Source organism: Nipponia nippon, unplaced genomic scaffold (genome assembly GCF_047370975.1).
Source record: "Nipponia nippon isolate SJK-2023a ecotype South Korea unplaced genomic scaffold, ASM4737097v1 scaffold_2, whole genome shotgun sequence".
Lineage (NCBI taxonomy): Eukaryota > Metazoa > Chordata > Aves > Pelecaniformes > Threskiornithidae > Nipponia > Nipponia nippon.
In genome coordinates, this window is record NW_028262336.1 from 11,953,620 (window position 1) to 12,097,798 (window position 144,179).

Sequence of the window (144,179 nt, forward strand, 5' to 3'; positions counted from 1 at the left end):
CATTAAGATTAATTAATAAAAATTAGATTAGAAGTGTCATGAGATGAGAAATTCCCATACATACTTCCAATGGCTAACATTCATAGCCCCTTTAATACACATCTGGAAAAGCAAAATGGTAACAAGTATAAAGCTTTTAGAGTTTCACTATGCTTGTGTTTATTTCCTCAAAGGGGTACCTTTTTGTTCCCGGTACATATAACTAAAGGATCCTGGGCTATTGCTGAGGTTTCTGGATGCTAATGAAATACAAACAACTAGGGAAGCAGCAAGAGGAGATTTGCATCCGTAAGCCAATAGAGGCACATAGCGCACAAGATCTTACAATGCTTGCCATAAATAAATATTTGAAAAACACAATAGTTGCTCTACACTATCAATATATTTCCTTCTTAGAAATGAACATCCGTGAATCATGAAGGCTAGTGCTGTTGAAGACATGACCTGATAAACTGGTGGAGACAATTTTGGCTTTTAAAAGAAAAAGCCCTCAGACAAACTACTTATTTGCATGCTGAGTGCAGCACCATAGTAGAAATGAGAAGTGTAAGAAAGGGAGCATGACGTGGCTAGGGGAAAGGAGTTATAATTTTAGGGCTTAACTGTATGCCAAGCTTTAGAAAAGGAGCTGGGAGGCAGCAGGAGGGGGAAGTGGAAAGAAGGAAGAGTTTTAATAACTTTTGTTTTACGTTCATACAACGAAGCTCTTCTGAAATGACTAGCCAGTTGGAGAAAGTAACTGTCTGCCCTGAAAGTGGGTTATGGTAATTTCAGCATGGGCGGATGGGGAAAGGGAGGGCAGGAGACAGAAGTAGGGAAGGCATGTGCAAACATATCTGTATTCTGCTTTCAAGTCTGCTGCTGGCAGTTCTCCTGCTGCTTCTCACTCTGCCTTGCCTCTCTCTGGGACTGAGCTGCCTGCTTGCTCGTGTCCTCTGCTGCTCCCACTTGTGTTGCCAGTGAATAGGCTGGAACACTTTGTCTGCTCTTACCGTGCTCTTGGAGTCATAAGTCCTCCTCAGAGTGATAGGTGGGCCAGAATTTACAGCAGGATGTCAATTCTAGGTAGTAGTCTGACATTTGCGGGTGGGTATACTTTAAATGTGCTTTAAACATGCTTTAAACGGCAACTGGTAGCATGCGTAGGTATAAGCATTTATGAACATACAGCAAATATGGAGATTATTTTCCTGTGCCACAACTAAGGGAAGAAAACTCAGATAGAAAATAATTTTTAAAAGCACGGATGAAAAGAAAAAGGGGACTTCTGTCAATTCTAAATAACTTTCTTACTTTGAAAAAGTAAATTTCTGCCTTGCGTCTTGCTCCTTAGAAGCTCAAGTCAAACCCAAATAAACTATTGGCACTGCCAATAACACTAATCAAGATCTGATTCAAGTGAAAGGAGCTTATTAATTGATTTTAGATTCTAACATTGGTATTTTACTTTATCATATCAGGCAGTATCTTTATGAAATGTCTATTAGCACATTTACCCTAGTTTAAGTGAAGTTATACACTGTCCAGTTGAGCTGGGGATTTTATCTGAAAGAGAGCTAAGAAGTAAGCAAGAGAAACACATTAAAAGAAGAGCAAGAACTAGCAAGACTGTAATCACAAGGAAACATACCATTCAGAAATGCAGTCGCTGTTTCAACATAATACTGTCAGGAGGAGGCCCTAGCACATCCTGGAGACATGAAGCTTCTTGCTCTGCCATGGGACACCCAAGGATCAGCACAGAGAACAGACTTTGGTCTCTGATCAGATTAGGCCTCATGCTCATCAGAAGCATCTCTTACTTAATAGTTTGTCTGTAATACAGCCTAAGAGGATTAGACTGCCTCCATCCTCTTGCTTAATTATTTTTTTCGGTGTAGAAGGGAAACTCTGTGGTCCCCAGTCTATTGCTGATGTAACATAATACAGTATCTGATCACAGTCAGACTAGTCAGCCTCTGTGGACATCTGTGTACGAACAAATCATTCTATAGCCTGTTCAAGATCAGTCAAATAATGGACACATTAAAAACTGTGCATCAGGCTAACCTGGGGGAAAAAAAAGCCACACACGGGATTCTAGTCCTTCAAGATGAAAATAAAAACAGCTTGCCTGGGAGAAAGGTCTTGTGCTACGACATTCTTTTTACAGAAGGTGAACAATAATTTAAATTAACTTTTCACTGGAATCTTTTAAAGGAAACTTTAGTCTAAAAAAAGGTTGATGATGTTTCTGGATGGAATTTTGCATTAAACCAAGGCAAGAGCGTAGGTAGGAATGAATGAGGCACTGCATGCCATCCTCAGATAGCCAATGGCCCTGTAGTAAGGGCGTTCATTTATGAATTGAATGACACTATCCAAGTCCTGACGCTAAGCAATGCAGAGCTAGGATTTAACTCTTCATCTTCCAGGTCTTAGGTGATACTTTGTCTACTAGACAGTTGCCTCTGATTTCTCACAGAAAACTGAAAGGTCTTGGCTTCTTCCAGATTTAGCATGAGGACATTTTTGAAAGCTTGAATCTTTTCATCAGGTTGGCAGCCCTTTCACCATGGCTTCCTAGCCAACACATTTCGTTGTGAAACAGGAGGGAAGGAGAAAATGAGAATCTTTAACTGCTCAGTGTCAACCCAAAGTGAACATAAAGCTACATGCTGTGTCAAACAGAGGAAAAAGACAGTCCTGTCCCTGTGAGCACTGGCCTCATTTTTTTATTCTAATTACTCAAATGGATTTGCTGGGGTACTTGCAGGTAAAACATAGGATCTGATTTTTGACAGCTAACCGGACAGACATTCTAAGCCACATACATATGACTCAAAGATGAAAATGCTTTTAATACTGTGCTGAGAAAAAGGAGAACTTGAACTTTAAAAGAAGATATTTTGAGGGATGGGGTGCGGTGCAAAGGAAAGGATTAAACAGTACTTTATCATCAAGACTAACAGAATGGTGCCAGTTTGGGGAATCTTTTGAAAAAAAAAAAAAATCCTATTCTTTATAAGACTTTTACGACACATCAGCGACACACCAAAAGAACACCTATCATATATACTTTGTCATTTTTTTCTTCTCTTCCCAGAAGAGCACCTGTAGGGATTTGTAATAAAAAGGTCCTTGCTGCTGCATTTTTATGAGAAAAGGAGTTGGTGAAGGAAAGCCACTAAATCAGAAGTGAAAGTTTAAGATGAGCTTAGTCCTAAGGGAGTTCATGCCACAGACCAGATTTCACCTCTGAGAATACTCATTGCCTACCATCTCTATATGGACATTACTTTGAAAATTTCAAGTGAAGGATATCACATTTTCCTGATATGTCACTTGCTCATAGCCACCAAGTAAATCAGTAAGGAAGCTGCCAGGCAAAACCATTAACTTAGTCTATATACCAACAAGGAGATAATTGCATTTTTGCCATTGATGTGACACCAAGTCCCAGGCCACAAACTATTTTGATGCATTAACACATCGCTATATCAATGCCAGTAAGTCAAAACTTACAAAATGGCTAGTAAAGCTGAATTATTTCCCAGTGACAACTATCTCACCTGAAACTATACATAGCTAATATGCATGGCTGTCCACAGCTCCTTACAATCCCATACTAGTACTTCACCTACACAGACAGACCCTTGTGAAAAGCTTCATTCAAGGAGATCTGTCAAGCACAGAGTTTTACTCAATCTAATAAATATTTGTATCTGGACTACCAATCCCTCATAGGTAAGAGCAGAGTTAATCTTGATGAGGCCCTTAAATCAAGCACTTAAATCTTTCCATTTGCCAGTTGTCCTCCTTCAGTCAAAATACTATTTTCCTACCTCAGAAGAGTATTATGAAGATATATACATTAACGTTTGAATATTCTCAGATATTAGAGCAAGGGGCGAAAAGAGAAATTTCTACAGAAATGTAAATCTAACATTTCTAGATTCAAGTCAAACGTCACTGACAACTCTTGTGCTCACAGTTCTGCTCCTCTCTGCAAAGGTAACGAAATTCATCTTACAACACTAACATAAAAATATTATCACAAAACAAATGTTACTACAGTATACTAAAATTTTACTTTTCTGTCTAGAAAAACCTGTGTTGTCTTAGCAATATTTTTATTATTTTTGTCCTACCATGTGTTTGTCATTTGTGCCAGCTTTGCTTTTTAAATTTCAAAATATGAAAAAGCCAGACTCCTCTGAAAAGCCACTGTTCCATGTGTAGAAAAAGGCAAAGCCCACATACGTTTAAAATTTTCACAGCTTTAGTACAAAATAGTGGGTTATAGGATGAAAAGTTTTTTCAAGAAGTTAACCTCCTTTCCCTTAAAAACCCTCAAAATTATTTATGCACCATCTGAATTTCAGGCATACAGGGAGAACCCCTTCCTACAAGACCCACAGGTCCCTGTGGATGAGAGAGTTTTCTACTGGAATGCCAAGACACCAGGAGCATCAAGAATTACATCTTTCCAATATTGAAAATTTATTATATATATCCATTATTTTCATGGGTGGGGGAAAAAAAAAACAACACTCAACAAAAAACTTCAGCAGCAGAAGGAGCACACTTACATGAAGTCCAGCAAGTAAGTTTTACCAGCAATTTAATTTTGTTTTGTTTCTTGATAAGAAAGTTTAATTTGACAAAAGACACTTTGACAACGCAGACTTTCCAAATACATGCCTCAAAATCTCCAAATTACAAAACTGCCTTAAATTAGATTTTACCTTGCTCTGAATTTTAACTTTAATGGTGTTCTTGAGCCATATTTTAAAGTTTTCCTTTGCAACTCTGATGACTAGAAGTATTTTTTTTTTTCATTATAAGTTCTTATAAAAATTTAATAAAGCTAGTTTCTGAAGAGGGCAAATTTAAAAAGAGACCTTGATGGGATACTTGTGATAAAACTTCAGAAATACACACTTCCAATCTTCCTTTTGAGCACTGAAACTTCTTGGAACTTTAACCAAAACAAAAAAGCCTAGGGAGAGAATGTAAACAAGCAAACAAGGGCAAACAAATATTCACATCAAATACTTCCTACTTCCAGTGATGACTAATTCTGCTCTGCATCCATGGACTTAGTTATAGTCTTCTGTTAAAGTGCTTTCTGACAAAGCCTTTCCATAAGCTATCTATTTACATAAGCCATATTCTTTCTGGAACAAAAACATCCCTTTTGTAAGTTAAGCAGTTGTGCAAGTTAGGTTCAAGCTAAATGGAAAAATCAGGCCTAAAATTCCTGCGTGCAGCCAAACTGGACATTCACATAGCAAAAGTATTAGCATTTTTGAACTCTTCTAGCTAATGACAGACAATACGATGCCAATATAGCCTATCTACAGGAAGTGACTCATCAAAACATGACATATGTATACTTTCTCCCTCCAGAAAAGGTCAAAGAAATTTGGAGAGAGAGTTGATCCTCTACTGCGATAGAGCAGGACATCACAGAGCATGCTGTGGGGTTTTTTTTATTTTTATTTTTTTTATTAGGTTTAGTGTATGTAAGTCATCATAGACATTTCCCTCCTTTTATCTTTCTTGGAAAAAAGACAGCTTTTAACTGCTTGGGTCTCTACATTGGCAGAATTACTTAGAACTTTTAAAAGACATTATAGACAAGTGTTTTCAAGGCAACATGTTTCCTTAGTGTCCCAGATGAATACGGTAAACAATTATTTGTTTTGTCAATGAATCTTATCAGTGACAAGCCGATAAAAAAATCCCTGAAATTTTTGATGAAGTGCTGCCTTTAGAGATGTGTTTAAGAGAAAAGAAATAACCATGAATGCCTCTCCAGCAGTGCTATCATTCTTTGCTTGGATAGTTGTGCTTTTTTGTAATTCTGACTTATTCACATGCTCCCACTATGGTAAATCATTTTAAACGTAACAAGTTTCAATGGATTATTTTTATTGCTAATGGAAAAAGGTCTCGTTAGAAGATTTTACAGTGCTTATTCAATGGCACTTCCCAATGAAAAGCAGATAAACCATACTTACATTCTGTATAGAGGAGCTAAAATAATTTACTGCTGTAGATGAGAATTTAATTACCACCAAATCTAAATTCACTTTTGTTTCCCAAAGTAATTAACTTAACCCTCTTGAGGTGTATTTACCTGTATCAAGAGAAGGGGTTTTGTCATACTACATAAAGCATTAAATCTAAGCATTATTATGTGTCAAGTGATCAATTAAGGCATGTATAAATGGATAGCTGTATCATCATTACTCTACATGCGTAATTAAAAAAATTCTGACTTCCCATCCTGCAGAATAATCTGAAGCTAGGCTAATCCTAAAACTAGATGCCAAAGTAACAAATTCACAAATATTATGTCCTGAAAAAAAAAAACCATTTATTTTCAACCCTACTGTTTTATCAACTCTTGCTAACTGTCGAAACAAGTGAAAGACTGCCCAAAAACATCGATAAAATTGATGCCCTTACACAGCACAGCAGGATTAAATAGACACACTCCTGGTGATGGGCTGCTCTATGCAGCAGATATTTGACCCCCTACTGAACCGTTCTACTATAAGCATAGTGGTATAATCCCTGTTTAGTTACTCACTAGGAAGAAAAGTAACTTTTCTCAGCACAGCTCAGAAGTTACTTTTAGCTTCTGCAGACTTACAAAGAATCTCTAACTCCCACTGATTTCAAGCCTGTCTTCTGTTAATGTCAGCTCAACCCAAAACAACTGCCTCATTTCAGGAGTTAACCTGTAAGCTAAATGAGAGCGCTTGTCTCTCAAGCAGCAGAAACAGTCTTGAGACCTGTTAAAAAAAGGTAGTGCTGTGAGGTAGCATTAGCCCTTTTTATTCCTGCAATGCAGCGTTGGGAAAGGCAACCCAATCTCAGAGATTAAGATGTTGAGCAGAATTAGCCCCTGCCTGAGGCAGAGTCTGTGCTGGGAGGCTTTTCCATGCATCATCCCCTGGTGCTATCTACCCACTCCAGCCCCGAGCGGCTTGCCCCCAACCAGCCAGGACACCTATCTTGGCTCACCAGAGTGCAGGGTAGCCCTGTGTGCCTTCGAAACCCAGACAGGTTTTGCAGCCTGGAACTCATGCTTTTAATCCTGTTTTTATTAATATCCTAAATTTCAGATCCAAGCCATTTTCATCTTTTGTCTCTCTCTTGTGAGTTCAGATGTACAGCTTACAAATGAGGCACAGTCCTTTGGAAAGACAGCTTTGCAATTAACCATTCGAGTGCATGAAGAATTATGTCACAGCACCACATTTGCTTAAAAAGAACGCAGCCTGCAATAGATAGCTTGTTAAAACAACAAGATTAGTCTTTTTTTGTTAGATAAAAAGGATACTTTCATGTTGGTCAGGAACACCTCTGTCTTCATATTGATACAGATCTCTTTTTTTCCCCTTCTGACTTTAATGAAAGGAGAACAAGGCATTTCAGATTTTATTACCACGGTCACTGCTGAAATGTGTATTAAATTAGAGATGTGCCAGTGCTGGGGTTTTAACAATAATTCAGACATCTATGGAACCACTACAGACATGTCAGTCTCTTCTCGCTGTGTAACACCTGCTTCAATAAATCCAAATCAGATGCTGGCTCGCCAAGTCCACAGTAAAGCCTATAAACTTAAAAACAAATACCTTTCTAAACCACCTCGTATTAAGGACAGACATAGATAAATGTGGATACGTTCATAAGAAACTAAGCTTCCCAGACCAAGCAGAACTCACCATCACATAATTGTTATCTACAATAGTTGAGTGCCTCAATTTCTGAGCCACTTGGTTTTTTTTAGTTTACAGAAGAGAATGACAATTAGACACAGATGAGAGAATTGTATCTTCCTGTTAAGGTAGCAGCAGAGTTGGAATGTCTACGGGTGTATGTGTGCATGTATGCACTCCACCCCCACCTTTCCTAAGCCGAATTTCAGTTTTTGTGAGTAGGATATCACACAGTCTGACTAACCTCTCCCTGCCAAAAGAAGGATAAACCAAAGTTTTAAGCGTCAAATCACAATACATCACTGGTAAGGAAACTTTGGGAAGAAGGGAGGAAAGTATTCACCTCACAGCATCAGGAAGATGGTATTTAAGTTTATTTGATTGCTGTCATTAGCTATGTATTTTAACTATACTCCTTGCCTATTCTTTATGATTTATTTTGTACATGGCATTTTCTTTGATTCCTTTTCATGAGAACTAAACTCCTGCAAAAGGTGCAAATAACCATGGCATTGTGCACCAGAAATTCACCTACAACTATTCAAAGAGATATGTGCAACACTAAAACATCCTCGTGGCCTACATTAAAGGAAAAAAAAGTCAGAGCACTATTGACAGGCTCAGGCAAGCAGAAGAGGCCACTGAGATTGATGATACTATAGTGATTCCCCCAAGCCACTGGGCAAATAGTCACAGCCACAGTAAGTGACATGCGGCAGCAAATCTGTCTGCGGCGGCAACAGGAGCTCAGAGCGTCCCCGAAAGGCCAGCCACTGGTTCAGAGGCAGCAAATGCACGTTCAGAGCAGCACCGAGCTAAACACGCGCATCCATGTATGAACAAGCTGGCATGCTTCTTCCCCACCAGCTACTGAGGGAAACAGAAAGAGGCTGGGCTAAATTTAGGAAGGTAGTACGGGCAGCCATGAGAAATGACCCCGCTATAGCTCCACAAGGGAAAATGCAAAGCACTGCTTTGCCCCAACAAGCTGGGTAAGAGTTTGCCTTAGCATTTCTCTCCTGGCAAACATGAGGGGTAATTATGGTTACCATGTGCTAGTAAATAGCAACTACCCTTAGAAATAAAAAGCCTTTTTGGGACCAAGTCCCTGAAGGGAGGAAGCTCCCCTGATCTGCACTGCCATTTGAATTCAGACATTTCTCCTCCCTGAATAATTTGCTACACATTTCTAATTTGTCACATATGAATGTACACTTTTATACAGTGACCATAATACTTTGTAATCATCAGAGATTGATTTATCCCCCCTTTTTAATATGTGCTTTATATTTGACATCCTTGTAAAGGTTGGTGGCAAATTGCTGCAGTTAGAAAAATACGTTACCATAAATTTTGAGACAGGGCAAAGAAGTGTTAGCAGCAGTCCCATGGTGCTATAAATACTCAGTTTTACCTGCTTTGAATATTACAAAAGAGTGGAATGAGTCATTTTGATCCAGGGAAAGATTTATGAGAACTGGAAGGTCTGTAAGCACTTCAGCATGTTCTTCCGAGTTCAGCCCTGATGCCCGAGTAATGTCCAGGCTCATGTTTTTTCACTAACACAACTAATAGTTATGGGCCTCTCTCTACCAAGCAACATGGCAAGATGTTAGAGATGCCCCATGAGGGAGCAGATAGTGCAGGAGGCCCCCAGAGCAGCGCCGTTACCCCAGTGGGTACTCAGCTGTACCAAGCTGCCCAAGTACAGCAACACGGTGAACTGGCTACTTTGCTTCTCTCCTTCCTGCCCTCTGTAGGGCAAAGATGCATCCAGTGCTACCCACTGGCCTAAGCTACCCCAAGGGTTTTATTTTAGTTCTCTTGAGGGTTGAGTTCAGCGTCCTCTAACCTGTGCGATACTCCAAGCGTTTTGTATGCCGAGACGGGTGGAAATACTCAAGCCTTATTTTCTTTTTTTTAAGTGAAAAATGGCAAGAGAGAAAGATTTTATTTTTAATAACATTCTGTCAAACCTAAATGCATATAGGAACACAACAGCTTTCCAGAATAATGTTTGCTTGAGAAAATTGTTCAGGTCTGGAAGGCCTGGATATGGGGAGGAAGACTCTCCTGACTCAGCATCAGGCCCCAGCGCCTAACTGCAATCTATTCCCCACATCCTAGGTGAGTAACTCAGCGACCAAACTTAAATCTTCTGGTATAGCTTCCATCTCCCAACAGAAACCTTTTAAATACCCTGGTTTCCTCCTGCTTTGGATAGGGAAGCTTTCTGACACCGTCAGTGTTGCCACCCACCTCTGTTGATGAGATACCCAGTGATCATTAAGAAGTCATATGACTGAACTGGCCATTAAGTTACATATTTTTTAAAAATCCTTACAGGACTGTATCGAAAGAACATTACTGCCCTTTACAGTCTAGAGACATTTAAAGGACTGAGGGAGGGCAGGAGAAGACAGAGGAGGACATCAAGGAGAAAAGAAACTCCTCCTCTCTCCCCTGCTAAAATCCTGTATCTAAACAGGAAGCAGGAAAAAAGTAGGAATAGCTTGGTGGGAAAGAACTGCCAAGGCAGTTAAAACATTTCGCACTTTCTCAGATCGGTTAGCCCTACTTGGCTAACACTTTCACAAGGTGTTAACCAGTTATAAGGATAAGCATTCTTACCCTCTGAAATGAGAAATGTTGCAGAACATATTTCTTTCACCTTCTTCCGTAAGGCTCCATAGCTTGCTGATCAGACCTTATACAACCTTGCAGGGTGGCAGCAATGCATATAGCCCATTATTGGCTCTTATTTGGGTTATACACTGATTGATATTAGGAGATAATAGGGGCAGAGCTTTCCAGCTCTGTCTTTTGAGAGACACCTGCTAAGGGAACTATTGAAGTCTGCATGCTAAAAATCATACAAGGAAGCTTTTCAACAATGATTAGAATAATGAGAAAGAGGTAAAGTAAAATGCCAGTGCTATGAACACAAAGCCAGAGTGCCCCCTCTCATTTTCTTAAGCCCTCATCTCCTCAAATAGGGACCCCTGAAAAGTCATATAAGACAGAAAGCAAGTGTAACTAAAAACACAGCAAAGTGATGGAACACTTGAAAAAATGTTGCAATGGGCAAATACTAGTTTATGGGCATATTTAAATGTTTACATTCTTCTTCTGCTGTTGCTTCCGGAATCCTCCTCTGCAAAAGCAGGAGCTCCCCCCAGAAGTAAAAAAAAAAAAAAAAAAATTCAAAAAACCTTTTTCCTGGAAGTGTAACCTGTAGAGGTAGCAATGCTTATGTGTTTGAGCTAATGGAATATGCTTTAATTATCCAATCTCTCCCACAAACTAAGTGCTCAAAATTATAGACAGATTAGCAAACTAGTGAGAAGCCAGCCAGCTGAATTTCAGCTTTTTTGCTTTCTGTAGGATAGGATATAATACGGTAGAACCATCTGTAAATGCACTTGGGTTTCAGTACAGAAAGAATCAGAATTCATTAGAGGACATTTTAAACATGCTAACATCACCTTGCAATATTCTACAGGAAGGCATTTTACAGAGGTTTTTAGACTAGCACTATGATGCAGCAAACTGCCATCATATCAGGATCCTTCATTTGAACAAGGACTCTTCACCTGTTTCAGAGTTTAATTCTATTTCCTTCCTCCATAACAGCATGGATGAAAACTTGAATTAGTCTGTTCTGATCATGATATAAGATATCCATATATTCTGGTGATGCATATATATATGTGTGTGCGTATATGTGTTTTTACATATATATAAATGAATGATAAATATGTATATGTGTAAAGACAAATGTACAATCACATCCATGTATATATAAATTTGCTCTTTTTTCTTGAATTCAGGTGGAGTGCAAACTGAAGGAGTTGATAAGTCAAGGCATTGCACAATTGCGTACATTTTACTTTCTGTTGCTAGGACACCACAGCCATGGCTGGAACCTGTTCCCGTTCATACTAACGGACCCACCACTAACAGGTCTGCGTGATGCATGGCCAAGCCCTGGGAGCTCACCTTCGTGGCGTCAGCCTGGGCTCCAGACCCGTCTGATCAACTGGCCTGCTGGACTGTGGCAGATGCTGTGCAGTGGCTGTTGCTTTGCCCATCTCCAAAGGAATCTACAAAAAAAGTCATGTTAAGAGGAAACATTTTATGAGTCTGGATGCTTCAGTGACCATAATGCTTTTCTCATAGCTTGAAAAAGTAGTAATTGTGCTGTCTAGGCAGTATACAGCTAGTAACATAGTAATGGGATCATTCAAGAAAGTATTCGGTATTTCTAAAGTTTTTGGACATCATTAAAAAAACAAACAAACAAACAAACAAAAAAACGCCCAAAAATCTGTCACTGAAAGATAACTTTCTACTTGAATTCAATTTAGCAAGTTTCTGTAAACAGCTTATGACCAATACAAAAGCCACCAATAACACATCATCTTCAGAGCGAGCATCAGAGTTCAGTGAATATAACATGGCATAACTTGGGTGGATTGTGGCCCAATTCAGTTTACGCTTTGACCTAATCCATGAAGCATATGTCAAATTTTGCAGTACTATGCTTACTGTAAAATGAGCTATGTACTAGCACTGTACAGCACTGGTGCTTCTTACTGGGAGCAAAGCCAGACTTTTTAGTCTTAATTGAATCTGTAGTGTCCATTCAGACCCTCTGTGTCAACACTAAACTGTTTTGAGCAATATGACTAGTTGGCTGAGGCTTCCTTTTATTGCCTAGACCACATCTGGATCTGTGAAGCAAGGCTTTACATTATGAGGTAGAGGTTTAGAGTATAAAATCAGGCTACACAGATACAACTGCCCTGAAACTGTTGTCTGGATCTTTTTTTCTTTTTTATTTTTTTCTATTCTTTTTTTTTTTTTTGGACTGCTCAGAACTTTACACTTACTGATAAAACGGTTTAGGAAAATCATGGCTGCCAGACTGAACTATTTGTTATTGTGCCATGATGATAAGCAGTCAGTCATTTCACCACCACAGTCAGCCCTAGGGACCACATTTGTCAAGCTCCAAAAATTAACACCTTAAAATGGAGTAGCTGCAAGATTAATTTTTATAAACACATATATAAATTACTTCCTTCAGTCTGCAAAGATACAAAGGTGAGCCACTCATTCCAACACAGCAGCTGAGATGAGACAACACAGCACACACTTTGTTTCATGTATTTGTTTCTTGTCTCAGCGTGGCGGGTCCCCTTGCACTGATACTTGCAGTGCCTAAACAGACACGATCACTATTCTATAGGAATTGTCTATAAACTCTACACCTTGTACATCCATTTAAAGGAAAGTTGCTAAGGCTCAAGACACAGCACCAGTTGTGATTGTTTCTGTTTACATAAATGCCAAGATCCTAATTTCCAGAGTTTTCTGCCTCAGTAACTGTTCCCGCTCCAGATGAAAGACTGACATCAATTATCCAAGCGTCCATCTTCTTTCTGCTCAACAAAATCTTGTGCTGCAGATGGTGCAAATGGCCTGACATATGCAAAATCCAGTATATTTGTCTGTGAAAGACTGCCAAAGGCAGCAGAGAGTTCATGCGTAAGGTAGACTGGCAGAGCTCTCTGGAGGAGTTTGCCCATTTATAGCATGTCTGACCTCAGACAGGGCTATCAGCTCCCCACTTCTACAGGAGCTGCGCGCGCAAATCTTTGTACCTCATCGCCTGGAAAACCTTGAGAGTCGAGGCCAGGAAGACTGCCTGAAAATAAGTTTCCAGATGGAGATTCAGGAACATAGCTTGATACAAGTGTTATGCCGCCTTCATTTTCTCAAAGTGTTTTGGTACAATTTTCCTGAACAAAAAATGTTCAGAAATTGCTATCAAGTTAACATCACAATTACCATTTCATTTTCATTTTTCAGTAACTTACTCCTTCAAACATTTAGATCTTTTGAGTACAAGTAACTAACAATTTTCTGTGAGACACTGTGGTTACAAATCACAGTGTTCGGCCACGCTGAAGCCTGATGGAAGTTCCCTACTGCTGGTCACCTTTAGGAAAACATAGGAGCTAAATTAAAAGGGTGAGATATTTCTGAGAACCTCCACCTTACCCATGTCCCTTTGCAAAGCGCAGTACTGCAAATTCCTTTTCTTCAGGTATTCACGTTTTCCTGAATGCAGATAGAACTGAAGCACACTGCACAGCTCATGAGACCTATCAAAAACCAGGATCTTTCAAGAAGAAGGGGGGATTCACATAATCGTGCCCTTCTCCCTTTTGATATATCTTCCCCAGCACTAACTTCACAGATAGAAATTAGGAGAGCAGACTGTGGGTCAGAATTTTGTTCTTGGCTTCAGTGGCAGAGTCTCAGGCACACTTGGCTGAATATCTCATGATATTTAGGAATAGTCAGCACAGAGCAAGTGCTGATACCACAATAGAAAAGAAAAAATTATAGCAAAATCTTAACAATAATTTTCTTCCTTTTCACATATATGTGCCCCTAGAGGTCATGTTAATTTCTCAGCAATGTGAAAAAGCAATTTAAAATAAAATTTTGCAACAGGTACAACCATACGATTCAACCATGTGTGTAAAAGACCCAAAGAGAAAAAAAAAAAACAACAAAAACATGGGGGCAAAATTAAGTTTTTAGGGGGATGAGATAAGAAAATAATATGAAAAAGAACAGAACAATAAGTATGCACTTGGGAAAAATTATACGGAGGAAACAAATGGATGCAAAGAAGAAAGTAGACATAGTGAGAATATCATCTGCAGCTCCCTTCTCCATTGTGGTTTTGTAGAGAGAAGCCAATGCTCTGAACTAAGACTTCTTTAAATTGAAACAGGCATTTAAGACATATGTTCATTACAAAATTTATATGTTGGCTCACCCATGGAGCCTTCATAGCTGCTGTCATCCATAGTCATTGTTAAGGCTCAGGAAAATCTCAGAAGAATGAGGAAAAAGGATGCGTTACTGTTCCCAACACTACTTTTTCCTCATTTTGCAATACTGGGAAGTTCAGTTCAAGTCCATACTTCAGCATTTCTGTAGGACTGACACCAAAATAAACCTTCACTTTCACAATACGTTTGTGGAAAGCTTCCAACTACCAAAATGTAAATATAGCTTAAAACCAATATTCCCCCTACCAGAAAAGATGCTAAAGAATAGCCCACATAAATCTCTTGCAAATTATTATTTTGAGGAGCATAGTGACACAAAGCAGGTGCTTGCTCTCTGGAAAGCAGTGGATTTGCCGTGATATGTAAGCATGTACTGGGCACAATATTTTTATTATTTTAGAACAGCAGGAACAACTCCTCCTTTTTCGTTAAATTTAAAAAGAAAAAGTTTTTAGCAATTCTGGTAGGATAGCATCATCCCCATTTTGTTTTCTGTTCTGCTAAATTAAACCTCCACATTCATCAGAGTTCTGTGGGCTGAGTTCCTGGTTATGTTTCAGAGTTATATTCCTGATTAGCATGCTCTGAGCAGAAGCAATAGGTTCTCCAATAAAAAGGTATATTTGAAGAGAGAGACAATGACAGAATGCCCACCGTATGGGCAACATGATGCATTTAACAGTTACAGTACTTAGCATAAACAGTATTGTTGACTGATAACAAATAGGCTCTGCTTTAATTGATATAGTAGATAAAACCACTCTTCTGTCAAATTAAACTTTGGAAAATGAGTCCATCAGCCCTTTTAAAATACAGCCTGTGAAGATTAAAGTTCATGTTCCAGATGGCCCAAAAATAACCACTAAAAGCTTCCAGCTATGCTTGAATTAACAAGCCACTATATATGATCCACAAATTTGACATATTACGAATTAAGCATATAATGATGGGGAAGGGGAAAGAGGAGGAAATGAAGACAAAATGGGGAATATTCCCTTAGCTTTAGATATCTGGTTTAGGCATCCAAAATATAAGGTTAATTCCCCTGGGCTTCTTTTATTATCAGGAAAACAGGAATCAGTCCTACCACTTTCTGGCAGAACTGTTTTCTGGAGGAATCCATACCATGCTCTCTCCAGAATCTCACCTGGTCTGGTAGCTTAATCTAACACTTTCAAGCCAAACAGCACAAATAATCCCCTAAGACTTACAAGGACCACCACTAACAATGATCATTTCAGATCATTAATATGTTACTGGTGGATATTAAGGGCATTTAGGCAAATGGGTTTGTTATGGCATCCCATTATTCTGCTTTGCATTACTTCAGAAAGGGACATTGAATCCCCAACAAAAATTTATTTTTTTCTTTTCCCCCAAATAACTCAAAACATCAGATGAAGGTATCATTATTATTACAGGAGTGTTTAGAGGTCTGACTAGGGGAAAGAGACTGGTAGAGTTTATTGCAAGTGGTTTGCACAAGTTTTCCATTCCAATTAATGAACCAAAGCTGTTAATTTTTGCCCTGGTTAGCTCAGTTACCACGGAACTACCATCCAGATTTATAAGGAGAGAGAGAAGTCAGGTGTTTCTATTTTATAAGACTACAAGGAAAGAAAGGACAAGCATAACAGATTTAACAATTTAGTACGCCTTACTGTTTAGACTATGAAATACACACAACAGAATAGAAAGGTAAATACACAGATGAAATAGGACATGTGGGGTTTCTACAGTTGTGGTATGAAGTGATTACTAGCAATAAAGAATCATTGATTATTAATGCCTAGATACTGAATACAAACTTTATCCCAAGCTCCACCCCTGATACATTTCTTCTGTAAGCCTGCACCTCATGGTAGCCAGCATGTAATGGTTCAAAAGCCAGATCTCGGAGATCTGACTTCAACTGGACCAAGGCTTCTTTATTTGCACAGATAACAACCAAGTCTTCCCAAGGTCTAAGAACAGAAATGGCAGCTGGTCAGGAAAAGACACTCTTTCAAACTTAAACAACTAACACAACTTCTTCCTCGAAGAGAATAAAACAAGGAAAAACAATCAGAAAATGATCAAATGGGAGACATATTAGATTTTGCAGGTTTTGAATAGCAATTTGGAGAGTATTTAAAAGTAATGTGTTTGTATTTTGAGAAAAGCTTAGATAAAGAACTGTCATGAAAGGAATATTTAAAACAGTCATGTTGAGGAGAGGGTGAAAAAGAAAGAGAAATAATCCCCTGAGAAACTGCGGAGGAAAGGAAAGTGGTCTTAAAAATAGAGTCCACTTCCAACACACATCAAAAGGAAAAGAGGACTAGGGAAGACATTAGTTGTAAACAACTCGTAGCAGGGAGCCAGGGGTTCACAAAGATTCATCTTTCTACAGGCAGAAGATAAGAAACAAGCTGAGAAACTCAAGCACAGTAAACTGCTAGATTAGAAAAGTATTTATTCATGTGTCTGCTCTGAAGGAAAAAAGGGATGAAATAGCAAATGAAGACAAAGCACCAAACCACAGATATTTCTGAACATACAAAGCCTGCAACATAACATCCATTTCTCATCATGAAGTCCAGATTAATTTAGTAAAAATATGAAAGCTAAATACAAACTGATAGTCATTTTATAGTGCAGCGCAAAGAGAAACAGAATTTGATCTGGTCACAGTGTCATGTTTTCTGTTCGGACTTGCTGGGGGGTCAAACCAGCATGTTTTAACAACATTGGATGCTTAAACACTTCCATGTGGGAGATCATAGTGCAGACTAAGATGACACAAACATAAGAGTGGACTGGGGGGCAAAGTTAAGTGAACAGAGAACTCAGCACTGAAAAAGGTGAACAACAGTGTGCCCGTAGGATTAGCTCTTCATAACAACTATTTTGTATATGGATGACAAGCAAAGGAAAAACCAATTTGGGAAAATTTGCTGATGAGTCACATTCTTTTTTTTGTTTAATGAAAAAATAAAAGAACCTCTCCCTGTTCATGAACACCCTGCAAAATGCCACCATGCTGCCAAGCTCCTCTCCTCAGCACTAAGATTTATGAGACTTTCAGACTGAGGAAGAATATGAGCATAATGGACAAAGTTAAAAACATCCCTTTTTTAAGCTAAGAAATTTTTCGGGATGCTCTTAAATAGTATTCAGGAGAAGGTGGAGACTGAAGAGTAAAATGGTTCCAAAAAGTTGCTGGAATTAACACAGAAATTTCCCTCTGTTTCCTTGTGCACAGCATTCAGGAAAAATAAATTCCCTCCCACCACACTACTAAGCAAGGTTGTACATACCGGGGTCCAATTTCTCATGCTGTGAACATTAAATTAGACAGCAAACAGATAATCAGTAGTCAAATGGATTGGGCTGTGTTTTGAAAAACTTCTATGCTATCATCAGAAAAATCACATTTTAAGGAAGGCAGCCACAAAGGTATTCATAAAAGTGTAAATAGAAGAGAACAGCATGCCAAAAACTGGTTTAAAGCTCCCAAATTATTTATCCTAAGAACGAGAGAAGTAGGCAGGTTTCCTTTGTGAGGCATTACAGAGTTTTTCTGTGACAGCCAGTCTTTCTTTTTTCCTTTCAGAAGCACGAGAATGACACCATGAGAACAGCAGCAGTGGAATTTAAAACCAAGAAAAGAGAACATTGCTTCCAGCTATTCACTCTCATAATCTGTGAAATTTATGGTCTGAGAAGACAGCATTGAAATTAGCCATCCCTTCTTTAAATTGAGCTCAGGGTTCTAGGATCTGTGTAACAACTTTTTGCTTTTTAATATTAAAATACAAGCAATCAAAAATCATACATGAAAAAGTCACATTAGCAAAAGTTTTGGGATTTTTTTCTTCCTTGAGTTATAAGGATCGGTCTTTGGCAAAACCAACACTAATCGTGAAGGGAAGTTTCTTCCTTTCTCCTGGCAAACCTTCTCAAATTTTTTTTTTTTTTTTTGACTGTGGCATCATATTCCCACATTTTACAACAACAACAAAAAAAACACACAAGAGAGAAAATTTGAAGTTATTGAACCAACGCTTTTCACAAATGAAAACTACCATGCACATGCTTCCATGACCTAGCAACACCATACCTGGAGAGCAGAATGACCACTTTTATACAGGGCACTGACAAACCGTATTTGCTAAATCAGCCAAGGCTGTTGACTCCAGAGCGCTTTGAAATAAGAAATGAATTCAGTCTGATGACAAAAAGATGAAGCAATCTATCAGCTCTAAACAGCCCATTAGAGCTAAATTTTAACTAAATTTTCAGTTGTGATGTAAAAGTTATAACCAAAAGCCCACTGACATCACAGCTGCCAAACATAATTTAGGAAATCAGAAGTTTTCATTTAATTTCAAGCACTGTTTTTATATCTATGATGAGTATAAGTAGTACTTCTAATGCCTTTTTTCTTAAATGTGCAGTGGAAGGCAGGGGAAACACGTGACTGGGGCCAGTTTTAATGAAATAACTTAATGATTAAACCATAGCTATGGCTTAGTCCAAAGGCAAGAGAGATTGTAGACTACCAAAGCACAGAAGAGAAGAAAATATAAGTAAAGAAAGAACACAGAAATAAAGGGGGTAAGCTGAAACTTTAGGAACGTTTTTCAAGTAAGCAGCAAGATCAAAGATTCAGAAAAGGCAGCAGTGTGACAAAATAAAAAAACTGAAAGGAAAAACAGAGAGGAGGTGTCGTGGTTTAACCCCACCTGGCAACTAAGCACCACACAGCCGTTCGCTTACCCTTCCACCCCGGGTGGGTTGGGGGAGAGAATCAGAAGAGCAAAAGTAAGAAAACTCATGGGTTGAGATAAGAACAGTTTAATAATTGAAATAAAATAAAATAATAATTTAAAAAATTGTAATGAAAAGGAAAACAATGAGAGAGAGAGAGAGAGAGAGAGAGAGAAACAAAACCCAGGAAAAACAACTGATGCAACCGCTCACCACCCACTGACTGATGCTCAGCACTTCCCCAAGCAGCAATCACTGCCCCCGGCCAACTCCCCCAGTTTATACAGTACAGCATAGCCCTTTGGCCAGTCTGGGCCAGCTGTCCTGGCTGTGCCCCCTCCCAGCTTCTTGTGCACCTGGCAGAGCAGGGGGAGCTGAAAAGTCCTTGACAAGTGGAAGCACTGCTTAGCAACAACTACAACATCAGTGTGTTATCAACATTATTCTCATCCTAAATCCAGAACACAGCACTAGACCAGCTACTAGGAAGAAAATTAACTCTATCCCAGCTGAAACCAGGACAGGAAGAAATGGCAGCTCAGCAAAACTGTGGATCATTCCATCCCAAGATGCCGTGGAGTTTTACTCTTCCACGTCTGACTGGAAGCTGTTTGGCCAGCACAGACTCATTATGGGAAAAAACCAGAGATAGTGAATATGAAATCTCCACCCAACAGTGTGTTAGTCCCAGCCCATTACTGTGTGTATTGATAACAGATAATTGTTGTATACTTCACATGGTGTATGTGTGATTTTGTCTTGGCACAACAGAAGATGCTTTCATAGGAGTGACCCAAGGAGCTGAGTGCTACAGCAAATGGAGCAGGAAGCTATGATTTTAATTAAGAAATTAAATCAGTTTATTATTATCTTCAACAGCTGTCTTAGAAGTCTCTTTTGTATTCTACTCTCAACTTTAAGTGCTTTCTACAAACAGAACCATGGTGGTGCAACTTGTGAAAGACGATGTTGAGCCCCGTGCTAAGGATACCTGCATACAAGGGGAAACATTTAGTCACTAGTTTTAGTCCAGCTAATGCTTACACAACAGAAATTGGTTTACTATTATCAAAAATTGTACTGAGCCTCACATTAGTTTTCACTAATAGGGGAAGTTACTTGTCAAATTATTTTTACCTAATTTCTTAGTCTTGTGTAATATAAACAGCACAAATCATTTTGACATTCATTTGTGTCCAGTCTCTTCATGCAGAGACTTGGTTGCATTGCTCTGCTCTTTTGGTAGGCCAAACAACAGCACAGTTCTTAAGATGGTCAAGTGCACCACACATCTTTCAAAAAATTGATCCTGGCAGTAATGTGAACTGAACAACCAAGCTGACCTCAGATCGGTGCTATTTCTCATCCTTTTCTAAAGTGTATGAGAGAGGGAACCTCTAGAAGTTTAAGAAAAGGTCTAAGCAACTCTCTGTTGTCAACTTCACAGAGCCAAAACAGCTATTCAGCTACTTCTGCATTTCCAAATACCTGATTAGTGCATCTCTGACTGTTTCCTAGTGTTTTCTAACAGTAGCCTTCATACATTCACATACCTGTACCACTACCTTCCAACAAAGACTCCCGTGCTCTGACACCATGCACACTGAGAAAAAATTTGCTGCTCATGAGAAATCTGTAGCTTTAGTAAGACAGCTAGCAGGTATCGTCTGCCCATACTATGCTTCGTATTCCTTGCTTTGACAGCTTCCTAGGGAAACCTCTAACTGGCTTGCTAGACTTCTTTGCTGACCTCTGTTTCATAAAGTTTTTACTGTACCTTTTGTTCTATGTTGTGAAAAATAAATAGCAAGAAAGCAGAAGCATTATAGCTCCCTGCTTGTTTTATTTGCAAAGCTGAAGAACATTTCTATAGAATACATTTGAGGCTGATTCAGTGCCTTTCAGGTGCTGAATTTCATCTAAGAAACACAGATTCCCATCATTGCCCATTTCACAGAAGAAAAAAAAACCACCCCACAACTTAATCTGTCTGCTTATTTATACAAGAAAATAAAGACTTCCAGAAATTAGGTTAATAGCAAAATATAGTGCATTGTGAAAGTCTTCTGGAGGAAAAGAGAAAAGTACATTGGAAATATACTACTTGAATAAAAAAGGGACAATAGGACTACAGAGATTTATTGCAGTCTGAATACTGAGTGGCATACATGACCCTAATAGGAGTTTTCCATTATCAATTCCCATGATTCATGTGTTTCAAACTTCTTCACAATAGAATTGTCCAAGATCTACAGCCGATGTGACAAGTAGCTTTGCATGTTTTGATGTACCAAATTGTATATTCTATAACATACATACATATATATATATTTTGCTCCTTTAAACACATCCTTTTAAGTATGTGCTGCCTTCAGAAAAAGAGCAAAGCAATGCTCCTTTCAGACAGAGACAAAGCAGCTACCCTTGCGATACTCCTCAAATGTAACTGGGGTCCTTGGAGTCCACAGGGGTGCTCTTAGGGTAATCAGTTCTACTGGGAAATATGGTCATTTTTAATGGCCCCAGAAATACTTTGCAAGCTCCTGATAGCTTTTATACAGTCAGATTATGTTTTTAATTTATAGTGGTTATATTCTGATTCTTCAACAGAGAATGCTCTTCCCCACCATCCAGCATGTTTGTGTATCCATGCTTAAACTACTTCATTTCCAAATCGCCGTGCTATTTGTTGTTATAGGACTGCTGAACTGAAAGCACAAGAAATTAAGTGACTGGAAAACTAAACGACCTGTGCACTAGTTTTTATATTGTAGCTTATTTGAACTGCTTCGCATATCAAGAAATCATATAGTTCCACACCAGAGAATACAAAGCATTCCAAATACTAAAGGATTTAGGATTAAAAAGGGAAAAAAGAGCATTAGGATTATCATCTATGCCTAAGGTTTCCAGTCACTGGCCCTTAAATTTTAAGACTCTTCAACTGAATGCATGCACCTCAAATGTCGGTGATTATTAGAATTTACAAGCTTGCACCCTTATTGTTTTCTCTGCAGAGATCTTGAATTTGATTGATTTAACTGGGCAGACCTCCCAGCTGTGACAACTGCCTGTTCCACTGTCACCTGTCTAATAACAGTCATATATTTTAGCTGCATCCCCTAACTGCCTACTGGTGGTAGATTTCTAATAAGTGATTTGGCTTGGATTTAGGCAAGACATCAGACATTAGGACACAAAGATTCTGTGTCCTAATAACACTCCCTTAAGCCATCCACCTCCTTTGCCTTTTAAGTTGTTTACTAACCAAGATAAATGAGTTTCCCCAGACAGGACAATGACAATAGTTGGCAGATACATTGCTCACACAGCTAACCCCACTCAATTTTAAAACAAAATAAATCTATGCTGTTTTGTTTTATGTATGACTTATTAAATTACTGATATATAACTTGTCTGCCCCAGATTGCAGGGCACCGCTAATCCACAGAGCTGCAGACACTACATAACTTTAAAAAAAAGTTTTACATTAAAATTAACATGAAAAAGAGACAGGTTCACATGGAATGAGAGATGAGGGGAAAGAAAAAAAGGCTTGTCTAATTGTCTTCCGGGAACCCAATATGCTATCAACTGCCATGATTTACAAAGCAACTGATGACTAGGAAAGACAGGTATGACACATTAAAGGTATTCATTCAGAAGGTGGAGTCACAAAGCTTCAGAAATTGCTGTATCCAAGGAGTCTCTGTTGAACCTCCATAACTAGAAGCACTCAGAAACGTCCTGTGAAAGCATTATAGTTATAGCTGATTTGAGAAAGACCCATAAGAACTATTAGTTCGAGACTAAACCTCTTCAGTTAGAACTACGAATTTAGGAAATCTCAGGTCTTGATTTCTCTTTGCTGCTTCTTATGAAACATGCAACATGCTGATATTAGGGTCAACAAAACAAGACCTTGCTTAATTATATACAACCATTATTCTAATCCAATTCATGGAGAGCTCACCAAAAAAAATTATTATGAGCTTGCAAAACAATCCTAAAACTATTTAGCATATCAGTTCCATGTGACATCTTATCACCATACACCTTGTGCCTTTCTTTACAGGAGCACTAAATAGAACAAGTCAGAATGGACCCAGTCAGAGAAAGTCTATATGACTCGGAGATTTATTCAGGAAAAACTTTGCAAAATAACAAACCAAAAAAGAAGCCTCCCCAGAAAGCCCTTGGGGGGGGGGGGGGCAGGATCAATATCAACATCCAGGACACCCAACGGCACAAAATTGGGGTTTTGCTGCATTCTTCAAGCTTTTTTTTCTACATTTCTAATAGAAATCAATGACTGACATTGTTCATTGCAGTATAAGAGAACGTTGTGTAATAACGAAATTAGAGAGACTAAGAAATAAAACACCTGTTGCTCAGTTTGTCAAGTAATTATCATACCTCCCTTTTAGACCAGCTAAGAAACATCAGCCATCCCATTTGCATGGCTGCAATAACTCAGTTTTTGTCTAGTATCTCCTTAACAGCAGACAAAATGGCATCCAAGCAGAAAAAGAATAAGTGAAAAAATAAAACACGTTACTTGTAACAATTAAAAAAATTATGTTCTACAAATATTTGGCCAGGTGAGCAAGCAGCCAGTCTCAGTGAAAAGGAGGAACACAATTCCCTCTCTCCATATAACCAAAGGGATATTTCACTCTTTGGTCTTCAGATATTTGTTGTTTGCTTAATTGCGTTTTTTTCATAAAGTAAGCCCTAGTTACACACCAGACTCTGCTCCAGACTTCCCATACTCCCCAAATTTATTCCCTCTCCTGGGAGTTTATTGCGTGCATGGATACTCTGATGCATGAAATCATCTCCATTGTTCTTCACATTCTGTTAGCAAGAATACAGATCATTTATAAATAACTAACATATTGGATGGATAAAATGTAAATCACCATACCAGTCAGAAAATACTCTAACATGGCCTACAGTGCTAATCCTATCCAGAGACTCCCCCCACTCTGCTCCCTACCAGTTTGAGGGTAACTTCTTCAAACAGCACTTGAAGAACAGTGTAGGTATAACATAACAACAGAATTTTAAGTGTTGGATGAGGCTGGATGGAGTCAGGGAAAGTGCCAAGCCACTCTGCAGTTTCTCCATTTTCTACTAGCAAAAACCTGAGTAATTTCCAGTTTCCCCTCATCTGTTTTTGCACTGATCTCACAAGTACATTGCAAAAACTATGTAGAGAGGTCTCAGATGTTTGTGCTGAAGGCAAATATAAAAGTTCAAGTTCTCAGTTTTCATAGGACAAGAAGAGATAGTTGGATAACTTCAGACTGGAGAAAGACAACGAATTCTGCTGCACAAGTGATCAGAGAGTTGGGGCTCAAGCATAATCTGGAGCTATAAGCTAAAATCACAGTTTAAATCAGCCTCATGACCTCAATCACAAAGTCACGCAAAACACAAAAGTCAGAAAGGCACCTAACTTACAACCAGAACCTAACTAAAATCACAGGAACAAGAGGTCAGAATGAATGCAAAGATCAAGATCCAGAATATAATGGCAAGATGTGTTTTCCAAGCACTTCCATCAGATATAATGATTTAGCTAAACCATTTTGTGCTAAATCAGTTAAAATAAGGTAAAAATAAATTTTTCAAAATCATGGATTTTTAAAATGCAGTTGCATGTTTTTAAGCAACAACTAGAATGAATCCCAGAGTCTTTGTTTTGCTCACCTCTTATCTCCATTGTTTTAGGAGTTGATCACCAACAAGAAGTCACTTCCTTTACCTCCTTTTCTGAGGCAACAGTTAATTCGAAGAGACACTATAGTAAATCTAATTAAATACCAGTCCAAGAAATATTCCCAGTGCATCTTCTTGCCTTGCAAGATCCTTTTTTCTCTCTGGGTTTTCAGAGTTAGAGGCTTTCCACTTCTTTTATTTGACATCCTGACACAAGACCTAGTCAAGCAGAAGATAAAATGTATAAAACCACAGAAATGCATATAGAAAGAAAACACTTTTGATTCGGCTTTTAGTACTTGTAGCATGCTGCATGTTAACACCAGGCACCTTACTATTTCTCTAAGATCTCACTAGTTTATATTATATACTAACAAATGAAATGCCACCTGCTATAACACTTGATTAAAAAACCATTGCTATTTTCAAATGGGGGCATAGATCCATGGGCAGCTCTAATATTTTATTGTCATATTTGACTCAAGTTTCTTTACACACTCTCATTATTTCCGAGATAAGGCTGAGTTGTCCATCTCATCCACCTGCATCGTGCCCAGTGAGAATCAATAACATTATTTCAAGAACTGCTGTCTTCGCAACAAAAAATAATGCATGCAGTTTCATTTCAGGTAGTACAGAGGACAGTCTGAGCAGAAACAACTAGCGTACACCAGCCATTTGGGTACGGCAATCTGCCCTCGACTTACTTGGTGTACCTGCAGATAAAGGTGTCAAGCAGGGTTTAAAAAAAACAAATAAGAAAACCTCTAATGTGATGCTACCAGGATTTCCAGACAGCTCTAGTTCCACCGCCCACCTTTTCCCCGTTTTCACCCTCCCTGTGTTTGTTGTTCTGGCAATAGTACCAACCTCGAAACTGCCCTGCCTATAAAGAAAAATATTAAGATAGTCATGGCAGTATGAACACACACTGAATCATGAGCCCTTACTCCCTGAGTGGTCCAATTGGCTTAGCAGGAATAGAAAACAACTGTGTGGAATACAGAGGAGACAGACTATGACTGGAAAGCAAGAAAGGGAAATCAAGCCTCCAGCTCAAGAGCTGCTCGATAACAACTCACTTATTAATTAATTAGTAACTTCCTTTCTGTGGCTAATACAAAGTTTAAACCAACTTCAGTCAAAGCTAACTATATTTTCTTAATTGGCGTCTAAATTATGCTCTTCTTTGGCTTCTGTATCCTCATTTAAACTAAAAGCTCTGTGTTGATTTGTGGCAGCTTTATTGGGAATTTCAATGTTCTGTTTTTCCAGTCCCAGAGGAACCTTGCAATGTTCCATGAATGCAAACTAGTACACTTCTGAGACCTACTTAATACTTTACGGTTTTAGTCCATTCCCCCATAACTTAACCTCAAGTCCTAAAGCAAGTAATCATCTCTCATGAAAGTTGTTCTGCCTTAAAAAAAGTGGCCATAAAAGTTACTCTGATGAGTTGAGTTTTGTTGAAAAATGAAATAGGATAAAGACTGGCCTACTAAAAAGGAGTAATATAAGACAAGGAAAAGGAAATAGTTTCTGACACTGCTAAACTGCATTTTATCTTTCTGAAAGACACAGCCTAATAGAATAGCTTACTTAATTTATAGGATACATTTGGTATGTTCATTTCTTACATATATTATACCAGTGGTGTCTTCTGCACATTAAACAATTCCAGAGGCAGTAAGACACTCTGCATTTGCCAGGTGTAGCACAAGCAATATAAACGATACCTTATGTATTCATTCCATTTATTCCCAAGCAAGTGAGACTATTAGTTCAAATGCACATTTTTAAACCGACGTTAATTTTCAAATGAATACAAGAGGTATGGTGGGCAGCATCTAAAAGGATGACTGTTTGTCAAAACGGAGCTTAGGGAGTGACAGAGTTCTCTACGTGATATCCCTTTAGTCTGAAAATCCCTTCAGGTTGGAAATATGGCATCGGCAAAAGTCAGGGTCAGTGCTCAGAACAGGATCTCTCCATTCAGCTCTGAGACTATATTAACAAGCAGACAACTCCTGATCAAACAGTTGTATTTTTAAATACTATCCACTCCTGTCTATCCTTGCACCTTCTCTCTCAATAACAAATGCAAAAAAATTAGTTTTTGAAAGATCCTGACATCGTATCCAGCGGGTAAGACAATTCACGATCTTACGACTCCTTTCCCTTCACTCTCTATTCTCTCTGAACAGGCCAATATCTCTTGCCTGGGAACACCATCCATTATCATGGTGACAGTTATTGATTTTAATTAAAGTAGCAGAAAGAAGCTGAAAATATTAAGCCCTATTCTTCCATGTTCCAGGTATCAAAATAAATGCTACTAAGAATTTATGTGGACACAACCATGTATTTATGCCTGTGTCCAAAGCTACAGCCAATCTGCACAAGAGATGCCAACAGAGCACTCCAACAGCTTTAATTAGTATAGAAAGCTGATTTGATGGTAGGGACAACATGTAATAGTCTTGGCACCAGCAACTCACCAGGAGAAGGGAGTCCCTATTGCAGTGAAAAACTTGATGGACAGCAGTAGTCACTTAATTTGTTTATATAACCAAGCAAGCTGGGTTTGCCCTTTTATTTTTTTCCCCTATTGTTTATTTCATCCATGCAATGAGAGCAAGTGTTTGGGTTAACATCCAGCTACTCACAATTACAACTTGAAATGCCTGCCAACTGCATAAATGTAGCCATGAAAAGGAAAAAGGCTTTTTCATAGAATAAGAGACCTAGACACACATACACGCACACAGAAAACAGGAGTACAGTCTGCTCCTAAGCTATGTATTCTGTCAAAGATTCCCAATATTGTTTGCAAGCAATAACTAAATCTTGACATCCCCAGGTTGCAGAAAAGCATTTCAGTCAGAGACTCCAGAGAAGTAAACTGATTCAGAAAGGTTGTGTTTCGTCTAAACTTGCACAACGTGCTTTTGTTGAGGGTTTGGTTTTTTCTGTCCTGTCAGAAACAGCACCTTGTAATACAGCTTTTCTGCCCTGCGATAACTGATGAAATGGTGTTCACAAGGCCCAGGGCACATCATTTAGTAAGCGTCAGATACAAAGGACTGCTCCTCTAATGATAAAAAAAAAAAAAAAAAATCCATTGATCTCTCAACCTCCATCTAATCAATGGGATCAAATTTGTTTTAAATGTGATCCTGCTGTATTTTAGAGTAAGCTGACTGACGAACAGACTTATGTAGTCTATCTTCCTTCTTTTGGAGATTTCAGGTCTCCACTGCTATGTGGATGGATTGGCAGAAATTTTTCTGTGTATTGCATTTTCTCTGTGAAATCCCTGCAGAAAAATAAAGTGGATGCCTTTTCCCAGTGATTGCCATCTATAAGTGCTCAGAGATTAATTGGCAATTTTACTTATCAGGGCAATTTTTCCTACTTTCTCTTAAACAACAAAAAGATGATATAAAATCCATAACAGCCTTGTTCCATCTGTAAATCCATCTAGTTTTTAGTATGTGCCCTTGAAGTACTGATGCATTTGGGGAAAAACACATTGCAAATAAACAAGTTTAATATACAGCATTACAGTTTTGGAATGCAAAAATTCATCATGCCTTGCAAGGCAAAATTCCACTGCATTCCTGTAACAGATATCCCTGTCTTGCAGGTTATAATACATTGTTGTCATCTGAACATTTATTCCTTTCTCTACAATACCATTTGAACAGCTACCGCACTTCAATAAATGAAAGATGTAATAGAAGAACCATTTGGAAGCCTGACATTTATCCATCTCTTTTCCCAAGCATCTGTGGATTTGGCAGTTTCCTTGATAGTTCCTCCTCTGAATATCTGTCTGCATCTTACGGGCACAGAGATTTCAGGGGACCTGATGTGACTGCAGCTACTTTTGAAACAATATGCTGAACAACCTTTACTGTCCCTGCTGGCTGAGTGACAGGTATTGAGCACAGGTATGTCTCTCTGATCAGGGTCATAGAGGAGACCCAGCTGCTTCTGAGGCAGTTCTGAAGTCAAATAAAAGCAATTCCATGCTAGTCAGGACCATCATCAGAACCAGTGACTTTTGTCCCTAGACAACAGTGTTAAGTAAGAGATTTACCACGTGCAACAATTTTCTGTGCCACCTAGAGAGAGACTTGGCAGAAAAGTGATATGAAATTAACAACTGTCACTTACTTACTCAATTTGCACAGAGAAAAATTAAATTGTTTCCACTCATTTTGAGCTTTGACAAGGGAAACAGGATGCTAATGTTTCCAGCATGCACTGTCTGGGGTAGACTGCAGCATAAACATCCATCAATCCTGAAACCAATTGCTGTTCTTCTAATGTCTGTCACAGCAGACACCATTTTCTATGTATGAATATTCATTAATCAGACCACTACAAATTGCAGATAAGTTCAAGGAGGCTTTCCTTTTGGTGAAAGGCAGGCTAAAACCGACTACAGTATAAATACCTTGTAATGTACGTGGCTGAATTTTGCCAGCATGTCGCAATTCACTCACAGTGCCGCTGCAAATACTCTAGACGTGTCACTTCTTGGCTTGGTCTGAGTTAATAACTGAAGTGGCACGCACAAAGGATTCGGGAAGGGTGTGCAAGCGTTAACCTGCCAGCAGATGCCCTGTCTTTGTCTTCTTTCAGGGAAGGACCCTTGAATCATGCATGGCATGAACAGGAGAAAGAGTATTTCAGAAACTTTATGCAGCTAAGAGATGAGTATACCAAAAATGGAGAGAATGAGGAGTGCTGAATTTCATGCTACTTTAGGGTGTAATGAAAAAAATCAAATTTTTTCCTGAAGCCATGAATCTCTCCAGGTTTTCAAGAGTTCCATGTCTCAGTCTCAGCTGACAGAATACAGTCACCTTGGAGTTATATTGAACAGAAGTAGCTATCGATTAGAGAAGTGTTTGCAGATTAGGAGCCTTGCAAAAGAGTTACTCAGCAATCTCTCTTACTTGGATATGTTCAGCACTTGAAACTTAATTTCTATCTCCATTTAAGTGAGTCAATATTGTGGAAGCAGCTAGAAAACAGGTCTGGCACAATAAAACTGCAGTTCTGTTCCTATTTGCTTGGATCAGTCTAGTCAAAAGCAGAATGTGTCCACCTTTATTTCAGGTCAAATAACTACTGGCCTCATGCTCTCTGAAAAGGCTGTAATGGTTTCCATTTAGCACTGTACCAGGGAGTCATGGACTATACCAAGTTTACAGAATCGCAGCTTATCTAGGAAGGGATCTCTCGTGATTACCTAGTCCAAACCCCTCAGCTCAAGCAGGGTCAACTGCAGCAGGTTGTGCAGAATTATGTTCAGTTGGGTTTTGAATATCTCAAAGGATGGAGACTCCACAACCTCTCCAGGCAGCATGTTCCAGTGTTTTGACTCTGCCTGTACCAAATTTTTTTCTTATGCTGAGCCTTCTCTTCAAGGCTGAAAAATCCCGGGTCTCTCAGCCTCTCCCTGTATGTCCCCATGTGTACTCCCTTAATGATCTTTGTGACTTTTGTGCCAGTATGTCCATGTCTCCTCTCGTAGTGGAGAGGCCAGACCCGGATGCAGCACTCTAGATGTGGTCTCACCATGAATGAGTAGAGCGCAAGGATCGCCTCCCTCCAGCTGCTGGCAATGTTCTTCCTAATACAGCCGCCTTTGCCACAATGGTGCATTACTGGCTCATGTTCATTTTTTTTTGGTCCACCAGGACCCCCAAGGCCTTTTCTGCAAAGTTGCTTCTCAGACAGTCAGCTCCCAGCCCATACTGGTGCACGGGGTTATTCTTCACCAGGTGCAGGACTTTGCACATGCCTTTGTTGAACTTAGTGAGATTCTTGTTGGCCTATTTCTCCAGCCTGTGAAGGTCCCTTTGAATGGCAGCACAGCCATCTGGTGTATCAACCACTCCTCCCAGGTTTTACATTCTCTGCAAACTTGCTGAGGGTGCACTCTGCCCTGTTGTCTAGGTTAAGGATAACAGTAGTGGCCCCAGAATTGACCCTGGGCTACCACCACTGGTGACTGGCCTCCAGCTAGACTTCATGCAGCTATCACAACCTTTTGAGCCCAGCAGTTCAGCTGCTTTTCAGTCCATCTCCCTGGTCCACATAGCTAATGCATACTTCATCAGTTTGTCTACTATTGGCAGCTTTTGGAGATCACAAACTCCAGAAAAATCAGGTTCTATTAAATTCTGTTTCTAGCAGTATCGAGCTACTAATCCTTACAGCTTGTTACATGAAGAGTTAGGCATTGGCTGTGCCTAAACAAGATGATTGGTTATAGTAATCTTGTCAATCCTGCTCCTCAGTTCTGTAGATGACATAACATATTGAAAAAGGATCAAGGGCCATAACACAGTTGAAGGAAGCTCACTGTGTTTCTCTCCTCAAAGGCTAATATGCCAATGTGACTAAAGGAGAAATACTGAGAACATTTTCTGAAAAACATGACCTTTAACAGGAAAAGAAAAAAGCCTCCTTTTCCTTCTGCAATACAGAACAGAGGGATCCTGCTTGAAAATACAGCAAATCTGAGCCTTAAGCTAACATCTGGAGTCTTGCACATCTGTATCAACTTAGAAGCTGCACATTTTCATTAACTTTCAATACATATGCTTATGCAACACTAAATAGAAAGAGGTAAAATTCTACAGTAGTAGCAAAGATAGCATGGAGACACTGAACTCAAACTTATGTTCTAGTTTGGGTTCATCCATTTACTCATTTTCAAGGTTTGCCAACTTTTTTATTTTTTAGAAAGACAGCACCTAATTAATGCTTAGAAAGACCTGAACACCTCATGACAATTCTGCTAAGAAAAAGCAATTATAGCTCTCCTGCACCTACTTAAGTGCAGGAATAACAGATTTCCCCATAAGCAAAAAATGTGGACACAATCTCCCAGAATTCAGGTCTTTCTGATTGTTGGGCTTACAGAGGGAGAGGTACCTCTTCACATGTTTGAAAGCACCAACTGTTCATAGCTGCTGAGGCATGTAGTTCTGCAGGAACACAGAAATTAGCTGACTGCGTTATTCTCTCATTTTGTATAACTGCTGTAAATTTCAGTGCTTTGCTCATTCAAGTCCCATTGCACAGCTAAAGTTACCAAAAGAAAGTATCAGTACCAAGCAAAGATAAAACTCTCTTAAAGCTCGTTTATGCTGGGTTCATGTGTCCTTTCTTTCCTTTGACACGTGACCATTTCATCCATACTCCCCATCTGCAGTGAGAAAGCCTAACATTGTGAATGCATCTCCCCTAACTTCCTAAATCCTTCTCTCTCTGAACAAAGACTTGGTCACGCTGTTTTTACTGTGATAATATGATGTGTGCTAATAACTTTCTGATTTGGTGTCGCTAGCATCTTAGCAATTGTTTTTTCATCATGGAGTTGTCTTCCGAAGAGTATTAGTCACTGCCAAGGGTGACCTGTTAGCTTTATTGTTAATAAGCCATTTTTCTTTACTTAATTTATACCAAAAATTAAACTCTAAAAGGTTATGCTAGATGTTCCTGATCTTAAAGTCCAAGTCTAAAGATGTGGGTATTAAAAAGGTGAGAAGCATGAAAGCAGCACAGCTATTCTTGGGCAAGCATTAATAATTAGATATTACTTTGGAGAAAGGGCAACGCTTCATCTGAAGATGAAGTATTATCTTCGATATCTTTTTGTGCAGTTGGCGGAACATTCCCACTGATTGTGCTTCTAATCTCAAAATAAGTTGGCAGGTTTGCCCTTTTCTAGCTGAAATACATTCTCTTCTGGGAAACCTTTACCAACACATCCTAAGAATTGTTATGTCCTATTAAAGGTTGCTCACTGATATTTGTAGTATCTTAAATACACACTGCATTATTACAAGTGAATTCTACATTTGCTTAGAGTAAAGATTACACTGAAAAGAAAAGCCAAACATATCCACAGGGCTACCTTGTTTAGGAAGCAGACTCATTACCGTACTAGACTATTGCTGTATACTATGGAGTTGCTTCAGGAACAGCAAAGTTAGCTGGGGATGAAAAACAGGCAGTTGTTGGAGCCTGGGAGAAACGTGGTCATTTATGATCTCCTACTCTCTAAGAACAAGAGGGTTCCACAGAAATTTTAGATAGAAAAGGCAAAAAACCAGAATGACAACACCACCAGAGTGATATTAAAAATTACTCTCAAAGATTATTTTCTTTCCCCCGGATGGCAGTAGGAAATCCCTCTTCATGGGGCAGAAGGGTTTTTGTTTGGTTGGTTGGTTTTGCCTTTTTTTTTTTTTTTTTTTTTTTTTAAGTTGATCACATGAGAAAATACAGGATTTCATTGTTTTCATGAAGAAGGAAAAATGCACATTAGCCTCATTTAATGGTTGGGAAAATTTACCTTGGCTTCAATCAAGTAATTAAAAAAAAAATCTGCTTGCTTGCAGTAATGAAGAAACTATACCAGAAACTAATGCATTCATTACATTATCCCTTTAGGGCTGGCAAAACAGTCTACACTCCATTTTAGTCAGAAATCTACCCTGAAACGTCTGATGTCAAGAAAATTTAGCTTTTGTGTTTGTAACATTTTTAAGGTACCCATTTGTGTTTACCACAGTAGCAAAAGGACAACAATAGTTAGCCTAAGGGGAGAAAACAAAAAAAGAAAGGAAAAAGGAAAAGAGGAGGAGGAAAAGAGAAAAGAAAAGCAGCAGCTTCAAATCCTTCTTAGAACCAGAAGTCAGAGTTCAGTAAAATAACTTGTGACTCCACTAGGTGAATCATTTCAGTGTTACAATATTGGTTACCAGATAACATACAGTTAACATCAGACTGTTAGAATTCAGAAAAATAACCTATAAAATAAATTAACACAAAGGCTGATTATGATACTACCCATTCTCCCTCACAAAATACATATTACATTTTCTTTTGCTTCTTCTAAACCTGTGCACAGGTACCAGGAAGGTAATGACATGATTTTTTTCAAATTAGTAAAAAAGTCCATAAGAGCAACTCTGCTGATATCGGTCACGCATTCCTGAGCTAAAAGACAAGTGTCACTGGAAGGTAATCGCATATAAAGTGCTATAGCATGTAATTATTGAATCCCTTCTACGTTAATAGCCACATTTAATCAGTAAGGCAGTCAAAATGGTTTTATCAAAGGTGTTTTGGCTAACTGGAATCTCAACAGACATATTTTGAAGACAATGTTTGCATGAAAGGAAAGAAAGTCTTTTGACCTTGTATGCAATTGCATGTATGGATTCAGAAACAGCACCCACCTGTCTGAAGTCAGTCATACTCGGAACACCTCATCCTACGTATTTCTCACTGTGAGCCAGCGCGTCCTGCTGAAGGGCGTATCCTGTGCTCCTGCAGCTCTCCAGCAGCTAAACCCATGTGGCTCAGGGATTCAGCAACCAAAACAGAACAGTGGGGCATTTTCAGTTTGTGATAGTCTTAAAGCAAGTGCTATGCACTCACCTGCAAAATATGAAATCTATTTAGCCTACTTGTTTTGTGGCAGGGGGGAAGACACAATAAGTTCATAGCTTGTCTGCAAGTTTCTATTAGCTTGCCCATCACCAAAAACTATTTTCCAGTGTTTATTGCAAAAGATACAGCCTTTACTACTATTAATGATCCAGCCATAACCTATGAAAATCAGCCAAAATCTTTATTCCTAAGACTTTAGAATTAAACACATACATAGAGTATGGCCAGATTTTAAACAAGGATTAGAATTTGTGACCTTCAAGTATAAACTTATAATAGTGACATTTATAAATGAATCTTTAAGGTTAATTTCATGACATGGGGTTGAGTACACTGTTAACCTCAGCTGAGTAAGTTTTCTCTTCATATGCTGCAAGTCCTTATTTAACCTCCCCATTTCTTTGTATGCCCCTTGCATTAGAAATCTGTACATACTAAATGAACAATCACAGGCAGAAAAAATAATCACGGATTTATATTAACATAAGTGGTTTATCTTCATGTGACACCTCAAAGTCATATGTTTTACTGTGTGGGATCCGAGTCTGTGTCTCCTGAATATTCCCTCAAAGACGTGCAAGAAGTCACTTGTATCATGTCTCTGAGAATACAAAAGTTTCACATCCAAAACATTCTACTGAACAAATTAAGTTAGACGCTCCCTACTTTCTGAAGTAAATTGAACAAAACACACCTACATGAATGAATTCTAGTTGTTTCACTGTTTTAAAAAATAAGAATGGCTTGATTTTGAAGGGGAGAGTTTTCTGACAAAGTGAAGGAGAAGTCTTCAGCCTTTGATCTCCTTTCATTCTGATTACAGGGGAGGGGCAGGTGGGGAAAAATATGAATAACCAACAGAATTCACATTTGTTTTTCTTGCAAGAAATGAGGAAAATAAATTTCAGAACTTAAAAAACCTACAAAACTTTCAAAAAGTAGATCTGTAATTTTATGTATGTCAGACAGCTGAAACCGATGAAAAATCGAGCAATGCTACTTAAAGCCAAAAATCACATGCACAGTCCACATTGAGCTTTAGTTCACAGAAAAAACAAGGAATACAAAGCTTTCCAGGACAGTAATTACAGAATAAAATAGAGGCATTTATATTCTAAAATGTGAGTCAGACTACAATCCAGTTAAAAGTTTCTCACTTTTCCAAAATACATTTTGCAATAACAATATGTACATGGTAATTGAGCCTATGAGAGATAGGCCTACAGAGTAAGTATGATTATGTATCTCTAAAAGCTTATGAACTGAAAAGGTATTTTAAAAGATTTTTTAGGCAGCTGGAATTCAGGAATCTGTTTTTGACAGTGTAATAGAGAAACGGAGAGAAAGAGAGTGTACACACAAGGTAGCATACCAGAGGGCATGAGAAAGAGTGAGGGTGAGCGAGAAAGGACAAGAGGGAGAGAGCAGTAAGAGCGAGCAACCAAGAGCAAGTGAGAAAGAACATGAGCGAGCGCAAAAGCACGCGTGAGTACGTGCAAGAGTGATAGGAAGAGCAACAGTGAGGGCAAGTGTGAGCAAGAAAGCAAGCACATGAGAGCATGTAGAAGAAGGAGAGATTGTCTAAAATGTTCAGTAACGTCAGCTATTAATAACAGATGTAGGAAACTAACTTGTCTCCAGTGAACTGTGTTTTGACCCGCTCATTACAGAAGTCAAACACAAGCTAAAAAAGTCGGGCTGGGAGCACTGAAGTTCAGCTACTAACACCATGTTTAAAAGCAGTATGAATTAGTTGGATGAGAAAGCAATTAAAAAAAAAAAAAAATCAGCATAACCCAGGAAGGACAAGGAGGGAAAGTCCTATAATTGATATAGGCTATGGGTTTCAGTTACTGGTGATACAGTTGCACAGTTCGTATCATTTCTCTGCCTCCTTTGCAAAGCAAAGCTTGCAAGCACGTGTTGATTAAATGACGCCATGGATTTATATAGAGACTAAAGCTGTTGCCCTGAAGTGTTCCCGCTAATAATTCATTTTGTATTTGAGGCCAAACTCATGCTAGACTCTATAAAAGAGGAGGAATACATGAGAGCCGTAGCCCATCAGCATGGATCAACTGACGTGAAAGGGTGTAGTGCCCTTGTCCATCTCCCGCTGCCACCCCACAGCCTCAAGGTGGAAAAGGAGTTCTGGGACTGCTTCTGAGAGCAAACAAGTAGCTTGGATCAGTGTTTCCTACATGGGAAGGAAAGCACCTGTATTACATCCAAAGTGAAAGCAAAAATAAGGTGGGAAAGGAGTAGGAGTGGCTCTAGAAACACAGCTGGAAATTAGCTGAAACTAGGTCCAGTCCTTGCAAGAAGCAGTTTGGTTTTTGGCTTCACTATGGCTGAGTTTCTGTATTTTTATACACTTTTCTGTCTATGACTTGTAGGTTTGCAAGTCTGATGCCTTTTGAAGCATACCTGTGACCTGCAACAACACCCTTCTGCTATCTATTCTATGTGATGAGACCCACTATTCATTACCAGAAGATAAGACTACTAAACAGGTGCATTTACCATTTTGTATTGGACAAGCTAAGATGAATTCAGGTCATGCTGCCCTTGCATTCGAGTGATCAAGTAGGAAAAAGCTGGACTTCCTCAAGGATTTACTTTCCAGGATCACACTTGAATGTTGTGAACTACTACTGTGTATCACCCTGCTGTTTTTAATTTTAATTGAAAATCATTTTAGCTTCCTTTCTAAAACTAAGAACTGAAAAGACATGTAATTATTCACCCAAATCACTGACCAAAGGTAATATTTCCACACTTGTAGCTATGTTTCATCATATAACATTAAAAAAACCACCCACACCGAACAGGAGTCTGCTTATCAAACATCCTTCAGCCTTCTGGAAGCAGTAAAATACTTCTACTGAAGGCATGGAATAATTCTAAGAGAACTAAAAAAAGGTTTTTCATAGCTCTGGGATTAATGAGATAGGTAGCTTGTCACTACTTGCTCATTATAAAACAAGCTCAGATCAGTAGTGACTAAAAGTCATTAACTTCTGGAAGCAGCTCAGTGACATATGCGAAGAACTGGTGGCCTCAGCTCACTTTTTAGAGCATCTAACATTTCTCAATTGTCAGTCCCAGCAGAAAGACTAGAGTTTGAATGCAGGCTGGAGAGCTGCTTTCTCCATCCCAACTATTACAGCTCATGGAATATGGGAACTAACAGATGAGCTACACCTATGGCTGCTGGAGCTGTCTTCCTTGAGTAGCACACATCAGTTTCAAATTAGGTAATTTGGCATCTGCTGTGGGTACTGACTTCAAGACCAAGGGATTTAAAAACAAAAACAAAACCAAACCCAAACAAACAAACAAACAAACAAACCAACCAACCAACCAACCAAAACCACAAAACACCACCACCAAGCAAACAAATCCCAAACCACTATACCCCTTCTAACAGCCACAGGAACATATCCAATGCACTTACCGCTCAGTCACTCACTCTCTCTTCAATCATGGCTCTTCAGTTTATTTCTCTCTCTTCTATTTTGAAGAGCTGCATAAAATGTCACAGCATTTTCTTCTAATCATAGCTATACCTGCAAGAAAGTTGGGATTTACAGCACCTGGGATTTACTAAATAGCACTAACACACAACACCCTTGAAATACTTTTACAAAAACATGCAGGCAACTGGATAAGTTTATACTAAGGTTTTTTTCAGTCATAGGAAATGTCCATTAAAAAATACAGTAGTTTGAACAGAAAACGTAGTTTCATCAATGGCTTGATCCACCCAGTGGCAAAGTACAATTCTCTCTTCAGAGTGAGCAGTAGCATTGTCAGACCTGTGGCAGTCTGAGTTGAAAGAGGCAAAATATACAGAGAGACAGTATCTTTTGTTAAACTAAGCCAATATACTGGGAGAGGAAAACCCATGCCAGAAATGCTGTCAAGCTTTTAAGCATGTAAACTCTTCTTCCAGTAAGCACTGAGACAACTAAGCTCTTGAGAATGTTCTTTGCAAAAGCTGCTACCATGTTTTATGGTATTTAAGTAGTAGAGGTTGAATCCAGATTCAAATTACAAAGTAGTCCCTGTGAAATTCTCATTTACACAAAAAAAACCCTATGTGTCATCTTTCTCATCGGAACAGACAAAGCGAAAGCTTTACGGTGACATATTGTTGTAAGAAACTATTTTGGTCACCAGCTTCAACCAGTTTTGCACTGTGTTTGAACCCAATATTAAGTTGTCCTGCCCTACACTATACCCTGATGCCATTTACATGTCTGCATTTATCCCAAGTAGAAATAAAAACTAAACCCAAACAACTTAGCTCAGCCCCTTTGCCTTAGGGTGTGCAGTTGCTTTTCCTCAACATTTCTTCTCTAAATAGCTATGCCATTTTGAGAATCAAAACAGCCAGTGACAGAGAAGTTGCCGCAACACTCGTGTTGTTTCTCTTGAACTCAAGTCAAGATGCTTATGAAAAAAATACATGGTTTCTTTGCTTTTTTTGTTATGAAATACTTATTATGAAAAGCATGTTTCACTTCCATTACTGTTCCTTACCAGCAATCTTTTAACCACTGAGTAATTCACTGCTGCCTACACCATGACAGCTAGAAAGCCTGACATGCACAGCTTTGTTTCTGTGTGTTTTAATACATTGCAACTGAAAATCCTGTACTCAATCCAAGTAGTACAGTGTGAAATCAGGACAACTATTTTTCTATAAATTCAGGACCCATTGCTGGCAGTTTAGGACAATGTTATTGTTCAGGTATCAGAGAAGATATTTAGACATAATGCACTTCTATCCGTAAACACATATGTTCCTATAACTTAATGTTATAAGAAAAGGTCAGCTGTATTTCAAATACAGTTAGGTGGAGGTGCAAAAAAATAGAAGAAAAAATAGTGGACAAACTTTAGCCAAGGGCTTTCAGCTTCTATTTCATTCTGTTAACTGTAATAAATATTGAGCAAAGGAAGTCAGTGGATCCAGAACATCTAGACAGGGTAAAGTGGTAGCTTAATGGCACTCTGAAAACATTGGTCGCTAGAGAAGAGTCTGAGATAGGATGAGCAGTCTCAGAGGACAACAGACGGATTTTCAAGAACAGAAACAGACCTCAGTGCTGCCTCCGACACTGGAAAGTGAAAAGCAACGCCAGGTTTAACTAAAAGCTAATTGGAGAACCATGCTGATGACCATAAACATTTTGTTGATTTGATAGGACAGAAGGTCATAGACCTTTCAGCCTAAGACCATGACATCAGTTGCAACTGTTCACAGGCACAGACAATTAGAGAAACAAAAGTTTGCTGTTAAAAAAAAAAACAAACCACTTAAAGCTGTACTATAAAGTAACTACTCTTAAAAGGGGGAAGTATAGCAACTCACTTAAACCACAAAGTATTCATAAATGCCTCCCTTGTACAATGATGAGAATATAATTATACCCTTTGCTATGCTTTTGTAGAGAGTTTATTTGTCTTTTTAATTTATGACAAAGATCATCTCAGTTTCAGATAAAGTATAAAGCCTCAAAATAAAAATCTAAAACTACCATGTAACTTTAAGACCTCACTCCTGGGGGGGGAAATGAGGAATAATTTCTGACTAGTGAAGATCATCCTCGATATATTCTAGCCTCCTGGGCTATTTTCAAATACAGATTTCAGAAAATGTTATCAAACTGCAAGAAGAAGGTAGTTCTCCAGGAAGGTCCTAATTATGCAAGAGCTTTGAAACCCAAGACCACCTTTCTGCAATTCTCTCTTCCTCATTTTGTATCTTTTAATAGACAGGTCACCATCATTTCTTCGTTCCTTGGTTGCCCTGCAACAGTATCTCCTTTTTATCTCCTCTTCCTTACATCTTCATTCTTCATTCAAAATGCGCTGGGGGGAGGCCTGCTTTCTCCACTAGATTGGGTACTAAATTAGAAGTGGCTTTTGCTAGTTGCACACCTGAAAGAATACGCATAGTTCCACCTCTGAGCGCACCCAAAATCATCGTGCCGGTTAGGAGAGAAAACAGAAGTTCACATTAGAAAGAGAAAGCAAGCAGCTGTGAAGAACAAACTCTTGGTTATAATAAAGAGCTTTGCACTTCTTCTTTTGCACAAGCATTGCAAAAACTTGGGGAAAGTTACTAAAAATTACAAGGAAGGACACATGTACCACACTTTAGTCTTGAGGGTAAAGAGGAGCATTTCAACCTCCAGCAGCAGCAGTAAATAAGTAAATAAATAAAAATCCTGGTATTCTAGAGCAATGCCTCTCATCCCTGCTGCAAATCACCATGCCATTATGGGCAGTTGGGTAAGGACAGCAACCTTCAAAAGAATAACAATGTCAAGAACTTCCACTGAGTTTGAAATGCCAGGACAAGCACACACTTTAAAGCTACATTATGCTTGGTGGGATCTCTCTCCAGTGGAGAAAGTCCAAAATACCTGCAAGATCTGCTAGAGTATCACACACTAAGACTGACACTGTCCTCACCAACTGCTACAGCAGATAATGAAATGGGGTAAAGGAGGGGCTGTTTCTTCCGAGGACAGGAGAATAATGAAAAATAAAAACACAACCATTCGGCCAAATTATTTGGAATTGTAGAATCACAATTGTTTCAGCAACTGTGTCATTTAATCCCACACAGCTCCATCTGATGCTTTATTCTAACATTTTTTGAAGAGTGTTGCCAACGGTGATTGATCCAAGATGTTAAAGCACTCCAATTTTATGTGATTGTGATCTGTAATCAGAAAGAAATGAGCAGTTAAAACTGAGAATTACTCTGGAGTTACTAAAAACCTTCATAATAGCAGCAAGTGGTCTCCAAAAATTGCCCTCAAGGAAAAGAAATTATTTATTTCCTGTTTAGCTGCTTGATTTCTTTTACTCATAGCTTCAGGTTTGGTGTGTCTAAGCTGTGTCTGCGCCCATCAGATCTAGAACCTTATATTTGAAATGAGACCTGAGACTCTGATGCAGTTAGTCTCAGCAAATATACCCAATACTTAGATTCATGACAAAAACTGGCAGTGAGTTACTGGCAGTGCTTATGTCAAAAGTCAACTCAGGCAACTGTTGAAACCCAATAGGATTTCATAAAAGCCAATAGAAGCCAGAGTCCTTTGAATGACAGTTACTGATCTAATCAGTAACTAATCAGGCCCCGATTATAGCATTGTCCTTTGCTTCACATTTATTGCTCCAAAAACCAGTAAAACTTATCTTTCTCAATATATTGCTGCATGCAAGTACTGTAACTGTTTCCTTTAGAGTACAAAGCCAAGATACATTATAGTACCTTTTAGGCATAAATCTCTAAAGGAGAAACCCATTAAGATTAAACAAGAGCCTGGAAGGGCAGCATGAAGTAGACTTTATTACATTTTTAGACAGAAAGGAGTTAGTGTTAAGACAGCAGGGCTGTTCTTCCCAATTTAGTGAGAACAACATTATTAGCTCACATGATCTCAATTCTAAAGTATCCTGTGAGACATTCTACCTCTACAGCTGAAGAATTATCAAAAGGAATTCATTTGCAACTCAAAAATGGTCTCATTTTCTTTGCATTGTTCAGAATGCTTTATAGAATGCTATTAAAGGAAATAAGAGTATTTGAGTGCTTAATTTTAGTAACCTATATTAAAATAATCTACATTTGTTATAAAAAAAAATCCTAGAACAATAAAATTGTTTGAACTCCTTTGGAAATACTCCCTTTCTATAGTGAGTCTTAAAAAAATTAAACTAATTTTATTACGCTGTCTTTCTGCAGATGTTTATTTTTACCCATGAATCAACGGGTTACTAGGCTTAATTGTGATCCCTCTATTAAAGCAAGTGGTAGCATTGATCTACAGAGCATCAAGGGACAGCACCTTTCCTTCTCACCTGCCCTCAGATTTTCTACCAGTGAAGTCCTGTTTATGACTATATAGCAGAATGTGATATGCAGTCAAATTACATCCCAGTCAATACACATCCTATAACCTTCCAATAAGCACCACACATAGGACAGGGCAACATTTGTTATTGAGCAGTTTAGCTGAAACACATAGTTTCAGTCAGCACACATTTATTCACAAGACCAGGAAATATTTTTTGTTCAATTTAAAATAAAAACAAAAAAACCCAAACCAAAAACAACAACAACAAAAAACCCAGCTCAGGACTTAAATGAAATTCACGAAACAGGGATGCTGTTCATCATCATGTTCTCTATAGTCCAGATTTAATTTCCAACAGATCTGTCAGCCAAAGATTCCCATTTGCTCAAGCTACTGATAAAGCATTCTAAAAAAACCACAAGCAGTAAGTCCCCTCATCCTGGGAGCAGCCAGCTACTTTTTCCTGCAATGTGCCATTTGCTTCTCAACTAGTTAAGTTTCAAGAGAGATTCACCACCCACATTTACAAAGGGAAGGAATATGAAAAACAAACAAACAAACAAACAAAATCAGCCAACCTCTCTAACTCTCCTTCTCTGGGGCCACCTTTTACCTTAGACAATGCCACCTACTCACTGACACAAAACTAAAGCCCATACTCAAGCACCCTGGATTTTTTTCCCCCATAGCTGCAGAGGAAAGTCTACATTGACAGCTTCAGTTGAAAGGCCCTGTCCTCTTGTCAACAGACACAAAAATGTTTGCTAAATAGGTATGGGATGCTACTGATAAAAACGTGATGATCCTACAGAAAGCTGAAAGGGTTGCGAATGCCTCGATACTGGCACCTGGCATTTTGTGAGGGTTTGTTCTATTGTTCAAGATAGAGATGAGCACTGAGGAAAATGACAGGAGTCAATCAAAGCCGATATAATTTTATTTTCCTCCTGATTTTAATTTGAAACACCGCATAAAAATGTATTATAAAGACAAAACCTAAATCAATGTTCCCTGGCAAACACACAAGAAACATCTCAGTGCCAAGCATTTCCAGCTCTACAATAGTTTTGCCAGAATTTATCCATCCTGAGTGCTTGCCACACCACAAACAGCTTTAATCTGAGCTCTTAGTCCACAGAAAGTCTCTAAAACAAGTTGCCTTGATGCTTTCTTGTTTCCTCTTTCCTTCCACGATTTCTCCTCTTCTTACTGAATCCCACAGTCACTGCTGCCTTTGTGGTATGTCAGAGATTTGGTACTAAGCTGCTGTTATCACATTACTACTTTGGTTTTCAGCCACAGTAAACATACAAGTGGCAGCACATTAAAACTAAAAATTTATAGCTCTAAGAAATTACAGTTTAGGTTGCTATTCATCAAGATAATTGGATGTTAATAATAGGGTGTACAGTGCTGGCATTCATATCAGGTACACATGCTATACGTTTATTAAGTATAATTCATTCTCCTGAAGTTCTAATGAGGGCTGCTTAATTCCAGCTTTAATCAAATGTCAGATGAGCCAGAAACCCAAGCAGACTGTTTTTCACAGGTGGCATTTTGTGAATAAGTCAAACAGAGCTTTTTTAGTGTTAAGTGTGATTATACTTGGCTTTATCTCTGCCTACATACATTCTCTTGCCTATTTGCATTTATTTCTCTTGCAGCTCGTAACTGAAGATGAATGGAACTGAATGTTATGTTCTGATTGTCTGCTTGTTCCAGTAACTATCCTTCATTGTATGACTACCTTTAATGGATATATAATATATATTTTAAGACAGGTGGGGGGAAAAAAAGTAATTTGGAGATTTTCAAGCATGTTTTTGAGATATTTTTGAGGTACATACTATGTAAGCTTTTTCAGCTGCATACAAACAAGCTGATATACGTTTTTGAGCTATTATGCCAACTCTATGATCACGTTAAGTACTCTTTTGTCAGAAAGTTCTGCCATCGGCACAAGATTAGAAGAGCAAGAGAAACTAGTAACAGGTCATAATACTTGCTAATTTCTAACTGTCGTCCACCATCACTGTCAGTTGCAATCTGAATGCAAACTGGTACATAGACATGGTCTTAAAAAGAAAGCAAATTCATTGATCACAGAATTACTGCATCCTATCCCCTAGAGAGAACCATTCCAATCCCTGTTTTCTCTGACACATGCTATGAAGAAAACGGACCTGGATATGGTAAGACACAGCAATGAGCACCAAGACAGACCCAAAATATAGCAACTTTTTGATCGCCTGCTTTGGAGAACAAGCCTTGCATCTTTATGGTAGTAAATCTAAGACACTCAGATGATATTCTGATTATCTTCACAAGAAACCGGGCTTCTAACACAGATTTCTCCTACAAACTTGGAAAATCATCTTCTGATTGAACAAATTTAGAATACTCCCTTATCACCATCAATTTCTCATTTCTCATGTAGCATGATCAGCCACCAAAATGTTTGCTTAGAAGCAATAATATACACTCAAATAATAAAATCCCCAAAGGTAAGCATATCTATTCCTGTAAAAAACAGCAACCATCTGAAACATCCCCCCAAAAGCTCTTTTACATAACTAAGCCCTCAGACTTCATTTTGCTCTGAGAAGAATATAGCCCCTCTGCAACCAAGAGGATGTTTATACAGCAGGGCACTCATTTAAGGAATTAAGTCAGATTTTGAAAGAAGCACCCAAACACTGTGCGAGAACTCCAGTAAAAGTCTCTGGTCCCACCCCGATTTTGCTCCATGTCATTCACAGCTAGTGCCTATACAGAAAAATCACCAACTAATTGCAACCTATGCTTTCTTGAAATAGGTCCTCCGAGAACCAACTATTCTAGTCTTCAGATGCCTCCCTATCCCTACCACATAAGGAGATGGAGTCTACCCTGAAAGGAGAACTTCAAATACATTAAATGAATCTAGAACAAGCCTGAGCAAGTGTAAAACTTTTCATATCTCTGCTACTGACACAGTAAAGTCTCCCTACAGCAGAACCATCAACACCTTACCTCTGCGTTTCTGGGAACATAACATTTCATCCAGTGTCCCAGGTGCCCTTCCAGTATCTACACAGATTAATCTGAGCAACCATTTCAAACCAGAATAAAAAGTTATACAGACAGAAACGTCCACATGCCAGTGAGCGAACGCAAAACAATCACTCCATTTTCTGATCTTTCATTTCTGAGTGACAAATCATAACTCTACTGGGCATTTAAAATCATAGCTCTGTCCTTCCCATATAGATAACCACTTTATCTCCTTTCCCAACAACTTTGTACTCTACAGGTATAAGATACTACTCTCTTTCAATCTCACTGCCTACCTAGTTGAAGTAATAAAGATTGTTCCCAACATGTATTTGGTTTTGAAGTTTGCTACTACCTTTTCTGATTTTACGAGTGGCTTGTACACCTGATAGCTTGTATGTTGCTTCCAAAATAGTTTTGCTTGCCGTCACATATTTAAAAGAGATCAGTTCTACCTTCACAGCTCACCTATGTCATTGCACTAAGATCATCATGAGTACAACAGATCTTCCACTGGAAACTAGACACAGCATGTCCAGCATGGAAGATCACCTTTTTGCTATGGTAATAAACATGTAGATAGAATGAATTCTCTTACCTATCAGTTGGAGAAAATACTGAAATTTACTATTAAGGTTTTTGAAATAAGCAGAAGGATTTATCAAAGATGTAGTACATTGGTATGAGAACACTACTCACATCAAGCATCCCTGATTTTTTTTGGTCTCTGTTACTCATTTATTTTTAAAATGTTAGAATTCTATCCTACTTCATTAAAATCAGACCATTACATAAATACATACTGTTGCATAAATAATTTCTGCATGTTAGCATTTGTAAGTCATGTCGTGTTCACAGGGATGCAGGACTAAGATCTGCATTTGAGCATTTAATTTGCCTTGGGAACAACTGATACAAAAACTGATGAAAAATTATGCCCCTTTTGCAATCGTATTAGTTTCACATACACACTGTGAAATCTTAGCATGAGTTTAACAGAGCCAAGGAGCAAGTATGAAAAGTGGCATCTTGGTAACTATATGTGGCATCTTTATAACTGCCACAGTTATTAAAAGCTTAAACCATCATTTAAAAATAAATGCACTTCCTGTACAAAAAGCAAGAGGGGATCTGGCAATCTTGGAGGATGTGTGCTTTTTCACCAAGATGTATTTGACAGCTGTTGTACAGTAGTTAACCATCATGCTATTCAAGGAGTGAAGTGCTTCTTCAAATGGCAGTGGAACAACTAATAGCAATGTGGCACCAATCATCTGGTGCATATCTTCTCCTTGAAGAGTCCACCCATTTTACGTACTCCTGATTCCTATAAATTAACTCTGAAAACTATTTGTACAGTCTGCAACACCTCTGCAATTGCTTTCATACAGACATTAGAATTTTTTTTTTTTTCCTTCTGGTAATCCTATAGTTTGCAAAACTGGAAAATCCTGCTGACTCTCAGCAGTCCATGTTACATTTGAGATTTGGTTCCAAAACCAGCACTTAAACTTTTTCCAGCTATTTCTGTGTGTCACAGTCTCCTGTAATCAATCATATGTTTTATGAGGCAGAGAAAAAAAATAATCAGAAAGTCTTTAAGACTCTAATCAACACGGGGAGTTAGTTCCAGGACTTGAGGCTAACAGAGAAACAAAGATTCAGTGTAGCAGGTGCAAGGGAAACTTGTTTGGTTTTGTGTTTGTTTTTTGTTTGGGTTTTTGTTTTGTTTGGGGTTTCTTTTGTTGGTTTGTTTTTGTTTTTTTTTTAAATAAAGTTGCTAAAGGACTTGAAACAAACAAACAAAAAATATGCATAATGCATAAGAGAACTTACAAGTAGCAGTCAGAAGCAGGCTGTACAAGAGGCAATCTGATGGCACAGTGACACTGCAGCTTAGGTAGAAGAGAATTTAGTGTTGAAAACACACCAGGAAACCAGCCATATGCTTTACAAAGTGGAAAAAGATATGCTGGACTGCAGACATCCCAGGCCTATCATCCCATGACTATTCTTCCCCCACCACAGAAACAAACAAAAAAAACCCAAACAAAAAAAAACCCAAAACAAAACAAAAAAAACCCCACACACCACCAAAACCAAACAACCATAGACAGATGTGAAAAGTTGTTTCAGAGTCTCTTGTTTATCAACAGCTCAGATAACAATATGTAGATACTCCTTGAGAGCAAACCCAAGACTCAGTACGCCTGCAGGATGCTCCTGGGCTCTTAGTACATGCAGTATCACAGCAGGGTGGGAATAACACAGCCCTCTCAAAACACTCGGCTACCCACGGCCACCTGTTGCACAGCCTGGGGAGGGTGAACCCAGAGTAGCTGCAAAGCCATAAAAAGAAGTCAAGTGAATTGCCTGCCCATTTAAGCCAATTTTACCCAACCAAATTCAGCCTCCTGGCTCTTAAGCAGTGATCTTGTCAGTCAAGGAGAGACACAGAACTAGGTAAACACAAACCTGATGCCTCCCATTCCCTATGTCCCAATTAAAAGAACATTTTAAGGACAACAATTTAAGGTTGCTTCCAGTAGCATTTTGTCTGGCTGTGCTTAGCAAATCAACTGGTAAATACTGCTACTACTTAAATATCTTATTGCCTGAACAGAATTAACTGCTTTAAGTTTTGATAAACACTTGGTAAAAAGACAGAAGAAAGGAAGCCCTGTTGCAGAAAACAACCTGAGCTCAACAAAACTACATTAAACTCGAGAAACTTAAGCAGAAGATGTAAAGTTTCAACCAGACCAGAGTTTAGCAGAACTGTGAGGAAAAGACATACAATTCCATTGCTATAAATGTGAGATCAGCTTAGCTATATCCACTTTATTAGCACCATTTTTGTGGAACAATTCTTTGGTCCAGACCTGAGCGATTCTGAAATTGGCTCACATACTCCACAGAAACCACTGAAATCTTGGAACTATTTGGAAGTCTAAGAGCTTTGTCACATGCCTAAATATTACCCAGTTTCCTATGTAAGACTTAACATACAGCCAATTTACAGTTGGAGTCGTCCTCTCTCAAATTTCCATTGTGTGCCAGCAAAATGTTCAGGGAGCTATATTCCCTGACAGAATCCCTTTTCCCAGTGTACAGAAACCTATCTAGCACAAAAAGTGGCCATTTCACCTCTGCTCTCTGACCTGCAGGTCAGCTGAAGTGGAAACAGCACTCCCACTCTGGGAAACACGAATCTGGTGTTGTGTAAACTTAAGTCTTTTAGAGGTGCACCCGTGACTACTGTCACACAAATAATCCTACAGGAAGAGTTTTACATTCGGAACTGCTGTCAAGAGGTAGCTTAAACTGCTATTGACACACAGTGTATTTTATTTGAAGAATTTTGGGTTTCAGTGTTTTAGGAAACTTGTAGCCCAGAGGGCCGTTAACTGCAGTCAACTACAAGTATACTAGATGCTACTAAATATCCATCTCTACAGGCTTAAATACAGGAATGCCATCAACCCTCTTCTGTGGGGGTTCATCTTCTATGGAGAACACATAATTTCTAGTTTGAATCCTTGTTTCACTTTAAGAATCCCCCCCCCCCCTTTTTTTTTCCTCCTCTTGAGTACTTGGTTTAAGAGAAGATAAATAACTTTCTCAGCTCATAGCAACATCCCTGTTATAGCTCTTTTAAAGGCAGGCTACTCCAGTGAACAAATAATCAAATTACATCTTCAATTTACATTGTTTCCCTTAACAGTTTTTTTCTCAGAAGCAGGATCTTTGGGACACTATGCCACAAGCCCAGAAAACAATTAGGTTTTCTAAATTAATCAGAGGAGTGCTAATTTGATTAAACCAGTACTGTCTGAATCTCATAGCATCCAGGTACCTGATCAAGACCTTGGATACTATCCAAACATCCCTTTTAAACAAAAAAAAATTATGTTGGAAACAAAGTGGGTAAGTATGCTTTCCTCTTGTAATGCTAAAATCTTTCACATAGAACTAAAATGTATACTGTATAGGTTGGTTTTTTGGGTTTTGTTTGTTTGTTTGTTTTGTTGTTGGTTTTGGTTTTTTTTTTTTTAAGGACTAAAACCTATACATAAAAGGGCTGTTTAACAACAGATATTTTCTACAAAAAATAAACAGATCTCTGGTGAAAGCTGTAATTTCAAATAGTCAGCAGACAAGTTAGCAAAATAGAACAAGGAAAGCATATCACATAGTGGCTGGTCCCATTCTTCATCCTAGTGTTCCTCCCTGTTGTTGTGGTTCTGGAAACGTGACAGCTAAGGACATTGATATGGCATTTTGGGTACCTTATTCCATAACTCCGGTTGGAAATCAGACACAATATACATAACTACAAAATCATTTGAGTTGTTAAATGACCCAAGTGTACCTATATGTCTACATGCTCAATGCTCTTTGCTCCACAACAACTATGAAAGAGTAACATATGCAGACACACTGTCACACAGATGACTTAAAATAAGTGAAAAAATATCTACCTTAGTGGTAAAATAATCACGGTTCAGAAGAGTCTCAGTTCAAACTGAATTACTTGGAGTCTTCTCCATTTACGCTGGAATTACTCCCATTTTAAGATTACATCATCTCATTAAGACACTCATTCTCCCACCTAATACCTCAGTATCTAACCCTGGAGATCAAGTCTGTCAATGCCTGGGGTAATTCACAATAAAAATACAGTGACTTTTCAAAAATCTGAAAGCCCTATTGCATGTACACTATCTGATAAGCTGATAAAATAGAGACCTTCATTCTGAAGTGCAGACATTTTGACATCTTTCAGCAGTGCTAAAGAGTGCTGCTAACAAAAATAATCTCCCTTATGATGCTGAAGGTAGGAATTTATCCTCCACTGAAAACTTCCCTGTCAAGTTCTTAAGAGATCAGATGTTACTGTGGATAAAGGATCTTGAGTGAGAAATAAAATCAGTAAAATAACCAAGGAATCTAAACTTTTTTTTTTAATCAAAACACAGCCTTACTAGCATTTATAGAATTTCTCCAGCTACAACAGGTTTATATCAGATCAAACAAAAGCATTAAGAGAAATCTCAAGTTATTTTATCAAAACCAAATCTAACTTCCAAACTGGAAGTCTGGAATGTGTTTAAGACCAATGCAAAAGAACTGGTTCATACCTGTTGAAGTGGAATCTTTTTAATTCAATATTTCAGATTTCATTTTAGAACACCTCAGTGGCCCATATGAAACACATGAGTAAGTTTACTCATCCTCTGTGGAACAGGAGACAGTCCATCATACACAGCATTGTTACCCTTGTGGCAAGTCTTAGCAGAAAACAGAGCCTGAAACAACATCCTTATTCTCAGAGGTAGTCTCTCCAGATTTAAAAAAAAAAAACGCAGAAGAAAGAAAAAGGGTAGAAGTTTAGGCTTACTGCATGCACAATAACCCTATCACACTGGAACATGTTGTTTTCTGTAGCAACTGGCCAGGGACCTTTCACCATTCCTCTCCCAGAAAGACAACAACAGTGCGGAATCATTTGGGGAAGCAGCAAGCTGCAGAGCAGATTTATTTTAGCCTGGTCTTTATCAGACTTAAAATATGGAAGTCTGCTCAAAAATACTGCAGCTACTAGGATAAAGTCTCTGATCAACCCACATTAATGACAAGTCAGTGACTCAGAGCTGTATAAAACACCCACTAAGAATCAGTGCCCACTGAATGCAGCAAAACCAGAAGTACGCGGTACCACGTGAAGCACTCCCACAAAAGCTGAGGGAAGAAGCGGCACGGGTGCCTGGACTGGCCCAGCTTTAAGCACCTGAGGCTCTCAGATGCAGCTATTTCAGGCTTGTTATACAGCCAAGAGAGGTATTCCCAAGAGATTGTTCAAAACTTCAGAAAGGTTGACTTACCCTCCAAAGATGACTCTCTTTCTCTCTCTGCATTACCAGAGGATAAAGACTAGGGAGACTATGATCCTAAAATTGCAGCAGTGTTAAGTGAGGCTAGCATGATCAGGATTTAACTAAGAACAGAGAATTTATACAGTTCAAATCTGTAAGAAAATTAAATTATAGTGGCAGCCATTGAATGTATTACAGCTTGAATGATTCATGGAGTCATGTTAAAGTATCAATGAGGGAAGCAATTAATGTTATCACTGACCATAGCATACAGCATTAAAGAACAATGAATGTGCAATTATTAGTAATCAAAAGCAGCAGAGACACATAAATTTAAGGGTGAGAAACAAAAAAATGTATTCTTTCTCCATTGGGGAAAGAATAATTTCCATGTTTTCCCAGTTCTCAAAGACCAATTAAGTGTTTTGTAGTGTACCAAAAGTACTAGACTATAAAGAACAGAAACCAGAAAAAGGCTAGAATGGGTACTTTTAAGGAATATGCTTAAGCTTGTTCATTTTAAATGTTAAAAGTTGTTAGTGATAGGCCTTTTCTCATATTTATCTATAAATATAAGAAACCATGGAATCCAATACTTACAGAAAAAGTAAGGGAAGCTAAGGTGTTAGGAGAAGAAAAAAGTCTTGGCTTTACTTTAATTCATTAAGATATTATCAGGAGTAATATTGCACTATAGCATCTACTGATGTAATGTTGTTTAAGTCTTTCCAGAACAATGCACTTAAAAACCCCATTCATTAAAATTAAAACTACAATTTGACTAAAATTACAAATTTTAGTCATTAATCGATACAACAGTAATATATGGTATTTGCACACCAATTTAAACTTTTCAATTTTGAAAGGTCTGCACAAACATTAGTCAGGTACTTCTTCACCAAGGAAGTGTATTACTCTAGCATAATGGGGAAAAAAGATAAAAACAGATGGAAAAAAAGATGTAATGCAGTATTACTCCTGAGCTCTCTCCAGCCTAGAACCTCATGCTGCTTCATAAAAATTTGTGATGAGATGTACTAGAAACTGAACACTTTTTCTTAAGTCAAAAGATTCACAGATCAGAAGCACAGCGTGCTAGCTCATGACTTTTGACAGCTTGTCAGTGGTGGTACCAGAAATCGCTGTGCCCAGCTGCTTGCCCCATCCCCACCCCAACGTAGCACTACTAGCTAATGCAACAGTACCTGCAGTGCATCCACTGCTGTGCCAACGTATTTCATAGCTGGGTGCTGTTAACTTCAGATACCATTTATTTCAACCAGGATATGAGCTCAGCAGATGAAGGGACACTAATCATCTGTTCTACTAGGCAGTAACTCCACCAGCAATGGGCAGATGGCAGGCACAAGAGCCTCTTAACTCCTCCTCGTAACCACATCAGAGACCAGATTCATTTTAGCTCATAGTGAAATCCTGCGGACTGGAAACAGGAATGCCTTGACATCAGGCACCTGGGTTGCAGGAGGAGAAATGAAAAAAGCCAAAAATATTGCTGTATCCATGGTCTAACTTTCACTTATCTCCAGAACCTTAAAATATGGAGTGGTGTGAAGAAGGAAGAACAGAAATGAATGTGTTTGGGTCCTATAGATTCTTGGAAATATCCAGTGTTTGGTAACACCCAGCCTGTAATGTACCTGTGAAATAAACATATTTCTTCAAATATTCCAAGCTTATTGGCAGCTTCAACTCATTTCTCTGACTTCTGTAGCTCACTGTACAAAACACGTTTCTAAAAGAAGCCTTCAAATTATAATGAAAAAAGCATAGACATTTTGCAGTTTGATCCCATGTGTTAGCATTTCCTGAAAACAATGGTTGGATTGAAGGACAGGAGATGCATTTTCTCCCTACTCAGTCCTACTTGGGTTTAGCTGGAGACTCACAGCACTTGCACAACATGGTGCAGAATAAAGTCACAGCAGGCACAGCTTTCAGTGTCCCTGTGTGACAAGACTACTTAGCTTTTATTGATGAAGGATACATATTGGTCTACCAGAATCAGCTTAGGTTGTATTCAATGAGCTATATGCTTGAGGTAAACAAGAAAGCTGATTTTGAGGGGCAAGTCAGTGGTTGCAAATCCTTTTCCTACACAAAACCAAGATGATTTAATTGAACTCTGCCTGCTGCTATGCTATTTCCAGACATATTGAACAGCAGTCTGGGTTTTCCAGACGATTATTTGCCCTCTGTTCCATTATGTACATGTCTCTGCATTTTCTTGCACCCATATGGGCTAGTGTAAAAACACCAAAGTCACCAACAACAGCTTTACTTATAAATAGCCCTAGGAGAAAGTAATCTAAGTTTCAGGATGAGCAGGTGTTAAAATTACATGCATCCGGGAAAAAAAAACAGCATTCTGTAACACCCTCTGATAAGACTGGCATGCATATTAGCAAACACTCGCCACAGCTTCTTTAGCACATTTAATTTAATTAGCATTAACAAAACTATGGAAGCTGAAGGAAAGGACAAAGACCTCCATAAACCTATGAACAACTTCCCCTTGCCTCTTGAGATGCAAATACTACCATTTTCCCCTAAAACTGTGATCTTTGATAAAACTATCCTTTTATGTTAATATAAAAAGTTATTAGTATTCAGCAGTGGAAGCTCTAGAGAGCTATTTCTAACAGTTTAAAAATAGAATTAAAAAATGTTCCTTTAAACATCACCAAGGGAAATTGCACAGTCAGGACAGAAATTGCTTACAGTTACGCACAAACCCGTGGTACATAAGAGGAAATAAAGGTCTTCAATGACAGAGCATTCATTTGTGTCCTTGGGAATACATGGAAAGGGGAAAGAGAACGTGAAGCTAAGCACATGCAGTGTCTTTTTGAGAGCAGGTTCGAAGGACTTTGTGCAAAACTACTGTTCAGATACAGTAAAAAGAGTATAGAACTCTGTGCAAGGGATGAACAACTGACAGTCAAAGGCCATCTCCTTTGGAGGCACAGGTAGGTCAGGAAACTCACCAGTTCTGGTCATTCAAAGAAGGAAATTATTTCCTAAAAGCATCTTTATCTTCCAGACCATAGGAAGCTACCAGGTATCTGAAGTGACCATAGACCTCTCCTGGGTATCTTTTCCTCTTCTAGGCACTCCATCAAGAAGCAGTGTAGGATGAAGTTACAGGGACTTATGGATCAAAACTCATATCCAGCGATGAACATGATCTGATAGACCACAGTTCTACCATCCCACAAAATTCCTTAAGATCCCATGAAGGTGAGAAGTGGAGCATATGGATCAAATCATGATGTGGTGGGTACTGAAATCTGTGGGAGCCCTCCTCTTAACTCCCCATTCACAAAATCATGAGTACTTATGGACCAGAATGAGCTGTGTATAGTGGCATTTTGAAAAAGAATAGGATACTTCTCTATAAAATACAGTTCAGAAAATAAGATTTTCCCTGTGTTTGTTAAGGGTACAGGATAAGTGACACTTCATATGTCCAAAGTGAAGAGAAATGAAAAATGATGTCACAGCTACACTCCAACAAGGCTCAATGGAGGCAAACACTGAATCTGGATAATATGGGATTTCTTTCCTCCCCAGCCCCCTTTTTTTGTCCCTCCTAAGGCCTTATATCACAGTTTAATGGCATGTTACAATAATAAAATTTTTTCACATAGCCACTTAAAAGGATTTATTGTAGTTCCATACAATACCACGTGTTTATTTCTCTTCTGAAATTATGTTTTCCTCTCTACTAAGCTGAGGGTAATAGCTGTTGAATACTGATTAGGGTTTTCCTTATTCGATTACTGTTAATTAGAGTCAAGCATGTAGTGCATCAGACAGGAGGACTGCAGATCATCATGACACTTCAAACAGCCTGTTTAACTTCAGCAGAGCCTGTTCGAAGTTTGAGGTCAGGATAAATCTTCAGCAGAGTTGTTTATGCATAGTTGTGTAACATTACACAGCATGGGGTACTGGACCGTTTGGTTAATTAGTTTAAGAGCCTCTCAGTGGCAGCTCACCTCCAGGTTTACAATTGGAAATTGCAATTAGCATGAAACAGTTTTCTTTTTTGGTCCAATTTCTCCCACACAAATCATTCTCACAGACATCTCGCCTAAGCAACCCAGGACTGTAGCCCGTCAGCATTCACTCACTCTCTTCAACTGGTGTCTCCATGGGACGTCTAAAGTAACATCAAAGGGTTAGGCTAATCCCAACTGATCTTGGAAAAAGTCCAGGGTTTCCTGAGGCTTTAAGGGTGTGATTAAAGAATACACCTGTCTACCCCAGTAATGAGGTCAGACTATCTTTGCCAACAACAGGCTGCTTTTTATCCTGTGTGACGCAGCTCCTGGAGAAACTGTCAGAAAAAGGTGCAAATATGAAGCAGTCAGCCATTCAGCGTCAAGTCATAGTCTCTATGAAGCCACAACTATTACAGAACTCCCCCCCACCAAGTCCTGAATCAACTCCCTCTTCTTCATATGGCAAATAAACTGCAAATGACATATCGTGGTGAATTACTTCACACACAATTCTGGAATTTGTTGGTTTTGTCTAGGTTGACTGAAGGTAATGCAACCTATACAGAAGGCATCTTTGAAACAGGGACAACTTAAAATTTACTTGAACTTCAAAATTAAAAGTAAATACTATCCTCTCCCCCAAGTACTCAGAGATATAAACATTTAATAGTTAATCCATAACTGTGCAGAAAATCAATCATAAAGTATATATTTCAGTTTACAATCAAGTGACATCTTTTTCTATGTTTTCAGTACTAGACAGTAATTTATCGTAGAGAGCCTTATCAGCTGAGCATACCAGGTTACAGGTGTTAAACAACTAACCTGCTACCCTTCACATCAGCCAACAACAAGATACTAAAAGGGAGTGAAATGGGCTGGAAAGAGAAATAAATGATTCCAGTCAAGAAAATAGTTTCTCACATACTACATTCTACTGACTGCATTAGTGGCCTCTTCTTCTACCTCATGTCAGACCCACTATCTGCTCAGGCCCATCTGCTTGTGCTAATTTCAGGGTCAAGCAATTAAGACATGAAAGTCTTCCACATATCTGGGTCACAGTTATTCAGGGGAATGACTGGTATTCATTAGTCACGTATAAAATTAACTGCATTATATGCCAGACAGAGACAGGCCCATCAGATGGCATTGAAAATAAAACTTTTTTTTCCAAGGTATTCACCATTTATTATAAAAATATATTTAATAAGAGATGGAATTAAAGGTAAAGACATACTCTTTGGAGAAAACCCTTTCAAATCTTTAAAGCTGATATTTCTTTTATATATATTTAAAGCAGAGTTTCAGCCATCAGGAACTGCAGGAAATTATCTCTCCTGCTAATTTTATTGAACCCCCAAAGGGCAACAGGGTTATACTGATAGTGCAGATTTACCTGGGACCACTGTCTCCAGCTCCTAGTCAATGCTCTGGCACTAACGATATTCCTTCCCCAGTGCCCTGGCAAAGCTTGTCACCACCCCTCACCCCCTCTCCCAGATGGGAGCCAAAGGACTTGTGCTGAACGTCAGAACAAGAGGCTGAATTCCTTAGAGCATTCAGGAGGCTGCCAATGCCTAACTGGAAGCATGTTCACAACAGGGCTTCACCTACCTCTGTCCAGAAAAGGTTATGGCATGCTGCCACACAGCCAAAGGGAAGGGGGCTAGGAGACTAAGGGATAAAGAAATGCCTTGCTTTTCTGTGGTAACTGCAGTTTGTTAGTTATTGTATCAGTCACAAGGTTTCATGTGCTGCTCTTAAGCCTATGCCTGCAACATATGAGAAAGTGAGGCAATGACTTGTACTTTTTTAAAAGGGTTTCATGTTTTGCTAAGCCCGCAGTATGTTATATTAAACAGCTTTCACTACTGTTTATAATAATTATAGATCTTGATCAATTCATATACTTACATTTCTTTATAAGTAAATACACCTATGAAGCTCCTCCAAATTTACTTTCTTCATACTTTTCTTGAGACTCTTCTCAGAGTTGTCTTAAGAGCATACTGAAAAATTCTTTCCATCTTAAACAAACACAGTAATCCTAAAATCCTAAAGTAATCTACCCATTGCCAAAACAAAATGTCACCATTATTTTCTCCCTTTCTACAACTATTAAACCACTCAACTATGGGACTAAAGATACTGTGCTAATTATTCTCACCTTTAATGAGCATCATATGATTCCGCTATACTCCACCTTCCTCTTGTCAAGTGCACCGCTTGCTTTTCTTTCTGCTTTTAGTAGTTACCACTTCATGAAAACACCCTTGATTCTGCCGTGCCTGCAGCCATAGAGAGTTATTTGTGTTCTAGGAGAGAGTTAAAAACCAATCCACTCCCAGCCACCAACTCAAGGGTGAAGACAACCAAACCATCCCAAGAAGGGGATGTTTCTTTTGTCTTATCACTTGAGGTAGAGTGGTGGGGGGTGTACTGTCACTCACCATCACCATGACACTAGCTTACATAGCTCTACAACCAAAGGCAACTTGAAAGTAAACAGTTGAAATCAGAGAGCATAAACTTTTAATTTTATGTGTGTGTGCTTTTGTTTGGGTTGTTAGGATAATTGCAATTACATTTTTATGGAAAATACACGTGGTTTGCCTTGTTCTAAAAGTACAATAAAAAAGTTAGTGTAAAACGAGTGGACTTTCAATAAGCAAAGAAATCTCTAAGGGTAATGTATTGGCCATGTATATCATTTAAAGATATTAGATGTTCCAGTAATATTAATATTTAATTTATAATTAGGGAGAGAAGATCCCTGTTCCATCAGATACCTACCTACTACAGAACTTGTTCCTAATTTGTCATGAATTCATTTTTTTTAATGCTTGAATCTCCAATTATGTTTTCATTGCATTAAAAACAAGCATTTCAAACATTGCTGAATTCATTTTAGGGAATTTCCTCAGTCATTTTTTGTGACTGTCCTACAGTCACCATGAAATGTATGAACTGTCTGCATGTGGTATTTCCTACATAACTTTGGACAATCTTTTTTACTCCAGTTTCAGGAAGCACCATAATCAGCAGGCTGTGGTAAAACATACAGTTGGGGCAACTGGGGCATAAGTTTTTTCCAGCTTGTGACTAATGGACTGCGTGATAAGCCTTGCTCTTGATTCAACTCATTGATTTTTGCAGGCTTTCCTTAGGGATACAAGAAATGGGCAGGAGAGGAGAACAGAAAACAGCTCTAAGCAAGTAATTTCTGACAGGATCCACATTAAGTCCATCCTCCCACCCGGTTGGCAGCACCGCCAACACTGAGCCCCCTTTTGCTTCCTACTTACCAAACCTCTTACTGACTGCCATAACTTGTGCAGGCAATCTGTTTTAGTGCACAACATCTACACAGCAAAAGCATTTTTCCTAATGTCTAACTGAAATCTTGTTGTATTTCAGGAGCCTACTAGTGCTGAACAGAGAACATGCAACTCTCAGTATACACCAGTGGAGATGTTCACCTTTTCCACATCAACATAATACTGTTCATTGCCTTTCAGCTTTTCCCCCCACCCCAGATCATGCTGTGCAGTTGATCATTCCTTTTTCTACAAAGAAATTCCTCCCTCTTGAATAGAATCCTATTTGTCATAGCCAGTTTCTCCATTTTGTAGAGATAATTTTCAGTTCTAACCTTGTCTTCAGACATTCTTGCAGTCCATCCCAGCTTCAAATCTAATAACCACACATGTTATTCCAACATGTTATGTTCTGGTTTCAGCTGGGAGAGAGTTGATTTTCTTCCTAGTAGCTGGGTCTAGTGCTGTGTTCTGGATTTAGGATGAGAATAATGTTGATAACACACTGATGTTTTCGTTGTTGCTGAGCAGTGCTTGCACAAGTTAAGGACTTTTCAGCTTCCCCTGCTTTGCCAGGTGCACAAGAAGCTGGGAGGGGGCACAGCCAGGACAGCTGACTCAGACTGGCCAAAGGCATATTCCATACCATATCATAACCATGCTCAGTATATAAACTGTGGCAATTGGCCGGAGGGCAGCGATCGCTGCTTGGGGACAAGCTGGGCATCGGTCGGTGGGTGGTGAGCAATTGTATAGTGTAGCACTTGCTTTGTATATTATTATTTTTTATTATCACTACTACTACTACTATTACTACTGTTCTATTTTATTTTACTTCAATTATTAAACTGTCTTTACCTCAACCCATGAGTTTTCTCACTTTTATCCTTCCAATTCTCTCCCCCATCCCACTGGGGGGGGTGGAACAACACATGGGACTGAGTGAGAAGCTGTGTGGTGCTTAGTTGCTGGCTGGGGTTAAACCACAACAGTTATTAAAAAATAAAATTAATATCATATTAATAAATATGTTGAGCTGTATTAGAGCCTAGACAGGTCCTTGCAGAATCCCAGTCAGTTCTTTCATTTTGACAATTGATCACTGCTAGTGCTCTAAATATAATTTTCAAAACAGCCTTGCACCCTCCTTACTAATTTCTTCCACATTATTTTTCCCAAGCCTGCTTATGAGACTGTCATATAGGACAGAGTAAAAAGCCTTAACAAAGTCAGGGTATGTGACACCTACCATCTCTTCTCTAACTTTGTAGTTACATGCCTGTTACCCTGGGGAGGACTTGAGAAGGAAATTAGATTGGTTTGACATCATTTGTTCTCAACAACTCCATGCTAACTGTTAGTCATTTCCCTGTGTTCTTTTCAGGGCTGTTGACTTTGACTTTAATGCTCTTAGCAAAAGTAACATAATATTGATAGCAATAGCAGGATCCACCCCACACTTAACAACAAACTTTGTCCTGAATTCCTTTATTAAAATTTCACAGAATGTGAGAACTGACATCACTCAGCTATTAGAGACCATAAACACAGAAATATTCAGTTATCTGTAACTTTTAAATTAGATGAGTATGAGGGTGAACAAATAATAAATCTCCAGTGTCTTAAAAGAGACCAAATTAAATTGGATGAATAATTTCAGTTGTCATAATTACAAAATTAGAGTATTTAAAAAAAACTTGCCAGAAAGACAGTATTAAAGCATATTGGTAGTAGTGCTAAGCCTCTCACTGAAATGTGATTAAGTGAGAAAAGCTCATGGTAAATGGACTAAACACGGAGATGTCCTAACCATCTTTCCTCAGCGCTCACTATTTAAACACTTATTTATTGCAGTCTGAACCCAGGTTTCACATTATCAGCAGTGCCAACTAAAAGCATCACTGTCTGTTTTGCTTTATCAGAAGCACTCCACAGAATGTAGCCCACAGATCCCAGATGGAGGCCCATTTGGCCACTGCAATTTCCTACATGGTTCTTTGAAAAATCTTCCCATTTGTTCTACAGAATGCATGCTCACGGATCCATGTTCTGGATCCAGCCTGCAAAGCAGCTTGAGCAGATCACAACTCTCTTCTGCAGTCCTTCAGATGTGAACAGTAATTAGGCTGTGGCTGTATGAATGATTCTGGCAAATTGCTTCCTGATGACCTGTTCCCCAAGAACCCTGGTCATCAGACCAAGACACAGGCATATCATCTGGTACCATGAGGACACATCAATTCATAACAGAGGAATATACCTATATGGCAAATGAAGTTATAGGATTGCATAAACACTGTCAACTGATGACTTTGCTCTTCACATTCCTGACATTCATTTCAGTCATGGAAAAAATGACATTTCAATAAGACGGGGAGGTTAACACTGAAGTACTTCCAAATTGTTCATTGCATTTCTGGCATGAAAAGCTCAGTACATAAGTGACAACTCAATCTGTCAATTACAACCAAGGATGCAATCTCAATGGAACCATCACACTACCAAGACAACTCGCATCATGCAACGAAAGACTGGATTAAAGCCCAGCATCCAAATCAATTTGAGGCCCTTCACAGCTAAACTCCTATCCGCTGATATTTTTATACTTCCGCTTTCTCATCTGGAAAGATGCTGGAGGAGAGTAAACTGTCTCTGTGAATACTAAGAACCATGAAGTCCTAAAATAAAACCCTACTACTAGAGAGGTAAGCTCCACTCTTGACAAGAACAGTTTTGATTGATTTGTATATAAATAGAGAGACTGAGAATAGTTGAAAGATGCAATCTCAGAAAAAAAGCCTTGATGTAGACATTATAAAAGAAGGCTGCAGGGCTTTGTTTGCATTTACATTCATAGGCACTCTCATCCTACTTTTAAGTATCTTATCAGAACAATTTGTTCTCTTACCTCTGCTTCTATTGTTTCCTCCAGCTGCTATTCTAAAAAATCTCATGTTTGAAATCTAATCAAGCCTGAAAGTATCCAGCACACAGCTTGTGTTTTTATTACTAGTTAGTCTAAGAAATCAAAGAAAAATTATTACAGTTTTCCCTTAAGACAGTTCTGATCTTGGAGAGTAATGAAGGGTGTTGTAGGAAGAAAGGGGAGACATCACATAAGGAGACAATGACAATGAAGGAAGATGATGTTAAAGATTAAGTTGAAGATAAGGACTGAGCTTTGAATTGTTCTCAGTGTGGAAGATTTGGCTCTCAATAAGCCTATGTCTAAGAGACATGAAATTGAGCCTGAAAATAGGCTCTCAGCCTTTCAAAAGGAAGGTTGCAGTCAATGATGGTAGTGTGTGAATAGGTTTGGTTCAACTGTGAGGCCAGAAATACAACAGAAGCCACTCAAAAAGCAGGGGAAGAAAACAATGGTATTCCTGGAAGACGTAGTGTTGGGCAGAGTACTTCTGTGCTAGCAGAGGTAACTGGGACTAAAGTTTAGAGAAGGGCAGATGGACAGAGCTCTTTACAATGGCCCCTGTCCCCTTTCCCACCTGTGACAGAGCCCAGCACAATGGATGCCCTGAGTCATCAAACAGACATTGAATTGAGTCATCATCTACTACTGCTGGCCTGCAAGTTTGTATGCCCAGCTGGGCTTCACAGTGAATGTTTATTCCAAAACATGTGATGTCTGCTAAAATTAGTCAGAAATTATGAGTGGAAAGGCAGTCTCTCACAATGACAAATGGGGGTTGCTTGTTTATAAAACACACAAACTTGCATACAACTCCACAGGATCCCACAGTGGATACTATCAAATATTTAAGAGCTCAGACATTTCACTCGGATCCATTCTGCAAAGCACATCTCCTTGTAGATCAACAGCAGCTGTACACAATGAACACAGGCTTAAGCATAACAAATAGAACCTGAACCTCCTTGAAATATAATTAAAAAATGAAAAACCCCTTAGTTCCTGGCTCCATCCCTACACAAACAAAATGCCAGTATTTATCTGGCATATTTATCTATAATTTTCAGGGCTACATCGCTTGAAAGGGAAACAGCCATTCTTACCAATGCTCAACAGTCTGGAGATTGATACCTCATTTCAGTAGCTGATTTTCATCTATGTTTACAGCACCCAAATGCTACTGAACATATTCTGAAGGTTTGCACTAATCTGTGAGAACTACACAGATAAGACAGTATAATGCTACACATCAGTTTCCAATGATCAAAGTGATTTTGTTAAATAACTCCATCATGGAAATTGGCAGAATCTCCCCCAGAGACAAGAAGAAAGCAGAGCAGGATAGGCAGTATTCTCGGCCTGCGACAGGAGAGGCCTTTGGCTGTGTCTTATTAAGCTTCCCAGAAAACAGATTATTTCACAGCACAGACTTTTAAGCTTTTTAATTCTTTCCTTTTTTTTTTTTTTTTTTTTTTTTTTAGGCCGAGGATTATTGAACAGCCAAGGGCACAGGGTGAACTTTTGCTCCAAAACAATGCAGGCCCTTTTAGCAGAGGTTCTCTCCAAGTTTGGTCAGCCCTGGGCCTGCCCCCCTGGCTCTAACCTGCCCTTCTGAAGCTATAAGCAGACAGATATTTTCACAAGACACATTTTGCAGCTCTTGGGCCAGGCCCCACGGCCCTGCCAGCCGGAGGGTGCAGCACAGGAGAAGCAGGACTGCCCCACTGGGGGGCTTCAGCCAGGCAGGACCTCACCCGGCTAGGCCCGGCGCTCAAGGGCCCTGAGGTGATGCCCAGGGAGCCCAGCCAAGGCAGCAGGGCCGGGGCCCCTGGCTCCGCTCAGGGCAGGCCTAGGGCCCCAGCTGAGCCAAAATGGCCTCCCTGGTCCCCCCAGGGGAGGTTGGTCTCTGAAGTTAAGGCCTGTGGGTGCCTCCAGGGCCCAAAGGTTCCTGGCAACCAGGTTTCCAGCGACTGCATGTCTGGTCACTGTTACTAACGGGAGCTGCAGACCGTTTCAGTCAGAAACTGCCAGGTCTTGAATAGCTTATTTTAACCAAAACTCTCTGCGTTCCTCTCCTTAGCAAATTTACATTTGGGAAGCAGTTTAAAATTAAACAAAAATTAAATTAAAACAAAATTCAAGCTTGTTCTCCTCCAAACTGAAGTGAAATTTTGAAGTGGCCTGTGAGCCAAAATTCTGAATTAATTCTGCCTTCAATCGAGCAAGAACAGGATCTTTAGGCGTGGTGCCTCAGGCGATCCCAACAGGCAATGACACAGCAGCTCCTCCCTTCTACAATTTAGGAAGCTTACCCCTGATCAACATACAAAGCCTAAGGCAGAAGTCTGGGAAAAACACAATCCTTTTCACAAGGGATACAAGTGACTAAGTCAGCAGAGATCTGTCTTCACCGACTGCTGCCCCCAGGTTTCAAAATAGGCTCTTTAGCCAAACCTTTAACTGCAAAGTAGCTTTCCAAGTGACAAACAAATAGTGTTCACCTAGCTGCAAAATTAAACAATTAAAGTTATTTACTCTACTTTACAAACCAAGTAACCATATCAATCTAGAAGGAGAGTATATCAAATGCAGGTCTCAATAAAGAACCATAAGTAAAAGATACTTCACTTTCTGTCTGAAGATAAAAAAAAAAAATAAACAAACCCACACACATTTATCTTAAGTGCACTTACAAATATGACTACTTTTACCATCCTATAGCAGGTTATATACAAGTTTGTTTCTAAATTGACACCTCCACACAAACACAAGCAATTACGTTGTCATTGCTCTACTAGACCTTAATTAGCTGCTCACATTAGAAACACCCTGAGATTTCTCTCAGTGTAAGGGTCTGTAATTAGTGTAATTAAGATAATATTTTGATTACATGACTTCACTCTCTTAGGCCACATAATGGGAAACTGAGCACATTTTAAAGTGACTGTCCTTTGGAGAAAAAAAAAAAACAACCTAAAACAAACAGTCTGATGGACTAATTTGTTCTACATCATCACACTGGCCCCACATTCACACCATATCACCATTGCGTGGTAAGCTGCATCCATCTGCTAAAGGAGAACACATTTGGGCCTTGCAGAAAGACTGCTTTTATGTGGAACAGTTGGCTTACAGCCAAAGTCTATTAGATCAGAAACATGAGGGTTTAGCTGATTTACAGCCTCACCCTGACAGTTAAAAGCATTTTCATCATTAACTTGCTGAAGGTACTCTGCAGTGAGCTCCAGTGACCCATGTTTTCATTCTCAACTATATTCTCATTTCAAAGTTTGATCCTTACCATAAAATACTCATGATCTCTCTTCCACTTTTATTTTTGTCTTTATCCCCAGTTTTACTAAGAAATGCAGCCCACTTACAGAAACAGAAAGCCAGAGCAACCTCAGAGGAGAAACATGCAACAAAAGGAGAAAGATATGGCATCCTGCATTTGAATCAATGTTCTTTGCCCTGACATATAGCTTGAACAATTTTTGGGGGAGTCATCGAGGCAAAATTTTGTTACTTCTTGAATTGCCATCTTTCTCTTTTAGACTGCTGCCCATGTCTCCAGGAGAACTGCAGAAGTCTGAAGCATGAATTGGGGGTGACACATACCTTTCTTCTCCTCCTAATCTGAGAAATGTTTTTCTCTTTTCCCTAGCTTGTCTTTTTAAGAATGACACTTCAGTCTATTATATAAAATAGAGAGCTTGACTAAAACACAAAGGCAACCAGTAGTTAATTCATCCTCAATATTCAAAAACCAATAGCAATGTGCATATGGAATTCAGCTGAGGTCTTCTTTACCCTGAGTGATAATTCAGTACTGCATCTGAAAACACAGATCTCTGAATGTTTTCTTAGAGATTTAATAGCACCAATAACAAAATAATAATAGAAAAAAAAATCCTTAAAATCCTCAACCTTTTAAAGCTCAAATATTGCTCAGAAATGAAAAAACACTAGTGAGGAAGAAATGGAGTCTCTAATACAAATTCTTGGAGGTTTGAACTTTGGAGAATTCAAATTCATCCAAAACTCTGCAGGAGAAGCAGACAGCAGTCCCTGGTATCTTGCCTGGTTCAAACCTTAAGATCACAAAAGCACTTCTGATGACAGGTTTCAGCAATCCAGAGGATCAACAGTGCCCTCAATGTCCTTCCACTGAATAGACTGGTTTGTGGGGTTAATCTCTTATCTTCAGGTTTAAAAGTCACCATTAAAACCATAACAGCCACAAAATTAATTCCCACTGTAAAGCGTAAGATGCACTCTATCTCCACGTAGATTTCTGTAATTGTGCTTTCTTCTCCAGCCCATCAAGCTGGAGAGGTGCAGACCAGAGTGGCTCTAGTTGAAAGGAAAGTTTCTCTCATCTTCCCATGCTAAGGTCTAGACTAACAGGCATTTCCAGGCCTGAAGCCTGCCTAGGGAGTTTTAACTTCAGATCCCATTCTCTTAATTTTCTCTAGCCTGACTCTCAGCACAGTCTTCCAGCTCTCATCTTCAGCTTTACAAAGCTACAGCTGCAAAATACCATTATGAGAAAATCAGCATAGAACTGTCAAGCACTTAAAGTTATGGATATATTAAGCTATTTCTTCCTCAGAATTTATTTCTTTTAATACAGGAGAAATTGAAAGAGTTTTTATAACTCTGAGAGAGGCATTTTTGGTGCTGTGCTCTAAACTTATATGCTATAAATCACTTGCAAAAGCAATTAATCGCAACAGGAACTCCTGTACTTGCTGGTTATCCCACAATTCTTACTATATTCTCTTGTCAAAATGAGTGCACCTCACACCATTTTTATGCTCCTGGGGTGATTAATTAAATGCTATTGCCACATACACCAAAAAACCCTAAGATTTGAATTACAATTCTGGATATCCATCCCAATATGAGAAAGGTGGGCAGGAGGAGGCTAGTTTGGTCCTTTGCAGACACAAAGGCAAGCTTAATACTACACTTCAACTCATCTACCATTCTAAAAAAGGGATGATTTATATTCCATTACCTCTACACATGATTAGTACCTGAATGAATTAAAGGTTTCCCAAAAGATATTGTCTCTAAGATATCTCTCATAAGCTTAATAGGAAAGGGTGGTAGAGAATTCCTGAAGGGAGAGCTGATTCTGTCCCCAGCTCCTTTAATTAAAGGCAGGTTACCTGTAGGCAATTGAGTCTGCTTCTCCCACAGGTCTGACATTTTTCTTAGCCAGGGATAATGTGTTCACTGTATCACTGAACAGGAAGAATGGCTATTGTAGGTACCTGCCTTAAGTAATTTAGCAGTGGCAGTCTGTCAGATACCTCTGACATACCACAGACAAGTATTTAGTCCAGCTGTCCTTCTGGAAACTGGTGTAGCAATACTAAAAGGTGCCATATACTGGTAGCAGGTTCCAAGGCCTAAGCAAATCCCTCAAAATAGATACTAGCCTAGTATCCAGAAACTCATCAGCATGTTTTCCCTGTAAAGCCTTTAAAAGAGGCATATTTAGCAAAGAAGATTTCTTCCTCATGAACAAAAAATATATACATATTATTCTGCCATTGCTTTCCCTCAAGCCTCTGAAAGCTTGAGAGGTGAGTACAAAAGTTAGAAAAGCACACAAACACCCTGCCACGATGTCAGGGGAGAAAGGTGCAATCACAAAGCAAACAAAAGACATCCTCAGCATACCTGGATTATTAAACTCAGATTATTCATCCATCTGCTTTTTGGGCTCAACTCTCAGATCCAAGAACTAACCCAGTTATTTGTACCTCCCAGATGAACTGAAGTTGGCTAGTGTCCAGCATAGCTGCCTTTCAGGTAGGGTTTGACTATGTGGTGTTTAGTCCCAGCAAGGCTTGCCTTTCCTACAAAAAAGATGCACCACATGCCTTTTTCTCCATGCGTCAGACACCCATCTTTTCATGCCTGCCTAGCGCATCGGCTGCAGTTCATTGATCTTTTCCAGACCATGCAGTGCTGTCCACTCCCTGACAGTCTGCAAAACATTTGGCTACATGAGCAACTCATACACTCAATGTTAAGAAGGATTCTCATTTATCCACCAAATACCCATATGCATATATCCTTATGTATCAGTATAGCAAGTCACTCTATTCAACCCGCTTGCTTGTCCTGTTAGCATTTCTCTCCAATACTGTAATCGTGGACACTAGGAGGCAACGCTTAACAGATGCTTAACACCCATTCTGAATACAAAAGCATTTCATTCTTCTCTAGCACTTCTCTAAGAGTTCTAGGTTGTACCGTGCCTAAACAGATGCTAAAGCATTGCTAAATATCTACTAAAGAGGTAAATATTTGCCAGATGCATGAGAAGACCATTAAGAGAGAATTTGAGCTTACAGGAACTGATATGCCTAAAATGCACCTTTGATAAGATGACACCGTTTTAAGTACCACTTAGATACAAAATATTACGCACAAGCAATATTACTGCTCCTCTTTTATTGCCTTCAGTGTGACAGTAAAATAGAGAGGCAGCACATAGTACAAGTGCCCCCTCCCCTATATATGTTATTTCACACAGATTCTGTTTTATTATAAGTCAAAGGTAAGAACTCCAAGTTAGTAGTTTGCTGCTATTTTACTAACAGACCAGGCTAGATGCACCTGCCCTTGTAAGGGCACAAGCCTGCTGAGACACTGCAAAGTCCACATGTTGCATTTGCCCAGCAAAACTAGACTTCACAATAAACACAGCAGTGGAAGAAAGGTGAAATTGTCCTCCTTTTATAAGTGACTAATTGTATACGCATAAATAGTTAAGTTGCCAATTTGGATCCATTTGTAGCAGCATATTTTCAGTAAGTAGAGGTCAAAAATGCCCTGTTTTGTTCAATTATGATTAGTGTAGATAGTGGACTCTGATTTAGTAGCAGGATAGCTCATGTGAATTGCAAAGAATATTTCCGTGGGGGAATTTGCTTTTTAAGATCTCTCTCAAAGCCCAATACTTCAGACAAACCAATAACATTTTCTTATACCTATTCAGAAATAAAGCAGCAGTGCTTTCTCCTCTTTTATATCGCTTAAAATAGGAATATAAAAAAAAAAAAAGGTTTAAAATCAAATGACACAATGATATTGTTCTTTATGTTATGACCTACACAGTCTATATCCTAGAAGACTTAATCCTTTGGCATTAATGACACTTTAGAGAGCCAACTAAAATTAAATGTTCTTTCTGCTGTCATGCACAAGTGCCAATTGCTTTAACAAGAGTAGATAAACAGAAGCACAAAGACTGCCCAAAGTCTACACAACCTCCAAAGGTCTTACAGAATTTATTTTTTTTTTTAATTGAGCAACAAGTTGGTAAAGCATTGCCGCCTCATACAGAAATCAAAATAGCCATGCCATTTTTTTTCCTTCTCTGAAGCATTTTAGAATATTCAGGACAAACACTTGTTTCTGATCCACTCCTGTCCCTATCACTTGTGGCAGAAATAAAAAGAAGGGAAGCTGTCAGGGCAAGTCTGTTCACCCAAATATCCAGCCAGACACTGAGCCTTTTTGTTCTGTTCCAGTAAAGAAACTCAATCAGTTGATACTGTGCTATAGAAGAACACCACCTTCACTTTTACTACATAAATCACGATGCACACTGGAATGATTCCTATCCTTCCACCTTTCCTTGGTGGAATTGCACTAACAGAAATAACGCCACCACCTAACTCAGGCTTTGCAAATGTGCTGTGAACAGATGGACATGAAGTCTTTCATTACTGAATTCAAGTATAGAGCTGACTAAGTTGATATAAAATGACTGACTTCGTTTTACTTTCAATACCACTTGAAAACTGAAATGAATCCTTTCCCAGTGAGCATTTATCATCTTATTATATTCACCTGGGAGATGTTAATGATTTTGGACTACTGCCTCAAGCCCTTACCTCACCTCCAAGTGGGTATTATGTGATGGCAGTGCACATTTCATAAAGATGTATTGCTGATTATATTTCCATTAAAGAATATAGCTATGTCTGACTTCTAATTTTCCCAGACTCATTTGCCACTGAGAGCTTTCCTGAACTGATCAGTTCATTGCAGAGAAAGGTTTTCTTTCTCCTCCTCTTCCAATTTGCATAAATACATGTCCAGAGCATGAGAATAAGTTAATTAGGCTTGTCCACAATAATTAGAATACTGACACAAACTCTTTACTTTAGCAAAGTGCTCTTCATTCAATTACTCTTTTTGCTTCATAGAAGCTAAATTCCTCTTTTTGCAAAGCATCTCAAAAGAAATAAAATTTTAGACTAGGGACTTGTTGTATCTCCCAAAAGACAGCTAAGCATGTGTTTGAAAGTACTACATAGACATTGCTGAAAAATTATAGGCTTACACCTAGTCAAATTAACAATTCTGTACTGTACGTAGATTCTTTTCCTTTATACCAGTACCAAATTAACATGTAGGAAATACACTAGGGATGAAACCATTTTGAAAGCATCATGCTTGTCAGTCAGATATTGAAGGAAAGCATGCAGGCGTTGGCATTTGCACAAGGAGCAAATTTCCTTATCCAAATGGTGGTCTTGAAAGAGAGAAAGTCACCTGCCTTTCAGTTCTGCTTCTCAAATATTCTAGTACAAAATAACAGCCTATTGAGCATCCTGCCACCTCCGATCTGGCTTTAAAGATAAGCTTGTTTACTCTGGGCCTTGTTTATTCTCTTTCTAGATCTGGAATTATATTCTTTGATTATTGACTTGCATGAAGGGAGATTCATACTTGTGCTGTGTTTATTCCAAGAAATGAGGGGTACTCCTGTTTCTGGACTTGAGTAGAAGTAGCTAACACATACTGGGACATAAAAAAATGAGGATATGCTCAAAACAGTAGAGAATTCTGAACCACACTTAGAGCAAGCAAAATAAGGGGTGCTTATTGCATGAGTCACACTAGCTTCATACGGTGACACCTCCTGAGTTATGTTCTAGTATTTGTTTTTAATTATTAATGTGTTTTGCTCTGTTAAGATTTATTTATTTATTTATTTTCACAGATCCATAAAGCTCATCTCACATTAGCAGCACAGATTTCTTGTCAAGGCTGCTCTGCATACCCTACTGTTTGGAATGTTAACGCTCAGGTGAAATATTTGTGTTTGACCCACTTCTTTTGTTCCCTTAAAAATGTAAATATGTTACTGTAATTGCCTTCACCAAGTATCATTAAGTTGAGTCACAGAGAAAAAAATTGTATATCATGAAATACAAAGCCAACAAGTATACAGTCCAAGAACAGCAGCATGGGCAACATGCTAATTTCCACATGGACAGATACGTTGAACATCAGTTTGCTTTTTTTTTTTTTTTTATGTTTTCTCTATAGATATTTGCATGAATTCATGTTTGTCCAGAACTGGCAGAACACACCGTATCAAGTCCTAGGGTACGTTTTCTTGTAAGAGAAGATGCCATGCAACATCCACGTGTAAATACTACTTTAAGAAACTAGATAACTCCTAGTACAAACATATGGATAAATTTGCTTAGGAAAAACATTCCAGGTTAGCTGAGTTCCCAGACTGGTTCACTATTGAGATCACTTACACGGGACTCTGGAAACTGTGGTTCTCCTTGTAGCTGTGTACGTAGCCTGCTAAATGTTACTGGTCTCTGCTATGCTCTGTGCCTCAGTTTCCTCATTTGTAAGATGCTCATACTGCTCTTCTGCTTACAGTGCTTTGAGCTTCCTGAAAGAAAACCGAATCTATATGAGGGATATGTACAAAGTTGAGAAACAGAATATTTCTTTTTGGTTATAAAGCCCTGAAAAGCAGAGCAGTACCCTTTGCAAATTAGGGCTGACACTTCAGCTGAAACAGTATATTTGACTGAAGCCAAAGCAAAATTTACAACAGATGTGCTCCTCATTTTCCAAGTTATGCATCATTACTAGGTGATTAAGTATGACTCTACTTTTCAATCCTGTTCACATTGCAGAGCCACGTAAAAGAATCACAGATCTCCAATCAGTCAACAAAACTGTCCATCATAAAAAAGAGAAGAAATTAGAAGGTGTTAAGTCTAAACATCCATCACATCTTCCAATAAACATCATCAGGGTTTAAGAGCTGGAAGAAGGAGTATTAGTGCTGAACAAGGATATATTCCCATTATTTGTGAAGTTTTGAAGAGAAGAGACAGGGGAAATGATCTGGAACAGAGGTACATCAGTCCCATTAAAAAACACTCAGCTTTGTAAATAATTAAAAACTATCACATTAGGGACCTGCCTTCCATTTCATTCTTCCTGGAATCGTAGCACATACAATGAAGTCTGTGGCCACACGAACAGTCAAAGTTCTCTATATGGACTTAGAAAATAAAGTTTTTAAACAGCTAAGAGAAAAATATCCCATACTGCAGTGTTGAGTTTAGTCTCGAGAAGGGGATTCTTTGCCCTTTAGAGACCAAAGAACTTCTCAGCTACAGGAAAGGCTAGACAGTGCAGTGAACCAAAAAAACAGCATACACTCAAAGCATCCAGTGTAAGGGAATCAAGTTTTAAAGTGATCTTCCAAGGATTCACTTCTTTACCTTCCTGACCAGGAGAACATCACATAACAGAAAACCAGATGAGAACAACCTGCCTTTTATTCTGATACTAAGCAGTGATTGTAATCCAATATTAAAAAAGAGAGGGACTATAAGATAGACTTTCTATAGATTGGATAACACATTAAATTGAGGTTTAAGAATTGATTCTATTTTTGACATAATGGAAGTGAAGATAATAAACTAAAGGAATAATAATTTAAGGGGATTTTAAGGTTTCTGTAATAAAGCAAACCATGTAGTGGGATTTATCCAAACATTTTTAAAGGAACTCACTGTAATACCTCAGCTCCAGTATCTTTTATTCTCAAGTTTTTCCTAGGGTTCTCAAGTACACAGTCTTTTTTGCATTAAAGTCTGGATTTGGCAAAGCACTAACAACATGCTTAACTGCATATGATCTAGATTTGCCCACATATGCAAACACGAGGCTGATAAAAATGCAACTCATCTCTAAATAAGCATCTGCTTAACTTTAATATTCATATTTCACTCATCCATCTAAATCTTGGGAGTTGCTTTAACTTCAGCAGGTTAGTAGTGTGGAATGATTACAGCATTTTCCTAGGACTAGAATGCTAACAAAATATGACTTGGCTGGTTAAACAGCGCATTAAAAGAGTGAATCACTTTTTCCAGGCCCATTTTTATGGACTGGAATACACAGCAGATCTCAGATGGACTTCTTGTGTATATCATTATGAAACTCATTTTTAAACTGATTTCTTAAGGTATGTACTAGTACATATTATAGTATATATACTATATATACACATATATACATATACACATATACACATACTAGTACATACATACTAGTACATCCACTAGTACACAGATGATACTTGAAAAGTGTTATTCATTTATAGTTTGCAGTTCCTTGAATAAGGTTGAGTCCATCTAAGAGGATCTTTAACTTAAAGAAAAAAGGAAAAACTAACAAACTATTTCAGAGCATTTTCATAAAAGCTTAATGAAGGATTAATCAATAAATGAGAAATTGTGAGCATTTCACTCTTGAGGGAGAGAAGGAATGAGAAACAAGACACCATACTGACAATTCACAGGAGCACCCTCTTTCAGCTAGGGGAAAAGCAGCTAGAGTAATTTCCTGGAATTGTAAAGGAAATAACCAGTAGTTCAGATCTCAGACAGCTCTTTAAAATTCTCCTCTAATTTATTATTACCAAAAGCTAATGAATCCTAACCCAAAAGTTAGCAAGGGAGACCTACTGGCCAGCCTTTCCTTTTCCTACAATCATTAATGGCTACATCTTTGAAGTTAGAGAGTTAGAGAACTAACACAAGGTCACACCACAAGTACAGAAGTCATATCTAGCTCTGTATCCCCATCGTTTTGGCTGCCCTAAAAGATGACACCAATGAAACTGAGCCATTGTGAATTGTTCTTTCTCCAAACACAGATAATGTCATTCCCATCCTGCAGCTAGGGGAAGAATGTGCTGTTCTTGATCAATAACACTCTGCTGCTGCCTATTAAACAAGATGTGCACCATGTACTGAGAAAATAACAGTCAGAAGCTCGATGTCTGTTTACCAGTCCTTTTCAATCCCAGTCAGCACTGTGACAAGAGGGTCACTAGACTCAGACCATATGACCAGCATGGGGAAGACATTACCATCTTGTGCACCCTAGACAGCAAAATAATATCTGCAGAAGGTGTTTCACGTGAGACTTACAACAGGGATGCTACAAATATTCACAATAGAAAAGTGCTTCATAGTGAGGCTCTGCATCACATCTTTAGCAACCCATTGTTGCCAGCAATGTTTGTCTTTACCACACCTTCTCCACAGACTGCAACCTGTAGCCCGCCTCCCCAGGAAGCACTGCCAGTACCAAGCAGCCTGTCCCTGAGGCTGCCCAGGTGCACCCTCACAACACAGACAACTTCCATCTCTGGCACCTGAGCACGGCCATAACGCATCAATATTTTCTTAATGTTTTGGACCCTTGTTTGTGGCATCTGGAAGTATCACCAGGGTTCCACGTGGCCCATCAGGTGAATTATTGCCTGAGTGCAAAGATCAGACATCATCGCCAACATTAAAAAAAAAAAAAAAGAAAACAACAAAAAACCCCCACAAACCAACAAAACGCCAGAAAACAAACATCCAAAGGGATTTTATTTTTCCTCAATGTCAGGATACAGTCCTGAGCTAACAGTCAAGTAACATCTCAGCTTATGGCTGCAAAACTCCTCTGTAGGTTTCAGCCACGGCCTCTTATAATTTCATCTTTCCTACCCTCACAGAAAGCTGTCTTTACAAGGGTGAGGCATCATACTTTCACAGGCTCCATAGCAAGCTAGGAGAGGAACAGGGAGTGCAACTGGCAGGGCTGCTGGTATCCCGCAGCCCCACATGCTGGGCCTCCTGCTGTATCAAGGTCCTGGGGGCTGCCGAGAGCCTGAGACAGACCACACAGAGCTCTTTCAGCAGAGCTCCCGGTGGCTGACAGATCCTTGTCAGTTAAAAGGAGAGCCTTGCTTTTATTTGCCTTTTTGTAACCTCAGTAGCAGTTAATTGGGGCTAAAATGTTACTGACACTCATTGGCTAGTGCACATCAGGGCTTTTCAGAGCCTTCAGAAAAATCAACAAGATCAGGAGCATATCCAGCCCTCCAGCTCCTGTTTTTGATTCTCAAGCAGGTGCAACTCTTCTGTTTCCCAGCTCAGGGGAATGATCCATTTGGCTAGCTGAAAGCTGTATAAAAAATGCTAGTAGCCTAGAAAACAAGAAAACCTGCTCTGATCTACAGGAAAATTGCTTCCAAAACTACCCAGTGTTTGACAAATTGAATGCTTTGATCAATTTACACAAAGTCATAGAAGCTAACAATTTTTTGCTGTGGCTAGTCTAGGGAACTCAGCACGTATTGCAGCTTGGTTTCTGTAGGAGAGTAAAGTGATACAGCTCTAGACTGCCAGAAAACTTTGCTAACTGTGTCACAGCAAATATGGTTAATTAAGGAATGTGGAGCTCTCTCTACTTTCTGACAACTAGATTTTTAAGTCTGAGTGAATAAGGTCTGTTCTGCCGCAGACAATTATTTCTAACCAGTTTTATTTGCTTCCACCATGGACTTAATAGGTAACATAGACATAGATTGTTTTTCTTCCAGTGGGCTTTTCACAATATGAACACCTACCATCTTTTAGTCTGTACTTCGTAAAATATTTAGAGAGAAATTTGGTTCCAACAGAAACAAAATTTAATCTAGAAAATGCTGTGCTGACTTACAGCTTTATTAACTTAATGAGATGATTGTGGTTTTTGTCACAAAACAGTGCTGTGATGCTGTTTTGAAATAAGTTTCCAAATCTTTATTAGAAAGTGTTTTGCTTTCCCAAAGCAGAACTCTGATACCTCATGCAAGTCAGCAGGAACAGTCCAAAAACAACGTGAATGTCCTATGCAAATTGTTAATGCATTCTTTCCAGCTAAACGATTAAAGCCATGTCCTTTCTGTGATTGGTAATAAAAGTCAAGTAAAGTCCAAACAGGTGAATTGTTTAAGTATCACAATAGAAAATACAATTTTCCAATTCATTTAAAAAAAATAGTTTTGACTAACGCTTTGCGCTAACCAAATGCTCAACAGCAAATTTTGGGCATAAAGTATTAAGCACTTATGGTAGTAACTTTGGTGCTAACTGTTACAGAACTGTTAAGATTTAGATGACCATTGCATTAATTCAGGCTGAGAAATGTAAAAAACAACACACAACACTAGAGGAACCAAAAAGGTCATATACACAGTATCTGAACACTAGACTGAAATATCAACTAAGCTATTAGCGAATGTTAATATGTTAATTGTCCATGGCAAAGGGCATTGGGTTTAGAAAAGGGCACATTTCTTTAAAAGCAAGTATATGTGGCCAGACCACCAACTGCTTCAAAAGATGCTTTTGCTGTGACCACGAATACTACGTACTTTAAGTCTAAGACTTGTATTTAGTCAAAACAAGTAAAAACCAAATAATAAGGTAGACAAAAGACAAGTAAGAAACGTTTCCTCATTTGCCTTGGGTAGTGCATTTGGCAAGCAACACTAAGATTAGTTTTCACTGGCATAAGTCAGAGTGTGATGAACTTTTGAAATATTTTCTTTTGCCATTCATGCAAAGTACAATCCAGATTAATATGCAAATTTCCATTTGCTTAGGATCAGTTTTTATAGACAGAATAGCTATTATTACTGTGAAACTTTTGCCAATACAGATAAAGTGAGCTTTTATAGGTTTCTTTGGGCATACAGATCAGGTTAATCTTGATGCTATTTACATATCAAAATGCTATTTCCTCCTAAGGTAAGCTTAGATTTGGAACTTGATCTTTATAAATTAAAGTTTGTCCATGACTTTTCATTCAGTAACAGTGCCACAGACACCAGGTTTAGGCAGTATCCCACAAATAAGTTGTTCTTAAATTGGGGTTCCTACTCTAACTAATAAAGAAGTTGGAAACCTGACTTATTTAGCAGGCGGTGAGAATGCTGCATGGCTCCAAGGAACAACTTGGTCAATTTATGGTCATGGAAGAGTGAGCCCAGGTAATCTGCATCTGTGTTTATGTAACCAAAGACAACAAAAATACAAAGTATATTTCCAGACTGAAAATCTGAGGGGAGTTACAAGTTGTGCTTCCTTCCTTTGTCTATGTCCAGCCCTTTTTCCAAAGCTGTGTGATTAGGTGAGGGTGGAGATGGTAATTGAGAAACTTAGAGGTGGTACAAAAATCTATCATCCTCAAAACACAGTGGGAGCCAAGAGGAAATTTTCTCTCAGTTCCTGCAACGAATATTTGCCTCTGACAATTGTATGCTTTTCTCTGAAGAGCGGGGCAGAGACTATCTGAAGGGCAGTTACCACATAAGACAGACCACACACAGAACCAAAACAATGTTTCTACCTTTTACATGACAGCAAGGAGAGCTATTTCTGTGCAGTCTTCATGTATTGAGTACCATGCCAGTGTCATAGAAACACACAACCTGCAACATAGTAATTAGCAGGGAGCATTGCAGTAATCAAACCTTTCAAATAAAGAATGTAAAATATTAGCAGTTTCAACTCCTTTAATAGATGGATAGGAATAGTTTTTAATCCATCTCTCTCATTCATGTATTCATTTTTTGCCTTCTCTTAACTCCCTAGACTGCAAAACTAGAGCAGACAGATAGGCTAGCTGTTTTATGCAAGGTCAACAGAAATGTCAAAATAAATTAGAGAGGAAAAGAGAAATAAAGTATCAGAATATGATCTCAGTCATATGATGATTATTAATATGGAATAAGAGAGTTAATTCTATACAAAGTCAAGGTCTCAAAAAACCTCCAAATTCCAGCTTAGCAAAGTAATAATGTTAATAGATGAAAAGCGTGTTATGCTCACGGGCTAAAAAAGTGCACAAATGGCATCGTCTCTGACTATATATCCTCTGCTTCCAAGCTTAATGCTTGTTGCTGCCATAAAGGAATTCACTTGGTATGTGTTCACAATCATGGCTGAAACGTGAAAGATCTGAGCTCCCTTCAAACAAAACAGTAATTTCTAAGTGTAAGAAACCTTCTTTGTGTGTCACAACGTGTTAGCTCGTGTCAACAAAAAGCAAGCTCGGTTGATATGGTATTTTTCAAGTCAGACGTAAAAGGTTCACAAAAATAGCAAAAGGGAGAAAAAAAACCAACTCAATCAAAACACAGTCTGTATCATACCCCTTTGAGGGGGTTCATCGCAACTTGTGTTTTGTTTCCTTAACATTTTTTTCTTCTTACTAGCTTTTCCTTGTTAATGACTGAAACGGTCAAGTGATATTTACCTACGACAGATAACATTAAACTAAATACCAAGTCACTTGTCATTTTGATCATTGGAAAATAAGAAAAAAAAAACCCAAAGGAACAACTAGACAGAAATACCCAATACCAGCAGGAAAGTGATCTCCAGTGTGACTGGCACTGTACAGCAAGCAATAAAGTGAATGGGACTTTATAACATCAGAGTCAGATGTCAAAGTTCAGAGCTTTTTTTTTTATTGTTGCTACACATTGCTGTCTCTTTTATATGATAGTAGGTCTACAGCGCAGACTCCTTTACTGAGACATCTCTCTTTTTTAGTTTTGTGTGTAATGAGTCACATGAAATCAGCCATTTTGTTTCAAATTATGGTCCCAAGCAAGGTCTTTTGTCTGTGGAATCTAATGGAAGGCAATTAATCCCTGGCAATATAAAGCTTTAATCATATGAAAAATGTCTAATCACTGTGTTTATAATCTCTTGGAGCAGAATCTAATGCAGAAACTCAGTGCTCAAGTCCTAACTTTCCTTTTTAATGAATGTCAAACCCTGACTTTCTTTAAAGTTTAAGGCACACGTTAGTCCTAACACACATGCTTCTGTGAAATACCTAGTTACGACTTTCACTGAGACAAACACTGTAAAGTGAATGGGATTATGCTTTCAAGTGCAGGTTGTTGGCTAGGTCAGTGTACTGCCATGCTGAGAGTCTTGCAAGAATTTGTACATTGTCCCTAATGAGAATGTCAGCATTATGAGTTCAGGGAAAGGCTCAACATTTTTTTTTTTCTATTCTGATTTGTCAGCTTTTTGACACAGTAGCAAGATTTTTAACAACAATAGTGCTCTAAACCCCGCTAGACTTATACATGCAAGAGAGAATTTGCAAAGTGCCTATAATTTTGAAAATTTGCTTTTGAGTTTAACCATGAATCTCTGAGAACTTCAGATAAGATATGGACTCCCATGCTCATCAGCTGAAGTATTTCTTCACAGAAGCAGCTTTGCTTCTGAAGTGACAAAATAAGCTTCCTTGATAATGTGGCAGCCAGTCCTATATTTTCTTGCCATTCTAAGTAGCAAGAACAATTCCGCACAGGAGAATGTACAGCTTTGTGTGCATCTATTAAGTTTTGCAGACAAAGACCTCTGAACATCAGTGTTTTTTTGTCATGTGGACTGTTCATCAGCAACTGGACTGAAATAACCAGTCTTGGTCTCATGTGCTACACATTGCACAACTGAATAGACAATGGCTGAACCATTTTCAACTCTTATTGGGGTAATTATTTGAAACAGATGGTTCATTAAATAAAGTCTTTCTCATCCATGCTCTTTTGGTTTTCCTTCACAAAGAAATCTGTTTCAGCACTCGGCTGACAAATGCAGCTGTTGATCATCAGTCCTGTCCAGTCATATTGCTGAAGGTGGAGTTCATTTGCACAACTGTATTCATTTTCACCAATACATTCCTTTCCCTAACACTCACTACTTCTTTTTATATTTAATGAGTCTTAAACATCTCTGGATTCAGTTGAAATAATGAGATAAGATGAACTGGAAAGAAAATAATCTCTTAGACACGTATACTCTTCTATCACAAATAAATGGGTTGTGCACTTGAGAACTCACTAGAAAAAGGCATTCAAAGTCGTCAGCAACAGAGACCCATAAGGAGCGATTCTGTACTAGTCAGGAATTTTAGTGTGCCAACTGCAAACAGCCCAATCCCAGGTACCAACTTCAGATGTTATATATAACACAACTCCACCAACATTGCCAGAGACTATGGGTCATATTTAGTCTGCTGGATCTTAAGAAGCAATAACTGAAAAGGAAGGGAAAAGGCAATTTTGTTCCTCCTATGGTTGACAGTTTTATGTGGTCTCTAGTTTTTGATGAACAGCAGAATTTCATTTTTTCCTTCCTTTCATCTCTATTCACATGTCAACTTTTTGAGCTCAATGCTGAAAAATGTCACTTGTCATATCCAGACTCTAGTAATACTTTCATATTGACTTTCAGGCAGTTACAGCAATGCCGTTTAAATGTATATTGACTTACCTGTAACAAAGACACAGCTTTCAGTTTCTCCACAGTTTTGCACTCTCTGATGACACTATCCACTGCTTACAGTCTTAAGTCATCACTCAAAAGTTACATTACACATACATGGCAGAGCTGAAGATGGATGTTTAGTGCAAAAATCCCTTTGAATAATGTTTTTCATCTTAAAATCTCAAGCTGCTGTATCATGTATTAGATGGATTAGGCAATAAAAATATCACCCCGCTTTTTTTTTTTTTTTTTTTTTTTTTTTTAAGAAAATTGTCAACACATATTCTGATGCTGAAAAGAAAGCTGCTTCGCTCGTTGCCTCAGGGTACTCATATCCCTCATAATATGGCCATCCCCTTTTTCTGGCTGACAAATGGATACAGAAAAGGGCTGACACTCCATTCAACTCCCAGTGCTCCTAAGGTACTGAGATTCCTGGAGGAAGTCCCCTATCTCACTGAAATACCTGTGCTAACCTCCTTTCAGCTGCACTTATGCTTACAGTCCTTTTTTTTTTCCTTACAATAAGTCACCTGGGAAAGTTGCTTTTGACACTATCATTCAGGCTTTCTATTCTCTTTAAAAAAAAAAAAAAAACAGAACACATCTTTTCCTTTTTGGTACTTTAGTATACTATGAAGCACTCAGCTAGTGAATTTCATAGTTGAGCTGGCAGCTGTATTATTGTTATTCCTCCTCACCATGCCATTTTGTCCTAACCATGGTCTCCAAAAGGTAAGACTGTTTTTAAGTCATCAGTTATGACTTCAGCATAAACTTCATCTTTGGAGGCAAGAAAATTCAGGAGCAGTAGCCAAAGGCAAAGACATCTTTCACAAATAAGTTTGTAGAGTTAGCACATGCCATGCCTTCTCACAGAGGTACACACACATCAAGAAAGACTACACTGCTTACCACTTTTCCCTTCCACTCCACCCCTCCACACCATTTCATATCATATAATCTACAGTACTAACTATGGAAGCTTTCTAGTAAGTATTGCTGAAAAACTTTGTGACAGCAGTCTGTAAAAAGCTATTTGAGCCATATTTTTTTTGCTCACAACAGCCACATCCATAAAGCGCCACCCTTTTGGTATCCAATACACACTGGTGTGCAGAATAAAATATGAAATATTTCCACATTGCAATATCGCCAAATCCTGCCAGATGCCAAAGTTCCGATCAGTCACAATGATCTTTAATTAATCTATAGTCTTTTCATGACTCAAATTGTTACTAAATGTCATTTCAAGAGCACCAGTGATTCTTTTATGTGCAGAGCATTTACATTGTCTGAAAGCAATAAATATTATCACCAACACTCAGAATTTACCTTCTAAAACAGAATAGCATCTGCATCAAAGAATTTTTACTATCCCATGTTTCATAAGTAAAAAGCAAGTTCAACTATATTCTCATATCATCGTGTGAACATGGATTTCAAAAGTATCATGTAGATTACTCTTGCCAAAGAAAGTTTTCTTCGCAAAAATGCCTCCCATGTGATTGAGAATTACACTTGGTGTCCCAAGAAGATGGCTCTTTACCCTAGGTCACTGTAACTACATACAGACAAATTGGCTTTGGATATATGTTAAATCTTTGCCCTGCTCAGTCTTTAATTTTATAATTAAACAAAGTGTTTTGTCATACAAATCAGTTTCTAAGATATCCTGGACATCTTCCTACAACCTGCTCCAAAAGTTATTTCTGCATTTTTAAAATGTAGCAGCCAATTCTGATTATAAAGACAACCTTTACAAAACTACAAGGTCATCTTGTGTAGACAGACTGAAACCATAAATTACTCCTAAGTCAAATCCTTCAGGTCGTACTGCTGTAAGATCCTTTGATTAACTTCAGTGGCAATTTTTCACAGTTTGAGATTTCATTACAACAATTGTTATAAAAAAAAAAAAAAAGGTAGTCCATATGCCTTTACAGCTAATTCAGCAGTGTTCTTTGCACAAGAAAAATGTGCTAAGAGGGCTGCCTGTGCTGCCATTACATCTGTGAATGCTCCTGAGCTCTTCAGGCAGCAACAGTTCCCATACTGACAATTATTAACAACATCTTGAAGAATTCTACAACTATTCCATTAGGGAAAACCAAGTATCATCAAAGGATTGCCAATTATTTCTCTTTTTCTGTGATACAAAGGTTCCTGTCGATGGGTATCAAGGGGGATATATTTAGGTCTTTTACAGTCAGATGATATGAGTTAATATAGGGACATCTTTATCACGAGGGGAGAAAGGGAAGCAGAAAGAGGGTGGGCACATTTTTTATTTTATTCTGTGTTAAACATGACAAAAAAACACTTCTTTTTCCCCCTCTTTCTCCTAAAGGGGAGAGAAAACATAAAACCCATAAAAGCCCATAAAGGAAGTCATATTTTCTCTGTCAGTTCTAGAATATACCTTTGTCAGCCTGAAGATTATCTTTTTCTAAAATTTCCTCAAGAATTCCTGAAGGTGTAAAGTGGGGAAAAAAGTAGCAAATAAAATATCAAGACTGTGATTATAGCCAGGGAAGATGTCAGAAGGAGCTCGCTTACCTTCCTTTTTCTGTTATTTACCTACGCATACCTCAATAACCCTTCCCCTATCAATGAGCCTGTCACCTTCATATCCAAGTTGAAGCACCAGACTGAATATTGTAACTCCCAGAATACAGGTGTTGCAAACCTGGCTTTGATATGAAAGAAACCCAGGCTGAAATTGTATAACTTAAAATGTTATTTCCTTCAATATAAGCAGCTAAGTTTTGAGGACATATGTTCCGTATTTCTAAGCATAAATATCAAATCCTTACACAGTATTACTATTTAAAATAAAGCTTCCTGGTTGAAGTTATTGGAAAATAAGAGCATAATAATACAATTGACTGAAACAAGACCTCTGAGAGATTTTTATAAAAATTAGTCAGTCTTCAGAAGTCTATCTTCTGAGACTGTTTATTCTATTTTTTTATAGTTACCACCTGTTTCTAAAAGGAAAAAAAAATACTTTTCTTCCTGCTTAACAATGCAAAATGTAAATGATCACTTTGTTCCTTAAATCCAGCCTATCAAAACCACTATGCAAACAAAGGACATTGTCTGGCTTTCTCCATAAGCGGAGTTCATTTTTTGCATCCCGTCATATTTTCATCTACTCTCAAATTAACTCAGCTGAATTTTTGTAGGGGTAGGGGGCAGAACAAAATTGGTCTAACTACAGGGAAAGGAGGAGTACAAATGTGTAATTTTTTCCTCCTTTTATTTAAGAAAACGAGGCAGGAAAGCATGAGGTCTTACATAGCCTGGCTTTTTCCACAGAATTTTTAGGCACAGGGTGAATAATCAGGTTGCAGAGTAGAGTTCTGCCCAGAAACTCCAGTGCATCAGCAGTCTCCCAATTGTAGGTATACCAGGAGGACTCAAGATTAGATCTTCTGTGATGATTTTCAAGATCATCAATTTTGTCCAGGAGGGAATGTTTTTTTCTGTTGCTGTCAGCACTGTTTGCTGAAAAGCAGTTTAGATTGTCCTTGGCTTTATTAATTCTTTCCTCTCTTGCTGCTATATCAGCCAAGGTCACATAAACTGTTTATACATCTGCTTTAATTGAAGGCACAACACACATTAAATGGGAGACGTTACCTGCTTTCATTTCAGCTAAGATCACTTGAAGGTCCATGTTTTTGATGTATTCTTTTCTTAGATTCATTTCTGACTAAGCTGCCGAGTGTATTAAGATCACTACTGATGCAGACACACTGTGCCTGAAAGAAAATACCCGATTCACAGCATCTGAGGCCTGCAATCGATTCTCAGCAAAAGAACCACAGTGCTGAGCATTCAGCAAATGCTTGATTACTAGAGTCCTATAGAAAAAGAAAAAGTAAATACAGCTTTTTCCTCCCAATTTCTATACACTAAAGGTACCCAAGAGCACACCGATGCAAGATACATGGACGTAGCATGGTAAAGCACCAAGAATTTTTACAGCCATGAACATAGGATGGCAGCATGCCATAATACCACCTTCTCCTTAACATGGCATAGTATGCTCTAGGCTTTTCCATTACACTATCCCATGTGTAGAAAACCCAGAGTCAGTAATTAACTTGAGAAAGAAATTGCACATGCTTCTATTTTGTTCTTTCGACAAAAGACTCAATAAGTTGAATTAACTAAAGCATTTAAAATAATTAAGAAGTAAAGATACAATTAGAGATCTTTGATTTTTCCAAAATAAGTTTTTCTTCCCCCTTTGTCAAAGATAAGATGATTTTCTAAAAAATGGAAAGTTTCATATGAAAAAATACTTATGACTTTTCCCAGAAAGCTCTTCTAATAAAGAATCTCTTTCTACTTGGTTAAACTAGAATCAAAGAATTTCAAGTAGGTTATAAAAGGTTTTGGCTTTAATGTCTTAATCACTACATAACATTTTGGTATAACGAAACAAAAATTGCAGGAAGGATTCTTTCCAGTTCCTTTTTAGAGCTGGCTTCTTTGGCCAGGCTGCAGCTCCAGAGAAAGGGACAGTACAGTGAATCTTGGGAGTCACATATATGGATTTACCATAGGATTTCTGTGTTCATAAAGGAACTATCACCCAGCCAGAAAGTTTCATCTTTAGTGAATAGATGTATAAAAATCCAATTACATCTTCAAAGAAATTAATGAGGCTTAAAACAGAGAACATGTTTACTGCTGGACTGACTGAAGCTTGAAAAGAAGGCAGGATTTTGTGTTGTTTTCCCATTTTCATGTATATTTTGGGCTGCCTTGTTGCACCAAAAAAATCTTAGTATTTCAACCAAGGAGGCAATATTTAAGGCCTCAAAGAAGAGTATTGAGAAGGTAGTAAACTGAAATAATCAAAGGCATGAACTCTGGCTAAAGTTTCTTATCGCAGTGCTCACAGGACCCATTGTTTGCCTCTCCTTTTCTCTCAGAGACTTTAAATGTCAGTACAGAAAGAAACTCCATTTAAGAGCTCCTCTAGTGGAAAGCATAGAGCTAATACCTGTGTTAAGAAAGGGCCAAGGGCTCAACTGCCTGCATTCATGTTACAGACAGACCAAAATGTATAGGTTTGATTTTCATGCTACTTTTAACTTGAATGATGTGTGACAAAGTCCTTGCCTTTCCTGCACAGCAGTGGACATCCTAATGGTGACATCTGCATAGACATTAGCGACACAAGTAAGAAAATTATGACTCTCTTCCATTGCCAACAGGCGCCATTGCACAGCCAGTTCATTTCATTAGCTTAAAGTTTCAAGCTGGATACCTTAAGAACCAATTAGCTTAAGGTTAACTGTCTAAGGTGATAGCCTGAAAAACTATTTCATTAAAAGGATTCTGGGACTAAGTATCTTTAAGCCATGACCACCCATCAGTCAAATTTAAGCTTTTTTTGTTTTTATTATTTTGACTGCTTTACGTACAATGCAGAAAGAATTAAAAAAAAGACTCAAACTTACAAAGCAGTTAAACAATGCATTTCAGATGATTTAATAAAATTAAATTGAAAACAGTGTCAAGACTTGTATTATCTGATCCGAATAAAAAAACAACCCACCTACCAAGAGGCCATATTCCCTACTCTCCTTACACATGTACCCAGGAACAGAAATGAAAGTCTACAAAAAATAAAATACCAAGAATAAAAAGTGTCTTGTCACATGTCCAGTGAGGACAAAAAGCAATCTATTTCCACAAAATTTTTTTCCCTTGCCACAGTGCATTACCAAAATAGGAATACATAGGTAGAAATATTAATTATCAAGTGTGCTTGATATTGATATATGCATGACCATAAAACAATGCTGCATTCTACTGCTTTACTGGTTCAGCTTTAATCCACTCTACCCCCCAAAAAAAATTCCCAATACCTTATTGAATAACATTGGCTCAGACTCAAAGGTAAAGTTAAAAATCAAAGAAAAACCTCATTTTCTAACATATGAATATTTGGGATTGCTGAGAGATTCAGCTCCCTCTTTTACCAGCTTGCATATTTTACCTGTGCATTTAAGTCGCTATATAAAGTGAAAAGCTGAAAAAATTTGCTTAAATTTCACACTGCTCTTTGCTTTAGAATTAATCTCTGGAATAGAAAAACAGTGGAAAAAAACCCTTTCAGTAAAAAGGACAAGCTTCAAAAAGGTGATACCTTCCACTTGTAAACAAACTGTGAATACAAGCACTTTCTCCACCCTACTCTACCTTTGACATTACAATAGCACATTGTACTGCTCACTGGTATTCTCCCAGCTGTCACCTGCTTGGATCTTTTGTATGCCAGCAGGCCAGTTTTCATCAGAAGACACATACCTAAATTTTTCCAGACTGAAGGATTCAGACACTTAAGGAAGAAGGGAAAAGCAATAAAAAATAAATGCTCTTGCAACCCGAACCCTCACAAAACAACAATATACACCCTATCATATATTGCAAAGAATATTAAATAGTTCTCATGCATACGGACTTCTCAGGAAAGCTTGATTTCCCTATAAAAATGACCCTGGAGTTTACCATCATTTTCCTAAATTGAGGTGTTTGTGTTGTCTCAGCATTCAGTGAATATTTCAGAGAAGCCTAAAGGGGATATTACATGAGAAAGAAAAAACTGAGAGAGTAAAAGATGTGACAGCTGTGAAACCAGATATATCACAGCTATGGAAAAGATGTCCCACTGCAGGCACATATTGGAACACTATTTTCCCAGAGCTGGCTATACTCCATACAGATTTGACTGCATTTGCCTTACAGAGCATCTTTAAGTTCCAAAAAAGATCACCTGTGCACATCGATAGCACGTCTTTTCTTCTAACTATGTAGGGGACACAACCTACAGGCTAGATGCAACTTCTGGTGTCAGAACTCATCCCCCATTCCCATTCGCTTGTCTTCACTTCATGTAGAACCAGCTGTGTTAGAGGAATGCTTTGCAACTGCCCCCATGAACACACACATGATGGTTTTGCCTTTGAGAAAGTCCCTTTCCGGCCCCAAACACTTAAGTCAAACACTGAGGCCAGAGCAGAGATCTGGGTATCCACTTTTCTCTCTATTTTAAAAACAAAACAAAACAAAACCACAACCAAAACTTTCAACTCAAGCTGTAGCTATGTTCACTCCATATATTTAAATGCTTTTAAGCCTGTACCATTAGCTGGGTACTATAAAAATGCCTGTTAGCAACAGAATACCCAAGTACAGTATAGATTGAATATATCAAGTTCTTCTTTAGTTATTAATTCATTTCACTTTATTGACACAGATGACCCATCTTCTTTTTGTTTGTGTATAAGAATAAATATAAAGTCTTGACTAACCTTTACTCTGTTACTCCTGCTGGTGTTATAAAGCTTAAATGAGGGATGGGGTTCACAAAGCACTTTGAGAACTTTATGTTCTACTGGTATTCATTGTTTACTAAGACATGGGGACTTCCCATCTGGCCTTCAGCAGGTTTTTTAGCCTCTACACCTCTGCTGTACTATTTGTTTGTTAGGAAAAAAAAAAAACAACCCACAAAAAAAACACACCACAAAAAAACCAACAAAAAACTCACAAACCATGTAAATCTCAATGGTTACTCAGAAGGTTTCTTTTAGACAATTTATAAACCAAGTGAAGCAATCAATCACTGTTAAAATTGTTTGGCTTCTTTCATTTTGGATATTGGCAGTTTGCACATACCAAATCCCGGTATGTTGCTTAAGCTATTTGCCAAGAGTAACTTCTGGAAAGATCCTCCGCTAGGTCAGTTCAATCACCTCTTTCCTTTTGCTCTTTACCAGTTCTGGAACTCTGTTTTGAGGTTACAGCGAAGCCTGGTGAGATCTGTACTCTGGGCATGTGTTTAGCGATTAGACATTAGTAGTGGCATACGTATTGCTTCCCTATCTGCCACAGCAGTATTTCAGCTGGTGCTTTGCAAGCGTGCCAGGATATTCATGGGACGAGCTGCCGCAGATGTCTCTGCCGAATCTGCAGTGTTATTGATGCTGCTAAGACGGTACCTCTCAAAAACAAGTCATGCTGGAGCCAAACATTTCTACAAATTCCCTCTTTCCTAGACTGTGTGTCTCACTGCTGCTTGCATGACCTCATTAGGGTGATGAGCAGCTTTTGCAGGAAGAAGAAAGGACTGTATGCTACCACTAGTAATTTCCGTGTATTTTATCAGCTACAGGATTTTCTAAAACTTCTCTATAGTTCCAGCATTTCAGAAGTACGTGTAGGCATTTTCCTCCGCATCCGTATCTTTCTGAAACTTCTAAGCTGGGAACAAGTTTTTGCAGATTGGCTTTTGCTTACCATTAGTTCAATCCTCCAACATGGAATGAAAATATACATCAGTTTCAAGAAACTGTTATCATACTAAACCTCATATTTATATATATATCTGAGGGATAGTAATTTAATTGGATGCATGCAAATGTCCCCTTATTCTATGCGTTATCCAAACAAACTGGAAAACAACACATTAAACAACTGTATTGTACATTTAAATGGACTGTTGGACAGAGGCCAAGACAAGGGAAGGCAAAATAGATGTGGAAAGAAAGTGGCTTTAAACCAACATCACTCAGCAGATCTGTGGCAGGTCCAGGAACAAGGAGAACTCAAACGTTTTGCTCACCAGGCAGTGCCCTCAGCAACAAACCCTAGAAACGGTGTGCACACATTAAACAATTCCCCTAACCATTTCCTTATGAAGTTTCACATTTTACTATACTAAAAATTTCAACATATCATGTTGATTTCCTATTTCTATATGACAAATCTTTCCTTCATCCTCATCATTGCTCTTACTACCTACAGTAGTGTGGCTTCACTACAATCCTAGAAAATGGTTCCACAGCATCACAACAGAAAGGGCAAACACCAGGAACAGCCAGGGGTAACCATTCTCCAGGTAAAGCATGGCATGAGAGTTCAACCTTTTTCCAAATTTGGCTGAGTGCCTTTAAGTGCACCAATTTTCTGTCATGCATAAACTGTTTTAATCCCAGTTCTTAATCACTCATGATAATATTTAATGTGGTGCTGTAAGTCCCGTATTGCACAGTTCATTCTAATGCTAATCTCTCTTATACTGGCATAGCTGGGAGTAGCCATGGCATAAGTTCTTCTAATACACAGATTTACTTTTTGCATTGGATCTGAGATTCATCAGAACACCAATCTGGAATTCACAGTTCAATTAATTTTTCGTTTTATTTTAATGGCTTTTCTGCAAAGCAACTCACTAGCATTTGTTTTATTATTATTATAAACTTTCACTGCATGGCTTCCCCAGTCAAAACACATGACAAGAAAATTTCTTCTCTTTCCATGATTTAGATACAGTTTAATGGCAATAAATGAAACATCATATTATGAGAACAATCTTCCTCAATAAACGGATTAAATTCTTAGAGATTTAGAGCCAGAAAGCGTTTTCAACTCTGTCTGTTACTTTAACAGATCCACATTCACACAAGGTCCCAGTTCCATGCAGTAAAATCTGTAGCACACACGAAATCAGCTAAATATGAATTAATAACTCAGTAGAATAGCATTCTTGTGGGCACAGACTTGAAAAAGCAGAATTTCTCCATACCTTACTTTCATTAGCTTGCCAGTGGTTATATAGGAATGAAAGCTTCCCTCCCCAAAAGAAGGTGTCTACATACCAATACAGAATTGTAGGAGACAAACCCCCTGACTTTCAAGGAGACTTTTCAGTCTTTAACCAACCTCCACCCACAAAAGCTCCTTTTGCATATTTAACAGAAGTGCCATCTATTTAGAATGAACGATTGCAATGCAAAGATGAATCTAAAGTAAAATTCCTGCAATTGAAAATTCCATAGCAACAGGACATTCAGAGTCTAGTCTGACTCCGTGAGGCTTGAGGGCCTCTGGAATCTGAAGGCAGCAAGTAGTTGTGCATTTATCCACAGAACGAAAAAACCCACTTTACAGCATCTGAAGTTAGTTGCTATCAGTGACTATTAATCACTCTGGTTGGGTTGATGGAGTCAGTAACATTTGGCTTGCACAGCTGCAATATGATATCCAGCAGGACCAGACTAAGAAAGAGAAAAGACAGCCATCCATAGATCAAGCAGCTCCCAGACAACACCGTAAAGGACTGTAGTCTGATCCCTCTTGACAAGCTTGCTTGATGATTGCAAAGTACTTTGTACGTTTGCTATCTTCTAAAAGACATTAAGAACACTCTTACTAAATAATACATGCACAAGTACAACAGAAGTCTAGCCCTTTCCAAACAGCATTATCCTTATTGAGGCTCCAATAAAAGACAAAAACGTTTAAATCAGAAATGATCGAATTGAAGAGCTCCTATGGAATGAAATATACAGATACACGTATGCAAGTTAGTGGTTTTGATAGTAGCTTGTAGTCAATTAACTAAAAAGGCAGTCTAATAAAACTGTCTCTGAAATGATTTATGGAATTGACAAAGATCACCATGCCCTTGAGTAAGAGACACTGCAAAGCCACTCAGAGCATACTTGAACATGTGTGTATGTAATAGTTGTAATGAAAGGGCAGTGTCTCCCCACCAGCACTGAGCTGCTTTCTGCCTTTAGAAGAGACTACGTTGTTGCCTCCTCTCCCCAGGCAGTAAAAGCAGGCAAAGCATCTAGTTTTCCATTTCCACGCTATCACTCTCTTTAGAGAATGCATTGCAGCTCCTACAGTACTTAGCAGGTAAACTTAAAACTCAGGAAAGCTTAACATTTGTAATTACTCATATCTAGAAAGCAGAAAAGGTGTTTATCATTTATGGGCCCCAGCATAGCCAGGCTCTTAACAGAGACAGCAGGAGAACCTAAGCCAGGGGACCCTCCTCCACAGCCACCAGCATGCCAAGCAGATGAGCAACCCTCCGCCTTCCTCCTGATGTGCTTGTCTCATATCCCACCTATTCTACATGCTTTCTGCAGGTGAAACCAAGAGGATCCAGGTGTTAGCTAGGAGTGCTGAATAAGGCCCTTACACAGACAGGTATTAATTTGTTCAGATTAAGGATTATCAAATTATTAGAATATCCTCACTTATTTTCAGTATAGTTCTCCATCTGAAGAAAAGTTAAACCTAAATTCTGCAATTCTCCTCTTAAGCTCCTGCTACCTAAGTTTTCACTACATATTTTCCCTCATAAATTTGACATCTTTTGGAGCAAATGAGCCAGAAACAAAGCTGAAAGGGAGAGGATTTAACTCCAGCTACAGGGTCGGCACAACTTTATATACACCTGACATTTTAATTCTCTCGGTTAAACATGAATCTCAGCAGGAAAAAAAAAAATATAATTTCCCAAACTAATTTCCATGCACAGACATCAGGGAGGAAATTCTAAGCAGATGAAACTCACAGCTGTTCACCACAGGTTTAACTCTAGATTTCTGTTTATCCACATATCTAGTCCCATGGCAAGAACAAACGTTAAAGTTGTTCTTTAGTATCAGTCCCCAGGCCCCCAAATCTTCATGGAGTGATCAGGCACTTGTTTCCTACCTTCAGGAAACATCTCTCTCAATTATAGCTACTTCTGAAGTGCTTTACACATTACTTTATGTGTAATGATGTGGGTTCCCCCCCCCCAACTAGCAAGCAATCTTGGTTTGGTGGTTTTGTTAAAGCACTAGGAATTACATATGAATGCATTATGCTCATGATGAATGTAAGGGTTAATTATAGAAACAGGTTAAGAGGGTTTGTTTTGATCAATTTGCTAGAGAATTGCACGTTAAGAGAATTTTCCAGCTTTATCAGAGTTAACCCACAAATCAATACACTTTTCTACTTGCATATGTCTCTCTCTCATATCACATCCAATCATTATCTAAGATAATAGATTTTAAAGATGAAGAGTTTTGTTCCTTGTGAACCTACCCTTCTTTCTAAGCTTGATTTTTCCATGAAGCCATAATGATGGGTTGAATTCCTATAGCAACCTATGCTGAGGTTAAAACACAGCATTGCAACTTCATTATACCTTAAAAGTATAAATAAAAGAATGTATACTGAAGGAATGAAGTCTTCAGAGATCTACTTTTCTTGTTAAAAATGAATAAAAGCTAAATAGAAAAGTACAGTATATTGCTTTGTGTATAGTTTCTCCCTGAAAGTCATAACCTAATAGGTTTTTCATGAGATCTACACAGTGAATTCAAATGAATGAACAGGAATGCTGTAAAATAACATTAGTGTAGGGATAGTATTTTGCTGTTCCTGGCATTTAAGAAACTCTGGTGCAATAGATATTGTGATGACCAATGCAGACGATTCTTTCACTAACAATTGCATGTTTCTTTACATTTGAGAGAGGCTGTCTGATGAACATACCTACTACCCCACTTGATGTACCCTGACGTAACATCAAATGTATAGATTGAAAAGAGATACTTAGAAGGTAAAACAGGACATAATTGCTACTGACATGCTAAAATCCATGAAATAAGATCATCAATGTCATCCAGAATCTTCATTCTGGACCCCTGCAGAGAGCAGAGGCCACCTTCACTCTGAGCAAACAGCACAGTCAGTATTGCCTTAAGGTCCTTCATTCATAAAACCTAAGACCAACCTGCTCATTCTTGTCCAGATCCCCTTTTGGTTGGTTGGCTGGTTGTTTGTTTTAACTAAATCTACTTCATCTTACCCTACTAATCAAGCAGAAGAAAGGCTAAATGTTAGACCTGAATGAAAATCAAAATTACTAATTCAGGAAAAATCTTACAAGGGTGCCTGGAAAGAAGAATATCAGTTCTTGTCACTGGATTCTGAAGCTTGTTTGAAAGCTTTTTTTACCATTTCTAATACTTCCATATTAATTGCTAGGTAGGTGCTACGAAGAAAAATAATGATTTTCATAAGACGAGCATCTAAATGTTGCTCAAGAAGATGCCTCAAAATATTGGTTGCTTATTAACATTTAGTTTGCTGGCTTTTGTGTTTACACAATATTCCAGGAGTAAATATGAATGTGACTAGGGTAATACTTCCCAACATAAGCATTAATGTCATTCTTTTTGGAAAATATCACCATGATTTTGACAAAATTATTGATTTTTGTTGGCAAGGCTAATTAAAATTCCAATTTTTCCTAGAACGATGGACGCTCTTTTATGGTGACAAACAAAAGCAAATGCCTGGCACTATTATTAAGCAATTTACTGAGATGAGAATCAGTTTTATTTCCACCTATACAACACCACATTACTAATTCATGAAAGAAAAGTATAAAGGAAAACAAATACAAAAACCACTGCAGCAAAGAGTCAGACGCCTTACAAAGATGACAGATGTGTCTAATCTTATTAGGCACACAGACACTATGTTAATAATTGCATTAACACATGTACAAAGCACAGTTCTGCTAGAACACTATTCATTTTGTCTGCTCATTGTAAACAAAGTAGTTCTCTTCCTCACGTTCAAGAATAATTTTCTCTTTCTGGAAATAATTAAATAAGCATCTCTTCCTTGCTACACTACTGTCTGGTGAGGGACTCTGAGCCAATATCCTACCTATGTCTCCAGCGCTTACTTCCCAAAGGCAGGCATGTATCACATCAAAAACTCTTAACAGAGGTTACAGTTCTCAAGCAATCCTGGTTTAGAAATCGGAATTCCAAGAGTACTTGCCCCAATCTGTATCAGGACATGAAATTTCATCCCACAATCAGCATATAAAACATTATGAGTTTAATAAAATACTTAACTGTATATAAAAGAAAGCCTGCAGGAATGACATAACAGCACATAAAGTATCTTTACAGATTTTCTGTCTTCAAATATACCCAATTGCAGAACCTGTCGCAGAAACACGGACAATAAATGATTTTATTCTTCCTTACCCACACTAAAGGACTTCTTTCTCATTTAAACCCAATTAAACTCACAGTCTAATTCAACAATTCCAGAAGAATTTATTACACAATACAAATGCCAAATGGCCAAACAGACATGGGCTTTGCTTTGTCTCCCACAAAATAAAAATACTTCAGCTGATAAGCTGGCTTTTAATAACCTTCAGCCTATATATTCATTGCTCAAGGCAATCATTCAAGGAACTTTGGAGAGCAACAAAAAAACAGAAAAGGGTGAATTTCATTCAAAGATAAATAAGTTTAGTTAGCTTGGTGAAAGCAATGGTACCTCTTTCCAGAGGGATAAAAAAAGTAAAGATTACTAGCACAATTTCTGAAGCACTACCAACTACCCTGCAAGTTACAACTTAAATTTACTTATACTCCTGATGACCCTGTAACAAGATCATTACTTCACGATACATAAACAAATAATAGTAAATAACACAAAACCAAGAACTGCTTGGTCCCAGTAAACTGATATTCTTCAGGCTTCAGAAATACAAAGGAATTCATCATACAGCCGGTAGTAGATTTTGCAGGGCTTAAAGTACTCACTCAATTAGTGAAAACTCATTTCTGTTGAATAAAAATAAAAAGCTAGTAACAAACACAGTGAAGTATTTTTAACAGGTTGTAGTCAAAGGTAGATGGTGAAAAATCCCTTGGTGAATAAATGGGGGGGGGGGAGCAGAGGGAGAAATAGATGCCCCAAACTTTCATATGCAACTCCAAAAGAAAAGCACAAGCCAAACGCCATGAAAAGCCACTAAGATTAATCTACCTGCCTTGGTTCTTTTTTTTTTTTTTTTTTTAAACATGTGAACAACTCTTATTGGCTGTTGAGCCATAGCACTTGCTGCTGAACTTCATTCAAATATTTGTACAGAGAAATCACATCCATTATAGCATCATTCAACTGACGCTTAAATTTCAACTGGAGCAGAAGCAGCAAATCAAGTTCCTAGTGACCATATCACCATCAGTTCTTTCACAAGGCAACTAAAATTGTCACCACTCGGAGCAAAAAAACAAAGGTGGCAAAAAAAAGGAGAGAGTAACAGTCTTCCCAGTGACAGAGCTGCTCTGCCTTCATTGAAAGCTTACAGTAGTAGGGTGGCCTGAGAAGAAAAAAACACCACATCCTTTCTGTCCACCAGAACTTCTCAAGCATAGTGGGAGAAACTTGATTCCTCTTTGTCAAATGAGTCCAGTAAAATCAGACCTTATTCAGCCACAGGAATAAAATGCAAGGGCAAATGACAGAACTGCACTAACTCGCACCCCCCCTTGAAAGCATAGTTTTAAGGCACCACTTCCAGGCACTCAGCTGCAAGTTAAGAAAATGCCAGCAGTTGGTACTTATCACTAGCTATATGTATGTCAAATAGTGCTGGCTCCCTTTAGATCCACTATGTAGGGTTGGGCTGCACAATTTTTGCATCTTATTCTCTGCTTTTCCTTTTGATTTGTCAGAAGAATTCAAGACAGGCTCAAATCAAAGTAAATTCAGCAAATCAGATGTAATGGTAAGTTTCAAGCACTACAAGAGGGATGATATATCCATTTGTACTAGTTAAATTCGAATGTTTGAAAATACGGATTTATATCTACTGTTGCAAATTGCTCTCCTATCCATGTACCCATCCTGAGAGCAAAAAGGGTGATTCTTTTAATCTTCTAAGTTTTACTATGTCGTCATACTCTGATCAGGAAAACATATGATTAACAAAAAAAAAAACACTTGGATCTAAACACCAAGAGTTAATGAGTTTCCAAAACATTGGCCTTTGGGTGCTCTGACAATTTTCTTATCCTTCTGTCAATCACATGGAATTCAGCTGTTCACACTCTTGGAGTACCTGACCCTATATTTTGAATTCCTTTCCCTGTAACCTTCCCTTCTCCCTTGATTCTGCAACTTGCCTTCTCACAAAACATATCTAACACCTGTCCTAGACAAGCTTATCTTCAATGCCAAATGGCTGTCCTTCAGACAGGATAAGGGAGAGGCAGAGTTGTGCCCCCGACTTGAATAGAAGCAGGAATAAAAAGCTCTGCCGGACCAGATGTTAAATTCAAACAGACTATGGAAGACTGGGGAACTACTGTGATGCAAGTAGGAAACAATACTGTAAGGCAACATATGAAATGAGCTAATTAGCATTTAGAAAGATATGCAAAGAACTGTCTGAAAGAATCTCCTCATCAAAATAAAGAGGTACAAAAAACCCAACCACATTGACTCTTAAATTCTGCAAAAATTGGCCTAGAGTACCAGAAAACAGCAAAGGGTTTTTATGCTCCACATGATATAAAATAGCTTAAGAATAAATCAGAAACAGCGGCCAGTTAAAGAAGGTTGGCATCAGTTGCATCCCATTTTAAATATAAGCAATTTGGGTTTAAAGTTAGAAACCCAGTGTTCTTCCTGATGCTCCAGATTTTGCAATGCTTGTGATAAGTGACTTCAAAAAATGAGGGCAGCACAAAGCTCTGCTCACACACAGTCAAGGTATCAATGAACTGCATGGGAGTAAATCCTTCTCGGTAAAGTGTACGGTATCTCAGCTTCTTATAAAAGTTGAAGCATTAGATGAACTTTAGTATGCCACGGACAGGAAAGTAGTACAAACATACAAACAAACGTGTGGAGAATAGTCATCACGGACTGGAGAGAAAATAGAGCAGAATTTATGGCAGAACGAAACAACAACAGAAGCAGAGTATAAGAAACAGAGAGCTAGATATCCAGCTGTCCGGGAGAAAAATTAAGGCACAAATGAAACCCTCAAGAAGTTAATTACTAACAAAATGTATTTGTGGGGTTTTCCTCTCCACTAAGACAAACCGCTTTTTTCATGTGATACAACACAGTTGTTTGCATGGTGGCAATATCGGCATGTCATCGCTGCTGTACATCAGGGCACATGCAAAGCTGAGTCCTAAAGCTCTTTAGAGAGTGTTAATAGGAAGAAAACAAGCTCAGATCCCTAGCAACAGGGGAACAACTTAACTTACACCAAGACTCTAGAAGCTCTAAGGCAAGTCTGAAAATGTGATTTCCTCTAATCCTTCTTGCAGGACTTTGTTAGCTATTACATATGTCACTTCTTACTCCATAAGCATAGCTTATCTTTACTTAATTCCTAATGTACTTTGAGTGTGTCAAGACCATTCATGGGTACAAACAGCCTGATTCTTCATCTTCAAATCAGATTAAATAACCAGTCCTAAATAAGGCATCAGATTTGCTTACACTTGACTCTGAACCAACAAATTAGCATGCAGACTGCAAAGACAATAAGCTAGGAAAAAATACTCTTGATCCATTAAAATCTGTTCCTCCTATGTGATTTATTAATGTAAATCAGACAAAAAGGTAGGATTCAAAGAAATTTAAACAGAGCTAGTCAACAATAAAACATGACTGACAAGAAAAAAAAATCTGAACACTGATATTGAATAATAAATGAGTAGCGATCAAACAAAACTCCAGAAAACTCAAAATCTATATAAAAATGTAGCATGCAGCAGCCTTTACGAATATGATCTTCTGTGAGTGCAAGTTAGACAGAAGGATACCTAAGTGAGTTTCTAAACTTAATATTTCGAGCACATTGACATCCAGTAGTTCTGTTTGGACTCAACTCAATGATTCCAGAAAAAAGTTGCTCCTAATGTTAACAATTAGCTATCGTCAACCTTACCCTCAGCTGGCTTTGAAGAAGATACACTAGGGATCAGTTTGGCCCCAGGACTTTGGTAACGAGCCCATGAAATCACCACACACAAGGAACAAAACAAAAGCCCTAAAACCAAGACCATACAATGAATCATTAATGCTCTTTGAGAAATGCATTAGAAATATCTACCATGAGACCTTTCAGCAGATGTCACAATGATGAACAGTAAAATCACAGGATGAAACCAATCTACAAATTTCATAATTTCAAGCACTAAGTTTCAATAGGCAGCTGTTCAGGTTGTCACTTTTCTTTACCCTCTGTATAATTTCCATGGCTCAAAACCAGAAAGCATATACAAATAAAAATTGCCAGTCACATTTATACTAGCTGATATGCTACTACCATTAATTTTCCTTATCATGTGTTATTTCTCAGTACACAGTGTTAGAGCTGTCAAGATATATTTCCCTGGCTCTTGTCCTGTTAACATACTAATTCAAACACATGACAGACCAGCTTTCATGGCTCTGGCAGAGAGACTGATGCTGTATTTCTAAAAAACATATTTCTGGCAAAAAAGTGGTAGCCCTAGAAGTTGCTGGATAAAACTCATGGGAAGAAAACCATAGCTAGGAAAGAAAAACAATGGATGTAAAGAAGGAATAAAAGTGTATCATTCTCTAAATTCTGCTACATCCTTAAAGCCACAGTCAAATCCCACCCTATTTGTGACCATATTCAAGCAAGTGCATGAAGTGATTTGTGCAGACAGTTTACACACTTGTGTTTTATCCACTTCTCAGCCCCCCAGAGCACTACTTACAGAAGAAAAGCAAGGTTTTGCAACACCAGAAAAGTAGCTTTTGTGGTGTGTTTCAATTTCGATGGCTCTGCTAAAATTGCTTTCTTTCTAAGAAAATCTCTACTCTGCTAGAAGCAGCAATTGAGGCACTGTTTTGGATGCAAGATGCCTCTCGTGTAGATTGGTAAATGTAAACTCCATATCAAATTCTCTTACTGTTTACTGAAATGACCCATTAGTCATTTCAGAAATACTCTACCTTTGGTGCTCTTTATTTTAGCCAAGCTTCAGGAACAACGCCAAAACAGTCTCTTTCTAGTCATACAGTTTTGTTTCTCTTAAAACAATGTCAAAAGAAGTAGAGGCAGAACTCCTAGGAAGAGGAGGCAGAATCCCTCAAAGCAGCCCCTTGAATTGCTAGATTCCTCCTTGCCAGCATCCACCAGTGTGTATCACTAGTCAGTCCAATGTAATTTGTTACATCATGCTATTCCTCTGGTTGTGTTTAAACCATCCCATCACTGTTTGTAGCAGTTCCCTCTGTTAGTTTCCTTCTGCCATCTGAAAGCAGGACACCTCCATTCCCTGTTTCCATTTTTTAATCAGCTCCAGAGGACTGTTCGGACAATGTAAATGAGAGATACTGTATGAAATATTATATTCAAGTGCACTTTAAGAAGAAAAACCTCCCAGAACAATCCTTCAATAATCTAATACCTCTCCATTAGGACTATTTTTTGGATGACTGGTAACGGTTATATTTCTTACTGTTAGGTCAGAAATATTGTATTATCCATTAGAAAACCACTTTAGCTTATGCTTATACTATTACCAAACAAAATGCCTCTGAAGAGGACTTCAAGCAGTAATCACATTTACTTTATTTGCCCCAGCCTTCCATATGCAATTTTATTTCCTCCAAATGCAGCATCACAGTTATTGTTGGAAATCAATGACTTACACAGTAATTTATTAAAAAAATCAAGTGTATGTAAGCTTTATCACATATCACCAATTTTCTTATTCACTTTTTCCTTTAAACAGCTTTAACATCACCTAAAGACCTTTCCATCTGTCATTGTCAGGTGCTTCTTAACCATCCCTTTTTAAAATCACCTTTATACCTCAATACCTTTCAGAGCTACAGGCTGTCACTACATTCTGGGACTGACAGAGAGCACTGTCATCAAACCCCAGAATTTCAGCAACCCACTGCAACTTTGTCAGGAGCCAGCAGCCCTAGCGTCCCATAGCTGCTTATGCTACTGCAACAATCCAATGGATTTCTTTTCATTTATTTTCAGATCCTATCAGAGAAGAAAGAAACCTGTGTAGTGATAAACTGTTCATGATCACATTAATGATCTCCTAGAAACAGGTTAATTTTACCAATTTATTTGCATGCATCCACCTTAGAATTGGGCTATTACAGCTACCAGTGAAAGGAGATGCCAGAGCTCTCAGGCACCTGCCAGGCTGGTGCTCATAAAGCAAGGAACCCCAAACTTCACCAGACAAGGGTTGAAACTGGTTTGACTGGTGGTTTCTGCACCACCAGCTGCTGGAAAATCACAGTGAAAACAGCCACGTTCTTGGCTACTTGCTGGTTAACTTTTGTAAGTGAATAAGGGAATCCGGTTCCCAAGGAAGCTCCACATATTGTGTGTCTCTAGGCTGTCCAAGACCCAAAGCGTTCCTGAAAGCTCATGTTCTCATGAAATAAAATGACACTTCCCTGCCTGCTGACTTGGACTGATGTTAAGATGCATCAGAAAAGCATTTAAAAGCAAAAATCACACATAAAAATACGGCGACATTGAAAAGTTCAGTTTAATTCATTTTGCTCATTTTTGTGTACTCACTCTCTGCCTAAATCACTGTTCTGTGAACTAAGCTTTCTAGTGACAGAGTTTGGTTAAAAACTGGGGAGCTTTCAGTCATTTCTAGAAGCAGTAGAAATTGATGTTCCACTTAATTCTAGCAATAGAGAATAGGGGGTGGGAGAAAACAGATTGTGCTTGGTCTCAATCATTAATTCATGTGGTCATTCAAAAGCCACTTTTGAAGTTTCACTTAGAGCATGTTTTCTAACTTATTTGTTAAATTGTATTTAACTATTTTATTTTCCATTTCTTCAGCCAATTTTTCTGCTTTCTTTACATAGCTTATCAGAACATCCAAGGGAGAACACACTAAGGTAATACTTAATATAAAAATATATTTTGGTGGAAACAAAGATTAGTTGAACAGAGATAAAGGAACCATTTTTGGAAACAATATGACAATGTATTATATGTACTATTTATAACTAGAGAGTAACATTGTTCTCCAATTTCAATACTGTTTTCTTTTGAAGCACCCCCAATACCTATCAGAAAGGTACTGGTGCAGCATCTGCTGCCATGTTGCAGTTTGCACAGATAGATGCACCATCAGTGGCTACATCTTCTTGGACATGCCTTTATCATTTAAACTTGAAATCTGGGATCAAAAGCTATGAATTTGTGTCTATCCCAAATCTTCATTTAAAAAATAAACCTGCATACCTTGCAAATCCTTTTCTAACATTAAAAATTCTAATGTCTCCTCTCTCTCTCTCCAGAGTAAATTACTGACCATTCTTCTTGACAGCCTTCTGAAAAAACAGAGGGATCAAATACCTACACACTATTTTAAAACAAGAAGTCCTCTGGAAAATATTAACCTCTGTTACATTGATGCAGAACATGAACTCAGTTTGCTGTGAAATTGTGCTGTTTGTAAGCTATTTTCACTGGCTGGCTGTACCAGTCCCTAGCTAGAGAAGAGGCACCAGAGCACTATTCAAAAGCAGTTTAGCTCCCTGCTCCTGGGGAACGTGAAAGCCCCAGCCATCGGTGTAATTTAATTGAACAGGAAACAAATAGCAGATGCCTCTTCTCAGATCTCAGCCTAGGCTGGTCGGTATGCTTGCATGATGCTCTGAGGAGCGCTGGGACTTGGCACTTGACATACCCAAAATGCCAAAGCTTGAGCGCTGAGACTTGACATGCAGATGTGAGACAGCCTAAGGCTGGGAAGTTCCGTGCTAGAAATACTGCCAGAGGTAGGCAGTACATACAAAAGCATACAAAAAACACTGAATTAGACACAAGTGCTCCTACTCATCTAACTCACCTCAATTTAAAATACCTTGTTTTGCATATGTATTTAAGGGTGTTGAAAAATCCCTATTTAAATAATTTCTCAAGAGCTTGGTGTCAGTGTCCCCATTCATCAGTTTGTGTCTTCAGTTTGTCTTAAGCTTGCTGTCCATCGCCAAAGTTACTGCTGTTGAGGTGTGCCCATCTCCTCTGAATATCACATGTTATTGCCCAACCTCTGCACATCAAGAGTGATTTCTATGGGTGACATGGCTACATCTGCATAACATCAACATTTTGTTGCAAGAACAGATGGATTTTATCTTGCTTTGTTCACTTTTAACACAGATTTGTACAATTAAATCTTGCTGATAGACCAAGAACTTTGCATATGCATGTGCGGACTGAAACGCACACTTTCAGAAGGAGAACTGAGGACTCTGGTAGGAAACTGCATCAGCCCTGCACTGTTTTTAGTATTTCTCTTCTGTGGTTTCATCTCAGGCTTTCAATTTTTCTTCACAGGCTAACATATCCTACTAACGCTGTAGTACTATAGAAGACATTTCATTAACAAAAAAAGCAGCAGAATTATATGAATGAGTAAAGATTAGTCATGTTAATAAAAGTCATGAAAAGAGAGCATTCCATTCTTTCATTAGACTAGAAATTTATTAAATTATCCTACTAGCTGAATTTAATACATTCTTATAATCCTTCCTTAATTCTTGTTGCATATTCAATTTTTCCAATACATTTGTAAGTTTCTTGGAAGAAATCCAACCACTTCATTCAGTTCTGGTTTATTTTACTTTTGCAGCTCCGTCACACAAACAACAAATTTCTTTAGGGCAAGTATTTTCAGATAAATACTAGGAACATTCTTTCTGTAAATTTGGCTTCGCAAATGAATAGAGTTCTTGTTTATTAAATACATAAAGAGTTATCTCAGATGTCAGTTCTATTTTTATGAGATTTATTCTGAACTAGTTGGTACCTGAACAGGAAAATTGAGCTTTAACTCACTTCACATTCACGTTTTTAAAGCCAGGAGCCTAAACTCCAGCACCCTACAATCAAAGGTATGGCACCTCCAGACCAAAGGCCTCTGCTACATAGTTTAGAAAAAAAGATCATGAGGAAACTATTCTCATTCATCTCCCAGTTCTTAGCTGCCTCGGCTTAGTGGACCCTGTTAACCTTTCCAGATGCATCAAAAATTATTTCCAGAATGCATGCACAAACACAAAATGATGCAAGAAAAAATAAGCTGACAACATAAAAGCAAAGTTACAACCTCTGCCAGCATCTGGGTTAGTTTAAATAGCTAATAACTCAATTGTAATTATATTTGTAATATTACCTGAAAAGCTTTTTTAGTAATTCCACCAGAAGGGTGTATTCATAACACTGGCTTAATGGGAACCCTTGAGCCCAACCAGATTTATAGTAAAAGCAAACAAACAAGCCTCATGAACCCTCTGGGGAGTTATTCAAAGTAAAATGCATTTATGGTATTGATGCAGGCAAGCATCATTCCCAAAAGCCAGTTCTTTTTACAGTCAATGAGTCTTTTCTTTTCTGCAGCTGAATCCAAATGTTTTATACTTTCAAGTGACATTTTCATTCACCTACCTGTTTTGGTAGGTTGACATCCTGTAATTATGTTTTAATTAAATAATTGCACAAGGTAATATGCAGTACACACAACAGAGTAATGTATGAATGAATTATTGCCTGACAATACCTAGAGCAACATTTTAATGGCCTGACTGAACGAGAAAAATCAGAAACTAGTAAGAGAAACAGACTAAACAATAATCAGAAATCCCAAAATAAAATTAAAAAAAAAGATACGTGATATTTACTGGCAGTCCTATTAATGAAATCTTGTAATAGTCCTCAAAGGAAAATGCAGAAAAACAAGACGTGCACAGTTGCACCCTTGCACATTTCCCACTCCTGGCAAGTTTACTTGCTCTGTTTTGCACTTGTCTGTCCAAACTGGCGGGGGGGGGCCTTGGTTGTGGAGTAGAAAGGGGCCAGGTATTTTTAAATTTCTTTTTACATGGTGAGCTCCTCAGAGTAAAAAAGAATAACTCCTACCCAAAGGAAATCAGGCACAGAGATCCTATTATAAGCACAAATAGTCTTACCTTGTGCTGTGCTGGGGTGATTGTCTCCCTGTAGCAGCTAGGAGTTGATTTGATATTAAAGGTGTCTCACCAACAGAGCACTCACATCATAACAAAAGTAAGAACAGGAATAATGAAATAAACAGATTTTTTTTTTTTTTAAATCCTTAGTACATCTGGAAAACATGTCCACTCTGACAATTTACATTCTTCATGCCACAGCCCTATGTCAGACTACTTATTGCCATATCCAAATATGGGAATTGGACCCTAAGATGCTTGACATCAATATATCAAACAATAATTTAGGCAACAGCATCCTAAATTAGCTGTATGGAGACAGCAAAGCTATTACGTTCTACTGATTTTACAAATCACTAACCACCAGCTTGATCACGATGCCTGCTCACACTTATACCTTCATACATAAATAAAGTGTACTTAATAAAATTAAAAAAAAATATTAAATAATAGTATAGGAGCTTTTTTGTTTGGTTGGTTTTTTGGGGTGCGTGGTGTTTTGCTATTAACTTTTTCACCAAGGCCAATAATGTATTTCCGTTTACAACTGTGCTGGGTTATGGGAATGCACACAGTTACTTAAGGTGTCAGATGGTAACTTGGGAAACCGTTTGAGAGTCATGTTCTGCCACATGTGCACACAAGTACTTGAATAATCAAAGCAAACAGTAGGGTAACTGTGCTACGAATGACAATATTCAACTGCCAACTCAAAAAAAATAAAGGTAATACATAATGAAAGAAAAATTAAAACCCTCACACATTATACACCTATGTAATTTAATGCAAATCATCAGTTTCTTTACATATTATTTTGCATTTAGACATTTGCAGCTCTATAATGAAGACAGGCCTGCAAGCAGATATTTAGCCTGCGAAGTCTGAGAGCCACCATCCATTCTGACACATTAGTTCTTCCACTCATCATATTTGAAAGCATCTCTTTGTTCAGAGTGCTGCGAGGAAATTTCAAATCTCTCCTTTTACTGGTCAGATAGTAGATAAAACTACAAGCACTTATTAAAATGTGGGTTACATATAAATAAGGAAAAGCAGAAGAAATACAAATTTCTCTGCCTTGCAGAACCAAAGGAAGTACCACAGAGAACTTGTTGATCTGACATCACTCAAAACATCTGATACTTTTATAAATTAATATTACACTTAATTAAGGTAGAATTCCAGGAAATATCATCCGAAGCAATGACTGGCTAACTCTCTAGATTTCTCCAGTGTCTGCGAGAAATGTCCATCCCTTATCATCTCTCTCTGTTTTCTTACACATTTCCAGCCTAACCTCTCCATGTAACACCAGTTTCTAGACACTGTCTCTCCTTGGTCTCTTGGACTTTGTGTCGCTTAAGGGTAGCAAAGCATAGCAGCTCAGTGCCATTGGTCAGCTTCCAAAATCTTGCTCACCTTTTCTGTTCTCTTTGGAAGATGCACCAAATTTTGTTGCTGTGACTAATCCATAAACTCATCATTTGTCTTTTCTTTTCCCTGTAAAACTATGAAGAGTAGCAATATTCATAAGGAAACACTTTATGGATTCATTGCTGGGGCACCCTGAGGTATCTGAGTAGCTTTTACTTCAAAACATGAAGTGCACAGAAGTACAGGAAATCATCTTCTAATCTGAAAAAAATAACACCCTCAGTAGAAATACATGAGTTAGTATCTGAAAAATACCAGTTCTTAGTAAAAACAACATCCTAGAAAATCAAAAGCTTTTGTTTTCTGGGGGAAAGAGTGAGTTCTAAAAGGACCTGCTCTTACTTTCAAAGATTTTTGAGATTTGAAGAGACCAAGGGAAGAAGATCTGCCTGTATTACTCAATGCCAAGCTCAAAGAATAGCATACGTATCTTATGATAGCAGTGGTAATGAAACTTCAGTTAAAAAGTAACTAAAATTTAAAATGCACCACCTTCAATTGCCTCTCATCATAAACCATTTGCCCAAATAGGCAACTTAAGGTATACAGAGATGATGATACTGAGGTTTGCTCACTCCTCTTAACCATCCGAAGGCAGCTTTGCTCTACAGACAAGGAAAAATAATACCTGATACCTGCTTCGCAGAGCCTACCTTCTTCTTGCAAGATCTCAGAGATATTGAATGGAAATATATAACAAGAATGGAAATCTTCACCCAATGCAATTAATAACTCATGCCTTTACTAAACCCATTTCTCAAGCACCAGAAGGAACTAAACAGTACAGTGATCGTTTTACTTCTATACCTCTTCTCACGTACTCCAAAACACATCTGTCAGGACATCATGGTAAGTCTATAAAAAATTTAGGAATTCAGTCCTCCTCCCTTCCCCTGCTTACTTGATGACTGTATTTTAGGATCAGTTAAGTGCCTAAAAAATTTATGCTAGGTTTGATTTCAATCCAATTCCACACAATTATCATGATCTTCATTTGTCATACACAATCAGCTTCCATTACTTAAAAGACTGAAGTTTGGAGAAAGAACAGAGACACAACTACATGAAATATTGGCCCAAACCCAGATCATCGAATCCATGGACTCTTCAGTTTTAAAGTATAATCCAGGTTCCATCTAATCATTTAGTAATACCAAAAGCCCAAATTCAAAAGCCACTGCATAGGAGCCTAGAAATATTTTTGGAGACCGGATTAACCTTTCCAAGAATAGAAATTGTTGCATTTCAGTCCTTAGATTTATTTATCTGCTATGTAGAATATCAATTGCCAGCATATACTACACTAGGGAATATAAAACTCACAAGAGATTTAACATCTTTACCTTTAGGACAGTACTCTTGTCCTTGACTTGTTAAGGGGACCCTTCAAGGTAATCTACTCTCCCCCTTTGTCTTATACAGTGGGTTTTGGCAGTTTCATAGGGCATTGTACAGCACAGCTCTGAATTTAAGCTTTTAGTCATGATAGCCGAAGTTAGGATCCCATTCTCCAACATGCACATCCTACAAAGGTTCACAGGTAGCATATAAATCCTTTGTGTTGTTTTGGACCTGTAATAAGGTATTACGCATCCCCACATGCAGTGGTTTAAATGCAAAAAGGCTATATTTGTTATAAACTATTTTCTGGCTATTTCTTACTAAATATTTAGCATAGTTTTCCTTTAAAATAAAGAGCATAAAATCAGAAATGCACACTAATTCAAGAGCAGAAATATTGAAATCTGACTAGTCATTCCAATGAGGTAAGTTTTACATACCGTCAAGTGAAGCAGGTGATTTTGGTTTTTGTTTGTTTTATTTTTTTTTATTTTTTACTTATACAGCTACTCTATCAGGTATTCCAGACACTCTTCAGGAACCAAGAGGATAATCCTGGGAGATAAAATATTAAAATCTGGGGGGAGGGGGGGCAGTTTAAGCATAAAAATTTAGTTCTTAAGTTACAGTGCAAACACCTACCTCTGGGAGATCAGAGACAAATTTGACTAGATACATAGAGGTTGGAGCTATTTTTAATATAACATGCAGCAGCTCATATTGGATGTTTTTTATCTGCAATTTATCAGTGACATTCTTGTCTCAGCTTGTTTTTATGTAGCAGGAAATACTCCAAAAGGCCTTAACATTGTGCTTTCTTACTTCTCTAACTCTACTTCTCCTTCATTACCTGTGCAATCACAATAACTTTACCGCTACCCTGACTAAACTGTAAGACTTCGACTGTATAGGCTAGAGTAATACAAACGGATACCAAAGTTGGCAAAAACTCAGTGGCCACTGGGGAATACACAAACACACTCATGTACACACACACAAAAGACACTGATGACATGCTCCTGAGGAGACATTCAAATATATTTGTTTTATTCTAAATCAAGACTACATATTCTTAACCACTATCATTTTCCTGTACCAAAACCAGTGCTTAATTCCTACAGAAAGAACTGTGTACTGGCTTTAGTGTTTCTAAACAAAGTACAGGAGAAACTGAGTGACAAGTTTCTCTTCACCTCCTACTTGCGTTACTCTCTTTGTTCCTCCTCCCACTCGTAAAAGGTTACGCAGCCATCAGCTTATGGTAAACCTTTGAAGGCAGGTACGTCAGGTGAACAGAGTGCTGTCAATACTTGAGCTGCCTATACATCGGCATCTCTAGTTAATGCAAGAGACTTTTGAGACCACAAGTCAATCTCTGAATTTTAAAGGGAAGCTTTTGCAGAGATGATTAGTAAGACAATATTCATTTCTTTGAATCATTTTCATTTCTTGCTGAAGTCTATTATTGACTCATTGAAACTGAAAAGGAAAAATGGACAAACTGGTCAACCAAATGAACTGGGGAAAGAGGACAGTTGTAACTTGGCGCCCTGCACCCTGAAAAAAACATCAAAGAACCATCTTTCTTTCTTGCTTTCATTTGCTCTGTTCTCACAAGTGTCCCTTCCTATCCTCCTGTCATGAAAAGAAAATCCTGGTGTCTCATGAGCCCACACAACTCACCTTCATTCTGCTCAGAAATACCCCATGATCAGCGAACCTTGGACCCAAAAATCAGGCTCAGTAAACAACTGCTGGCATTGCAGAAACTGAGGCACCTCCCTATAACTTTAGTATTATATACCCAGATGCCTTGCCCACAGGCTTCACTAGAAAGTTAACATATTCTGATTGCTGGTAACCACATAGCACAGCATGCCACCAGAATCTGTGCTGAGCAAAGAGCCTGAGCCACGCTGCGCTAGAGCGAGTAGTGCCCCATCACTACAGAAATTAAATAAGTCAAAGGTAAATCCGAAACTTCAATTTAAAGAGCTGAGCTGATATTAAACTCAGTGCATTAAAAGTTCAGTTTCTCTTAGCAGCTGAGGGCAAAGTGTAACCGTGTGTAAACTGAGGTAAAACCCATCAGGAACAAGGAAATCCTAAAGCAAGACCGAATTCCATGTTAAAAAAAAAACCTGCCAGAATCACTGTATCTGTAGGTAACTCTGGACCGACTGAAGGCAAGGCATCAATTACAACAAAGCGATCTCTTGGCCCAGCAAGATCCCAAGATATTGTCCCAAGATCCCAACATTTCTAAAACTGAACTAATAGCTTAGCTCATGAGCACACAGACCTAGCACAGGAGAAAGGTTTCACATGTGCCACAGGGCTTAAGATGGACTCTGGAGTTTTGACGGACAACCAGGCTCTAAGGACACTCTGCTGACTTAATATATGAAATATCACACTAGTACTGCGGGAACATATTGCTAACATGCTTAGGTGACTGGGTCAGCTACATATTGTGTATGTTTAGGTCAGTCATTCATAGCATGTTGTGCAAAACTGCATGTCGATATTTATAGGTTACTGGATCAACTGTATCCTGTGCCTAGGAAAGCCAATCATCCATAGCATGTTGTATGCCAAGGCATGTTGAAATCTGTCATTTCAGTAGTCCTAGCAAAGTATATCTGCACACTGACAGGACCTATGGCTGGCTGCTACTTCCATCTGTCAATTATATCACCTCAAAAATATTAAAATGCAGAGTGTTTCAGAGATAATGTAAACAAATGTTAACATAATACATTTCATATTAGCCACATAGCATCAAAATATAAAAATTATTAACCTCAAAATAATCATCTTTGGAAGATGAGAAATTGGCATTCTCTTCAATGAAAAACAGTTTTTTGCTTTTTTTCTACCTGTTTCCTGAATAGTCCAAAGGCTTCTTCACCTTCATCAAAAACAGTTTTTCATATACAGCTTAAAAGTGTTGTAGACTTCCTGGTTTGTTCATTTTACTAAGTGGTCCCTCAATAATCTATTAGCAACAATTAGCTTTCAGTAAAGTCATCAAATCAAGCTCCCTTTCCCAAAGCTTGGCAAAAAAAAGTAGACATCACAATTTATCAATCCAGCTTCATCTGGATTTGTTTCTAAATGAAAAGAAAATTGAAAATGTGAAAAGAAGAATCCATATAATGAAATCCCAAGCTCCTATGAAGAAAATAGACCTTCATTTCACCCCTCCTCTGGCCTCTTCAAATCTGCAACTTAAAATCTTAAAATCTACTTGAAGAAACATTCATTAAGCAAGTAACACTACTAATCAACAAATAATGTCGCTTAACAAGCAGTAATGGTAAGAGAAGCAGCAAAATACTGAATAATCACTAACCAGTATTGAACTTCAGAAGGAACAGTGAATATTTGGAGATATTAACTTGGGAATTTATAAAGTAGTAGCCTGCACCAGAAACCTGACCATGTCTTAAATTAATCAAGAAATATATCTGTAAGAGAACATATTACCTAGTATTCTTCATAGAAGAGGTTAATATTCTACAGGAAAACATTAGCAGACTTGCTTTAAGATATTCAATCACTTAACACTGGAAGTTTACACCATATCTATTATGATCACAGAGCAAGCAAAACTTCTGTGCCTCAAAAATACTTTTAGGTACCATTCCATGCTATTAGAAGGCACAGCTCTCCATAGCCAAAACCTTCACTGCAAAATGTTATTTCAATGGGTTGTCCATAAGTCTATCACTAACAATTATGCTGTAGAATAAAAATCATTGAAGCAATTTCAGTCATATAAAAATAGGCTTGTGTATCAAAAAAAGTTCCTAAATGCATTTTCTCCAAGTATCTTCTCTGATACTCAAGGAATGAAATTGCTGAGACAGGGTAGATTTGCTTATTTGTATGAGCAAAATACTGTGTATGACACCAGGCAGAACTGCATCCAAAATTATCAAGGGAAATGCCAACTGTAAAGCCAGTTTTGTTTACCATTTTTTCGCTACATTACTACCAATTTCAATCACCTCAAAAAAAGACTGTGTAGGCACAACAAAACTAACTTTTATGTTAATATAGAAATAAAGGGCATCTCTGAAATACTTTTTTTTAAAAAGAGCTCAAGCAAAGCACAATTAATTTCAACTAAGTTTTAGTGTTCTTATGGTACTGACATGCTGCTAAATAACAGCTCAGAGGAAAAAACAACCTGGCAGAACAAGTAAACTATTTAACAGGCAAATCTAATTTACAAGTAGGAAACAATTTCTTGTTCATTAGTCATTAGAATTACCTAAACTGCAAATCTCTGATTCTGTGTGAAATGCTACTGAGGGGTGAATAACACAATGTATATTCATTCAAAACTATGAATTAATTTGTTTCATATCCACATTCTTTTTGTTTGCTTTACACAAATGTAAAAGGATGTCAAGCGTCCCCCAGAGTATGGTTCATGAAAACAAATTCCAGCTTTCTGTGTGCAAATTCCTAGGGAAGCTACCATTTTTTAAAAAACTGTATGTATGTAACTCTTCCCTGCAGGACAGTTTTGGACAACCTTTTTTCATTCTGTGAGGCAAGAACAGTACAGAAACCTCACCTGAGTATCACAAATAGGTAATAGTTTAAAATTTGAATAACAACATATCTATGAAAAGTCTGGTTTTCAGAATTACCCATTCAATAAACTCAATCAGCTGAGGACAATGTGAGTTGTTTGTACACAGCTCTACCAAGACAAGATAAAGAATACGTTTTTCTGCAAGTTGTATTCTTTTCTAAAATGAAAGGAAAAAACACCTGGCTGTCATCTTAATCCTTGAGCAGAATGAGTGAGATAACATAGCCGAGTTTTGCAAGACTCAAAAATAGGACAGCGAGTTTTATGATTTATGACAATTCCCCAGTAGGGAGCGAGCTCAACGCAAAGGAGGGTGCGAGTAAAACTCCCGAATCATGTTGATTTCTTCATCAGCATTTCTTATCATTAGAAGCACCTTTGCCTTTTACTGTTCATATTTCTCCAAGCAGAAATAGTTTTACAAGTTGAGTTAAACCAGGGGCTGCGGCTGTGGAGCTGAGGTCCTAACACTAGTGCTGATAGAAGCAGCGCTGGTCAGCATCATGGCAGGATACCTAGCTGCTTCCCTCTGCTGACATGCCACTATTGGCTTTGGACTTGAACTAGTTCTCCACAGCACTGCTCTGCCAAGCCAAAAAGCATGACTGGACCACAGACAGTGATCTCCAGGATGGTGCTGCATCATGCAACTCTGAGAATTAAAAGAAGAAAAGATTCCCAAAAAAGTTAGTTTTTGATGCTCAAAAACAAAATAAAAATCTGAGGAAGACCAATTTTGAAATGGTTCAGAGGCAAAATGAAAAAGGAAAACTGCTTGTGGTTACAAATCAACAAACAGAAATGCAAGAAGAGAGTCACAAATCCTTTCTCTGGTTGTTTCCTGACCAATGCTAGGCTTAGGCTGGCTGCTGAATACCTTGGGAAACACAACCATTTTCTTGTCTTCTGTTGCTGATGATCTGCAGATGACCAGAGGAGCTGAAGCATTCCTTACAGTAGCAGTCACTGGATGCAACCCTCCCATATAAGGACCCAATCCAGAAACTTTGCAGAGAGCATACTAACACACAGCTGTACATCATTATTTCTGAATCTATTATCTTTGCTTCTGCTTCATTCTAAGACAACAGAATCACAAATTTTGGTCAATAACCCATTTATGCTGGGGCAAAGTCCCAATATATCAAAGTCTACCAAATGTATGCTTTTATGCTAACAGTTTAAGTGACAACACTTGTAACATTTGTCCATTTCCTATCAACTTCTTCAGCTTTTTACAACTTCAACATTTACAGACTTCTCACACCAAGTGTTATCTAGCTACATTTAATTTCCAACCTCTCTCCAAGTTACTTGCAGCCATAAACCATTTCAGGATCAACTAACCAGAAAAGCACCAACTGATATATCTGAAGTCTTTCTCAAATGTGCTGATGAAACATGTGCAAGTACATCCACACACAGTGCAAGGTACAAAAATCTGTCCCAGAGCATCCTTAACGCAGGATGTCTAATGACAAGATGGTAATGAACAAGAGAAGTATTCTGTGCTCCAGAGGTGCCCTTTCCATATGACGATAATATGCTGCTGACAACTGACAATACACACATAGCTCTGACTATAGGATCACACAGAGACTGCCTCTTCCTCCCCCAGATTTTCACTTAAAACATTGCCAGCCATCTAGCTCCAAAAGGCTTCAAGTTGTGAACTGGAAGGTTTAATTCTACACTATGGAGAAAAGCCAGGCACATGGCTAAGGACAGTCTAACTATGTACTGAACTCCTCTGCCTGCTGCTCCAGGCACATGCCACAGAGACCACGGTAGCCCTCAGCAATGGGATGGATGCTCACAGTTTCAAGAGCAGATCTATGAGCAACAAACTGCAGCCTCATCAGGCTCAGCCAAACTCTGGGCTGCTCTTTTTCTGAAGGTTTTCTGCACGTTCTGATCACGTAACATGGCATCAGACTGATTTTAAAATGGAAGAACAAACTTCACTTCTAAATTAGTAAAGTAAAACAATTAAGTTTTAAACCTGGTGTTTTATCCTTTGTCTGGGCTATGGGGAAAAAAAAAAGTAAAACAAAGAGCTGGAATTAGGACTGCTGGATAAAAGGTGAATCATTTGGGCGTGGTTTTGAACATCACCAAGCAAGGCTGGCCAATTCCACCTTCCCTTTCCCTCGTGTGTAAGACTCATCCCCTGTATGCACGTGAAAATATTTAGGAGGGATGCTTTTGACATCTGACAGAGGACACATCAGTATGTGCTGGACACTTGTTCCATGGCAATGGGGCTTTCGCTCTTAACAACAGAAAGAGCAAAGCTTTTCCAGAGACAAAAGAATAGACATGAAAAGTGAAAACAGTGTTGTCCAATGTCAGTAGATCCTTTAGTTTAGATAATGAAACAAAACAAAACAAAAAATCTTAAACAACAAACATAAGTTTTATAGTACAGCTCTTTGTAGGAAAGATGGCTGCTTTAGATCTTTCTAGCACCAGCAATGTAGGGACCCAACCAACAGAGTTGGTTTGTGGACATCAACATAAAAAGAATGTTAAAAATAAACTTACAACTAACCATTTAATTAGTGGATTTCATCTGCAACTCTAATGAAGCTTTGATTTCAGGAATGGTTGCATACGTCATAAATATTTATTCTGGGCATTTGATACATCCACAGGGGGAAAAAAAAAAGTTATTTTTTTTTCCTGTTCCTCTGCTCCCAAAAGTTCTAGTACTGCGCCTGTGCATCTGCGTGACAGCTCTGAAAAATATCACTTCCCAGGCCTGAGCAAAACAATTCAGACATCCACTCAGCTAATTTTAGGATTACTTTTTCAGTGAAACCTTACAATAAATGATAAAGGTAAATGGAACCATTCCCCGCCCCCCCCCCCCACCCCGTTCATCCATCCCTTCATTACATCTTGCTTCATCTTGTAGTACTCTCTAGCTAGGAGTAATCTTGCTGTACTTTGAGTGCAAACGTTTCCTGCAATGAATGCCTGGGATATTCATGACGGCAGAGCAGCACTACCCCTCGCTGTTTCTTATGCACTGTCCTAAACTATTAAGTGACTCAGGCACCGAGGTGTTACCTCTCTCCTGGTTTCCTAAGCTCCCGGCCACCTTGGTTTTGGTTTGAACTTCATTTGCCCAGTTTAATTTGTGGACTAATTAAATGCACTCCTGCAGTGCTATCGACTACCACAGCTTCATTTAGGTGATTTGCAAAGGGGTCCTCAGGATCTGTCGGAGGGCTCATTTATTCAGTTGTCCTTCAGCTCTGTTCTGGAGGTAGTTAGAGCAACCTGCTAAAACCCCAGGATGCTGCAAGGCCTTTCAAAGGAACAGAAGAGGATTCAGGAGCTGCCCAGGACAGGGAGGTTACAGGAACATAGAGTGAGAAGGAGCAAAAATCCTTCTCCTCCATTACCAATCCAGACTTTGCAAGCTGCCAGAGCCAGCTGCAACAGAGAATTAAAAGTCAAAGCTTTTTAGTCTGGCCTTTTAGAAACTAATGCTTAAGCAGTCAGGCTGCCTCTGTCTTTCTCTCCCAAGACATTTCTAACCTCGTTGCTAAATTTCATTGAAACTGGACAAATAACACTTATGAGTAATAGTATTCCTATAGCTTTTCACAAAACAGGTACCTAAGCAGTGGAAAGTGACTTCACAGGCTACGCACAAGCTCAACTTTTCCATGGTACCAGAAATATTTCTGAAAATCACAGGAAAATACTTCAGTCAGAAAATGCCTTCTCAGACAACAGAAAAGCTATCCACAAGACACAAATGCAGGGAAGTCAAGCTATACTACTCTTGAAATGAGTTTTTTCAAGATAATTTCTGCTGCACAGACGGATCAGAAATATTTTGCAGAAGTGGGGGAGAGAGGGGAATACAATTAGCATGGGAGTGCCAGAGGAGGGGTATCTAGAAAAACACAGGCAGGGAATAAATACACTTTTAAAAATCAGAGGCAAAGGACCTCTAAGATGAGGAGAAAAAAAAATATTTATAAATCTCTCTGAAACTCTTTGCTATTGGGATGAAGTAGCTGGCACTGCAAAGCATTGCCCACAGCATTTCTCTTCTGTCCAAGGAATAATGACTTGCACACATTGTGAAGGAGTAAATGGAACTACCAGCTAAAAATTACCTGTCACTCCATTACTGATGCCTGGAAATAGATACAAAAATGTGGAGACAAAGCTCAGAATTTTAGAAAGACTATGACTGTTTTTACAAGGTTACTTTCCTACCTATTCTGTCAATGTAATTTGTATAGTTGGATCCCTTTGTCAGCCAAAATGACAGAAATACTTGGAAGCACATTATACTTCATCCTATTAGAATCCCATTTTAGATTTACCACTGTCATTTGTATTCTCCAGACCTGTATTTTTCCCTTAGGATCCAGTCTCCCACCAGCACAGCAGGTAAGGGAAGCACCGGTGTAGTAAACATGAGTGAGTTAGAGGACAAGGATGAGCGCCGCTGCCCTCTCCAGAAAAGCCAGCAGTAGATGACAGCTGATGCTGTGCTGTGGTTACCTGTCAGAGGAAACCAAAAGAGGGAAGAGAAACAAATAAAAACAAAAAAGTCTCTTTAAAACCAAGTTAACAGTTGCAGAAATCTGCAGTTCAGGAAACAAGAAGTAAGGATCAGGAGGCAGAGATTTGGGACTGTTGGATTTTGTAGATGGCAGGAAAAATGTCAAGTCAGCCAAACCTGAGTGACAGCATCCCTGGAACAACAGGTACCCCCAGAATGTCCCAATGTTCTGGCCAGAAAGGCATAACTGCTTTTGACACTTAGGCTTCTTTCTTACTTATCTGGTATTTCGTTTAGGCATGTCCCAAAGTCCCTTCACTGCCTTAATGTTATCTCAGGATCTGATATCTGAATAAACAGGGGTTATAGATCATGGGCATGGGTTGCAAATCACATCAGCAACCTTTGTCTTACACATTAAGGATTTTTATCTTGCCTCCTCTAAGATCAAGTGAAAAGTACAGAAAAAGCAATTCAGAAAAGATATACAAGTAGAAATATGAACAAATACAAATTTGCATCTTAATAACTTTGTGATACAGAGCTCAGCATACCTATTTGCATTATTTGCTCTGTATATCTCCTTGCTTAATGTCCCTTACCCACTTGTTTAAAATACGTTATCAGATATAGAAAGGTTACTGGGGAAATATTTTTGAGGACTTAGATTTAACAGATTTCACAAGGCATTTCACAAGTTTATATATATTGATATCATATCTAGGCCAAAAGGTAAACCAGATAAAGGTTTTCTGATATGATGACAAAAAAAAAACTTGTGACAACAGAATTAGATATGTAGATAGCAACCCAGTCAGCTTCATAGGTAGTATATACAGAACACATATTCATTACCTATCTATACACACACACGAATATATGCTGTCCATGTCAGGGTCCCTTTATCAAAAACAAAGGCAGAATTAGCTAAAATTTAGAAGGACAATAGAAATTCAAAGGCAAAAGACAACCTACTTGAGGAGGGAGAAGAAACAAATTATAGAAAGACAGCTTGACTAAACTTGGTGAATTTATATACTCTGCACAGTGTTATTCAGAGTGGGAAGATAAATTGTGGGAAGATAAAGAACTAAGTGTGCCTTCAATTTCCCACTTGTTTCTTCAGAAATGAAAGTTTTCAAACAAAAACTATAGGTCCCTGTGTAGAAAAGTTATTTTACATACTTGTCTGCGCACCGCCACCCCCCCAAAAAAAAACCCCATGCTTTTTACTAAGTTTTTTTCTACTTTTTTTCCCCAATGGAAGAAAACGTAGCTTAGTAGAAGGCATACAAGTTTATTTTCAAATAAACTGAAAGAGCTATCTGTAGCCTTCAAAAATGAACTTCATCAAATAGGTCCACCTTTGCTCCAGTTTTGTCATCTGCAAAATAAGGATAATGACAATCATCTCTTGAAAAACACTAAGATGGGTAGGTGATATGCAAGAACTTCGTATGTACCTAAGATCTGGGTAACATTACTGCTATGGTAATCTCATGTTTTGCCTGAAGAGGTGCAGAAAAGGGAACCTGATGTTTTTTTTTTTTTAAAAAAAAACAGCAACTCTAAAGACATCTTTTGGTACTCTTTTTACCTTATTGAAACCTACAGAGAGACCCATAAAGCAGGTCTTATCTGTTTTCATTCTGCTGCTTCTCATCAAATCTGTTTCCTTTATGAGGCTGGCAAACCACAGGACATTTTCTATCTTATCTCTCATGATAAAGATTACAGACATGGTATGAATTAAAGTCAGCCTAAAAATTGCCCAGCTTCTACCTAAGTAACATCACAATTCTGTAAATAAGCTCTTTTCTTCCTTGTATTCATTAATTTTTTTTTTTTTACACTAAGGAAAAGCATTTAATCTACATTTTATTTATAACCATGCAGTTCTGTATCTTCACATATAGGATATTTTCTAAGAAAGGTCTTGGTCAATAAGAGAAAAAAAATTTTCAGAACACACCCTAAGTAATCATCCATTTAATGTAGGAATCCATAATTTATTTCTTCAAAGTTATATTTTGCAAGTTTCAATCTAGTAGAACATTATGCACATTTACATCAATGAAGCACTACGGATTTTACAGGTTTACATTTTTTTTTTTCAGTTTATAAATGACAAAAGCCAATTCCAAATGATATATTTAAACCAATTTTTAAATATAAATAACTTGAAACCTCATTGATTTTTCCTTTTTTTAAACTTGTGGAGAATTTTCCTAGTTGTTCTGCTGCCTTAGAGGATTGAGAACAAAATCAAAACAGAACAAACACTTTCTTGATGAAACATAGTGGGATAACTTAACCTATCATGAAAATGGATGGTGGCTATCAAAGGAAAAACACAACCTACACTGTATTTTCATATGCAATAAAAAAAGCAGGATTTTGTAATGCTCACCAAAGCAGTGTCTGGTAAACTAATGAAAAAACTGATAAGGGAAAAAGCATCTATCCAGCCTTTTATGTCCAACACTGAGAAGCAGGGAACCAAACAACAAGAAACAACATCAAGAACGCTTAAAAACCCCCCCTGCCTTTATACTTGCAGCAATCCTTTGAAATCTTACCAAGTTATTGGGTGTTTTCTTAAGGGTATTTTCCTGTTATACAAAATCAACATATGCCTAAACATTTTATCTGACACAGTGTGTGCAAAGTTTAGAAAAATGTGGAATAAAAGACAAAGGAGGTGATTTTTACATACAAATGACTCACTGAGATGATATGCATTTGCCAATTAATCAATATCTTAGCAATGCCCCCACCTGGTGGCCAGGTGGGAGATTTTGCTCACCCAGGTAAGCAATGCAGAAGGGGCAGTAGACATCTGTACAGAAGTGCCCTCATTCCTTTTTCTGCCTGGAAGTTTTAGTAAGAGATGATTCAGCACAGAGGTGGGTTTGTACTACTCAATTTACCTGCAGACTGCCTAGCTGCTTCATGAAACACTCACTCCCCAGCCTGCCACAGATGTTAAGAGGAGATGGATATCATATTATAGAGTAACTGCCCACTATGGTCAAAGGGAGGCAACTTTCCTGGGAAACTGGATTGACCTAGCTAAAACGGGTTTCATCTTTCCAATGTCAGCAGAGGAAGCCCTCCCAGGCGATGGCTACCCTATTCTGTCAAGGTCTGGAGAACGACCACCAGGCAAAGACCCATGTGATCTGACCACCAACAGATCTGACAGCCAACAGCCAGCCCATCTCACCAAGAGAGTAAATAAAGCATAATCCAGGTGGGTGAACCTTGATTTTTTTGAGTCTTGGCAGACTAGGTCTCAGGCTTTCACTCCAAATGGACTAAAATAGGTTGGTGATGCCCAGCTGTTGACTGAAGAGTCCCAGTAAAGGGATGATCACAGTTTTTGTTTAATTAGTTAAGTAAGCAAGGCCAGTGTAATCTTTTCTTGTGAATCTGAGTCATCACGGAAATAAAAACAACAATTCCAAATTCTTGTAAAAGTAGATTTGTTCCTACTCATTTCAAGGGGATTCATTTGAAAGCTTTTGTAAAAGACAGGTAATTTTAAGGTCATGTGTCAGCCATCTCTGAAAAGGCTGAGGAACTGTATAACTCTTATCACTTACCATTGAAAAGACACAATTATGTCAGCATCAACATTTCCTAAATTGCCAGCATTAGATATTTAACTTCAAAGACTTTCAATTTGCTGGTTACCTTGAACTTCCATAATTTATTTTTTGATTAATTTCTTTTGATGGTCAGCTTAAAAACTCAAAACCAGGGTTTACTTACATGTAGCAATTCAAATAAGGAGCTCAGATAAGTGGCAACATTTCCAAAAAGGAAAGACATCTTGCAAAATTGATTTTGCAACTGTTTCTGGCTCACAGTCTTTTTCAAGACTTGCAAGGTTCTATCTGAGACACATGGCAACTGTATGAATAAGATGTCTTCCACTACTGCAAATAAAAAGAGGCTTCAGGCAGTGTCTGGCCATGGATTAGATGTTTATTATACTAAAATAAATAAAATATCCTAGATTGCAAGGCTTCCAGCAAAAAGATGTTTTACCCATTCTGATGCTGAAGACGTTACCCACTTGTCAAACTAAATAAATGAACAGAATTAAAGCTGTTTTATTGCAAGAAACAAACATGAAAAGAAATGCCAGTGAGAGGTAACAATTACTCAGTCTGTAACTGTTTATTGGGATTGGAAACTAAAACTGCAAGAAGGGAAAGGGACCTGGCAATCAGAGAAGTACAGCTGTACACAGCACTACATTCTCTTTCAATTGCTTAAGCTAATCTCTGTTTTGTTTTTATTACTTAAGTAAGGATAATAAAAAAGGGAAACAATTGTAATAAAATATCAAGGAGGAATTAGTTATACTTAGCTGTATTTGTCTTGCACAGCTTCAGTTGCATTTTGGAGATGTTCTGACATTAATTTGTAGTTAGTTAAGTGCACATATCAATGGCAAAGCTCTGTCTCCCATCCCTTATCCAGACAAATTCTAAGTAACATTCCAAAAAGAAAATAAAAAAACAAGTTTCAAATGCTGACGCTGATCTTCACACCATATGCTTGGCTACTAATAGGTTTTTAAGTACAAACATTTTTCCAAGGGTTTTGTTTTGGGTTTTTTTTTTTATTCCCAAAAAAATGTTTTATCTGCCATAACTTCAGGTTGTAGTAACTTGGTGTTTAACGGTAGTATGGTTATAGTAACCAGGGTACTATAACCTGATGTTATGGCAGATACATACCTTTCTAGCACTGTCTAGCATAAATAATCCCAAGTTCAATATTTGAGAAATATTCCAGCTTTAAAGTTGACATTTTGCAAGTTGGAACACTCAAGTTCAAGTGCACAGAAGAAAAAAAAAAAAAGGATTATCTACATGGTAATGATAAATTACTAATTTAACTCATTTCTTCAAGGAAAATCAAAATCAAAAAACCCACACAAGTTACTTAGGAAAAGTTCCCAGACAACAGGAGTACTCAAAAATAAAGTTATTACAAGATTAAGATCTTTGGCTAACCTATGTAATCCTTGCCTGAATCGTAGTAAAACAGTAGCAAAAATATAGGGAAAATATTGTTTAGGTCTTGCAGTAAATGACTGACTGGCTTTGTAAGATATAAAATGCTTTATGTCGTCACTGATTCACCAACTTTTGTCAGGATTGATATAAATTTAATAAGAAATGCAACCATTTAGAAGAAAGTTTTAGTTTCATTTCCAATTGATTATTTTTTAAAGAAAAAATACATCTGTAGAAACTTTCTAATTCTGGTTAGTTGCTGCAAAATACAAAATTAAACCAACGGTTGCAATTGTGCAAGGAAATCTAGGGAGTCTACCTCCACAAAGGCAGATGACATAACACTAAACCACATTGCCATGATTGAGACCCCAGCCTCAGTTACGAGCTTCAAGCTGCCAAAGCTGTAGACCTATGCTCTCCAGCACATGTTCCTGCTGAGGAGTCCAAGCCAACATCTTCAGCTTCAATATGGGATGCTGGGGCTCCCATGCTTGCTGGTGCAAATTTAGATCCAAGAAAGGATCATAGGATTAGAGAATAAATTGGGTTGGAAGGGATCTCCCGAGATCATCTAATCCAGCCTCCTGCTCAAAAAAAGAGTCCACCGCAATGTTAGGTTAGGCTGGCTCAGGACCATACCCACTCCAGCTCTGACTATGTCCAAGGATATTTATTTATCCTTTTATCTCAGAGGGTAGACATCCCATCAAACTAATGCTGGATCCTGAAGTTCATCCAACTCCAACTTCCACAATTCAGTGCCTGGAAACAACTAGGGAAACTCATGTATGAAAGGAACCCCAAGCAGGCAGGACATCTAAGCCCGGAGGCTTCTGAGCCCCAAGGCAGCCCTGAACACAGAACTACCTGGAACCTGGGGCTCACAGACCAGTCTTGGAGACAAAAATCTGTATGTATCTCAGAGGTGCAGGAAAGCCAGAACATTGGTGTTTAGGACATTACTTTCTGTGAATTTGTTGTTTTCCACAAAACACTGACTCACTGGAAAAACTCACAATTAGCGATACATATTGCCTTCTGATAAAGGAACATTTTTCCAGTAGACATGTCTGAGTAATTAACAATTGCATTTTAGTAAATGTGCATTTATAGCTCTACAGTGTCTCCTCAGCAGGAATGCTAACAGTTGATGAACCAAGAATACTTTGTTTATTGAATAGAGACATACAGAAATGACAAATCCTGACTCATTTACTAGCAAAACCAAATTAGTATTCTACTCTAGTGTAACTGTACTCCAGACAGCTCATAGAATATGTGTAGACTACTAGAGCCAGGACATACTAACTCTCATACCCAGTTTTCTGACAGTATTTCCAGGCTTTAACATGTAAAGTGGGGACACAGGGCAAACAGGCTTCAAAGTCCAAAAATACTGAGCTTTCAAAACTCAGCTACAGCAGTTGTTACAGAAGCTCAGTACCTGAAAAAAAAGTCAGACCTAATATTTGTACATTTGACATTGTCATTATGCGTCGTTTTAGATTTATAGATGCTACATTGGTATTCTACAAGGAGCTACAAAACTGAAAGAAAAAAAAAATTGCCTTCCAAAAACTCAAAACCAAGGAAATACAACAATTAGGCTAACTCTCCCTCTGAGGTAGGCATGCTTAGGTAATACTATGACACCAAATCAGAGAAGGAAAAACACACCTTACTGCAATATTATAGATACACCAAGACATCGAAAACTATAGTTTAGAAAATAGTGTTGACGTTCTCTTAGCATATATGTAAGCTATAACCAATTTTTCTTTAGAAAAAAAACAACAAAATCAACAAGAGTTACAACAATATTCATACCATTCACTCTGTTAATTAGGCCACTTTTTGTGCTACAGAATGATTAATTGAATCATATGGTATTGTTTTACTTTTGACCTCCAAATCTCTTCCCTCCCAGCTTTAAGATTAATCTTCCAATTTTCAGGTTTATGCAGTCATTCAAGCATTCTGTATGCTGACTCATACTCTTGCCAAGAAAAGAAGTAAGGTTTGCAAATACTCTGAAGTCAGTGTTTCATTTTTTCATATCAGCATTCCTTTGCCCACAGAAACAAGCAATTTGGATTACATGCAGGAGGCTCTGCAAGTATTTAGGCAGCTTGAATATGAAAAACCTTCATAATTCTCTTAAATTAAGACCCCATTCTGAGGTTGGCATATATTTATGGCAATAACTAATAGTTTTCCCTAAGAATGGACAATGGTATTCTTTTGGAACTGAAAAGCTGCCTCTGGCATCCATGAATGCAGTTGAAAACCAAAGGCCACATAGTTCAGGTTATACAGACACTCTCTTCATCTTCAAACATACACAAACCCTAGCAAGTTTTCTGTTATAAAATAAAACTTCTACATTGCCATACATTTTTTTCAACCATCCACAGTAAACGGTTAAAGGCCAGAATCTTAAGAACTTTCCTCCTGACTGCTCCCCCCATTGTGACACAGCAATGATGAATACCAATCTGCTTCCACACCACTTGAAAACTCAGCCGCACAGCCTTCTTTGTCAGGAGGAAAACTTTCCAAGCAATTCCCAGCAGTACACAGATGCACAATAGCTATATAATGTGATCAAAAGATCAGAAATTCAGACAGGATTGTAAGGTTTGTCTGTTTGTTTTTCTTCGTTTTTTTGTTGTTGTTTGTGGGGTTGTTTTGTTTTTGTTGTTGGTGGTTGTTTTTTTGTTTTTGTTTTTGTTTTTTTGTTGTTGTTTTTTTTTAATCCTTGTCAGCTGATTTCAGCACTATCAGAACTTTACCAAAACATGCTGACACAGACTCATTCTGCTTAGGAACCTCTGCAAGCCTCAGAGCAAGGTGTTTTATTGGCTCTATACAAAACTCTTACTAAACACCCTGTGACTAGTTGTCACACTTTGGCATGAGAACAACTTTATTGACCTTGCATGACGTTATTATGTATTCATCAAAGAAGGGTTTTCCTTACAATCCAACTCACAATTATTTTGACTGTGCTTTTCAAACAGAACTATACAAGTAACATGACCCCCTGCAAACCATAAAATAGAGGATTTCCATCCCTTGTCAAACAAGCAAAGAACTGGGAAAAGATTGGGAACGTGATAGTAGAGCAGATCAGAGACCAATGCAGCAAAAGGTTATTCCCTTTGATATTCAACACCACACTATTTCAAAGGAGATTGACAAGTCAAGTTTTAAAGGTTCCCCAAAGGAAAAGGATATCAGTGCAGATGACTGACAAAGCTGCTACTCTGGAGATGAGCAACAAGACTGAAAGTTGGGGCTTCCTAGAGAAAGTTGCTTTTACTAGTTTCTCCAGCTGCTTATTTCCCAGTCTCCTCCACAGCCTGCATGTAGTTATTTGCATCCCTCTTGCCCTGATAACTTCCAGTTTTACTGTCATTCCTAACACCCAATGATGTTTGTCTAGTCAATGTTTTACATTTACATACCTTCTCCACAGACCTTGGGAATAAACCAAATCAGTGGATACAATGAAGATAATGACATTCTTCACTTAACTTCTGATTACTGTGCTACAAGAAATATTGGGTTAAGGCACCATTACTCTTATTTAAGTAGTTATCACATGTAGCTTCTTGGCCTCACTTTCCAGACCACACATCATTTCCCACTCCATATCACTGTATGTTTAATAACGAATCGGGTAGTATACCCATATGCTTTTAGCCTTCATTAGTAAACACATTAGTAAACCAATGTCCTAAACCGTTAAAATATTGGTGTTTTGTCTCTGTTTTCAGAATAAAGCACCTCCAAATGTAGTGTTTCGCTTTGCAAGAATGAGATCCAGCATCTTTCACATAGACCACCATTTATTTTATGTTTAAGACAATGAAGGGTGTATTACTCTTGTAAATGTGTCTGTAGGAGTTTACCCGTTAGGACATTAAGTACCAGTAATGTATTCCACAGTGTGGAGTACTATAAAGACACCACAGATCTGCCACCAAAATAAATTCCAGCATTTGACACAAAGCAAAATGTCTGACAGATCCTTTCAGACAGATACTGTTACTGCCCGTTTCCTACTCATAGGCCAGTGTGTGTCTATTAGCTTGTTAGGTCATCATTAAAGCTTATCTATTTTACTAAGCCTTTGGAACTTCCTACTTTGAAACTTAAGACAGCTGCAATCACAGCTTAAAAGACTTATTTATCCTCAGACTTCTGCACTTCCCCAGACATAAGGCCTTTCCTAGCATGTATACTACAGATTTTTCTCTGTAGCTTCTTTATATATTTCTCAGCAGATAAAAGGGATTACAGTAAAGTGCAAGTAATCTGCTGACCATACTGAGCTCTAATGTATTTTAGCCTGTATTCCCTACCTCTGCACTATCTTACCAAGAAAAGCAGGGACAGTTAGGGCAAACTCTTGAGCAAACTAACAGTAAAAGCAGATGAATAGCGGTAATTTGAAGTAGATGAGTATCATACATCTGAGTTTTAAGGTTACTTGATCTGCTGAGTTTTGGTCAAACTGTCCATACTAGAGAAAGCATCAAACAATTCCTGGGGACCTTGAGTATGAGACCACAGGTCAAGAGCCAGACTTACCAATCAGGAGATATCTTGAATGTTTATACATTTTCCAGTGAGACTTTCTGAACTAAGATCAGGCATCTTTTGTGGAAGCTTCAGTTAGTATGCTGCATTTTAACATAATACAGGTAGCAAACCCCTGGAAACCCAAAAGTTGTCCATATTAGACAAATTATTCATTAAACATATTTTGCATCAACACAATCACAAAAAGTAAAAAATAACAAAACAAAGAGTGCAATATGAGATAATTCATTTGTACTTTGATGAAAACAGGACACCTCAACCACAACAGCAGGAAAAACATCTTTAGGACCAAATTAAATGGTAATTGATTTTATTAAGCTCGCTGTAACTTAAAGAAAAGCATTTGTTTTTCACATTAGATTTTCACCTGATTTTCATTTTGGATCTCCTGAAAGTTAATAGCCTATAAAAGATTTACAGGAAAAGACATACAACTCCTTTATTAGTATAAGCTTATTAGGAGTGTTTTAATATTTTTCCAGTATGATTATGCACCAGATACTACTTCTCAAGAAAAAAAAAAATTAAGTGGCACTCAATACTACATTCAAGTAGTCTAGGCTCTTGAATACTTGGTGACAGAATACTTTAAAAAGAAATGTGGTAGAATTGCTTAGTTACAAACACAATGTATTGATTTTAATCATGTGAAAGAAATAGGCCAAAAATCAACTGCATCAGAACCCAGAAAGCACTCAAAAGAATAACCAAGACTAAGCTAGAACACACCCCCATTCAAGCTGATCTAGCATTTTACTTTCTGCTAGCAATATGTGAATTTGCTAATCCCAAATACTGTTTTTTCTCAAGCTCTCTAGTACAGGAAAGCTATGCAAAGACAACTGTATTTATGGGCCTCCTCCACTAATTAACATATGGTCACCACATGGGACACTGACAATTTTATACAGTTGGTCTTTGCACTTTGTTAATTTATCTTAAACCAAAATTATTCAGATCAGCAGTAATTTTGAGCACTATTCCTCTGCTCTCTCCAAACACCAGATCTGTAAAAGCTGTTTTTAGGTTCTCTGTAGAAATTCAGAAAACTCATGCTAAACTTCTGAGAACAGCTTGAACACACTGCCTGTTACACAATACAGCATTTGCATTAAAAAAGTAAAAATAGAGACAGTCTTAGGGGATGAAGTGAGTATATTATGTATTTATTTAAGGCCAGTTATCCTCTGCCCAAATTGTTTCAGGAAAAGAACTTTTGCTAACAGGAAAGAAAAATATTTCATGTCCATCTTACAGCAGTTTTACAGATACTGGAACAGCCAATACACCCCCATCAGGAAAGAAGCCTGGTTCTTAATGTTCCCCCGCCATATTAACTTGAAGTGAGATATCTTTTGTGAAAAAAAGGGCTTATTTGGGCCTATTTGTGCATTATGAATATTTACCCCAGAAATGAAAGGAAACAGCATGGCATCAAGTGCAGTAAGAGAACCCTTGATATCAAGCAGGAAAGTGAACATGACTAAATTCCCAGCTCAAGCAGTTTGGTTGTTTTCTTTCTAATAAGCACAGCAGTTATTCTAAAGCCTTTTTGGCACTGTCCTCTGGTGCTGCTTTAAAGGCAATGTTTTCTTTGAGACATTCAAGTTCTTAACTTCGCCACTCGCTCTTGCAAAGTTCCTCCCTTGCATCTTCAGCATAGTTCAAGTGATTGCTAACATTTCTTATTTTTATAAACCAAGCACATATCCTGACTGGGGGATGATGGAAGAGGAACTTAACTTGTCTTATTTAACTGGAATTAACCTGGAGTGAAGCCTTACTGAAGGCAACACAACTTGTCATTATCACATTTAACATGGCAAGTCAAACTTCAAACAAGGTCATAGAGCCTTTCTCGACCTCATAAGTCATACAGCAACTAATTTTTACAATGTCTTCACTAAGATTTTGTGTTCTGTTAAACTGAACTAATTCAAGTCAACACTCCACCCCACTTTTTTTTTGTTCCAGTTAAAAGCAAGCCGAGACCCAGTTCTACCAGAAGAGATTTTTAAAGACCAACTGTCTAGTTAGCCTCTGTGATACAAGCTCCATTTAAACACCATCTTTAAATGCCTTTAAATGAATTTGGACAATCTTCCTTTACAAGATTCATGTGTTAAGTTTTAACAAATAAACTAATTTCACAGTCCTACAGCCCTTTCTAGCCAACACCAGATTAAACCTTAATCTATTAAAGGTCAAAGTTTATGTCCCATGTTTTTCTGTTTAGTTTCTACAGAATGTTCAAGTATCCCCAGTTAAATTTCTTTAAATTAGTTATTTAATATATATTTGCCTAGCTAAAAACTGACCTGTCACAAGCTGCCTCCAGGTAAAGGCTCCATTTTCATGGAAGCTTCCATGAACAGTAGAAAAAATCGTCTCTCCCTAAAAACCACTCAGACTGTGTGGTTGCATTGGTTTTTTGTAAAATAAATGTATACTTTAAAATAAGAACATCAAGCATTTTTTACTTGGCTTCTGCTTTCTAACCCCTCAGGTTGCATTTCACATCTCATTGTTCTTCACAAGGTTTTATAAGCTTAGGTAAAACTCCTCGCTGAGAGCCAGGTGTTTTCATATTCTTTCCCTTTTTTCCCTGCACCTCTGAATATTTCAAGTACAAAAGGTTTTGAAACTCTCAAGATTTCTTCAGCAAGTGCACCTGTTCAAAAAATACTTCTCAGACTGGCTTGGAAAGTTGACTGCAAAGTTAAACAGGCAAAGAGAAATGAAATACTTGTTACCAAGCTGGATATTAAATAGAAGAAAATGGAAGAATTTTTCCCACTTTAGAAAGAAGAAAAAAAAATCTCAGAAAAACAGAAATATTTCTCTTTCAGCTAGGGTAGAATAATAAACATACCACCTCCATGATAAGGTTTAAGAGCACCAAGTGTCCTCTTTAGGAATAATTATCATTGCTTACAGAGTTTGTATCTTTTCTGAGCTTCCAAAGTCCATTCAAACTAAAATGTAACCAGAAATAAAAAGCAAGCTCAACAGATCAAAAAAGTAAATATTTCTGACATATTTTCTAACCTCCAGACTAGAGAAAAGAAAGGGAATTTGAGAAAATTAGACCAAACCACACACATACAAAATATGACTACCTTCATCTAGGAAAAAACAAAACAAAACAAACCCACAAAAAACAGAAAAAAAACCCCAAACCATAACTAATAAATATTGAATTTTCTCAGCAGAGGAAATATGAAAATTGGATACTCTGCCTTACTTCATTGAGACAAAACAACAGCAATAATAAATCACCTTTACATAAAGAAAAAGCATGACTTGATCAACACCAAAAATTTGCATCTAGTTCTCATACTTGAGGAAGTACACAGCACACAAAAAAAATTTTCAAGCACAAATCAATCACAGAACACGTTTGCTAAAAAGGCCTTAAAATTTGTGTAACTAGAACTAATACTAATACAAAAGGCTTTCAAATGAAACGAGCTCCCAAATTTACTAGCTTTCAGCCAAAACAAATTCCCGCAGCAAAGGCCATGTTTAAGTACTGCAAACACTTATGCTTTCAACCCATGCAACAAAGGAACCAAAACAGCTTACTTTAGTCAACTTCTTTGTGCAAATAAACCCAAAGGATTCAAAAGTATAACAACTGCTACATGTAGAAAGAATCCTTACTAAGCTTATAATAGAGGCAAATCACTATGAATTTAGGACTCATCACTGATTTTTCAATGTGCTTAAATTAGGCCAAATACATGCACAACAGACCTACTGAGCAAACCTTAGAAATATCAGGGCAATTTTCATTTTCTGTGTTTGTGTTGGAAGTCTACAAGCTTGTGCTCTACAAGGTAAAAACTCAGTTCAAGAGCGAAAGTTTTGATCTTTAAGGAAGATGAACTGCAAGTAGCAGAAAATATGAATGGCTAAATGATTTCAGTTATGCTTTTGAGATGATCCTTACAATATCTTGGAAAGCATATTAGATAAGCCCACTTTAAATAACAACACAGAAGAGAGCTCCTCTGTTTCCTTCTCAGATCTTATCCCTGTACACAAACGGTCAGCACATCAGATCCAAACAACTCCAGAAAAATCTCATCATCCCTGTGCTTGCTTAGTCAACTTGCAAACTGGCAGACAAGCACCAAGACATCCTTGACCCAGATAATCCTGGGAGCTCCATGGGTCAACCAAAGACACTGTCAAAGCAACCATGACTCATTCATATGGAGTGATTTCCAGGTGTAGATGCTTTCCTAATCACTAAGATCAGTCTGCTAGAAGTGGTCCTTACAGTGAGAAATTGTTAGTTCTCCGAGAAGAGCTCAAATCTCTGAAGAATTCAGTTAGCAGCTCTGCTCAGGACACACACAACAGAAGCTATCTTGAACAAATGCACTCGCTAATTTTCTATGCTGCTCTTATCACAGACAGGGCCAGAGATATCACTGGGTCGCTACCAAGGGGTAGGTAACTCTTATGCCCTTGGCTCTCTCTGCAAACACATAGCACTAGTGAAATTAGAAAGATGCTCTCCCAGTATGGGTGTCCTGACAGGCAGTGAAATCTCATTCCCCAACACCTGTCCTTAATACAAATGGTGATTAATGCAGACAAACAATATCAGACAGTAAACATCTGTTATCTTTCCTACCACAAACAGAATTGAATCAACAAGCAATAAATGGTCAGGAGCACATTTGGATGTAAATAAAGTTGCAACTCTGCCTTTCACAGCTGATTTACTAGTTTAGGAAAAAAAGCCAGACTGAAAACTGCAAAGTTACACTTAAAACACAAGGGCAGTGGGCTCCGAGAAACTCGTGGTCTGATCTGAACTTGAGCTTAGAGCAGGGAGAAGAGAGCTGCTTCATTTTCCATCACTCATGCTTCCCTTGTTTTTTATATTGGAGTACCCAGGAGTTCCTTTCTGCAGAATTAAATTGAACACCTCACAAGAGTTAAATCACTGCAGCCCACCGCCTTACTCGGATCACCAGCTGGGCTGACTGCTCCTCTCTGCCTGCAACCTGCATAAACTTGAGAGATGCTGGTGATGGGAGAGAGTCATGAGAGAGAAAACATGAGCACCAGCAGCACGCTTGAAGGACCTGCTTATGTAGTGCTCTAAGCTTAAAACAAAACCCAAAGAGAAACGCCAACCCACTTAAGTAATTTTACAACAAAATTAATGTATCACCTTAAAATGTCAAAAAACTTTGTAGCAGAGGATTCATTTAGCCACTAACAGTTTCCAGCATAGCTAGCTGGTTAATGAAATAAGCAATTTAGACATCATCTCCCACATGGACTTTGGCTACAATTAGTCTTGATGAAATTGCTGGCCAGGTAAATCTGGCACATAAAACAAGCTGGAAAGAGTTACAATTCAGGCACTTATACTAGTAGATCCCATCTCCTTTTGCCAGGGAATTTTCACGTTGAGGGTGGCAGAAAGCATTCGATTGTTTTTCTGTCTTGGAAAGAAACAACAGTGAGAAAAAAAAAGTAGATAAATGAAACAAAGAAAATGGCTTGCTGAGAGAACAATGGAGTAAAACTTGAGAAAAGTTCTTGGCAAGGAAGATAACAGTTTGAAGTAAATTGCTCTTTTGCAACTTGTGTCAAAGAAAAAAAACAGATGTGAAACAGAAACACTTCAAGAAGTTTGCCACCAGCAGTCTAACAGGGAGGGAATGGGGGGTAAGCTCATGAAATCAAAAGTTTAGTGGCGATGAAACATCCTGTCAACAAAAATCCTTTTTTGACTTTTTCTCCAATTTGTCAAAGGATCATTTTGAATTCAACTGCTGTCTTCTAACACACTACCATTCCTTCCTTGAATGGTATTGTCTGAATACTTAATAAATACGTTGTCTGTTGTGTCACTCAGGTCATTACTAAGACATCAAATATAGATACAGGTGAGATCCTTGCTGAAATCCATGCTGTAAATGTGGACATTTTGACACTAACCATTGAGAAACACTCTCGAGATGGCCAGCTGTTTGAAAAGCTGTATCCAGCTATATATTATTATTATTTCCCTAATCACTATTTCCCAGCCTTGCACGAGAGCGTTATATGAAGCATGGAAAGCTTTACTATATGCAGTGACATCTACCACTGCTGCTTCTTTATGCACAAGGCCCTTTAACAGTCCTGTGGATAGACTAGAGAGCTCCAACAAGGTCTCCTGAGAAATACATAACAGCTCTTACTCATTTCTAAATTCTTAGAAGTATCTTGTTTTATTTGCTACGATATTCTCTCTAGAAATCAAAGTAGTGCTGTGACTGGTTAATAATTTGGTCGCTCCTCATTTTCACTTTTAAAAGACCAGGGCCCCTATTTGCTTTTTTCCCCAGGCTTCTTGTATACCATCTATGTTTGCAAGGTATTAGAGTTATCTTCAACTGTGGCATTTCATCAGCCAGGCAATATTTTATGTTTAAACATAAAGAGGGTTTTAAGATTAAATCCAATATATTTAAAACACCTAAATTACCTAAGCAAACTGCTAGCTAAAAATGTTTTTGATTAAAGCAAAATTAATACCAGAATAAATGTCCAAGTAGAAGCTGACTACAGGCAAGTTAATTTATATAAAAGGATTTTAAAAGTACTTATTTGAATCTTAATTTGTTTTTTAAAATACACAACATATATCTATTTGGCTTGCTTGAAACCTGTATGATGATTGACAGCAGCCCATTAAGTTACAAATGCCAGGCAGGCACTGTACTTTCAATAGCAAGGTAACATCCTACAAAACTTGAGCGCAATGCAACCAGTGCACATACTTCTACAATCGAGGTGGTATGAAACTCTTCAGCAAAAATACCCTGGCTGATTCAAAGTATTATTTGCCTCATGCAAGAGGTACTTCTTCAGTTTGTTCTTTTCAAAGGCATATACAAAAATCATGATATCTCCTGTTCCTAATTTCTTTGGCTACAGGCAGATTATCCCTGCTGCCTGTTTCATGAGTAACCTCATGAGTACTGTATCTACTTTCAGCATACAAAGACCTGAAGGCTAAAGTGTTGCCGAGTTCTGCACACCGGGAAGCCATAATTATTCTTCCTACGCAGGGGAAATAAGCTAGGCGTAGTCTAGTTGGGAAGTGCATTTGTGGGCAGGTCCCCTATCTCTTTTGCTGTGCATTAGTGGCAAGCACTTGCACAAATTTCTTTTAAGACATAAGTACACAAAGGAAAAAAAAATATACCTGTCCACAAATATTTCTTATGAACTGCTAAAAAGACATGAAATATTAAAAGTGGCTAAGTGTGAAGGGAAAAAGATCCTGCTCTCCAGGAAAGTGAAACTATCTCCAGTAGACCTCAAGTCAAATGTATGCTAGAATAACAATTTTAATATGCAATACAAGGTGTCTACAATTCATATAATTTAAAATTTTACAGCCCCAGACATTTTTCTTATGCTAAAAAAATATTCCCTCCCATATTAGGGCTATGATGCATGAGCCAGACTGATCCTACATGTATTGAGAAGTAGAGTACAAAATGGAGAACGCCAGGCTAGGACATCTTTTCCCATTTTGGATACTTGCAATATTGAGAAAACTTTTTCTCAAGCATTTGGAGAGGTGAGAGCAGCTATAGTTTTTACCACTGCAATGAGAAAGGGTGCCACAATTTCTTTGTAGACAGTCGAGTTCCTTTGGGAGGGTTGCTCTAGCCACTGCAGTCCCCTATTTCAAATGAGATCTTTTACACTAACAAATATCACTACACAACCCTCCAGAGGGATAACAGCATGAAACCATACAAAAAGTAACTTCATAAGACCAGAAGGACACTTGGCTTATTGGACTTCTGCTGGCCCTGAGGTGACTCTCAAACAGTTAGCGCTGCATTCTGTATTACAGCTATTTGGCATTATGAAATCCTCCACAGAATAAGAATACACTAATAGGCAAAACAAAGCACTATCTTGATCGACTCATGTGGAAAAAAAAGTTGATCATGGAAACCTCTGATAAAGAAAAAAATGCTAACCTCTATAAAACCATCACTTTCACGTAAATTTTAGTTTCCTTTTTCCCCCCACTGTCACTAGTTTCCACTTTATAAGCACAGTGACAAACGTATGCCTTCATGGGCATTTAACTCTCAGTTGCTGAAAGGATTTATGAACCGTAATTATTTTTACAAGACAATACACACACAGTAAGATATAGGGGAAAAAAATAAGAACAAATTGAGATGTAAGAAACAGATGTTTGCAGGGGGTCTTATCTTTATGTTCTGGCACTAGAAATCAAAGATTAATAACTTCTGCATAATCTATTTATCTGATTGATGTTGATAAGACTGTACTATGAAGAAGAAAAAGCCAGGAATTTCAGCAGTGGTCTGTCAACTTACAGTGTCTTACAACCAATTCTAAAATTATAAAGGTGGTTTACCTAGCAAATGATTTCTTCTGTTGCACTTTTGAAGTGCCTTTAATGTTAATGCAGAAGTTACATTTGCAGAGCCTTTCTCTAGCAAAGTGGTTCAACTAATTTGGAAAGGAGTCAAGATCCAGCTGTGACTGAAAAACCTTGTTGTTAAGATTTAATATATAGTGCACATCCAAAACATTTTTCTAATATACATTTGTTTTCCTGCCAATTCTCCCCCACCCAACTCTCTCTTCAGCATGGTTCCACAGCATGCAGAATCCGGTCCTCAATCTCAACATCAGGCACTGGAGGCTGCCTCCTTTTAGCCCCACCTCACACCTGTTTGCAGGAAGGGTGCAAGATGCAACTACAGCTTTTAAAGGGCTGGGCCTCTGGGGCAACTACAGCAGTTATTTTCATATTTTGATTTGTGGACCCCTAAGCAATTCTGATAGTTTGAATTATAAACTCCCTAGGGCATTCTGCATTTATAGATCAGTGCAGCACATTCAAATTTCCTTTTCTTTAGCACTTTCCATGTAACTCAAGGACCACTAAGTGGCCAATCATCCCCTTACCTGCACTACCACTACCGCAACAGAAACTTGTGTGCCTAGCCCATCTGCAGCAATGTATACTTTGAAAGCAATACACTGTGGGTTCGGGGGTCTTTAAAACCTAAAGCTGCTGCACTGAAGCCTCATAAGGCATCCATGCATCACTTCTTCCTCATCTGAACAATTAATGAAGCTGCCAAATGCAGGCATAGCAGAACTGACTGAGGATGTCAAGAAACTCTAAACATAATGATTTTTGTGATTTAAACGTCTTTGCAGAAAGTCCTTAACATGTGGCATTACTTTGTAGAGAGAGTTCTGCATATCTGTGAGATAACGTATTTGGCTTAAGCTGGCAATGATCGTGTCTCTATCTGTGTATCAGCAGACAGACACCCTAGTGATTAATTTTTTTTTTATCACATCTTTAGTTGTCTAATCTGTTCTCAGCACATTAGTACATGTCTTTTAGGGTCTCTTCAAATAGTTTGTGCCCTTTAGAGGTCCTTCAGAAAGATCACCTTCAACAAAAAGCTGTTTGCCCCCGCCCCCCCATGTTAACTGTCCTTAGTAAACCAGAATGAAGGGCTTTCTACAAATAGTGAAAAATCTTGTATTTCAGCTCTGAATGGGACAGAAACACATCAAAACTTGGTTCAAGATATCCACTAAGAGTATCAAGCTTTATCCACTAATTTATTAAAAAGGATGTTAAGTTACATAATACAGATGTGGAATAAGGTATACTGAAGCTACTGAAAAACTGACATATTTCGCATTTTACAAAGCAGCTGTTACACTTTTTGTCCTGTCTACACCATTCAATTTCTGGGTTACTAAGAGAGGTCTTTGCCCCACAAGTAATGAGATATGACTTATTTTTCAAGATTAACATTAGGATCTGCAAACCTATATTAAATAGAATTTAATTGAGATATTTAAGCTTTGCAAAACAACTAAGCCTTTAAGTAATTTAAATTTATATAGTTCCCTAGCTAGATGATCAGCAGCTTACAGTGATCCCAAATTCACCACTATAGAAGGTTATACTAACATGATAAAATATATGAATTGAGCAAAACACAAGATCGTTACTTAAACTGGTACATGATTACACTCTCCAACCACCCTAAAATATGCTGGACAGACAATTTCTCCCCATTTTATGAAGCTCTTATTGGTGACTTATCAAGTCACCAACATAACAGAGAAAAAAAGGTGGCATACACCATTTTCTGTAAGAGGGCAAGGGAGAAAATTGGGACAAGCAAACCCAGCTGCACTCTGAAAGGCTTCATTTTATTCACAGACTGTTTAATCAGCGTCACATATAGTCTAGCAGAGTGCTTGTAATCCATCCGTTAAAATGGGCTCATTTTATAGTTTTATACTACCATCCGCCACTTTGGTACTCTAGAATCAACTGCAATTTCCTCTGCAAAGTAGCAATAATTATTACTTGCTCTGGCACTTGTGGTTGTATGGAATGTAGATGCCCAGGTAGTGGCAGCAGGGGGCTGCAGGAGAGACCAGGGGCTGCCTGGAGGAGGAGAAGCAGCTCCAGGCAGTGGAGCAGAGATTCTCCTGCAGCCTGTGAAGATCCCATACCAAGCAGAGGAAAAATGGGAAGAGGAAGGAGTGGCAGGGAGGAAGTTATGGACTGATCATAACTCCACCCTTCTCCCTGCCAAACAGCACCTCTGGGTGGGGGTAAAGGAGACAGGAGTGAAGAAGAGAAGTTGAGCCTGGTTAAAGGGGGGAGGAAAGGTTTTGCTTTAACACTTGCCTTTTTATTTCTCACTACCTGAACCTATTTTACTTGGCAGCAAATTATTTATTTTCCCCAGGATGAGTCTGTATCTCAACCCAAGAGCTTTCTCATCCTGTTTTTTCCCCCCCTGCATCCTGCTAAGGGATGGGGGTGGTGTGGGGGCGAATGAGTGGCTGGGTGGGTGTTTAGCTGTTAGTCAAGGTTAACCCACCACACTGGGAACAGACAGTTTTTTTGAGTACAAGTCAACTCCTGCATTAGACTTAAATTACTGTTCTGAGCAACTTGTATGTATGCACATAAATTCAGTGATAATTCTTACGGTTTGGAGTTTAAGTTCTATTTCTTTTGGGCTTTATGTCATTTTTTTTCTGACACATTAAGATTTCAGATTTAAGTTACACACACAGATTTCACTCTATCACAATAATTAAAAAAATCTAAATACACATATAATAAAACAATATACTTTAAAATGTATTCCCACAAAAAAACAATTTACTTTTGTCTGTGATGAATCATAATCAAATCTATTCTTCACTCAGTCCTGTCTCACACTTGCCTAATCTTAGGTTTAGATAACTTAGTACTGAAAAACCATATGGCCACCATGTTTTTCGCATAATAAGACTACAACACTGAGTTCATTTAAGGTAACAGTCAACAGACATACCTTTTAGTGAAGCTGCAGGCATTTTATATAGCTATGCTGCCACTTCTACAATTAGAAGATTGTGGATGCAATCTGCTTTTTGGTAGGTTAGTATAAAGGAAGTCAAACTGCAAGTTGCTACATCAGTCATGCTGAGTTTGTAGATGTAATCAGTTAATCAATGTCTGGTTAAGCTTTTGATCCTTACAGACACTGTAAAAGTTGACTGCAAATGAAAAAATTCCTGGAATTTGTTAGAAACTAATCTCTGTTAGATGCTTGCAATGTATGAAAGTTGTACCAAGAGCCTGTTTGTTCGTATGTAGTGGAATAACCACAGGCACGTTATCAGTAAAGGGACCGATCAGAGCTAGCACACGTAAAGTAGGACTAGATTCATTTTGTTCAACCCCAAAGCCAAGAGCTAATCTCTTCAGAACAAGCTGCTGTGAAAATACGTGAGTTCCCATGAAAAATTAGGATTACTGAAGTGAGTTCAGCCATTACAAAAGGAAAGTTTGAATGTCACCTGTTTGACAGTGAATAAACCTAACTGCTTCTTATTTCTGCCGAAGTAGTTAGAAGAAAGTCTGATGCATTTAATACAGTTCGTCCTTACCCAGTTATAGACTATCTCAAATTATATGTAAGAAACCTAAGAGGTGAAACAAATCCCAACACAGCACTGCAAATTCAGGAATATTATATTCTGACTAGTTGTCCCCACCAACTTTCAGTGGCCATATTCTTTAAAAAACAGCTTCATCATGGCTTGTTTATGACTGAAATAAGCAAAAAATGTTGCACTAAGCAATAACAATTTCCTGTTTCCAACATAATACCTGTGACCGAGTGATATTCTGAATGGAAAAAAAATGATTCAAGGTTTGTATTGCTTTAAGTCATCATATGTGCAACTACGGCAAACGTTGCTGTTGCAAAATAATTCAAAACACTGATGCATAAAATAGTTTCTTCTGTTTTGTTTCCGAGTCTATGAAATACACAACTGGCTGTCTCTTTCAGTATCAAGGTAAAGTAATGTGGCTTTTATCAAGATAGGAGAACTGGGAAAACTTGAGGAAAGGACAAGGAGAAAAGAGGACTGACCACATTGATAAGTTGACCCTCCCAACTTAGGCAAGGTTTCAATTTCTTCATCCTGCAAGTCATGACATTTGATAGAAGAAGGCTACAGAATTACAAGTATCACTGAAGTTTATTTAATGAGATATGCTCCACATCCTCTTGCAGCCATCAGTAGAAAGTTTATTGCAAAAAACCTGCAGGAGACATCATATCAGTTATAAGCATTTAAAAAAAAAAAAGAGGAGATTTCTGTCTCAAAGAAATTTGTTTTGCAAAAAAAGGAAAATGCAAATGGAGTTTCAATTTCATGCTTTACTATCCGAAGAAAATCAATAAATGGAATTAAGAAGAAATATTTCCAAAAGAGAGCAATCATCTTCAGGTACTCTGGGAAAGCTAAGTTTTGGTCCTGCACTGTTCAAATTAAGCAACCGATAAAGTCTGTATCTCCACACTTGCTGTCATGTTAAACTGATAACCAACACTCCACTTTACTACTAAAACATAAAGGCATGCCAGATCCTACATCCCTCCTTTTTAAAAAAGTCCTAGAAGTAAAAGAATTGGTAAAGTTTAAAAAATGTGAGTGTTCTCCAGATCTAAATTGAAATGCCTTTCAGAACTATTTCAGTTTGAAAAAAAAGTGTTAGGGCTACAGTTAGCCCACTTCCTAATAATTCCTCCTTATTTTATTATTTCAAACAAAAGGCAAAAGAGCTACAAGAAAAGGAGCTTGCTAGAAAAGCAGTCTGGACTTGGAAAATGACAGCACAGAAGGTCCTTAAGAGCAATTTTATGATAATCTTTTGCTTTCTCTGTACTTGTTCTTCAGTCAGCTGTGAAAGTTCATTTTTCTATACATTCATTTCTTTCTTGATATTACAGCAGAAACAAGAAGCTCAAGTCACCACCCACAACTCATTGCATTAAAATTGCTCCTAACAAGTACATATAAGTCTCCCATCTTTAAAGTGTTTACAACGTAAGTATCTCATAAGAGACAATAACAGAGAGGAGCCCATTATATAACTGACATCCCCCCACCCCCTGCCCAAACAAATGTGCCTTGAAGTATCTTTGCCTGCTTTATTTACCTTTTGATTTCAGTAACTGAAGAGTTTCTGCATGCTCACACTTCTTCCAACAAAAAAAAAGAGTAAAATACTAATCACCCCTAAATGAGGGTACCTCAAAGCTTCAAAGTCAAAGGTTTAACTTCTGGTACCTCAGTGCACTCTAGAAACTACACCACTGAAGAAAAGGTCAATGAATCTCAATGATTAACACTCTTTCCTGCTTTCCTAAATTATGCTTTACAGTTCTTGATGTCTGAAAACACTATTTTTTCCTAAACTTTTTGTTTTTAAAGTGATCCATACAATTTTATATGATATTTCAGCTGTATTTATGAGGGGAAGCTAGAAATAGAAACAAAAATACAGTCTATATTATTTTTTAAAAAGGTCTGAAGCCACTAGAAGTTTGTTTTCTTGGAACAACAGTGAGATGCAGAGTTATCAAAATTTGCTTGAGGCAATTTCCAAAATTAACCAACAACTTTGCCTGAAGTAATGTAACCAATCAAAATTTGTGGTATTATTATATTTTTAATACATAGATAAAACTGAATAAATTTACATAAATTATCCTGTGACTGACCATCCAGATTTGATAACGCACAAATACAGACATATTCTGCACAAGGCATTTATCCAAACTTGATGGAAGCACACTGCAATCTCATTGAGATATAGCACCAGCAGTTTTCAAAAAACCAAATTCGAAAGGGAATAAAATGTAGATTACTAGGTACAGCTATAACTTTGAATACTACCATTCAATTCCACCATTTTTTCATTTAAACATACTTGTTTTTACAGTTTCTATCACTAAAAGCTTTACATCTCTTGCCCCAGAAATTTCATTCTTATCTCCAAACTTAAATAAGAAAGCTTAGTTTTCTATCAAGTCATGTTTCAATGTGTTCAGCTCCATTAAACCTTTTGATGTCTAATATTGTGACCTAATGATGTAGCATATGCTTTGCAGATTAACATATTTAATGTTTTTTCCTCATCTCTTCCCTGTCCACCCAGTTTCATGATATTTTATATCATGAATCACCTACATTTAAAATTGTTCAAAACATTTAAAAGTTACCAAGCAGAGGAGGAACCACGATAGCATGACTCTATAAAACAGCTTTCTTTTGAGAGCCATACTGAAATCACAAGATCAAAGGATCAACTTCATTGCTATGCCAAACCCAATTAGAAGCATATCAATATGAACAAAGTACATAACACTACTGTTTTTTTATATAGCTAACTCACACCTCTTAAGACCTGAAACATTAACTCTTAATGCCCTTTGTGTTAAAAAAAAGCAAGCTATTTTTGTTCTTGTATTCACTATCTAAGATAGGGATAATATGTAAAAACGTAACTTGAATGCTATAAAACTATAATGGAGTTACTGTTCTTCAGTCAATTCTTCACCACACAACTTAAGTTTCTTATAAAATATTAAGGACTTGATCCAAATCCTTTAAGTGCTTTGCACAGAAGATATTATAAACTCAAAATTGATTCAAAACAGGTGCTACATGAGAAGATAGGAAGCCCCTAAAAAATCAGAACGCCTTCGCTGCCAATGCACACATTTTACTAGAATACAGGTTTCACTTAACTTGCTAATGAGCAGCCTAAGAAATACTCCAGTAAATCTTGGATTTCAGAAAGCATAGATAGATAGAATATTTGTAGTGCTCTGTTATGTTAAATGTTATTTCAACATATCTTTCCTATCAGTTCACTTCAATAAAGTAGCAACCAATTTCAGAGGAATATCAATGCTAGAAGCATCCGGAGATACCAAGTGGAAAGGAACAACTTCCTCTACCTAGACTGCAATCAAATCATAGAAACATGGTCACAACAATGAACTGAAACCAAAAATTGAAGATATCAAAGCAGACTGGGCACTTGCATGCACATGTAGGGTGCACCACTGAGGAGGAAATACCCTGAACGGCAGCACTTGTTAACTGAATTTTCTGCATTAAGACTGACTACCAGGAATTAGAAACCAGGATTAGCACTGCAATTGAGGACTGATTACTTCACCTCTGCATAATTCCAGGATTGTAGAACACCCAAATCCAGCCTGGAAGCCCATTACACAGACCTGTCTTTGCATCAAAGTGGCAGATCAAAACTTTCTGATCCAGCTAGGCAATGCCACACATCCCAAACCAGTCTGTAACCTCCCTGGCCTGTTAGATCAAGCGTTAAAAACATAAAACCATAGAAAATTTGGGTTGCAAGGGACTTCTGGAAGTCATCAAGTTCAAACCTGTGCTCAAACCAGGGTCGACTAGAAGAGTTCAGTGTTTCCACAAGACATCACTGTTCCTGGCAAGTTCTGGCAATGCTGCACTGACTAAAAGACTTTCTCTGCATTGGCACTGTTTGTATTTGTACTTGCACATTTTTCAGGGAGAGTCAGAAAATGTTTCTAGATCTATATAAGCATTAAAACTAAATTAAACAAAAACAGTGCTAATGCTGCTTGGCACAAAAAGGGAAGGGGAGGAAAGAGGGAATTACTAGAGCAATCTTAATTCAAGTCTATTGTTTAAAGGAGCTGAAAGCATCATGAACAAATCTGTTCTTATTCATGCGGCCCCCCAGTTTGGGGCACTTACATAACAGACCATCTCTCCAAGTGCGGCAGCACAAGCAATTGGCAAGAATTGTTTTATCTGCCCATCTGCTGCCAATATACTGGGCTTTCAGGCTTTCATGAGCAATGCCCTTCTTAAAGGCCCAGGTCTTCAATTCCTAACACTAGTTGCTGTCTCTGCACTGAGCTGGAGTTGTTCCTTATTTACACTCCTGAAAAAGCATTTTAAGATTAACTGTCTAAATTACCTGTTCAATTGCACTGGCAGAGCTATTCAGACTGCAAAATACATCAGCAAAATAGTGAAAAAAGTACATTTGCCCCTCAAGCAATGAAGGAAAAGCAGTAAGACCATGCAGGGCTATACTTAACTCACAAGCTTTGATCTATGTACAAGCTGCTATGAGTGACATTTCCTTGAATTCTAGTTGGCTGTCCCAGCTCTGCAGGAAAAAGCCAAAGCCACCAATCACCACCAGGTTTCACACACAACCACAACAAAACACAAAGCACCCATGTTCTTAAAATACATTTTAAAATTACTTAATACTTGTGCAAAATGAGCCTTAAGAAAATGTTGCAAAATAGAGTTTGGATGCAATTCTCAGCACCAAAGTTATAGCACGTTTTAAGAAGCAGAGAATTAGTGCATCAAGTTTCAGATTTGGGAGTGGCTGGAAACCATTATTCTGCTAACAAACTTTTTGCTTCAGTCCCATAACTCTTCTTTCCCCTCTTTTTTTTTTTTGAGAATGCAGAATAAATAAGATAATTTGTTTTAATTAAGATGCAGCGCACTCTGTGCATGGGGCAAAGATGAAGAGTGATGCATCACCTTAATACTCAAAAAAGGGCTATTCGCTTTGTGCCAGAACTGTACCGAGTCAGCTGCACAAAAATGAATGTTAAACCTTTCAAGGAAGGAACTCCATTTGCATAAAATTGACAGAGAAACAGAGACTAAAGATTAAAATATTTCCCCCTCTAAAAATCAAAGGGTAAATGCAAATATCTTATTTTGTTGAGGTAACCCATTGCCAAACATGCTCAGGTTTTTACCTTTTTCCATTGCAAAATGTCACTGTTTTAGAACTTGAGAGGAAGTGCCCTATACCTTCAGCATCTTTCTTATTTTAAAAATAAAACAGGTAAAATAGCAGCCTTTTCATATCTATTTCCTAGTAACTCAGCTTTTATCTTATGTACCCTCATTTACATGTTGAGTGAAATGTTCAACCAGTGATCTCATCTTTCACCTAAGAGATATTACTAAGATGCATAGCTTACTTCCTAACTAGAATTTCCTGATCTATCTAAAATCTATTTGCTATATTAAGCTGAGTGAAAGTAATGGTGCTGCATCAGTTCTGGAGTTTTCTCTCAGGAGTTCATCAAGTCTAATGCCTGTTGCTTTATTTAACTGTCACATAGCTAATAATCCTTCTCCACATAAGGTGCTGCATTTTGCAAAAGTGCTTTTCTTCCCCCACCTGTGATCTATTTCTAGTCATCTCTTCTAATGATTTTCTAATATACAGTGCTGCACAGCTATCATCTAGCTATTTTTTTATAGCCCTTTTCTGCCCTTGTTCTGGTCAAAGGTCCCATGGCTGTTTTACAGAACATGTGTTGTGTTTTTTTTTTTTCTCCAAATATCAACTTAATTTTAAAAACCCACAGTTTACAAATATATTCCTTCTGTGGGTTCCAGTCAGTTGTCACTTCCCACTTCACTGTTGCAAGCTAATACACGACAGCTATGCTGATCCACCCTCTGAGGCATCTGCAGTTCAGTCTGAGATCAAAAAACGGAAGCATCAGTTAAATGAAACCTTTTATATCCATCTCCCAGACAATTTCAATGACCTTTATATTGTAAGCACTGGTATCCAATACAATAAAACGCACTGTGAACATACTAGGTATGACATAGTGACCAATATGTGTATGTATTCATACATGCACACCTCAGAGCAGGATGGTCACTTAGGATTCATTTACCTCACTAATGATGACAACAGGTATTATCTACAAAGCTATTAAAATACCAGTATTAATTACTGAGGACTATTAGAGTTGTACAAAGTCACTAATTGCTATTTCTGTCCTACAGTTCCTTATTTGCTGGTAAAACTCTTTTACACAGCAATATTAACATTGTACTTACTTCAACATCCAGAAAAGAAACCTGTATGTTGAACCTTCGGCCACAGCTAAGGGCTTTACTCAAAAGCTTATCTGCTCATTCCAACAATATCACAGTAGTTCCAGTTAAAGATATCTCCTTTCCCCATATATTCTGCCTCACACAAAAACCATGCTCTAACAACATCTCAGTCTTTACAGATCTGCTCCTCTTATGTCTTAAATTACACTTGCTTAGTCTGTATGTAGGAGAAAATTACCATCATGTAAAACTATCACATGATGCCATTTATATTCTAGACCTCTATATGCATCTGCAACTTTGGTTATTAAATCTCTGATTCATACCAAGTAGTACACATGTAACAACCACCAATGCAACAATGGAATTAACAGGTATCAGTAAAGGTTTGATTTGGCCTTTGAGACTGATTTTGATATTAAGCAAAGACAGTAGAGTTGTCAAGTAGAAAATCAGAACCTTCTAAACCATAAAGTACATAAAATTAAAGTTAAGAAAAGCTATTTATATTGAGGTAGTTACACTGATAACCATC